Below are 144,179 nucleotides of genomic sequence, written 5' to 3' on the forward strand. Positions count from 1 at the left end.
TTGAGCCACCCCCGTAGTGTTCGAGTTCGGTTCGGTTCGTCGAACACCCGTGTGTTCGCCGAACTGTTCGTCGAATTGTTCGTCAAACACCTTCGAACACCGTTAAAACCAATAGCAGGCAAACAAAAACACATAGAAACACATAGAAAACACCTTCAAAGGTGTCCAAAAGCTGACAAACTGCTCAGAAGACATAACTAACACATGGAAAAGTGACAAGTACATATAGTCATGCGAAAAGAAAAGAGGTGGAGGAGTAAAAGGAGGGGCAGACACAGATATAGGCATGTCATGCCCTTCTAAAATCCAAAAAGTGAAAAGCCGACACGGCCAGTTCGTTCCTGCCCGTGCCACCTCCGTGTCGCCGGGTTTGTGCCAGAGCCGCGGTGGACCCTGACGGCCAGCCCCCCTCTCCCAATACTGGTGCCTGTCCGCTGGTGGGTCGAGCCCCACCGCGATGGGGGGGGGGGGGGGTAACATCTGCAGAAGAAAGACCATCTTCCAGCCAAACTAAGATGTCGACTTCATTTCGTGGACAATTTGATACGATCCCTTTCTTACGGACACGCCCATCGCTACAAATTCCAGATGAGGCACAAAAACAGCAGGTGCTTCAGCGGATATCAAGTGCTCCTTCAAGTGGGCTCTCCTCCACCTCAATTTCAACATCACAAATACTCCAGTCCTCAGAGGTGTCACCCCAATCGCACTTGCTTCCTCACAGCTCCCAAGTCTCCAGCTGCCCGTCTGAGTATGGGGTAACAAAGATGGTTGAGTCTGTAGAGCTGTTTACTCATACTATAGTCTGGGAAACGGAGGTCTGCTCCAGAGCTTCTGTTAATCCAGACGACGAAATGATCTGCACTGATGCCCAGAATCTTTATAAGTCGGATCCAGGACCAGATGAAGAAGGTTCTGAGCATAATGTAGACCCTCGTTCCCAAACTGTCACTCCTGTTGGTGGAGACAATGATGAAGACGATGATGAGACTCAAATACCTGATTGGAGCGACAACTTGACTTTTCGGTCAGGGCAGGAAGAGGTTGGCTTTGAGGACGACGGGTGTGATAACACACAGGGTGATGATGACGAGGTTGGAGATCCCACTTACTGTCAACCCACAGTCAGCCAGTCGATAAGGTCAACGCAGGAAGTGGAGGAGGATGTGACTAGCCCAGGGGATGGGGATGACTCGGTACCCGGGCCTTTGCCTGGCCTTGGGGATGTCGCGGTGGTCGGCTCCCTGGCCCATACCCTGGGGTCACTCTTTAAAAGAGTGGATAATTGTTAATTTTATAAGAGTTCGTGGCGCCACCTGTGGTATCTGGTGAGAAGCACCAGCGCTGCAGCAGTCCACTGAGACCTGTGATGAGGCAGCTCCATGGTATAGCTCCCCAGAGGTGGAGCTAGGTCTCAGGGCAGCGTATGCAGGGGGAATGCAGGACAGGCGAGACCCAGCTGGGTCAGAGCAAGAACGGGAACGGACACGGTAGTCACTTCAGTACCTTTTACTGGAGGAAATTCAGGCACATCCCGGAGCACTTTAGGGTGAAGGGTGAATATCAGGATCCTCCCCAATGAGCCGGTGTGGGGCCTCCTGTTTCTTGCCTCTGCGTAGTAAGTTTCTGACCTGCCTGGAGCTAGGCCTAACTTTGTCTCTGTCCTGCGCTGGCTGACCTTGTGGTAGGGCCTTCTCTTGGAGTTCACGCTCCCACTATGCGGGGCCTAAGCGTCTCCTGGCTCTGTTACGTATAAGCACCTTTGCTATCCTGGGACTTGTAGTTCTCCAGGGATTCCGGTTATGCCTTACTGAATCTAGCTAGCAGGAGCCTCGTGCTCCACTGCTGAACTATTAACTGAGTTCTCTAGACTAGATTGAGCTCCACTGCAGACTGACCTCTCTTAGGCTTCTCTACTGCAGGAACTCTTCAGAGGAACTGAACTGCCTAGCTCCACCTTCCCTATTTATATCCCTAACGGGCTCCCTCTGCTGGTCTGAGGTGGAAGGTGGAGATGTGTGAATGTGTATGGGGGCCTCTTGTGGAGGATTCCATCAATACACTCTTCTAGGATCTGTGATACCAAGCACAGCGGGGCGTCACCGATGCTATTGACGACGAGGTTAGGTTGCACCTTCCTGGACAGAGACAGAGTACTGGAAGCACGTCAACAACTGCATCCTCAACCACAACTCTGCCTCTGACCACAAGTCGTAGTGGCTCTTCAGGTCGCATGGGCTCTAAGCCTTGCATAGCCTGGGCATTTATTCAGAATGATAAGGATGACCCAACTCGTGTTATCTGTAATATTTGTCACCAAAAGCTAAGTAGAGGCCAGAAAATCCATAGCTTGAGTACTTCATGCATGTACCGTCACATGGATATGAAGCATAAGTTGCAGTGGGAAGCTCACTGTGCTACAATGCGGCCTAGCAGGCTGTGCCAACCACCGTGTGCCCCATCTTGTGCATCCGCGGCCTCTTCATCCTCTGTGACTGGGGGGACAGCAGTCACACATGTTTTTGGATGCAGACCTGCCACCTCTTTACCTGCAACAGCCAGTGTGATTGGCAGGTCATCAGTTCATTGGGAAGTGGAAACACCTGCTGGTGTTGAGCGCTCTCTGACATCGAGAGCACCACCTTTGGATCAAGGTAACCTAACATGTCCGCCTGCATCTTCCTCACAGACCGGCAGTTTGCCGGGGACACCCTACTCAACCCCGTCTAAGCACAACAGCCAGCCCTCGGTCCCTCAGATGTGGAAAAGTAAAAGACCATTTCCTCCTAGCCATGAGAAAGCTAAGAGGTTGAGTTTCGCCATCTGCAAGCTCTTGGCTACAGAAATGCTGCCTTTCCGCCTGGAGGACACAGTGGATTTTCGAGACCTTATGTCCGTCGCAGTGCCCCAGTACCAGATGCCCAGTCGGCATTACTTCTCAAAGAAAGGTGTGCCTGCGCTCCACCAGCATGTCGCACACAACATCACCGCTTCTTTGAGAAACTCTGTGTGTGACAGGGTGCATTTCACCACAGACACTTGGACGAGTAGGCATGGACAGGGGCGTTACCTGTCGCTGACTGGGCACTGGGTAACTATGGTGACAGCAGGACAAGGGGCCTCTGTCCAAGTCTTGCCGTCCCCACGAGTTGTGCGTCAATCCTCTTTATCTAGAAGTTCCTCCACTGCTTCTGCCTCCTCAACCTCCTCTCGGTCCTCCACCTGTACCCAAAGCCTGTCTGGTAATGCCACCTGCTTTCTAACTGCGCAGAAGGTAATCCTGCACACCTCCTTACGATGCTGGCAGTAGGGCTCAAGGCATTAGTGTTTACTTTTGAATGTCTGGGAAATGTGAGTCACACAGCTGAGGAGTTGTGGTCAGCACTGGAGACCCAGTTTCATGAATGGTTGTCTCCACTTGACCTGCAACCAGGGAAGGCCGTGTGCAACAATGCTGCAAACCTGGGTGCGGCCCTTCGCCGGGGCAATGTCACACACGTGCCTTGTATGGCTCACTTGTTGAACCTGGTTGTCCATAAATTGTTAGCCCACTATCCCGGACTAGATGGCCTTCTGCAGAGGGCACGGTCGCTGTGTGCTCACTTCCGCCGTTCGCATCCCGCAGCTCAACGACTTACATCTCTACAGAAGTCGTTGGGCCTGCCAGTTCACCGGCTGAAATGCGATGTGGTGACATGGTGGAATTCAACTCTGACCATGTTGCAGCGACTGTGGCAGCACCGACAAGCCCTGGTGCAATACGTTCTGACGTATAGCCTGGGCCAACGAGATCCAGAGGTGGGGCAAATCACGCTGCTGGAGTGGTCTCAGATCAGGGACCTATGAAGTTGATGCGTCCCCTGGGCCATGGGGTACCCTAAGCCGGGCCGGTAGACGCTGGGTTTTATAATGTCATACTACGCCACCTCTGGAGTGGGGCAAAGGGGCCGCCGCTGCGGAACAGTCCTCTGAAGCTGGTGGTTTTGCAGCAGTGGTATTATTACTCACCACAGGAAGAGTGTAGCTTCAGGGCAGTGTGGGTGGATGATGGTGGTTGTAGTGCAGGGAGTCAGTAATGAACACAGAGTCCGTGTGATGCAGTCCCAAGATATTTACTCACAGTTGTTGCAGTCCAGATTACAGGTACCAGAGCAATCTCACCCGTCGTGCTGTGCGTACTCAGTGAGGGGCTCAGTCCACCCCCAGATAGCTCCGGAGTACTTAGAAGGACCCCCTTCTGTGTCTCCTTTCTCTGGCCTTCTCCCTGCACCTCACACCCAGTGACACTTCCATCCGGTATCCTCGGGCCTTGGCGGGCGACTTGTGTCCTGTCCCCTGGGTCCTATGTGGCTACCTTCTTAGTGAGACTGGTGTGGACTTTTACCTGCAGTACATGAAATGCTGCAGCCTCCGGTTTCTAGTTGAGCCTTGCTGTTTCTCCACTAGTTGAGGGACCGGTTCCCCTTATCTGGCCTGACCCCTCTACCTCCTGGTAGCAGAAGGAGTACGGGTGGCCTTCTGCACGGCCCGTAGCCCTAGGGTCCCTTCGTTTCCTGGAGCCTTCCTGCTCCCACTCCTCTCTTCTCTCCTTCAGTCCTTGGCCTCCCAGTCTAGGCCCGCCTCTGGAGCAGAGCTCATGCCGAGCCTCTGCTCCTGTCTCTTTTCCTCCTCTGACTGGCTTGCTCTTTCTAAGATGGCTTCCTATTTATACTCTCCCTGTCATGTGCTTCGCTAAGCTGCTCCCCTAAGCACCCACTACATAGGACCCTCCCACCAGATAGGGACCTGGGACTGTGTTCTCCCTTAGGAGCAATCTCGCCCTACCCCCACTGCGGGTATGTGTTGGATGAAGGTGTTAGGGTCCCGAGCCATATGCCTTCCTTACCTGAGGGTGAGATACCACACCTCTGGGTGAGATGCTGTAACTCTGTGGCGACTGAACCCTCAGGGGCGCCACACACCCTTCAGCACAGTTTTGAAATGGCGACGAAGATGTTTAGTGCTGACGACGATGCCATTATCAGCATGACTATTCTGGTGATTTACATTTACATGCTGGAGCACACATTAAACAGAATTCAGAGTCAGGTGGTGGGACAAGAGGAGGTGGAGGAAGTAGAGGAGGAGTCGTATGCGGAAGGGATAACATCTCCAAGGTCCAGACGGTTGGCAGCACCAAGGCGGCAGACATGGGAGGGTGGGGGAGAGGGATTAACCAGGGCGCATGGTAGCAGCCAAACTGTTGAGGAAGGTGCAGGAGCCGAGGAAGAAGTGGAGGACAAACTGGCGATGGGCATGGAAGACTCATCAGATGAGGGAGACCTTGATCACATTTCTGTTGTGCGAGGTTGGGGGGAGAGGGCAGAGGAAGGAAGCATGATTCTTACCTCGCTACCAACACAACAAGGACTTGGTCCTCCTGGATGCGCAAGACACATGAGTGCCTTCTTGCTGCACTACCTGCAACATGACCCTCAGATTGTCAGAATTCGAAGTAATCCCGACTACTGGGTTGCCACACTCTTAGATCCCCGGTACAAAAGTAAATTTGCCGAAATAATTCCTGCCATAAAAAGGGATTGACGCATGCAGGAGTATCTGCAGACGCTGTTGCAGAATCTTACATGTGCTTTTCCACAAAACACCAGTGGTGCACGTAGTGAATCTCACAGTTCTAACATGCCAACCGTGGGACTGTCGAGTCTTCATCACTCAAACCGTAAGAGTAACACAGTATCTGCTGGTAACAGCAATTTTGTGGAATCGTTTCACCACTTTTTTAGACCATCCTTTGCAAGGCCACAGGAGACAAGAAGTCTGACACATAGTCAATGCCTAGAGAGGATGGTGCAGGAGTATCTCCAAGTGAACATCGAAGCCATGACTGTGTCACTGGACCCTTGCTCATTTTGGTATTCCAATCTGGAAAAATGGCCGGAGCTCGCCACTCACGCCTTGGAGATCTTGTCAGGCCCTGCAGCCAGTGTTCTCTCTGAACGTGTGTTCAGCGCTGCTGGTGGCGTGCTGACAGATAAGCGCACGCGTCTGTCCACTGAGAATGTAGACAGACTCACGTTCATAAAGATGAACAAATCATGGATTCGCAAGGACATTTCTACCCCTGTGTTATCCTTGGGAGACTAAAACCTTGAGGATTTGGTAAAATCACCTCACCAACCGTTTTAAGCAACTGTGGGACAATTGATGCCACTTAACCCTAGAACGCATGACCATAAAAATCTACACTTTCATATACCTGGGGCCTTTTAGGCCCGTGTGCAAATAACATGGAATAACTCAAACTCAAATGACAAACAACTATATACATGAAGAATACCTAGAGTTTCAAAATTCTAACTAAAGTAATCTTGCAGAAAATAGAAAACAATTAACAGGGCGGGCCGGTGAGGCCCCAGGTATGCGTTCTAGGGTTAAGTGGTGTCTGTGCCACAATTTTGGGAAAAAATGGAGACTCTTTTTGGAGTCCCCTTGCTGTGTCTTACGTGACATTGGGATCGTCAATTCCAGGTGGGTTGGGTCGCTCCCCGCCCCCTTTTAACTGTAACAAACTACATACACTATGGCTTGGGGTAACACAGATGGTTGAGTCTGAAGAGCTGTTTACTCAGAGGTCTGCTCCAAATCTTCAGTGTCTGCTAGTCAGCGTAGAATTTTTAACTGCATCTAGCCTAGGCAATACTTTGGGCGTAGTAGCCCAGCTGCGAAGCAAGCTGCACCGCCTGTGTATCTAATAAGAATTTTTAAATGCATCTAGCCTAGGCAGACTGTGGGGACCCCCAACCAAACCCAGACGCTCAGCCCCCCTACCGCCCCCCTTTCCTTTACAATACAATAATGTAACTCTTACAACTGGATGGGTGAGGATCGGTCACAGCTTTATTAACTCTTTATACTCATTCCATTAGAAAGGCATTTTATTTCTAAAATAATTCAGCTTGTTGCAGCATGCCGTGGGTCTCCACTCCGGCAAGTTGGTCAACAAGTGTAAGTCTCCAACATGTCCTTTCTATTTCCAGGCCACGGAGGATCCTGCGTACTCGTATGCAGGACTCTGACCCCCACCCATCACTCTTAACGCTTGTTCCACTCCGTTCTGGAGTCCAGACAGGAATATGTCCAGTACAATATGCATTAAGTGAACAACGTCGGGCCGTATGAGGCCTGCTTTATCTCCTTCCAGTTGTCGGTGTCGTACCACGACACCGCCTCTGTCTCTTCTAAATTTTGCCATCCGAATATTTATTACCCGCCTTGTCCGTTCGATGGCCGTGATGTCTCGCGCACCTTGCCATACCGTTATCGGCACAATCTCTGACCATACTATAGCTAGTTTTGTGAAAAATTCTCTGAAACGCTCAGTGTCTAGTTTCATTATTGCCATTAGTTATGCGCTGTTGTGATGACTAGTGTTGAGCCACCCCCGTAGTGTTCGAGTTCGGTTCGGTTCGTCGAACACCCGTGTGTTCGCCGAACTGTTCGTCGAACTGTTCGTCGAACACCTTCGAACACCGTTAAAACCAATGCCAGGCAAACAAAAACACATAGAAACACATAGAAAACACCTTCAAAGGTGTCCAAAAGCTGACAAACTGCTCAGAAGACACAACTAACACATGGAAAAGTGACAAGTACATATAGTCATGCGAAAAGAAAAGAGGTGGAGGAGTAAAAGGAGGGGGAGACACAAATATAGGCATGTCATGCCCTTCTAAAATCCAAAAAGTGAGAAGCCGACACGTTCAGTCCGTTCCTGCCCGTGCGACCTCCGTGTCGCCGGGTTTGTGCCAGAGCCGCGGTGAACCCTGACGGCCAGCCCCCCTCTCCCAATACTGGTGCCTGTCCGCTGGTGGGTCGAGCGAGCCCCCCTGTGGTGGAGGCAGCTCTAAGCTTTTTAATTTAAATTGTCTCTCTAATTTGAATGAATACACTTTAAATCCATTTACAAGGATCTATTGGAGGGCAAGTCTCATGCCAGCAGCCGCGTAATTCCAGCTCCAGTAGCGTCCACTAAAGCTGCTGCAGTTAAAAAGCTTTTATAAGGATCGAGCTCGGCTGTCCACTGCAAGGCATCCTACTGCCAGTCCCAGCCCCTATGCCTTGGGGTGCCTCCTGATGCTCTTCACTGAGTATCCCGTGGCCCCAAAGCATTTCCTTTGAAAAAATTAAGTGTCCAAACTACAGGTGGTGTAGCTTGCTTAACAGCCGGGATAATCCGCTGACTAGCAGACACTGCTACTAGGCACAAAGTATTTCCTGGGCTAGATGCAGTTAAAAATTTGTAATTAGATACTCTCGTTGGATGCTGAGAAAGCATTCCATAGAGTCTCCTGGCACGCCATATATGATTCTCTTAAAAAGCTTGGGGTAGGGGTCTAGGGGACCCTTTTATAGCCAAAATCATGGCCCTGTATCACAATACGTCACCTAGGCTGAAGATAAATGGAACTGTAGCACCCTGAGGGCTCGGTTGCTACAGAGGTATTGCACCTCACCCAGAGGTGTGATATCTCACTCTCAGGTAAGGATGGAGTGTGGATCAGGACCCGACACCTGCATGCATTACACCACATTGCCGTGCGGCAGGGCGACCAATATGCCTCTGAGATGGGCACGACAGTCCCTGTCCCTGGCTGGAGTGGGGGGAGGGAACACTGAGGAAGGGGAACCCTGTAGTGCAGGAGCAGGGAGGAAGCAGTTCCTGGGTGCATTGAGAAGGGAGTATAAAAGGTGGGCACCATCTTAGTTCAGTGCAGAGAAGTCTGAGCAGAAGTGGCAGGGAGCAGGGGCTCTGCATGAGCTCTGCTCCGGAGGCGGGCCTAGTAACAGAGGCCCAGGCCTGGAAGAGGGAGAAGGAAGGAAGAGGAGCGGAGAAGGCTCCAGGAACGAGGAATGAAGGGATCCCAGGGGTGCGGACGGGCGAGTCGCCACCGCACGCCCAAATCCACCTGCGTGGAGGGGTCAGGCCAAAGGGGGAGACCGGTCCCCGAAACTAGTGGAGGCAGGAAACCACCCTCAGCTAGAAACCGGAGGCTCTGACATTTTATGTGGCGCAGCCCCTCGCTACACCCGCTAGGAAGGCACCACATAGGGTCAGGGAAACTGGCGCCAAGTTTACCAAGAGGAGGCCCGAGGCAGCCGGACAGAAGGGTTGGTAAGAAAGGCCAGACAAAGGACACACAAAGGGGGTCCTGTGAAGCGCTCCAAAGTTATCTGGGAGTTGTCTGAGCCCCTCACCTGGTGAGCACAGTACGACGTGGGCAGCCGTTACCTGCAGACGTGGTCTGGATAATAAGAACTGTGAGTAAAGGCCCTGGACTGCATCACTGACTCCGTGTCGTTACTGCTGCTGCCCTGAACCATCACCCCCATCCTCCGCATACACTGCCCTGATGCTACACTCCTCCCGTGGGGAGTTATGCTACGCTCTGCTGCACCCACAACACCAGCCTCAGCGGTCTGCCCTGCAGCGGCGGTTCACTCTGACCGCAATCCACGGGTGGCGTAGTCGGACATTTAAACATCAAAACCACATAAATAGTTCCGCCACTGGTTTGACCACCCTGAGCCACGGAACCGGGTTGCCGCCACGAAGACTACAACCACCAGCATCCACCAAAAAGGGTCCGGCTCCGGGTGTCCCAAGGCCCAGGGGGTGCATCAGAACATTTTCATCACCTTTCACAATCACCAATGGGACAAGGCAGGGATGTCCTCTGTCCCCTCTCTTATACATCCTAGTGACGGAGCACCTGCTCTCATCAATTCTCTATAACCCCAATATTAGGTGGATTGAGCTGGGAGGCACTGAGTACAAGTGCTCTCTATTTGCTGATGATGTACTAGTATATATCACTCAATCACATATATCCATCCATGCTGTTATGGCTGAAATAGATCACTTTGTTACATGGTCAAATTTTAAAATCAATGCAGCGAAGTCTGAGGCCCTCGATGTCTCCCTCCCCAAATCCATATAGGATTCCATCCAGTCCAACTTTCCCTTTGCCTGGCCCTCACAGGTTATCAAATACTTAGGAATTCCTATTCATAGAGACCTCTCCCATCTATGTTATCTTAATTTTGGGCCCTTTATTGAACAACTCCATACAGACCACGGTTGGCAAGTTAGAACTGTAAGATTCACTACGTCAACCACTGGTGTTTTGTGGAAAAGCACATGTACACTGTGTTCCAAATTATTATGCAAAAAGTGTTTAGGAGTGATAAGGGAAGAATTTGTTTGTTTGTCAGTTAAACTCATTGATGGTGATGTGTGTCAGGGCTCTTTATATCACTGTAAGCAATTGCAGACACCTGTGCTAATTAGTTTGGCAGGTGTGTCCAATGAAAGGCAAGACTACTTAAGAAGGCTGTCTCACATTATTAAGCAGCCTACATTTTCTGCCAAAATGGGAAAGAAAAAGGATGTGTCGGCTGCTGAGAAGCAACAAATTGTGGAGTGTTTAGGTCAAGGCATGACTACAATCAACATTGTGCGATGATCAGGATGAAGTGTCTTGGCAATCAAGAAGTATGTAGCTGATTCACAGTACACACGTGTGCGTGCTGATAAGGGCAAATTGAGGACTCTTTCCTACAGGCAATTACGTCAGGTTAAAAGAGCAGCGGCAAAAAAGCCTTGTCATAGCAGCAGACAAGTTTTTGAAGCTGCTGGTGCCTCCAACGTCCCCCGAACAACAAGATGCAGGGTCCTTCAGAGGTTTGCAGCTGTGCATACGCCATCCTGTCGACCTCCTCTATCCACTTCACACAAGCAGAAACGGCTCCAGTGGGCCAAACATTACATGAAGACTGATTTCAAAACTGTTTTGTTCACGGATGAGTGCCGTGCAGCGCTCCATGGTCCAGATGGATGGAGTGGAGGATGGCTGGTTGATGGACACCCCACGCAAACACGGCTACAGCGCCAGCAAGAAGGAGGTGGAGTTATGTTTTGGGCTGGAATCATGGGGAGAGAGATTGTCGGCCCCTTTAGGATCCCTGAAGGCGCTAAAGATGAACTCCATAATGTATGTGGATTTTCTCAAACAGCACTTCCTGCCATGGTTCAAGAAAAAGAACCGTGTATTTCACAGCAAGATCATTTTTTTGCATGATAATGCACCATCTCATGCTGCACATAAAACATCTGCATCTCTGGCTGATATGGGCATAAAAGGGGACGAACTTATGGTGTGACCCCCATGCTCCCCTGACCTCTACCCCATTCAGAACCTCTGGAGCATCATCAAAAGGAGTGTCTATGATGGCGGGAGGCAGTTCACATCTAAGCAACACCTCTGGGAGGGTATTCTGTCCTCATGCAAAACAATTGAAGCAGAAACCATCCAAAACCTGACAAATTCAATGGACGAGAGAGTTCAGAAGCTCCTTTCGAACAAGGGGTCCTATGTGAAAATGTAACATCACCTAGAATAAAGTTTTGAGTTGAAAACTGTTTGATTTCAGTTTCTAATAACCTGCTAATGCTTATAATTTCAAAAATGACCATTTTTTTGGTCTTTATTAAAATGAAAAGGTTGATTGAAAAGTTTGGGGGATCTAAGAGTGTGGCAACCCAGTAGTCATGATTACTTCGAATTCTGACAATATGAGGGTCATGTTGAAGGTAGTGCAGCAAGAAGGCACTTATGTGTCTTGCGCATCTCGGAGCCCCAAAATTATTTTCCGGGCTAGATGCAGCTAAAAATTATTATTAATTTTAAATCTGGTGGAGCTTAGTATAGATGGCCTAATAGGATCAGTGCTGCACACTGCTACAAAGCCCAAATTATTTTCCAGCCAAGATACAGATAAACATGATTAGTAATTTTAAATCTGGTGGAGCTTATTATAGATGGCCTAATAGAATCAGTGCTGCACACTGCTACAAAGCCCAAATTATTTTCCAGCCAAGATACAGATAAACATGATTAGTAATTTGAAAGCTTAAAACGGTTGGTAGGGTGATTTTAACCAATCATCAAGCTTTTACTCTCCCCAGGATGACACAGGGGTAGAAAAGTCGTTTCGGATCCATGATTTGTTCATCTTTATGAACGTGAGTCTGTCTACATTATCAGTGGAGAGCCGCGTGCGCTTATCTGTCAGCACACCACCAGCAGCGCTGAACACACGTTCAGACAGAACGCTGGCTGCGGGGCATGACAAGATCTCCAAGGCGTAAGTGGCTAGCTCCGGCCATTTATCCAGATTGGAAGCCCAAAAAGAGCAAGGGTCCAGTGACACAGTCATGGCTTCAATGTTTACTTGGAGATACTCCTGTACCATCGTCTCTAGGCGTTGACTATGTGTCAGACTTCTTGTCTCCTGTGGCCTTGCAAAGGATGGGCTAAAAAAGTGGTGAAATGATTCCGCAAAATTGATGTTACCAGCAGATACTGTGGTTCTGTTACGGTTTGAGTGCTGAACACTTGACGGTCCCACGGTTGGCAAGTTGGAACTGTGAGATTCACTACGTGCACCACTGGTGTTTTGTAGAAAAGCACATGTAAGATTCTGCAACAGTCTCTGCTGATACTCCTGCATGCATGCATCCCTTTCTATGGCAGGAATAATTTTGGCAAATTTACTTTTGTACCGGGGATCTAACAGTGTGGCAACCCAGTAGTCAGGATTATTTCTAATTCTCACAATTCGAGGGTCATGTTGCAGGTAGTGCAGCAAGAAGGCACTCATGTGTGTTGCGCATCCAGGAGCACCAAGTCCCTGTTGTGTTGGTGGCGAGGTAACAATCATGCTTCCTTCCTCTGTCCTCTCCCGCCAACCTCGCACAACAGAAATATGATCAAGGTCTCCCTCATCTGATGAGTCTTCCATCAGTTCGTCCTCCACTTCTTCCTGGGCTCCTGCACCTTCCTCACTAGTTTGGCTGCTACCATGTGCCCTGGTAAAACCATCTCCCCTCACATGCCTGTCGCCTTGGTGCTGCCGACCGTCTTGAACTTGCAGATGTTAGCCCTTCCGCATACAACTCCTCCTCCTCTACTTCCTCCACCTCCTCTTGTGCCACCACCTGACTCCGAATTCTGTTTAACATATGCTCCAGCATGTAAATCACCGGAATAGTCATGCTGATAATGGCATCGTCAGCACTAAACATCTTCGTCGCCATTTCAAAACTGTGCAGAAGGGTGCATAGGTCCCTGATCTGAGACCACTCCTCCAGCGTGATTTGCCCCACCTCTGGATCTCGTTGGCCCAGGTTAAACGTCAGAACGTATTGCACCAGGGCTTGTCGGTGCTGCCACAGTCGCTGCAACATGTGCAGAGTTGAATTCCACCAGGTAGGCACATCGCATTTTAGCCGGTGAAGTGGCAGGCCCAACGACTTCTGTAGAGATGTAAGTCGCTGGGCTGCGGGATGCGAACAGCGGAAGTGAGCACACAGCGACCGTGCCCTCTGCAGAAGGCCATCTAGTCTGGGATAGTGGGCTAAAAATTGCTGGACAACCAGGTTCAACACGTGAGCCATACAAGGCACTTGTGTGACATTGCCCCGGCGAAGGGCCGCACCCAGGTTTGCAGTATTGTCGCACACGGCCTTCCCTGGTTTCAGGTCCAGTGGAGACAAGCATTCATGAAATTGGTTCTCCAGAGCTGACCACAACTCCTCAGCTGTGTGACTCACATTTCCCAGACATTTCAAAGTAAAAACCGCCTAATGACGTTGAGCCCTACTGCCAGCATAGTAAGGAGGTGTGCAGGATCCCTTCTGCGCAGTTAGAAAGCTTGTGGCATGACCAGACAGGCTTTGGGTGCAGGTGGAAGACCGAGAGGAGGTTGAGGAGGCAGAAGCAGTGGAGGAACTTTGACATAAAGAGGATTGACGCACAACTCGTGGGGACGGCAAGACTTGGACAGCAGCCCCTTGTCCTGCTGTCACCATAGTTACCCAGTGCCCAGTCAGCGACATGTAACGCCCCTGTCCATGCCTACTCGTCCAAGTGTCTGTGGTGAAATGCACCCTGTCACACACAGAGTTTCTCAAAGAAGCGGTGATGTTGTGTGCGGCATGCTGGTGGAGCGCAGGCACACCTTTCTTTGAGAAGTAGTGCCGACTGGGCATCTGGTACTGGGGCACTGCGACGGACATAAGGTCTCGAAAATCCTCTGTGTCCACCAGGAGGAAAGGCAGCATTCCTGTAGCCAAGAGCTTGCAGATGGTGAAATTCAACCTCTTAGCTTTCTCATGGCTAGGAGGAAATGGTCTTTTACTTGTCCACATCTGAGGGACCGAGGGCTGGCTATTGTGCTTAGACGGGGTTGATAAGTGTGTCCCCGGCAAACTGCCGGTCTGTGAGGAAGATGCAGGCGGACATGTTAGGTTGCCTTGATCCAAAGGTGGTGCTATCGATGTCGGACAGCGCTCAACACCAGCTGGTGTTACCACCTCCAAAGAAAATGATGACCTGCCAATCACGCTGGCTGTTGCGGGTAAAGTGGTGGCAGGTCTGCGCCCCAAAACAGGTGTGACTGCTGTCCCCCCAGTCACAGAGGATGAAGAGGCCGCGGATGCACAAGACATGGCAGACGGCGGTCGGCCCGGCCGGCTAGGCCGCATTGTAGCACACTGAACTTCCCACTGCAACTTATGCTTCATGTCCATGTGCCGGTTCATGCATGAAGTACTCAAACTATGTATTTTTTGGCCTCTACTTAGCTTTTGCTGACAAATGTTACAGATAACACGAGTTGGGTCATCTTTATCGATCTGAAAAAATGCCCAGGCTATGCAAGGCTTAGCACCCATGCGACCTGAAGAGCCACCACGACTTCTGGTGAGAGGCAGAGTTGTGTTTGAGGATGCAGTTGTTGACGTGCTTCCAGTACTACGTCTCTGTCCAGGAAGGCGCAACCTGACCTTGTCGTCACTAGCATCTTCCTCCACCTCCTCTGCTGACCTCATCTCTTGGATGACTGTGGGTTGACAGTAAGTGGGATCTCCAACCTCATCATCATCACCCTGTGCGTTATCACACCCGTCATCCTCAGAGCCAACCTGTTCCTGCCCTGACAAAAAACTAAAGTTGTCGCTCCAATCAGGTATTTGAGTCTCATCATCGTCTTCCTCATTGTCTCCACCAACAGGAGTTACAGTTTGGGAATGAGGGTCTACATTATGGTCAGAACCTTCTGCGTCTGGTCCTGGATCCGACTCATAAAGATTCTGGGCATCAGTGCAGATCATTTCCTCGTCTGGATTCACAGAAGCGCTGGAGTCGACCTCTGATTCCCAGGCTATAGTATGAGTAAACAGCTCTGCAGACTCAACCATCTGTTCTACCTCATACTCAGACGGGCAGCTGGAGATTTGAGAGCTGTGAGGAAGCAAGTGCGATTGGGGTGACACCTTTGAGGACTGGAGTATTTGTGATGTTGAAGTTGATGTGGAGGAGAGCCCACTTAAAGGAGCACTTGATATCCATTGAAGCACCTGCTGTTTTTGTGCCTCATCTGGAATTTGTAGCGATTGGCGTGGCCGTAAGAAAGGGATCTTATCACATTGTCCGCTAAAAGAAGTAGACATTTTAGTTTGGCTGGAAGATGGTCTTTCTTCTGCAGATGTTACTGTTGCTTTAACACTTTCCCCACGGACACAACCTTTTTTCCCCTTCCCAACACGCCTATTCCCCTTTCCACCAGCAGCAGGCCTTTTTCCACTCATTTTGGTGGTTAACTAATTCACAACTCTGGAGTTGTTTGCACAAAAAAACAATGGATGGGAACCGAGCAGAGCTGAGTGGCCAAACTGTGGTACTAGGCCAAAACTATTGGCTGTGTTAGATGGAGAAAAAAATTATATTCGATTTGAAACCTGATGGAGGACAGTATAGATGGACTAATAGAACAAGTCCCACACACAGCTAGAAGCCCAAATATTTTTTCAGAGGTAGATGCAGAAAAAAAATATATTCAGTTTGCAACCTGATGGAGGTCAGTATAGATGGACTAATAGAGAAATTCCCACACACTGCTAGAAGGCCAAATATTTTTTCAGAGCTAGATGCAGACAAAAAATTATTTTGAATTTGCAACCTGATGGAGGTCAGTATAGGTGGACTAATAGAACAAGTCCCACACACTGATAGAAGGCCAAATATTTTTTCAGAGCTAGATGCAGAAAAAAATTATATTCAGTTTGCAACCTGATGGAGGTCAGTATAGATGGACTAATAGAACAAGTCCCACACACAGCTAGAAGCCCAAATATTTTTTCAGAGGTAGATGCAGAAAAAAATTATATTCAGTTTGCAACCTGATGGAGTTCTGTAAAGATGGACTAATAGAACAAGTCCCACACACAGCTAGAAGCCCAAATATTTTTTCAGAGGTAGATGCAGATAAAAATAATTTTTAATTTGCAACCTGATGGAGGTCAGTATAGATGGACTAATAGAGAAAGTCCCACACACTGCTAGAAGGCCAAATATTTTTTCAGAGCTAGATGCAGATAAAAATTATTTTTAATTTGCAACCTGATGGAGGTCAGTATAGATGGACTAATAGAGAAAGTCCCACATACTACTAGAAGGCCAAATATTTTTTCAGAGCTAGATGCAGAAAAAAATTATATTCAGTTTGCAACCTGATGGAGGTCAGTATAGATGGACTAATAGAACAAGTCCCACACACAGCTAGAAGCCCAAATATTTTTTCAGAGGTAGATGCAGATAAAAATTATTTTTAATTTGCAACCTGATGGAGGTCAGTATAGATGGACTAATAGAGAAAGTCCCACACACTGCTAGAAGGCCAAATATTTTTTCAGAGCTAGATGTAGATAAAAATTATTTTTAATTTGCAACCTGATGGAGGTCAGTATAGATGGACTAATAGAGAAAGTCCCACACACTGCTAGAAGGCCAACTATTTTTTCAGAGCTAGATGCAGAAAAAAATTATATTCAGTTTGCAACCTGATGGAGATCTGTATAGATGGATTAATAGAACAAGTCCCACACACAGCTAGAAGCCCAATATTTTTTCAGAGGTAGATGCAGAAAAAAAATATATTCAGTTTGCAACCTGATGGAGGTCTGTATAGATGGATTAAGATAAGATAAGATAAGATATACTTTATTTATCCCGGAGGAAATTGCGGTATCACAGCAGCAGAACACAGATCTCGAACATGACACATATGATAACATAACATTTGGAATGCTTTAGACATTGCTTTTCAGACATTTGTTAAACACCCCCATAGCTGTTGGAACAAACGATCTCCTGTATTTTTCCTTTTTACACCTTAGTTGTATTAGGCGATTGCTGAATGTGCTCTTCTGTTTCGCAAACAGTTCATAAAGCGGGTGTGTGTTGTTGCCCATTATAGCTCTGCACTTCTTCTTAATCCTATCCTCTACCACCTCTTCAAAAGTCCCAAGCTGTAGGCCCACCGTCGCGCTAGCCTTCTTTATAAGTTTGTTGAGCTTGTTGGCGTCAGCAACACGCACACTGTTACCCCAGCAAATTATTGCCGCAAAGGTGGCACTAGCCACAATGGATTGGTAGAACACCTCAAGCATTTTGCCACACACATTAAAAGACCTTAACTTCCTTAGGAAGTACAATCTACTCATCCCCTTCTTGTAGACCTTCTCCATGTGGCACTTCCAGTCTAGCTTGCTATCCAGGTAAACCCCCAAATATTTGAAACTGTCCACCATCTCCACATCCTGACCGTCAATGGTAACAGGTAGGCATACCTTCTTGCACCTTCCATAGCTCATCACCAACTCCCTGGTTTTCTTAACATTTAGTTCTAGATGGTTAGCCTGGCACCATACTACAAAGTCCGCAACCACCCTTCTATATTCCTCTTCATCCTGGTCCTTCCCAATACCGCCAACTATCACAGAGTCATCCGAGTACTTCTGGAGGTGACAACGGTCTGATTTATACTGAAAGTCAGCTGTGTACAATGTAAAGAGGAATGGCGACAGCACTGTTCCCTGCGGGGCTCCGACACTGCTCAGTACACTATCTGATGTAGCCGTCCCCCACCTAACAAACTGTGGCCTATCCGACAAGTAGTCAATTATCCAATTCACAAGTCCCTCATCCACCGCCATTTTAATCAACTTTCCACGCAGTAAGAGTGGCTGTAATGTGTTAAACGCACTAGAGAAATCAAAGAACAAAGCACGCACTGTGGTTCCATCATTGTCCAAAAAGGAATGTACTGTTTGTAGCAGAGACGCTACAGCATTGTCCACCCCCAGTCCCTGCCGGTACGCAAACTGAAGAGCATCAGTATGCGCCATCACCCTCGGACACAAGTGAGCAAGTACTATTCTCTCCAAGGACTTCATCGCATGCGATGTTAAGGCCACCGGTCTATAGTCCCCCGGGGAAGCCGGGAAGGTAGTCTTGGGAACCAGCACCAGGCAGGAAGTCTTCCATAGCACTGGTACTTTCTTTGATTGTAAGCTCTGGTTAAAGAGATGCTGGAAGACAGTACACAACTCATTTGCACACACTCTGAGGACACGTGGACTGAGACCGTCAGGCCCTGCTGCTTTGCCAATGGCCAGCTTACTAAACTGGTCCCTCACGTCATTTTTGGAGACCGAGAAATGATATATTTCACCCCCTGTTAATTTAGCTAGTTGTTCCCCGGCCTCCTCCCCCTTCCCTGCTGCTACCGCACCTTTATTGCTGAATCTATTGAAGAACTCATTCATTTCATTAGCCATTCTAAGTCCACCACCCCCCTGCTCCGACCTTGCCTTAAACCCAGTCACTAGCTTCATTCCAGCCCACACCTCTCTGGAGCTTTTTTGTGCAAATTGATTTTCTAATTTAACTCTGAATGCCTCACGGGCAATCTTAATTTTCCCCTTTAGGTCTCGCTGTATAATTTTCAATGCCTCCTTGTCCTTCCAGTTTTTTCATGTTTAGTAAATGTTTCAACTCTTTTGTAATCCATGGCTTATTGTTTGCATAACACCGAATCTCTTGAACAGGTACTACAATGTCCATACAGAAGTTGATGTAATCAGTAACTCTGCCAGTAATCTCATTAACATCACAATTCTCTTTCATGGTACACAACACCTCCCAGTCTGTACAATCAAAGCAGTCTTGTAACACCTCCTCTGCTGCTGGACACCACTTCCTTATCTTTTTAATTGTCACTGGTTGTTTGCGGACGTCTGGTTGGTAAGCAGGAGACAATAGTATGAGGTTGTGGTCAGATTTCCCCAGGGGGGGTAATGCAGCCGATGAATAAGCATTCTTAACATTAGCAAAGAGGAGATCCAGTGTGTTGTTGTCCCGTGTAGGACATTTGACATATTGATAGAACTTTGGTATTGCAGATGAGATCTTTACTCGATTGAAATCCCCAGAAATTACAGTTAGAGAGTTTGGGTGTTTAGTCTGAAGCCGGGCCATCACCCCTGACAACACATCCCCAGCAGCCTCTGGGTTCGCACATGGTGGTATATACATCACAACTACAATAACAAGAGTGAATTCTCTAGGCAGATAGTAAGGCCTGAGGCCCACTGCTAACAGTTCAATATTTAGACAGCAATGTTTCTCCTTAACAGTTACATGCCCCTGATTGCACCATCTGTTGTTAATGTAGAGTATCACTCCTCCACCTTTTTTCTTGCCGCATCTAACTCTCTCTTTATCAGCCCGAACCATTTGAAACCCTGGTACCGAGACACATGAATCTGGGACCTCCTCATGCAGCCAGGTTTCTGTAAAGCACATGAGACTGCATTCCCTAAACTCCTTCTGGGTCTTACTCAGAGCCAGCAGTTCATCCGACTTATTTCCCAGCGATCGTACGTTACCCATGATAATGGATGGGACCACTGGTTTAAACCTTCTCCTCCAGGACTTGATCTTCTTGCCTGCTCTGCAGCCTCTGAAAGGTCTCCTTATTTCCCGTGGAACATTCAGTATTGCCACTGCTGGAGAAGACTTTATCCTGCGCAGTTCCAGAAGACGATCCCTAGAATACACTGCTCGTTTAGCAACAGACCTAGGGTCCACCATCCCGTCATTGTTTCCACCCGTCACACCAGTCCTCTCCATGGCAAATCGTATGCAGTGACCTCCACCGCTCACATATGGCTGTATCCCTGTCACAGGCTGTGGGTAGCAGCATGCATCCTTCAGTAGCATTAGCTGAGATGGTCCGTATTGCGTGCCCCAGAGTGTCTGTACCTGCAGGAGACTTGTAAGTGGTGGAAGAAGATCCAGGTGCAGATCTCGTGCTGTGTGCCCAGCAGCAGTTGATAGTGTGGGAAGTGTTGTATCTTCCATCCCCAAAAGACGAGTATACAGGAACGTTGCAATCCAGAGAAGGTAATAAAATAATAAAATAAAATAACTGTAACAAAACTGTAACTGAAATAAAGTAGAAGCTTCTGCTGCTGCAATGGGCTGCCAGTAGTCCAGCGCCGTATTGTCTCCACAATCTAGCAGAGAGTCAGACAGGCATGTCCACACGCTCCGGAGTCAGAAAGAACAAGTCCCACACACAGCTAGAAGCCCAATATTTTTTCAGAGGTAGATGCAGAAAAAAAATATATTCAGTTTGCAACCTGATGGAGGTCAGTATAGATGGACTAATAGAACAAGTCCCACACACAGCTAGAAGCCCAAATATTTTTTCAGAGGTAGATGCAGAAAAAAATTATTTTTAATTTGCAACCTGATGGAGGTCAGTATAGATGGACTAATAGAGAAAGTCCCACACACTGCTAGAAGGCCAAATATTTTTTCAGAGCTAGATGCAGATAAAAATTATTTTTAATTTGCAACCTGATGGAGGTCAGTATAGATGGACTAATAGAGAAAGTCCCACACACTACTAGAAGGCCAAATATTTTTTCAGAGCTAGAGGCAGAAAAAAATTATATTCAGTTTGCAACCTGATGGAGGTCAGTATAGATGGACTAATACAACAAGTCCCACACACAGCTAGAAGCCCAAATATTTTTTCAGAGGTAGATGCAGATAAAAATTATTTTTAATTTGCAACCTGATGGAGGTCAGTATAGATGGACTAATAGAGAAAGTCCCACACACTGCTAGAAGGCCAAATATTTTTTCAGAGCTAGATGCAGATAAAAATTATTTTTAATTTGCAACCTGATGGAGGTCAGTATAGATGGACTAATAGAGAAAGTCCCACACACTGCTAGAAGGCCAACTATTTTTTCAGAGCTAGATGCAGAAAAAAATTATATTCAGTTTGCAACCTGATGGAGGTCTGTATTGATGGATTAATAGAACAAGTCCCACACACAGCTAGAAGCCCAATATTTTTTCAGAGGTAGATGCAGAAAAAAAATATATTCAGTTTGCAACCTGATGGAGGTCTGTATAGATGGATTAATAGAACAAGTCCCACACACAGCTAGAAGCCCAATATTTTTTCAGAGGTAGATGCAGAAAAAAAATATATTCAGTTTGCAACCTGATGGAGGTCAGTATAGATGGACTAATAGAGAAAGTCCCACACACTGCTAGAAGGCCAAATATTTTTTCAGAGCTAGATGCAGAAAAAAATTATATTCAGTTTGCAACCTGATGGAGGTCAGTATAGATGGACTAATAGAACAAGTCCCACACACAGCTAGAAGCCCAAATATTTTTTCAGAGGTAGATGCAGATAAAAATTATTTTTAATTTGCAACCTGATGGAGGTCAGTATAGATGGACTAATAGAGAAAGTCCCACACACTGCTAGAAGGCCAAATATTTTTTCAGATCTAGATGCAGATAAAAATTATTTTTAATTTGCAACCTGATGGAGGTCAGTATAGATGGACTAATAGAGAAAGTCCCACACACTGCTAGAAGGCCATATATTTTTTCAGAGCTAGATGCAGAAAAAAATTATATTCAGTTTGCAACCTGATGGAGGTCAGTATAGATGGACTAATAGAACACGTCCCACACACTGCTAGAAGCCCAAATATTTTTTCAGAGCTAGATGCAGAAAAAAATTATATTCAATTTGCAACCTGATGGAGGTCAGTATAGATGGACTAATAGAATGATGCTATGCCCAAAAGATTTTACTTCACTAGGTGCAGTAAAAAAATTGGTATTCTATACACAGGTGGTATATCTTGCAACACAGATGGGCTACTCCACTGACTAACACACTCTGCAATAGGCCAAAAAGGATTAGCTTTGCTAGATTCAGCCAAATGCTGTGAAAAAAACTTGCACAGCACTGGCACAGACCTGCCTGGCAAAAACTGATAGGAACTGATGTAACCTAGACCTGAAAAGGACTGCAATTACAATTAGTCTTTACTCCCACAATCTATCTATTTAAGAGCACAGACCTGCCTGATAAAAGTCGTAGGAAATGCTGTAACCTAGTCCTTAAAAGGACTGCAATCACAACTATTCCCTACTCCCAAGCTATCTGTATATTTGTGCGAAAATTGGCTTGAAATTAACAAGGTATAGCGCACACAGCAACAGCGGTGCCGTCTAACACGCAGCTGCATCAGTGAGAAAATGGTGGCGACGGGGAAAATGGCTTGGTCTTATAGGGCAAGGACATGTGACATACACTGCCAATGACACATGCCCTTGCTTGTGTGAAAAACAGCAGTTCGCTCCGTGTGTGCGCTGCTGATAGGCTGACAGACTGCACCTCCCCACTGCAAATGCGGGAAAGAGAAAAAAAAATGGAGATCTTCATTATTCCTGCAGAGATCCATCCCCTGCCCCTCCCCCCACCCCGCTGTACACTCAAACTGCGTATTAACATTAATTTTCATCATTACTGAGAAAAAATCCAGTTATGATTTTGGTGCACGAACAGTTATCGAACATAACCTCGAACAGCCGAATTTTTCTCAAATCGTTCGTGTTCGCCGAACGGCTCGAACACCGCCCAAAACAGCTCGAATTTGAGATTGGCGAACAGTTCGAGTAGAACAACGCTCATCTCTAGTGATGACCTAGGTTGTTTCCCCCGGCCTGTATAGCTAAGATGACCGGACATCTTGCCTCTCTCCCTACCTTGCTTACCTCCATTATTACCTGTGGCCATAGCAGGCCTCTAATACCTCTCTAGTAGAAATATGTGTTATGAAACTCTAATTTCCTCCCGCCTGGGCAGACTTTCGCCCTTTTTTCTGCCCAATACATATACGAGTGGCCTATCACCGACACTGCTGGCTTAGCGTCACCTGTAAAAGAAACAAACCATGTTAGGATAACAAGTCCGGTCTTATGTATCTCGCCAAACACGTAGATCGCCATCTCCCTATCCTCTGAACTTCGGTTTCTGACAGTCCTGCTCTTGCTGCTTCCGTGGTCGCGCCTATGTGGAATGAGTGTGTCCCATAATCTTTGGGGTGGTTCCCTGCCGATGTTATGCATTTATTAAATATAGCTTGGAACTGGTATCTTGATAATGGCATTCCATCAATGTGTGATAGGAAGAAATTACTTTGTGATCTGATGGTTAGATATGTTTTTACTATTGTAACCCGAGTCAGTGTAATGTTTGTGGGTTGTAGAAGTACCCAAGTGCCCCTGCCCGCTGGAACCGTTTTCGATTTGTGTATGCGTAGACGTATTGCATTATTGGCTATGACTACGTCCTGGTGTAATAAGCCTCCACTGGTGGTAATTTTGGATTGAGGGACTAATTCGCTTATGCATAGCGCCCCGAAGAAGGCGATCACAAATGCAGTAGACAGTAGTGTTGCTTCAAATTGTGAGTGTCATGTTAATGGTGTTAGGGATATAATGTGAGAAATCAGTTTTAGTGACACGGGACGGGACGTCTACACTCCTGACTTGGCTGACCCCTTTTCCACCCTTTTATGGATTGTCTGATGATGAACCTTTGTCACATCTCCCTAATTCAGTAGTTGGAAGTGAAATGCTACTCTGGTCAGACATCGGTGCGCTGATGCCCCTGATATGCCCCTCATAATTAGCTGGTGGAGAAATTCTATGGTGACTTGTGATCTGGCTTGTTCACATTGGTCAACCCGTCTGCCTGCTACTAGTCGTGTCCACTCTTCCCATGCCTTACCGTATGCTTGCCACATTGACGGGGCAACTGACGCTCTGATTAATGGCATCAACTATTTGCCACTAGATCCCATAGGGAAGGTGGGCAACTATTGCCCGATGGGTGGGCGTTGTGGAAGAGCTCTGTGAAAATCTGCCAATTGAATTGTTATAAAGCATTAGCAGCAGCTTTAGACCCCTCAGCATAGTGGCTAGCACGGACCCATACATTGTGTTTTAGGCACAGGAATGCTAGCCTGGGTAGTAGGCCTAGCACTGGGAGAGACGATGATGCCATCTTATTAATGCAGTGCGCTAGGCTGGTGTTTTTTGTTATGAAGCGTATATTTTTGTAAGCCAGTCGCGCGCCCCATATTTCTATTGCTACCACTATTGGGAAGAAAAATTATTTTCAGGGCTAGATGCAGCTAAAAATTATTATTAATTTAAAAGCTGGTGGAGCTTGGTATAGATGGCCTAATACAATGAGTCCCACACACTGCTAGAAGCCCAAATATTTTTTCAGAGCAAGATGCATATAAAAATTATTTTTAATTTGCAACCTGATGGAGGTCAGTATAGATGGACTAATAGAGAAAGTCCCACACACTGCTAGAAGGCCAAATATTTTTTCAGAGCTAGATGCAGATAAAAATTATTTTTAATTTGCAACCTGATGGAGGTCAGTATAGATGGACTAATAGAGAAAGTCCCACACACTGCTAGAAGGCCAAATATTTTTTCAGAGCTAGATGCAGATAAAAATAATTTTTAATTTGCAACCTGATGGAGGTCAGTATAGATGGACTAATAGAGAAAGTCCCACACACTGCTAGAAGGCCAAATATTTTTTCAGAGCTAGATGCAGATAAAAATTATTTTTAATTTGCAACCTGATGGAGGTAAGTATAGATGGACTAATAGAGAAAGTCCCACACACTGCTAGAAGGCCAAATATTTTTTCAGAGCTAGATGCAGACAAAAAATTATTTTGAATTTGCAACCTGATGGAGGTCAGTATAGATGGACTAATAGAGAAAGTCCCACACACTGCTAGAAGGCCAAATATTTTTTCAGAGCTAGATGCAGATAAAAATTATTTTTCATTTGCAACCTGATGGAGGTCAGTATAGATGGAATAATAGAGAAAGTCACACACACTGCTAGAAGGCCAAATATTTTTTCAGAGATAGATGCAGATAAAAATTATTTTTAATTTGCAACCTGATGGAGGTAAGTATAGATGGACTAATAGAGAAAGTCCCACACACTGCTAGAAGGCCAAATATTTTTTCAGAGTTAGATGCAGACAAAAAATTATTTTGAATTTGCAACCTGATGGAGGTCAGTATAGATGGACTAATAGAGAAAGTCCCACACACTGCTAGAAGGCCAAATATTTTTTTATAGCTAGATGCAGATAAAAATTATTTTTCATTTGCAACCTGATGGAGGTCAGTATAGATGGACTAATAGAGAAAGTCCCACACACTGCTAGAAGGCCAAATATTATTTCAGAGCTAGATGCAGAAAAAAATTATATTCAATTTGCAACCTTATGGAGGTCAGTATAGATGGACTAATAGAATGATGCTATGCCCAAAAGGTTTTACTTCACTAGGTGCAGTAAAAAAATTGGTATTCTATACACAGGTGGCGTATCTTGCAACACAGATAGGCTACTCCACTGACTAACACTCTGCAATAGGCCAAAAAGGATTAACTTTGCTAGATTCAGCCAAATGCTGTGAAAAAAACTTGCACAGCACTGGCACAGACCTGCCTGGCAAAAAGTGATAGGAACTGATGTAACCTAGCCCTGAAAAGGACTGCAATTACAATTAGTCTTTACTCCCAACCTATCTATTAAAGAGCACAGACCTGCCTGATAAAAGTCGTATGAAATGATGTAACGTGGTCCTTAAAAGGACTGCAATCACAACTATTCCTTACTCCCAAGCTATCTGTAGATTTGTGCGAAAATTGGCTTGAAATTAGCAAGGTATAGCGCACACAGCAACAGCGGTGCCGTCTACCACGCATCTGCAGCAGTGAGAAAACGGTGGCGACGGGGAAAATGGCTGGGTCTTATAGGGCAAGTACATGTGACATACACTGCCAATGACACATGCCCTTGCTTGTGTGAAAAAAAGCACTTCGCTCCATGTGTGCGCTGCTGATAGGCTGACAGATTGCACCTCCCCACTGTAAAAGCGGGAAAGAGAAAAAAAAATGGAGATCTTCATTATTCCTGCAGAGATCCATCCCCTGCCCCTCCCCCCTCCCCACTGTACACTCAAACTGCGTATTAACATTAATTTTCATCATTACTGAGAAAAAATCCAGTTATGATTTTGGGGCACGAACAGTTATCGAACATAACCTCGAACAGCCGAATTTTTTTCAAATCGTTCGTGTTCGCCGAACGGCTCGAACACCGCCCAAAAGAGCTCGAATTTGAGATTGGCGAACAGTTCGAGTCGAACAACGCTCATCTCTAGTGGTGACTCTTGGTCTTCCTTTCCTGGGGCAGTCCTCATGTGAGCTAGTTTCTTTGTAGCGCTTGATGGTTTTTGCAACTGCACTTGGGGAAACTTTCAAAGTTAGCCCAATTTTTCGGACTGACTGCCCTTCATTTCTTAAAGTAATGATGGCCACTTGTTTTGCTTTACTTAGCTGCTTTTTTCTTGCCATAATACAAATTCTAACAGTCTATTCAGTAGGACTATCAGCTGTGTATCCATCTGACTTCTGCACAACACAACTGATGGTCCCAACCCCATTTATAAGGCAAGAAATCCCACTTATTAAACCTGACAGGGCACACCTGTGAAGTTAAAACCATTTCCTGTGATTACCTCTTGAAGCTCATCAAGAGAATGCCAAGAGTGTACAAAGCAGTCATCAAAGCAAAAGGTGGCTACTTTGAAGAACCTAGAATATAAGACATATTTTCAGTTGTTTCACACTTTTTTGTTAAGTATATAATTCCACATGTGTTAATTCATAGTTGTGATGCCTTCAGCGTGAATGTACAATTTTCAGAGTCATGAAAATACAGAAAAATCTTTAAATGAGAAGGTGTGTCCAAACTTTTGGTCTGTACTGTTGAAAAGCTAATATTTCAGCCTATGAGTTACCTTTTTATTTTAATTATTATTAATATATATATTTTTACATGTAATATCATTTTCACTGTATTCATTTGTGTAGGTTCGCACATTTATAGTTTTGTATCATAGACAATCAGTGCAGTCTCAGTCACTATAAGAGTATGTTTGTATTTAAGGATTTTTTTCTGTATCTTTAGCGTATGCTCATTGTTGTCTGCCGGAGAGGAGCCTGTAGTCACGTCACCACCATTATCGACTAAGTGGGAGGTGATTACTGTCTGCAAGTGCTATGTGATAAGCAGATCTGAGTAGTATAACATTAAAAGGGGAAATGGCAACTGATGGCTACACACTATCTGGCAATCACGGTTAGGCAAAGTTCACACGTTCAGTATTTGGTCAGTATTCTACTTCAGTATTTGTAAGTCAAAATCAGGAATAGAACAACCAGAGGAAACATTTAATAGAAACACGTCTCCACTTCTGCATTTTTCACCCACTCCTGCTTTTGGCTTATTGCTATTTAAATTTTCTTCTTATGCAGCAGGGAAGCTAGAATCGACCCAGTGTATATGACTATAGGTAAAAAGATGCTAAGTGTTCTTCATTGCTGATCTGTCACACACTATCTGTATGATTTATCAATAAGGAGCAGAACATAGGCACAAATACAGATTAGGGTGCAACTAATTACACACTATAAACTACTGACCACATGCTGTAAATCAAATAGAGACCATGTATATAAAGAGAACAGTGCACACCAATGTCTATATAACACAGACAATGTATTTTCTTAATTTATTTTTATCATCATTGTCAAAACATTAAAAAAAAATTCAAAAACTGTCAAAACCATGTATAAAAGCACTTAAAAATCTCCAACCAAGGGGGAACGTACACTTTGTAGGAATGCTCATAATAAACCCACCATACCGCAACCAGCTTAAATCCACACAGCGGGTGAAACAAATATTGGCAAACAACATCCAAGAGAAGCTCACCGGCAACTGTATAAATGACAAACCTTTATAATCGATTATCACTATTTTCGCATTACTTAGACCTTGGGCAATCTGTAGAGGGTGGTGCTGAAGGCAGAAATGTAGTGCATAAAATGAAACAGGAAAGAAGAAAACAGCACTCACCACAAGATGCTAGTGTGGAATCTTTTAAGCCGGAAGTGCAGTTAGTGCGCGAAATGGCCGTCGGCCACTCTGCACCCCTGCACCCCTTAGCCAGTCCGCTGCACCTGTATGTTGATTCCGGATTAAAGGATTCCACACTGGCATCTTGTGGTGAGTGCTGCTTTCTTCTTTCCTGTTGGATTTGATGAAATAAATACGTCACATCACCAACATGTCACCAATTTTCTAAGTAAATATATTTCTAAATATGCTATTGACCAGATGTCGGTAACAACCCATCCAAACCACACAGGCAAAGAAATCAAACCGTAGCTGTCCATAAGTTAAGTTATGTGTAATAATAATGAGAAATGACACAAGGAAAAAGTATTGAACAAGCTTACTGAAATGTAATTAATACTTTGTACAAAAGCCTTTGTTATTCACAATAGCATCAAGATGCCTCCCGTATGGAGAAACTAGTCGCCTGCATTGCTCAGGTGTGATTTTGGCCTATTCTTCCACACAAACACTCTTCAGATCCTGAAGCTTCCATGGGCTCCTTCTATGACCTCTGAGCTTCAGTTCTTTCCATAAATTTTTTATTGGATTCAGGTCCAGTGATTGGCTGGGCCATTCTAGCAGCTTTATTTTCTTTCTCTGAAACCAATTGAGAGTTTCCTTGGCTGTGTGTTTGGGATCATCATCTTGCTGAAATGTCCACCCTCGTTTCATCTTCATCATACTGGTAGATGGCAGCAGATTTTAACCAATTTGTCCATTCATCCTTCCTTCAATTATATGAAATTTGTAAGTGCCGTATGCTGAAAAACAGCCCCACACCATGATGTTCCCACAGTGATCATTACATTAAAACATCGAACATTGAGCACTGTGTGTTAGAACTCTCCTGTTAGTTTTTTTCTATCTTGCTGGTCACATGACCTTTTTTTGCCTATTTAATCCTGCTCCGCCCTCCTGACCTTGCTGGACTTCATTGTAATTTCTACTCTTAAGTTAGCCTGGTGCTTAGTTACCTTTCTCAGTCAGTTTAGCTAGGTCTTCGGACCTTTATGTTCTTTGTTGTGTGTTTGTCTTTTTCTGCTACAATTTCTGCTAGGAGGTGTCCAACTTTATCCCAGTCCCTAGTTCTTGTAGGGATCCCTCCCTTGCATCTATAGGTCTTCGTACAGACCAGCCGAGGACTTTAACGGGTTTGATCGCAGGATCAGGTTCCCCATTACATCATAGGGATCTAGCTTAGTTCTATTGTAGGGACAGATCTCCTTTCTTTCCTTAGTGCTTGTAGCAGATCATAACAGTAAGTCCAGCCCAAAAATATCTCTAAGGAAAGACTTCCAGTTTCCATCATGGTGTCGGTTCAGGTTTTGGCTCAATGCCTGCAGGGACTCTCTCTGGAGGTGGCCGAGCTCCAACAACACGTGAGTAGCTGTTCTGGAGCACATTTTGTGGAGCCAAAGGTATGTTTGCCTGATTTATTTTTTGGTGATCAAGAAGAAATTTTTCCTTTAAAAATGCTTGTTTGTTGTATTTTCGTTTGAGACCCAGATCCTCTGGTGCTGAATCACAGCGCATAGGGTTCATAATGTCACTTTTGCGCAAAGAACCTCAGGGATGAGCCTTTTCTCTCCAACCTAGTGATCCATGCTTTAGATCAGTGGATAGTTTTTTTTTCTGCTTTGGGTTTGTTGTATGATGATCCTGATCGTGTCTCATCAGCTGAGACTGAATTGAGACGTTTGAGGCAGGGATCAGGTAATGTGGAAAAATATTGTTCTCACTTCCATCGGTGGTCTGCCCAGGTGGGGTGGAACGATTCAGCTTTGAAAAGTTTGTTTCTTGCGGGGCTAGGTGAAAGGGTTAAGGATTTGCTGATTGCTTATCCCACACCTGGAAACTTGCAGGAGGCAATGCAATTAGCTATACGGGTGGACAGGAGACTGCATGCAAGGGTTAATGAGAGTAAATCCTCTGCCATGTCAGCTCCGAGTCTTGAGAGGGTCTGTACTGACTTTGGAGAGCCGATGGAGATTGGGGCGATGGCACCCCGCTCTCAGGAAAAAGACCGCAGATCTTCTGAAGGTTTGTGCTTTTATTGCGGGAAATCTGACCATTTTATTAAGAACTGTGTGCTTCGTATGAACAAAGAAAAAAAAAAGGTCAGTTACGCCCGTATTGCCTGTTTAAATACTAAGGGGATATTTCTTTCTGCTACTACTGCTGCTCAGGAAGAATTAATTGAATTACGGATATTTGTGGATTGTGGTTCTACTCTGAATGTGATTGATGGGGGATTCTTGGAAAAACTTAAAATAAAACCCAAACCTTTGTCATCCCCTATTGCTGTGGTTTCTGTCGATGGCTCCCCCTTGAAGAGTGTTACTCACAAGGTCTGTGAATTTCCCCTCACTATTAATGGTTTTCACCAAGAAAATTTGGATTTGGTGGTATTAAATAATTTGCCTTCTCCAGTAATTTTGGGGTTACCCTGGTTAAAATTGCACAATCCTGTACTCGATTGGTCTACCAATGAAATTAAGTCCTGGAGCCCTAAGTGTTATGACAAGTGTTGTAACGGACGTATTGCTGCGGTGGAAAAAGGGGAATTACCTGTACCTATTCAGGATTTTTGGAGAGTTTTTTCAGAGGAGGAGTCACAAATTTTGCCTCCCCATAGAGACTATGATTGTACCATTGAATTTGTCCCTTGAGCGACTCTTCCTAAAAGTCATTTATTTAATCTTACTATTCCTGAGAGAAAGGCTTTGGAAGAATACATACAGACAAGCTTGGCCGCCGGTCACATTAGGCCTTCCAAGTCTCCTGTGGCTGTTGGATTTTTTTTTGTTAAAAAAAAGGACGGTGGTTTACGTCCTTGTCTGGATTTTCGTGAGATTAATAAAATTACTGTACGCAATCCTTACCCACTGCCATTGATTCCTGATTTGTTTAACCAGTTAGTGGGGGCCAAGTGGTTCTCTAAAATTGATCTCCGGGGGGCATACAATTTGTTGCGCATGAAGGAGGGTGATGAATGGAAGACTGCTTTTAACACTCCTGTGGGTCATTTTGAGAACCTGGTTATGCCTTTTGGTCTTACCAATGCTCCAGCATTTTTTCAGAATCTTATTAATGACATCCTTAGACCTTTGATCGGCAAAAATGTGGTTGTGTATTTGGATAACATTTTGATTTATTCACCGGATCTGGAGTCTCATTGGCGGAGCGTACGTGAGGTATTACAGTTATTAATTGACAATTCGCTTTTTGCTAAGCTGGAGAAATGTGAGTTCGCTGTACAGAGAATTAGTTTTTTGGGCTACATTATCTCCAGCGAGGGCTTTGAGATGGACCCTGTGAAGATTCAGGCGGTTCAGGAATGGCCTAGGCCTATTGGTTTGAAATCGATACAGAGGTTTTTGGGTTTCGCCAATTATTACAGAAAATTCATTAAAAATTTTTCTATTATTGTCAAACCACTGACCGATCTCACCAGGAAAGGTGCTAATGCGGTTCAGTGGACTACTGAGGCCATTGAAGCTTTTGTGTTTCTAAAGGAGAGGTTCAGCTCTGCTCCCATCCTTATGCAGCCTGATGTGACTAAGCCATTTTTGGTTGAGGTTGATGCTTCTTCGGTGGGGGTCGGTGCGGTGTTGTCTCAGAAAAACAAGGATGGAGTACATCCCTGTGCTTTTTTTTCAAAAAAATTTTCTGAGACTGAACTTAATTACGATATTGGTAATCGGGAATTACTGGCTATTAAACTGACATTTGAACACTGGCGTCATCTCTTGGAAGGTGCTGAATTTCCCATTCAGGTTTTCACTGATCATAAAAATCTGATCTATCTTGATGCTGCCAAGCGCTTGAATGCCCGTCAGGCTAGGTGGGCACTTTTTTTATCGCGGTTTAATTTTTCCGTTACTTACATCCCGGGTACCAAGAATGTTAAAGCTAGTTACATAGTTACATAGTTACATAGTTTATAAGGCCGAAAAAAGACAAGCGTCCATCCAGTTCAGCCTATTTATTGTGCACTGCAGCTATTCCGCAGCGTTGATCCAGGGTAAGGCAACAAAAAAACATGCGGTATAGGCCAATTTACATCATTGAGGAAAAATTCACTTCCCGACACCAATCTGGCAGTCAGATTAAATCCCTGGATTAATTAACTAAGCATAAAATGTAATTTTATTGTTCTCAAGAAAGGCGTCCAGGCCTCTCTTGAACTCTTTAAGTGAGTTGGACATCACCACTTCCTCTCCCAGAGAGTTCCAGAGTCTCACGGCTCTGACCGTAAAGAATCCCCTTCTATGCTGGTGCAGGAACCCCCTTTCCTCCAGACGCATAGTGTGCCCCCTCGTCTTTGTCACCATCCTTGGTATAAATAGGTCATGGGAGAGCTCTCTGTACTGCCCCCTGATGTATTTATACATGTTTATGAGGTCTCCCCTAAGCCTTCTCTTTTCCAACGTAAATAAGCCTAATTTTGACAACCTCTCTGGGTATTCTAGTCCCTCTATTCCCTTTATTACCTTAGTCGCCCTCCTTTGTACCCTCTCTAGCTCCAATATGTCTTTCCTGAGCACCGGAGCCCAGAACTGTGCACAATATTGTAAGTGCGGCCTTACCAGCGCTTTATACAGAGGAAGAACAATGTTCTCATCATATGCCCCTATTCCTCTTCTGATGCATGCCATGACTCTATTTGCCTTCGCAGCTGCTGCCTGACACTGGGCACTCCAATTTAATTTGCTATTAACCAAGACGCAAAGGTCCTTCTCCATGTCAGATTTCCCCAACGGTTTCCCATTTAATATGTATGGGTGACTGCTGTTTTTCTTTCCCATGTGCATGACCTTACATTTATCGGCATTGAACCCCATTTGCCATTTTTTGGCCCAACTCCCCAATTTATCTAAATTCTCCTGTAGCTGTGCCCTATCCTCATCTGTATTAACTACTTTACAAAGTTTAGTATCATCTGCAAATATTGCTATTTTACTATGCAACCCTTCCACTAGATCATTAATAAATATATTAAATAATATAGGGCCCAAGACAGACCCTTGAGGCACCCCGCTAGTAACCCTGACACACCCAGAGCTTACTCCATTGATAACCACCCTCTGCTTTCTATCACTCAGCCAGCTATTTACCCACTTGCACACATTATCCCCCAGACCAAGCATTCTCATTTTATATACCAACCTTTTGTGTGGCACGGTATCAAATGCTTTGGAGAAGTCAAGGTATACAACATCCACTGACTCTCCCCGGTCCAGCTGTGAGCTCACCTCCTCGTAGAAGGCGATCAGGTTTGTTTGGCAGGAGCGATCCCTCATGAATCCATGTTGATATGGAGTTAGACAGTTATTATCATTAAGATTTTCTACAATAGCATCTCTAAGAAATCCTTCAAACAATTTATCCACAACAGACGTTAAGCTGACTGGTCTATAGTTCCCAGGGTCACTTTTAGACCCCTTTTTGAATATTGGTACCACATTTGCTTGGCGCCAGTCAAGTAGGACTGTCCCTGTCGATAAAGAGTGCTTGAATATAAGATACAGCGGCCTGTCTATCACATTACTTAATTCTTTTAGTACCCGGGGGTGTATGTCATCTGGGCCTGGTGACTTGTCTATTTTGATATTATTTAGGCATTTCTGAACTTCCTCCTGGGTTAGGTGGGTGATATTTAGCGGAGGGTTTACTTTATCACTCTGCATTTCCTCCGATAAATTGATTTCTTTTGTGAAAACAGTGGAGAAGAAGCTATTGAGTAGGTTTGCTTTACACTCATCGCCCTCTATGATTTTACCCAGGTTATTTTTCAATGGGCCAACTCCATCAGTTTTAATCCTTTTACTGTTTATATAGTTAAAGAACAGTTTGGGATTTGTTTTACTTTCCTTGGCAATTAGTCTCTCTGTCTCCTCTTTTGCTATTCTTATTTGTTTCTTACAGATTTTGTTTTTTTCCCTATAAGATATTAGCGCTTCCTCGCTGCCTTCTTGTTTAAGTTTACCGAAAGCCCTTTTTTTGTTTTTCATTGCCCTCTTGACTTCATTATTTAGCCACATTGGCTTCCTCCTATTTCTAGCCCTTTAATTCCCATAAGGTATGTACCTTCTACAGTGACTATGTAGGACTGTTTTGAAAATTTCCCATTTTCTATCCGTGCTCCTATTACTAAAGATACTATCCCAATCTATAAGGTGAAGGGCATCTATTAACTGATCAAACTTTGCCCTCCTGAAGTTCAGTGTTTTTGTGATTCCCTTGCTGGGCACCCTACTGAAGCACATGTGGAATTGTATAATGTTGTGGTCACTATTTCCCAGGTGCCCCCCGACCTGCACCTCAGTTATTCTGTCTGGTCTGTTAGTTAATATTAAGTCTAAAAGGGCCGTCCCTCTAGTTGGTTCCTGCACAAGTTGTGACAAATAATTGTCTTTGATAATTGACTGAAACCTGTTTCCTTTCTGAGATTTACAGCTGTCGGTTTCCCAGTCTATATCGGGGTAGTTGAAGTTCCCCATAATAATCACCTCGTTATTTTTTGCTACTTCGTCTATTTGTCTCATTAATAGACTTTCCGTGGCTTCTGCTATATTTGGTGGTTTATAACAGACTCCTATGATAATTTTATTATTGTTTTTTGCCCCATGTATCTCCACCCATAAGGACTCGACCTCCTCATTTCCCTCCCATACATCCTCCCGTATTGTAGGCTTTAGACACATCTTTACATATAAACAGACTCCACCCCCTTTCCGACTTCTTCGATCCCTTCTAAACAGACTGTAACCCTGTAAGTTAACTGCCCAGTGATGCTTTGTCTCGCAGCTTTTCTCCCATGGTCGGTGCTGAGGAGGAGGGGAGCATTTTACAAGAAGGTGTTGTGATTGCTGCATTGGACTCCGTTTTGGAAGATGAGATTCTTAAAGCACAGGAGATGCCCCATCTAACACTCCCCATGGGAGGTTGTTTGTGCCTAGGACATTTAGGAGAGATTTGTTTGTTGAGTGTCATGAGTCTCAGTTGGCAGGTCATCCAGGAATTTCTGAGACCAAGAGACTTGTGGGTCGCAGTTTTTGGTGGCCTGGATGGCAGAAGGAAGTCATTAAGTGGGTGCGTCAATGTACGGTGTGTGCTAGATCTAAGTCTTCACATACTCCTGCAGTGGGGTTGCTTTGCCCTCTGGAGGTTCCTAGTGCACCTTGGACACATCTGGCTATGGACTTTATTACTGACCTTCCCCCCTCTGAGGGTTTCACAGTCATCTGGGTGGTCGTGGACCGTTTTAGCAAGGTGTGTCACTTGGTTCCTTTCATCAAACTGCCCTGTGCTAAGACACTCGCTAAGGCCTTTGTCAAGGAAATTGTCAGACTACATGGCGTTCCTACTGACATTGTTTTGGATAGGGAACCTCAGTTCGTGGCTCATTTTTGGTGTGCTTTTTGTGACAGGTTGGGAGTTCATTTGTCGTTTTCATCCGGATATCATCCTGAGTCTAATGGCCAGAAAGAAAGGAAGAATCAGGATGTTGAGCAGTTCTTGCGTTGTTTTGTGGCAGACAATCAGGAGGGGTGGTCTGAGTTTCTGCCACTTGCTGAGTTTGCTCTTAACAACCATACATCATCTTCTGCTGGTTGTTCGCCTTTTTTTTGTTGTTCTGGGAGACATCCGTCTTTTGGGTCATTCTCTAAATTGGTATCTGCTGTGCCTGAGGAGGAGAGTTTTTCCCGTGATTTGGAGAGAGTTTGGACGGATGTGCGTGGTAATCTTCAGGAGGCTAACAAAAAATCTAAGAAGTACTTTGATAGGAAACGGCAAGAGGTTTTGCTTGCTATTGGTGACATGGTTTGGTTGTCCTCTAGGAATCTGCAGTTGAGGATTCCTTCTAAAAAATTGGGTCCCAAGTAGGTAGGGCCCTTTAAGGTGCTTCAGGTAGTTAACCAATCTGCTGTTAGGTTGGAGGTTCCTACCTCCTGGAAGATTAATCCAGTGTTTCATGTTTCTCTGTTGAAAAGAGCTTATGTATCGGATGGAGACGCCTCTGCCACTGTTCCTCCGGTGGTGGAGGACGGGGAATACGAAATTTCCCGCATCCTAAATTCTAGACGGTATAGAGGGAGTTTGCAGTATCTCGTCGCTTGGAAGGGTTTCGGACCCGAGGATAACTCATGGGTGAGGGCGGATGATGTTTCTGCTTCCAGACTTGTCAGAGCGTTTCACAAGAGGTTTCCTGAAAAGCCTGGGCCTAGGGGATCCGGAGGATCCTCATAGAAGAGGGGGTACTGTTAGAACTCTCCTGTTAGGTTTTTTCTATCTTGCTGGTCACATGACCTTTTTTCCTATTTAATCCTGCTCCGCCCTCCTGGCCTTGCTGGACTTCATTGTAATTTCTACTCTTAAGTTAGCCTGGTGCTTAGTTTACTTTCTCAGTCAGTTTAGCTAGGTCTTCGGACCTTTATGTTCTTTGTTGTGTGTTTGTCTTTTTCTGCTACAATTTCTGCTAGGAGGTGTCCAACTTTATCCCAGTCCCTAGTTCTTATAGGGATCCCTCCCTTGCATCTATAGGTCTTCGTACAGACTAGCCAAGGACTTTAGCGGGTCTGATCGCAGGATCAGGTTCCCCGTTACATCATAGGGATCTAGCTTAGTTCTATTGTAGGGACAGATCTCCTTTCTTTCCTTAGTGCTTGTAGCAGATCATAACACTGTGTTCACACAGACAGATTAGGTGTGTTCATCGTTCAAATCCCATAAGTGATACTATGTATTTTGACTGCATGAATTCATAAAGTATTGTACAAAGATTTCCACTGATACTGTAGAAATAAAACGTAATTACATTAGCAAAGTGAAAACATTTTTTGTTAGTCACAAATATATACTCGGTCCCAAGCTCCAATCGCTGTATTGCCTTGGAATACGATCAACCAATTTAGGAGTTGAATTTCCTCTCCTCCTTTTTGCTGGTGAAATCATTGAACAAGCGAACAATCTCCAATTACAGTATTTTTTGGACTATAAGACGCACCAGACCATAAGACGCACCTAGGTTTTAGAGGAGGAAAATAAAAAAATAAAAATTTAAGCAAAAAATGTGGTTATGATGCACTTTTAAGAGGGAGGGGGTCTTCTGCTGACACTGGTATAGGGTAATGTCCCCCAATTCTGACAATATCCCCCATCCTGGTATATATGCCGCCCCCCTTCCTTTTATATGTGGTCCCCATCCCCATCCTGGTATGCCTGGCATCCCTCCATCCTGGTATGCATGGCACCCCTCATCCTTATCCTGGTATGCATGGCACCCCTCATCCCTGTCCTGGTATGCATGGCACCCCTAATCCCTGTCCTGGTATGCATGGCACCCCTTATCCCTGGCCTGGTATGCATGGCACCCCTCATCCCTGTCCTGGTATGCATGGCGCCCCTCATCCCTGTCCTGGTATGCTTGGCACCCCTAATCCCTGTCCTGGTATGCATGGCATCCCTCATCCCTGTCCTGATATGCATGGCACCCCTCATCCCTGTCCTGGTATGCATGGCACCCCTAATCCCTGTCCTGGTATGCATGGCACCCTCATCCCTGTCCTGGTATGCATGGCACCCCTCATCCCTGTCCTGTTATGCATGGCACCCCTCATCCCTGTCCTGGTATGCTCGGCACCCCTAATACCTGTCCTGGTATGCATGGCACCCCTCATCCCTGTCCTGGTATGCTTGGCACCCCTAATCCCTGTCCTGGTATTCATGGCACCCCTCATCCCTGTCCTGGTATGCATGACACCCCTCATCCCTGTCCTGGTATGCATGGAACCCCTCATCCCTGTCCTGGTTTGCTTGGCACCCCTAATTCCTGTCCTGGTATGCATGGCACCCCTAATCCCTGTCCAGGTATGCATGGCACCCCTCATCCCTGTCCTGGTATGCATGGCACCCCTCATCCCTGTCCTGGTATGCAGGCACCCCTAATCCCTATCCTGGTATGCATGGCACCCATAATCCCTATCCTGGTATGCATGGCACCCCTAATCCCTGTCCTGGTATGCATGGCACCCCTGATCCCTGGTATGCATGGCAGCCCTAATCCCTGTCCTTGTATGCATGGTCCCCCTAATCCCCATCAGGCTGCACATTATAAAAAAATAAACACTCATACTCACCTCTCTTCTCTCTCCTGAAGCGCTGCGTCCTGTCTGCCTGCACTGATCTCTCCATGTGAGCCGCGCATGGCGTCACTACCATGCGCGGCTCACATGGAGAGATCAGCTGCCGGAAGTCACTGCTCCCCACGCAGGGTCTGTGTGCACTGGGAGCAGTGACTTCACTCTCCTTCATAGCCAGCACACAGCGGAGCAGCGCTGCGGCTGCTGCTGCTGCCGCCGGCTATCTCCTGTGCCCGCTCATTAAAGGGCATGAATATTCACCCCCTCCCCATGCCCATGGGCGTGGAGAGAGGTTGAACATTCATGCCTTTAACAGCGGGCACAGGAGATAGCCGGCAGCAGCAGGAGCCACAGCGCGGCTACACTGTATACCGCTATTAAGGAGCATGAATATTCAGTGCATGAATATTCAATATTCAATAAAATTTTGGAGGAAAAAAGTGCGTCTTATGGTCCGAAAAATACGGTACATTACATAATTTTCAAAAGTTGAACACAAAATTTTTTTGCTTACCTAAATGATTTCACGCATCATGAACAAACGTTTCTGGACATCGCTTAACCCATTCACATTACACATTTGTGAACGATGGGTCGTTAATGTTGGAATCTGATGAATTATCAACCAGTGTAAATGCATATTCAAAGACACCTGTGATAGAGATTGGCAACATCTCTTAAAGCTAAAATACACAAAGCACGACCTACAGAGGAGGAGGAAAGTAGAGACTGGTAAGAAATCTCACCTCCCACCACATTTGTCTATCCTGTAGTTACTTCTGTTTGAGCTACTTTATCAGGGAACTTAGGTTGCTAGTTATGCTACTTCTCCATCATTTGATATGGAAATTCGCTCTTCTAGCAAACATCCTGTCTTTTAGAATAAATGTTACAATTAAAAGGGATAGAAAAAGATAATCAATAAGAGAAATATGTGCTCGGAAACTCAATACCATAGTGATAAAAAGTCTTCATCCCCTTAGGGGACCTGAAGCTGAGATCGTCTGATTGCTTGTGCTATCCATCAGCATTAGAACTGCTATGTACAGAGAAAATCACGATCTCCTATGAACGCCAGCTAAATGACAGCTTTCACAGGAGGATTGTATACCCCCTGGTCTCATGACAATCCATCGTCACCCAGCGACCACGTCACGGGCTTGCCAATTGGCACGTGGAATGACAGCCTTCCCCCTGTGGGCAAGTGTTAATTGCTGCTGTCAGAGATTGACAGTGGGATTTCACAGATTAACAGCCACAGGCGCTTCATCAGCTCCACTCTCCGATGTTAGAGGCACATGAGGGCTGATTAAATCAGCTGTTTTGAGCCAGAAAAGATCTGGGCTCAGTGTGCTACCTGCATCAAAGTCAGGGAGCAGGCGTACCAGTACGTCATATGTATGTAAGGGGTTAATGGATATCTGAAGACTGTTCTGCCATGCTGATGGCAACTGGGCATGCAAAAATCATCAAATTCCCTTGCTGGCAGCTCCTTTTGCTTTTGCCAACCAATGATGCTGTAGGCAATTTTAGCACGTTTAACTCGGGCTGCTCTCGGTAGCACCAGCATCATGTGGCTTGGCATTGTTGTGTTAAAAACGGATCCTGGAACCACAACATAATTCTAATTTTTATAGGCAGTTTTAGGCCACGTTCACATGTTCAGTATTTGTGGTCAGTACAGTATTTGAAACCAAAATCAGGAGTAGAACAATCAGAGGAAAAGTATAATAGAAACAAGTCACCACTTCTGTATTTATCACTCACTCCTGGTTTTGGCTTACAAATACTGATGTAAAAATACTGACCAAATACTGAAAGTGTGACCGTGGCCTTATACTGTAAACGATCAAAAAAAAATGCTAGGACAAAAGTAGTCTAGATAAGTTTAAAAAGTTATATACTGTACTTTATTAGATAACAAAAGGTCATCATTTTTTAAAAATCCAAAATACAGACAAGAATATATACAGTTGTGGGTGAGTTGTACAGGGGATTCCACAGTATACAAAAATGTATTACAATATAATTTATATACACAGACTGAGCAATCAAATGAATATCATATAATAAAATATGTTAAAGTGATACATATTCAGATGATACAGATGTGCATACAAATATATGGAATATGAACTAGCCCCCGACAGGAAGACATAGATTAATCACTTGATAAACATAGCAAGTTACCTACTCACCCACCAAGGGCCAATTTCGGAAAGTCTTCATCAGGGGTAGTTGGTGGGGAGGTGGGTCACTTATTTAAGGTATAGTTAGCCAATTATAGATGACTAATTAAAACAAATACAGGTGTAATATAAACAGAACAACTAGACATATAGTTAATATGGTAAAACTCCCCATGCGTGGTGTACACTCCAGTGCATGCGCATAGGTGTATGCAGCGCTGCTTGTGCGTATTAACAATATAATATAGCGCTATGCATGCGCATTGTAAATGCCCTTCACACATAATGGTCACCAGACTGCCACGTTAGGATCTGGTGTGTGCGCGCAGTCAGCAGACGTGCCGATCACGTGACGCCGCGTAATAATGAAGCGTACAGGGAATTCTGCGCATACATGCGCTTCCAATGGAGACACCACACATAGGACCATTACAGGTGATCACTAAGTCACAATGACATGAAAAAGGAGCGAAGCTCTGTGGATAGATCTTAGCAATAAAGGGAGACTAGAGAGAGGACTTTGCAAAACTCAAATAAGAATATTATGAAAATATACAGTGAAGAGCAAAAGATCAACAATGTTTTGAACTTTTGACTTTCAGGCTCCATATCTCAACATCCACTACTGCTTTTAACGTGAGACTACTATCATTTTATAGACAATCATCTTGGCTATCTCATACATATAATTTGACTTACAACTATTTAGCACATGATTAGTTATGCAGATTCTTGCCATGTCACTGCATTGTTACTGTTTTGCTCCTGATGATGTAAAAATATTTTTCTTCCGGTATACTACAAATTCCAATCTGTTCTCACATTCACTAATAGCTTGGTGTGTTATTAGGTGGATTACCAAGGGAAAGGTCACTATTTTGAAGGAGGAGCATCCATGAAGAAGATTTCCCAAGAAAAGAGAAACAGCATCATCCAGTTCATCAATAGTGGTCTCTTGGTCAAGAAAATTGACAAACTGCATCATGTGAGTGCCATCACTGTTGGAAGAATACGAAATGAAGTCCATCCATTCATTCAAAAGCCAAGAGGTGGATGTCCAGGCATAATATTGGAGTCAACAAGTCAGCTCATCCCAAGGTCTATCAGTTCAGGTGCGACAAACACGGCAGTGGAGTTGGCTCGTATGCTTTGTAATAGTGAGATCATAGACATCCATGCAAGCACCGTGCCATGCAATGGTACACAAGTCTTGAATGGTGACTCAAAAAAAGGTGAAGAAGCCTCTACTTCAATATCGTCATAAGAAGCGTCGGCTCAACTATGCAAAAAAGTATGAAAAATGAACAGTAGAAGATTGGAAATGGATGATTTGTAGCGATGAGACAAAAGTCAATAGACTAGGCTCTGATGGGTGCAAATGGGTCTGGAAGAAACAAGGGAAAAAATGGGCTAACAGATCAAGAAATTGAAGGAACTGTCAAGTTCGGTGAAGGAAACCTGATTATATGGGATTGTTTGGATACTTTACCAGGATCGATGGTGGTCTCAGTGCTCAGCTATATATGAGTATCCTACAAGATGAATTACTTTGTACACTTGAGTACTATGGGTATGAAAAGGAAGACACAGTGTTCCAGCAGGACAATATAACCCAATACATTCGTCAAGATTGGCGAAGAAATGGTTCAATGACAATGAAGTAGAGGTGCTGGATTGACCCCCACAGTCCCTAGACCTCAAACAAATTGAACACTTGTGGGTAGAGTTGACGAAAAAACAGTATACATATCCAAGTGAGTCGACCAGTATGCACCAACTTTGGGAACACGTAAAAGAGACCTGGGATCAGATTTTTGTCGAGACATGTTTGAATCTGATCGGAGCATGCACAGAAGGATCCAGGCAGTGTTGAACGCCAAAGGTGGATTTACAAAATACTAACAAAATAATAAAAATTAAAATTTAGATATTTAGGAGCAAAACAGTAACAATGCAGTGACATGACAAGAATCTGCATAACTAATTATATGCTAAATACTTGCAAGTCAAATGTATGTATGAGATAGCCAAGATGATTGTCTATAAAATGATGGTAGTCTCACGTTCAAAACAGTAGTGGATGGTGAGATATGGAGACTGAAAGTCAAAAGTTCAAAAAATTGTTACCCTTTTGCTCTTCACTGTACATAACCATAGTGGGATACGTGGGCACATGACCGCCAGACAACACATCAGTAGGTGCTGAATTATTATTAAAATCACAATAGGGTTATCAATAATCTTATTTTTCACATGAAGATAATAAATAGGGAATAAAGAATAATAACAAAAATAAACAATTTTAGACATATTAAAATATACGTGTGGGGTATAAAATATACACTGCTCAAAAAAATAAAGGGAACACTTAAACAACACAATGTAACTTCAATTCAATATTACTTCTGTGAAATCTACCTGTCCAGTAATGAAGCAACACTGATTGTGAATCAATTTCTCCTGCTGTTGTGAAAATGGAACAGACAACTGGTAGAAATGATAGGCAATTAGCAAGATACTCCCTATAAAGGAGTGGTTCTGCAGGTGGTGACCACAGACCATTTCTCTGTTCTCATCCTTTTTGGCTGTTGTTTTGGTCACTTTTTCATTTTGCCATTGCTCTCACCCCTAGAGGTACAGTAGAATGAGGCGGTGTCTATAGTACAACCCACAGAAGTGGCTCGGGTAGTGCAGTTCATCCAGGATGGCACATCAGTGCGAGCTGTGGCAAGAAGGGTAGCTGTGTCTGTCAGCACAGTGTCCAGAGCATGGAGCAGATACTAGGAGATGTGGAGGGAGCCATAGGAGGGCAACAACCCAGCAGCAAGACCGTTATCTCCTCCTTTGTGCAAGGAGGAGCACTCCAGAGACCTGCAAAATGACCTCCAGCAGGCCACAAATGTGCAAGTGTCTGCACAAACGGTTAGAAACCGACTCCATGAGGGTGGTATGAGGGCCTGACGTCCACAGATGGGGGTTGTGGTCACAGCCCAACACCGTGCAGGACGCTTGGCATTTGCCACAGAACACCAGGATTGGCAGTCGCCACTGGCACCCTGTGCTCTTTACAGATGAAAGCAGGTTCACACTGAGCACATGTGACAGACGTGACAGTATCTGGAGACTCCGTGGAGAGTGATCTGCTGCCTGAAACATCCTTCAGCATGAGCGGTTTGGCAGTGGGTCAGTAATGGTGTAGGGTGGCATTTCTTTGGAGGGCCGCATATCCCTCCATGTGCTTGCCAGAGGTAGCCTGACTGCCATTAGGTACCGAGATGAGATCCTCAGACTCCTTGTGAGACCATATCCTAGTGCGGTTGGCCCTGGGTTCCTCCTAATGCAGGACAATGACAGACTTCATGTGGCTGGAGTGTGTCAGCAGTTCCTGCAAGATGAAGGCATTGAAGCTATGGACTGACCCGCCTCTTCCCCAGATCTGAATCCGTTTGAGCACATCTGGGACATCATGTCTCGCTCCATCCACCAACCACAGACTGTCCAGGAGTTGGCAGATGCTTTAGTCCAGGTCTGGGAAGAGATCCCACAGGAGACCATCCGCAACCTCATCAGAATCATGCCCAGGCATTGTAGTGAGGTCATACAGGCACGTGGAGGTCACACACAATACTGAGCCTCATTTTGACTTGTAGTGTGTTTTTCCACTTTAATTTTGGGGGTGACTCCAATTCCAGGCCTCCACTGGATAATAAATTTGATTTCCATTGATGATTTTTGTGTTATTTTGTTGTCAGCACATTCAACTTTGTACAGAACAAAGTATTCAATGAGAACATTTCATTCATTCAGATCTAGGATGTGTTATTTGAGTGTTCCCTTTATTTTTTTGAGCAGTGTACATATATAAATATATAAATAAAGTGAAGTGACAGGAAAGGGAGGCGGGAAGGTAAGTTGGTATGGTGATTATAGATAAATAAAAAGTGAAGTGTGGATGTGAAGAATCCAAAGTGTGAAAAAGTGTAGGCATATATAACAGTCTATTCAGTAGGACTATCAGTTGTGTATCCACCTGACTTCTGCACAACACAACTGATGGTCCCAACCCCATTTATAAGGCAAGAAATCCCACTTATTAAACCTGCAGAGCACACCTGTGAAGTGAAAACCATTTCCGGTGACTACCTCTTGAAGCTCATGAAGAGAATGCCAAGAGTGTGCAAAGCAGTCATCAAAGCAAAAGGTGGCTACTTTGAAGAACCTAGAATATAAGACATATTTTCAGTTGTTTCACACTTTTTTGTTAAGTATATAATTCCACATGTGTTAATTCATAGTTTTGATGCCTTCAGTGTGAATGTACAATTTTCATAGTCATAAAAATACAGAAAAATCTTTAAATGAGAAGGTGTGCCAAACTTTTGGTCTGTATTATGTATATATATATATATATATATATATATATATATATATACAGTGTATATACATACATGCATATATACAAAAAAGTGTCAGTGTTTTTCAAGCTCTCAGGAATATACAGTGCTGGCCAAAAGTATTGGCACCCCTGCAATTCTGTCAGATAATGCTCAGTTTCTTCCTGAAAATGATTGCAATCACAAATTCTTTGGTCTTATTCTCTTCATTTAATTTGCTTGCAAGGAAAAAACACAAAAGAGAATGAAGCCAAAATCAAATCATTGATCATTTCGCACAAAACTCCAAAAAAGGGCCGGACAAAAGTATTGGCACCCTCAGCCTAATACTTGGTTGCACAACCTTTAGCCAAAATAACTGCAAACAACCGCTTCCGGTAACCATCAATGAGTTTCTTACAATGCTCTGCTGGAATTGTAGACCATTCTTCTTTGGCAAACTGCTCCAGGTCCCTGATATTTGAAGGTGCCTTCTCCAAACTGCCATTTTGAGATCTCTCCACAGGTGTTCTATGGGATTTAGGTCTGGACTCATTGCTGGCCACCTTAGAAGTCTCCAGTGCTTTCTCTAAAACCATTTTATAGTGCTTTTGGAAGTGTGTTTTGGGTCATTGTCCTGCTGGAAGACCCATGACCTCTGAGGGAGACCCAGCTTTCTCACACTGGGCCCTACATTATGCTGCAAAATTTGTTGGTAGTCTTCAGACTTCATAATGCCATGCACACGGTCAAGCAGTCCAGTGCCAGAGGCAGCAAAGCAACCCCAAAACATCAGGGAAACTCAGCCATGTTTGACTGTAGGGACCGTGTTCTTTTCTTTGAATGCCTCTTTTTTTGCCCTGTACACTCTATGTTGATGCTTTTTCCCAAAAAGCTCTACTTTTGTTTCATCTGACCAGAGAAAATTCTTCCAAAACGTTTTAGACTTTCTCAGGTAAGTTTTGGCAAACTCCAGCCTGGCTTTTTTAGGTCTCGGGGTAAGAAGTGGGGTCTTCTTGGGTATCCTAACATACAGTCCCTTTTCATTCAGACGTCGACGGATAGTACGGGTTGACACTGTTGTACCCTCGGACTGCAGGGCAGCTTGAACTTGTTTGGATGTTAGTCGAGGTTCTTTATCCACCATCAGCACAATCTTGCATTGAAATCTCTCATCAATTTTTATTTTCCGTCCACATCTAGGGAGGTTAGCCACAGTGCCATGGGCTTTAAACTTCTTGATGACACTGCGCACGGAAGACACAGGAACATTCAGGTCTTTGGAGATGGACTTATAGCCTTGAGATTGCTCATGCTTCCTCACAATTTGGTTTCTCAAGTCCTCAGACAGTTCTTTGGTCTTCTTTCTTTTCTCCATGCTCAATGTGGTACACACAAGTACACAGGACAGAGGTTGAGTCAACTTTAATCCATGTTAACTGGCTGCAAGTGTGATTTAGTTATTGTCAACACCTGTTAGGTGCCACAGGTAAGTTACAGGTGCTGTTAATTACACGAATTAGAGAAGCATCACATGATTTTTCAAAGGGTGCCAATACTTTTGTCCACCCCCTTTTTTAGGTTTGGTGTGGAATTATATCCAATTTGGCTTTAGGACAATTCTTTTTGTGTTTTTTTCATTGAAGACAAATTAAATGAAGAGAATAATACCAAAGAATTTGTGATTGCAATCATTTTCAGGAAGAAACTGAGTATTATCTGACAGAAATGCAGGGGTGCCAATACTTTTGGCCAGCACTGTATGTAAGAGAGCATAATAGAGAGAATGGGAAAATCCATTTATAACTTAATATACACTATGCACAAAAAAGTGACTGTGAACCACTGTAGATAATACCTAGAAAAGGTGACTGACAAGTCATAGATTATGCATATGAAATAATATAGCCTGATATGTCTAGACTAATCTAAAAGTCCATTGATGTATAAATATATGAAACAATGAATAAAACGATATAAAATAGTGCACCTACCCTATTCAGAGTCACTTATAAATATACATTATGTTCAATAAGTAAACAGTATTATAGCTAATTGAAAGAGAATCAAGAATGCATCAAGTCCAACGGTGTGTCCACTTCTAATACTCATGAATGTTGTTCATTATAAACATATGCCCAGAAATGTAAGACAGACAAAATAAAAAGTTAAAACCAAAAACAAGATAAAATCAAACACCATAGATGTCGCAACAAAGGCTCAGAGGGAAACACACAGATAAATTAAAGGTCTTCATTATTGTTGAGCGAGCATGCTCGACAGTGCTCGGTACTCACCCGAGCATCTCACTACTCGGGATGTTTGGCGAGCACCGAGCATTTCCGGGTTACTCGGGCGGGAGCTCGGGTCTCTGCCCTGTATGTTTGGCATTCTTTAGAGAGCCAATGAACATGCAGGGATTGCCAGCCAGTCACTGTAATGCCACAGCCATGTTGGTTGTGGGCATTACATTGATTGGCTGACCGCACAGCGTCACCTCGAGTATTTAAAACCGGGCGCCGCCATCTTGGACGCAGACGGCTGGGATCAGACAGTGTAGGGACAGCGCTGCTGATTTAGGGAGAGATATATACTGCGAAATAGTTAGGGTCTGTAAAGACTGCCAGATCAAACAAACAGTCCTTCTCAGGACTAATATCCATCCCAGATATCAGGCAGGCAGGCTGTATAGGATACACAGTGGTTATACCAGCAAACGCTGCATTACAGTCCTGTGTGCTCCTGTTGCTGAAATTGCTGGACTTAGCTCCAGGTCTCGGGGGCCAGGAAAAATCCATTTTTTTCATCTAAATCCTCTTTTTTTTTTTTCCCCTCCTTCACACTGTACAAATACCCATCTTATTAACCTTTTGGTTCCCCCCCCAAAAAAAAGTGTGTCTGTGACAGTTCAGACACAAATATATTTCTTTAAAAGAGTCTGGTGTAGGACAGAGAAATAGAAGTGTGGTTTAGCAGTTCCACGGTTCAAACCTCTATATTATCCACTTTTGGGCCATTTTTACCTAAAAAAACAGTTTGAGTGTGTCGCTCACTGTTCAGCGGCAAATATATCTATTTAAAAAAGTCTGGTATACCCCAGTAAATTATAACTGTGGTTTTGCCGTTCCACGGTAAAAAATCTCCATTATCCAGCTTTTGGTATTTTTTCTGTAAACAAAAACAGTAATAGTGTCTCCTGATTGTTCAGACACCAATATATCTGTTTAGAATAGTCTGGTGTAGGCCCGAGAAATAGAACTGTGGTTGTGCAGTTCCACGGGTCAAATCTCTGTATTATCCTGCTTTTGGCATTTTTTGGCGTAAAGAAAAAAAGTAATAGTGTCTCCTGATTGTTCAGACACAAATATATTTGTTGAAAATAGGCTGGTGTAGGCAAGAGAAATAGAAGTGTGGTTTTGCAGTTCCACGGTTCAAACCTCTGTATTATCCACTTTTGGGCCATTTTTACCTAAAAAAAAAACAGTTTGAGTGTGTCGCTCACTGTTCAGCCGCAAATATATCTATTTAAATTGTCTGGTATACCCCAGTAAACAATAACTGTGGTTTTGCCATTCCACGGTAAAAAATCTCTATTATTCAGCTTTTGGTATTTTTTCCGTAAAGAAAAACAGTAATAATTTCTCCCTGATTGTTCAGATTGTTTAAAAGAGTCGGGTGTAGGCCAGAGAAATAGAACTGTGGTTTTCCTCTTCCACGGTTCTAATCTACTTTTTATTACCCTTTTTCCATTGATAGTGTGAGTGTAAGCTATTTTACTTCCTTTACAATGGGCAAGGTGCGTGGCAAGGGACGTTGAACTGGATGTTCTGGTGATGGTGCGTGCAGAGGACGGGGCCGTGACCAAGGTGAAAATGTGCCACAACCAACAGCCACATCTTCTCACTTCCACTTCTTGACCAAATTACTAGGGAAGCACAGAACAACACCAGTATTGCGAACTGATCAGTGTGAGCAGGTTATTAATTGGATAGCAGATAATACTTCCAGTTACCTGGGCACCACCACCTCTGGTCTGTCTTCCACATGGTCAAATCTTAGTAGCCGTGAGTCTCGACCGCATACTCCTCCTCACCCTGATGCTCCTTCCGCCCACCATGCCGAGTGTAGTCAGACCGCAACTGATCCCACACTTGGACACTCTGAAGAGCTGTTTACTGGTCCATTTCCAGATTTTTGCCCCTCGCCTGCTCCGCTTGAAGTGGTGGTAGAGAAGATCCCATGTAGCGATGCCCAAATATTTGAATAGCCACGGCCAAAGGAAGTCGACGCTGGCAATTTGCCACAAGAGGTGGACGATGACGAGACACAATTGCCAGGAAGTGAGGACGAGGATCGTGGTGCGCAAGTGGAAGAGGAGGAGGTGGTAGATGATCTAGTAACTGACCCAACGTGGTAGGAGAACATGCAGAGTGAGGCCAGCAGCACACAGGGTGAGGGAGGCAGAGTACCTCAAAAGGCAGGAAGAAGCAGTGTGGTGGCCGCACACAGAAGGCAGGCAGCAGTTCCCCGTAACACCAACACGAAGGACGCTGCCAGTACAACCGGTAGGTCTTCCAGAGTCTGGAATTTTTTTAAAGACTCTGCTGATAACCCCAAAAAGGCCATTTGTACCTCCTGCCATGCCAGCATCAGCAGAGGTGACAAAACTACCAGCCTGACCACCACCAGCATGATCAGGCACATGGCAGCAAAGCACCTGACTTTGTGGGGTGAATCCCAGGGTCCACGACCAGTGTCAGCGGGTGTCACCACTGCTTCTTCCGCTGTTGTGCGTGCAATAGAACCCCCTGTTGTGTGTGCAAGGCAATCCCCTGTCCATACTGCATGCAAAGATGCCCCCTCCTCTCAGTCTTCACTTGTTATGGCAGTTTCTCAAGAAACAGCATCAACATCCACATCCACGTCCCAACGCAGCGTTCAATTGTCCATATCCCAGACCATAGAAAGAAAGCGGAAATTCGCAGCCAACGCCCCACAGGCCACAGTCCTAAATTCGCACATTTCACGACTGCTTGCATTGGAAATGCTGCCTTTTAGGCTGGTGGAGACGGAATCCTTCCGCAACCTAATGGTGGTGGCCGTCCCTCATTACTCGGTCCCCAGCCAACACTATTTTGCCCGGTGTGCCATCCCAGCACTACACAAGCACTTGTTCCAAAATATCTGCCGTGTCCTCAACAACGCAGTTACTGGGAGAGTCCACCTGACAACGGACACGTGGAAAAGTGCTTGTGGCCAGGAACGGTACATCTCCCTGACGGCACACTGGGTAAACATAGTGGAAGCCGGGACCCAGTCGGACCTTGGGACGGAACACATCCTCCCCACACCGAGGATTGCGGGCCCTATGTCAATCAGAGTTGCCCCCACAGTGTACAGCTCCTGCGCATCATCCTCCTTCTCCTCATCATGTTCAGCCTCCATCTCAGATATCACCACATCAGTTACAAGCTGGAAGCACTGCAGTACTGCCTCCGCCAAGCGGCAACAGGCAGTGCTGAAACTCATAAGCTTAGGTGAGAAACCTCACACTGCTGGTGAGTTGTGGACAGCTGTTAAAGAGCAGGCAGATCTGTGGCTGAGCACGCTGAACCTACATCCAGGAATGGTCATGTGTGACAATGGCCGTAACCTGGTGGTGGCTCTGAGGCGAGAGCACACACGTACCATGGCTGGCTCATGTGCTTAACCTCGTGGTTCAGCGGTTTCTTAAATCGTACCCCGAGTTGCCAGATCTGCTCGTCAAAGTATACCACCTGTTAGCTCATTTTCGGAAGTCGGCTACTGCTTCCACCGCCCTTGCTGTGTTGCAGCAGCGTTTGCAGCTTCCGGCACACCGACTGGTGTGTGATGTCCCCACACATTGGAACTCTACCCTCCACATGTTGCAAAGGATTTGTGAGCAGAAGAGCGCAGTTGTGGAGCACTAGCTGCAACAAGGCCGTCAATATTCAGGTCAGACTCCACACATAAGACCTCAGGAGTGGACCTGGATGTCTGACATATGTACCATCCTGACAAACTTTGAGGAGTCCACCAAGATGGTGAGTGGAGATGACGCCATCATTAGCATCAGCATCCCATTTGTCTGTCTTTTGCAACGCTCTCTGCGGAGAATTAAAGAGGAGGCATTGCAGCCAGAGTATGATGAGATGGATCCAGAAGCCGTAGCGGGCGATTACACAAAGCCCAGCCTCATCTCATCCCAATGTGCATTGGGGGACAATGAGGGGGAGGAGGAGGAAAAACAGGAGCTGGTTTCATGTGCTGTAGACGGTAGTACATGCACAACTGTCATACCGTCGGTTCAGCGTGGGTGGCCTGGGGACAAAGTGGAGGAGGAGGAGAGCATGGTCAGTCATCATCTTGGTGACTTTATGTTACGCTGCCTTAACCATGACGCTCGCGTTGTCAAAATGTTGGGTGACAGTCATTACTGGTTGGTGACACTTTTAGACCCCCGCTACAAGCAGAACTTTCACACTCCTATTCCTGAGGTGGAAAGGTCTACAAAAATGGGGCAGTACCAGAAGGCCCTTGCTGCAGAATTGTTAAAAAATTCCCATCTGTACACGCTAGCGGCAGAGGTCACAGTTCATTGCCCAACCAAGGCGTACAGGCGAGAGAGACGCAACTCCAATCCAGCAGAGGCAGGGGAATACTGTCAACGTTCTGGGACAGTTTTCTGAGACCCGCCCAGCTTACAGGCCCTGAGGCGCGGGGTACTCTCACAAGGAGTGGAAAGTTTCAAAAGATGGTGAGGGAGTACCTTGCCGACCGTACCAGCGTCCTCCGTGATTCCTCTGTGCCTTTTAATTATTGGGTATCAAAGCTGGACACTTGGAATGAACTCGCTCTGTACACCTTGGAGGTCCTGGCCTGCCCTGCCGCTAGCGTGTTATCGGAGCGTGTTTTTAGTGCCGCTGGGGGAATTATAACTGATAAGCGCACTCGCCTGTCAATTGACAATGCTGACAAGCTGACCCTTATCAAAATGAACAAGGGCTGGATTGGGCCAGACTTCTCATCACCACCAAATGACAGCAGAGTAACATAAAGTCAAATCCACTGTGTTATTTCGGGAGGTGTATTCCCAAGCACCGCTTCACACCCACACATAGGTATACGCTTCCTCATTTCGGCTGTTTTTTGCTCTTCTCCTTATCCTCAGCCTCCACCACCACTATACCACCAGGGTGACCGGGGTCCGTGTTGCCAGCATTGCAAGTTCCTCCATCCTAATTTTTGGCAGCTTTTGCTTGGAAGGCATAGGCAAAGACTATGGGAGACCCACTCCCCAATAATGGGAATAATGTTTTTAATATGCTGTACTGCATGACTCTTGTAAGGGGCATTAAAACCATCTTGTTAAGCTACTGTGACCTCCACGTCTCTTCCACGGGGCATTGATATTGTCTTTTTATTCCACTGTAACCTCCAACACTCTTCCAAGGTGCATTAAAACCATCTTGTTAAGCTACTGTGACCTCCACATCTTTTCCCAGGGGCATTAAAACCGTCTTGTTAAACCACTCTGAACTCCACAGCTCTTCCAAGGAGCATTGAAATGTTGTTTTTAATTACCTCTAACCCCCACGACTCTTCCAACGGGCATTGCATTTCCTCATAATTTTAGTCAGCTTTCGCTTTTCAATGCATAGGCGAACACTAAGGGAGACCCACTCCCCAATAATAGGTAGAAGGTATTTAGGACGCTGCAATCCACGTCTGTTTCAAGGGGCATTGCAGTTCCTCATAATTTTTGGAAAGCCTTCCATTCACTGCTTAGGCCAACAGTGTACAGGAGTCCCAGTTGCTATAAATGGAAAAAATGGTTTAGTTAAGGCCCTCTGACCTCCATGTCACTTCCAAGGGGCATTGGAGTGCCTCGAAATTTTTGGTAGGTATTGCACTCACTGTATGCCCTATAACTGTGTAGCCGAACCGCTCCTTTTGGTACAGAAACATATCCTACATGACATGTGTGGTTGACTGGCCTGATATTGATGTGAATGGTCCCTGTTCCTCCTTCTCTTTCTCCTTTGCCACCACCTCATCCATCATTCATCACCTGAAGCTTTGTTTTAGCGGGAGTCATAGAACTGGGATAGTAGCAGGAAAACATCCAGCAATCCTCGGAGGAGGTAGGATATGCGCCAAAATGCTGACCACCTCAGGCCTAGCCGCTACTACATACATGCGCTTGCATTTCAAGGAATAGAAAGCTAAGGAGATGGATGACCTCATGATCATGAATAATTTACTCGTTGTGTAGGAGGCTGACCACTGCTGCTGTCTACCTTATGAACTTTGTGTTGAAGCCTGATTGACCCAGGACCCGCAATCCTCTATGTCTGGAGGACATGTTGCATCCCAGTGTCCAACTGTGTCCTGGCTTCCACAATATTAACCCAGTGTGAAGGCGTCAGTGAGATGAACCATCCCTGGCCACATTCACTTGTCCACGTGTTTGTGGTTAGGCTGTCCTTCCCACTAAATGCACTGGGGAGGGCACAGGTAATGTTTTGGTATGCGCGCTTGTGTATAAGGCGAACCGGGACAAATAGCAGCGGCTGGGGACCGTTTATGGACACCCGGCCGTCCCTAGGCGGCTGGGGACCGAGTGTGGACACCCGGCCGCCGGGCGGCTGGGGACTGAGTATGGATACCAGGCCGCCGACGCAGCCATGACGTGGTGGCCAGATTCCGCCTCCACATGCCTAAAAGGCCCAATTTCAAGTGCAAGCAAGCAGTATGGTATTGCAGCCTGGGGGTGGGTGGCAGGCTGCATACTTGCGCTTGCATTGCAAGGAATGGGGGAGGTACAATTGAACACTGCCCTGGGACAAGGACTTGAACGGGGATAGTTGCAAGTCTGCAACAACAGGAGCAAGGCGGGAGGCATCTTCTCATGTGCCATGTGCCAGGGTTGGCGTGCACACACTACAGCGGAATAGGCTGTCCTTCCCAGTAAATGCACTGGGGAGGGCACAGGTAAGTTTTTGGAATATGCGCTTGTGTATAAGGCACACCGGGACAAATAGGGGCGGCTGGGAACCGAGTATGGACACCCGGCCGCCGGGCGGCTGTGGACGGAGTATGGATACCAGGCCGCCAACGCAGCCATGACATGGCGGCCGGCGTCTGCCTCCACAAGCCTAAAAGGCCTCATTTCAAGTGCAAGCAGGCTAGCAGTATGGTATTGCAGCCTGGGGTTGGGTGGGTGGCAGACTGCACGCTTACGCTTGCATTCCAAGAAAACAAAGCAGATGCTAACTTCTATCATCATCATCATGCTCCTCACCTTGGCACTCTCAACTCCCCTGATGGAGAAGCCAGGGCCCACAGGAGGAGTCTGGTTGTCTGGTGGGCTCGTCCAATGCTGCCCTAAAGCAGGCCAGGCTAAGAAAAGTGTGGGGAAGATTACCAGGACAAATAGTGGCGGCTTGGGACTGAGTATCGAGTCTGCCTCCACAAGCCTAAAAGGCCTCATTTCAAGTGCAAGCAGGCTAGCAGTATGGTATTGCAGCCTGGGGTTGGGTGGGTGGCAGACTGCACACTTACGCTTGCATTCCAAGAAAACAAAGCAGATGCTAACTTCTATCATCATCATCATGCTCCTCACCTTGGCACTCTCAACTCCCCTGATGGAGAAGCCAGGGCCCACAGGAGGAGTCTGGTTGTCTGGTGGGCTCATCCAATGCTGCCCTAAAGCAGGCCAGGCTAAGAAAAGTGTGGGGAAGATTACCGGGACAAATAGTGGCGGCTTGGGACTGAGTATCGAGTCCTCGCTACCGAAGCAGCCATGAGGTAGTGGCCAGCTTCGGCCTCCTCCAAACTAAAAGGCCCCATTTCAAGTGCAAGCTAGCAGTATAGTATTGCAGCCTGTGGGTGGGTGGGTGGTTGGCTGCATATTTGCGCTTGCATTGCAAGGCATGGGGGAGGTACAATTGAACACTGCCCTGGGACAAGGACTTGCATGGTGATAGTTGCAAGTCTGCATCTTCTGATGCGGCAAGGATCACTTCTGATGGGCACACTTTTAGGCAGTGACCTGGGTGTCAGAGAAGCTTCCAGGGGTCTTCCCCATGCTGTTCCCATGACTTTTCAGCACTGTATGCATGGGTCTGATAATGTGTCACACACCACATGGTCAGATAAGGTTGTAAAATGTTAAAATGACATTTCCCGGTGAATGCATTTGTCACGGTTGAAAGCAATACAAAAGTGCAAAAACGCATAAAAAATGCTACTTGTGAACATAGCCCAAGTTGTGGAGGAGTATTTTTGTTTTGGTTATTTATTTTACCTTATAAACAAGTCTTTACCCTTGATAGGATGTTCCTTAACCCCTTTCCGACCTGGTCAGTAATAGTGCGCACCAGGTCGGCAAGGCCGGTTCAGCGGGGGCTCCGGCTGTGAGCCCGCACTGAACCGAGCACATGTCAGCTGATTATTACAGCTGACATGTGCCCGCAACAGCCGCGGGTGGCGTCGCGATCCACCCGTGGCTATTAACATGTTACATGCCGCTGTTAATCTCTGACAGCGGCATTTAACTCGCGCTTCCGGGAAGCGCGTCCTAAGCCCCGCCCATCGGTGACCCGTCACATGATCGCGGGTCACCAATGGGTGGGCATGACAACCCAGGGTCTGCAGCAGACGCCTGTGGTTGCCATGTCTCAATTGCTATGAGCGCCACCTAGTGGTCAGCGCTCATTGCAAGTGAGCATTTCTCCTGCATACAAGCGATCTGCTCATCGCTTGTATGCAGTAGAAGCAATAAGACAACTGCTGCTTAAATCATCCCCCTTTCGCCCCATTCAAAATAAAATATATATATTAAAAAAAAAAAAAAATACACATATTTGGTATCGCCACGTTCAGAATCGCCCGATCTATCAATATAAAATAAGAATTAATCCGATCAGTAAACGGTGTAACGAGAAAGAAATTCTAAACGCCAGAATTACGTTTTTTTGGTCGCTGCAACATTGCAATAAAATGCAATAACAGGCGATCAGAACATCAGATCTACCCCAAAATGGTATCAATAAAATTGTCAGCCAGGCGCGCAAAAAATAAGCGCTAACCCAGCCACAGATCCCGAGAAATGGAGACCCTACGGGTCCTGGAAAATGGTGTGATTTTTTTTTTTTTTTTTTTTTTAGCAAACTTTGGATTTTTTTTACCACTTAAATAAAAAAAGAACCTATACATGTTTGGTGTCTACGAACTTGTAACGACCTGGAGAAAAAATATGGCAGGTCAGTTTTAGCAATCAGTAAACGTGGTAAAAAAAGGACCCAAAAACAACTGTGGAATTGCATTTTTTTTGCAGTTTCACCGCACTTGGAATTTTTTTTCCGTTTTCCAGCACGCGATATGGTAAAACCAGTGATGGCGTTTAAAAGTACAACTCGTCCTACAAAAAATAAGCCCTCACATGGCCATATTTAAAGAAAATTTAAAACGTTCTGGCTCTGGGAAGAAGGGGAGCAAAAAATGAAAACACAAAAACAGAAAGACCCAAGGTCGTTAAGGGGTTAACATATTTCACAGGAAAGCACTTTCAGTTTAGTTTTTGTACGTTTTATTGTGAGCCCGCAAAAGTGGCTTAATACCTCTGACCACGTTGTTGACAGCAGTGACCTGGGAGTCAGAAATGCTTCCGGGGGCGATGCCCATGCTGTCCCCATGTCATTTGAGCACTGCCACTATCGTTTTGGCCACTTTTTAGGCTTTCTACAGACTGCCGGGGGTGCCGCCGCAAAAATGCTTGGGTCTCCCATAGACTAACATTGGGCTCGTTGCTCGGGTCGAGCACCCGAGTATCATGGTGAGCTCGGCCCAAGCTTTGAGCACCCAAGCATTTTAGTGCTCGATCAACACTTGTCATCATCTATAGTGGCTTCTTTTGCTGCAATTTTGTCCCATATATGTTCCCTCACTCACTTTTTGAGTTTCCTAGTGATCATGCCAATACATATTTTATTGCAAGGACAGGTTGCGTAGTAAATACCTTCCCTGGTGTAACAATTGAGCTAATGTGTAATTTCATAACAGGTTCTACCTGATGAGTTCTGCAACTCAGAGGTGTACAATACATTTGGACATGCTACACAATGTCCATATGGGGTTCTCCCCCATTTTGGACCACATGAACCAAAATTGTGTTGAGGTTTTAGACTTTGATGATAATTATGGACCAAGAGGTCACAAAGGTTTCTAGATCTCCTATAGGACATAGCTGGGTATTCGGTAAGATGTTTACGCAATGATTTATCTCATAGCAATATGGGCCAGTGTTTAATTAAAATGTCAAAAACCTGATAATGGCGGGAGTGGAAATCGCATACAAATCGGACCCTTTCTGCCTCAGGATCCTCTTGGGGGCCAGTAAGTCCGAAAGTTTAGTGTTCCTGGCTCTTCTTTTCGCTCGTTCAATGCTATGTCAGCTATACCCCCGTTCGTGAAACCAATTTGTAAGATCCATTTCTTGTTTGTCATACATATGTTCATCTAAGCAGATTTTGATTGGATTTATGTATGTTGTTAGTGCCTATTGGGACACTTTACCCACACCAGGGGTCTTCTTGCAATTTTTTTTTATATTTGTGGCCTTAGACTGTGTAGTCAAATGGATTTCGTCGAATCCTTCAGCGTAATGGAAAATGCAATAGAGCTGATCACACAGTGTTTCCAGCGTCAATAATGCCATAATTTTACTCTACTATCTATAAGTTCTTGATGCTCCCTGTTGGAAGCCATACAGGGACATGGCTACATAATATAGTCGCTAAGAATTCAGATATACTTAGTTAATAAGATAATTATAAGTTGCCATTATAAGTTGGCATTTCATCAACAGTGAAAAATTAATTATCGGTGTAATTTAGCTTTCAATTGCTGGTCCTTGTAGGGAAGTTAATCATGAATTTTAATATTAAAGTCTTGGTTGGTCATTGATTATAGAATTATGAGTAATCTAGCTGACAGTAAAAGGGTGGAGTGATCCTGTGGAAGATTCATTAACATATAAGAATGAATATCAAAAGAGAATGTAAAGGTCACTTGAATTTAATGAGAGACAACAACAGAGTAAGAGGAACTGAAATTTTCTAAGGATACTATTATGGAGCAAGGCTGGAAAACAAGGTAAATATGTTACATCCTTATCATATGATCACACAGCAGAATTGTTACATCAGTATATACAACATTAATCTGAATGACCCTTTCAGAAATCCATGAACTTCCTGCAGAAGCAACACAATTAAGATTTTGGAAAAAAATTTCAATAGTTATAAAGATCCACATATGAAGCTGTAGGATTCACTTCTGGGAAAACTTCTGGGGCTTCTGTGGTTTCATGATTTGTTACTTATTGAACAGAACAGTGATGTCTTAAAGGGGTATTCCCATCTCCAAGGTCCTATCCCAATATGTAGTAGATGTAATAATAATAATATTAGCAAATACCTCCAATTAGAAATGTAGTATAGTATTTTTGATTCGCAATGCCACTTACCTCATGTGCAGGCAATACAGGACCTTAGGTATCCATGGTTACGTCCACTGATAAAGTGACAGTTAGTTAGCTAGCTGCTAGTGGTCGTAACCGTGGATACCTAAGGTCCTGTATTGCCTGCACATGAGGTAAGTGGCATTGCGAATCAAAAATACTATACTACATTTCTAATTGGAGGTATTTGCTAATATTATTATTATTATTACGCCTACTACATATTGGGGTAGGATCTTGGAGATGGGAATACCCCTTTAAATTGAGATCAATACACGTCTTGGTCATAAAGCCAGCTGTAGTGACAAACACCTATAAATACACATGAAACACTTACTTTACTAATGCGTCAAGATTATAGCTCGAGACTCAATGTTTTAAATATATCGTGATATCAATTTGCTTCCATTTTTATACACTTTTCAATGTTATTTTGTAGTATATAATCATTTTTGGACCAGTTTCTACAATTTTAATTGTTTCTAGAAGATACTGTTGAGAACTCTTTGATTTCAGCTAAAGTGAAGAGCTCCCTGCAAAAGTCATCCTTTGTTCCCAGAGAATACTGCCACCAGGCAATAAAGTGTATCAGCCCCTTCAGGTGACTTTTCAGAATAAGCTGTCATGTGTCTGTACATGAGGAATAACACTATTTCTGGCCATTGTATGACTTATATTCTGCATTCTTTACCAGTTTTTCCCTCTGAGGGCACTATTTATAATTTTCACTTGTCCCTGAGCTACTGGGTAGAGAAAAACTGCTATGTCTCCGATATAAAGCATACATACTTATACTTCTTATCTTAGGTTTTGTCTGATAAATGGTCAGAGTGTGAATACACACCTATGCATTGCACTTATGGCTCTTGGCTTTTGGTTTTGTTTCAGTTTTTTGTACTTTGCACAAACAGGGGCATGGTTCCCTTTTTCGGGCTGTCCATTTTGTTTACATAGCTTTCCATGAACAAGTCACTGAACAGTTAGAACCCGATCCTTATCTATATGAATATCTGCTAATACATAGTGAGGTGAACTACAAGAGTTAGGTACTGTCCTGATTGGGCACACCTTGTCATGGTGGGATGGCTTTCATGCCTTTTTGATCAAAATAGTGCTAACTAAGTAGTACCCCATGTTACATGTACTATTACTATTCATTTACTTATTACAAGGTATTTGCTCATTTTGGACTTTTAATTAAGGGTTGTTCAGCAAAGCTGCTTTATCAGCTCATAACAGCCAGCCTCCTGTTGGACAACTTCAGACTATGTTAATTTTTATTATTTTATTAACCACTTCATGACCACAGGGCTGTAAGCCTCCTTAAGTATCACACTATATATATTTACTATATAACTAGCAGTATTATTAGCAGTAAATTCTTATTTTTCAGCTTATCATAGTTTTTATACATGAGAGGATAAAGAAGCAATATCTTTTCTATAAACCGTTATGTAGAGTCATGAGACATGTAAAACCTACTACAACCATAAAGAAATCAGAATAAGCAGCTTTAATTTTTTCATGAGAGAAAACAATATTTAGCGTTTCAGACCTGCAAGCAGATGGGCATCCTTTCTAGGCGTAGAGACCTTGCAGCTTCATTTGAATACAATTATAGAAAATGTCAATATCTATTCTAAAAGACTTCTTTACATTTCTAGATTCTAACTCCCACAAAAGAACTTGCCATCATTTTACGTCTCTAGAATCTTGTTTTCCTATGTCCACCTCAAAAGGTCCAATCTAGCTCAGCACGCCCCTGCACTAGATTGGACGTGCTGTCACTCACTGCATCCAAGACACACTGAGCACAGGAATCGTGACAACATGGGTTTAGAGTATTAAGCTTTGGTTGTTCAAGATTCAATGTTTAACCCTTTAACGATCGCCGATACACATTAAAACGGTGGTCATTAAGGGGCCTTATTCCCTCATCGCTGTTTTAAAATGGCGATTGGAAATATAGGAATAGAGCTTCCCTCGCTGACACCCTGGAGTGTCAGCCCCGGATGGTTTTGCGACCGATCAGTGACCGATCATCCCCTTAAATACCGGTGTCAATTGCGACAATAGTATTTAAGTGATTGCAAGGGGGTTACAAGACCCCCTTAGTAACCATCGAACCCCCACATTGAGAATCATGGGTCTCGATGGTTACCATGGTACCCTGAGGTCATGTGATGACCCCAGGGTACAGTGGGCTGTGAGATCCATCTATAAGCTGGGCCTCACAAGCTGACTCACTGACTGCTCTCATGCACTACTGTAAACGAGAACTGCAGTGTATGAGACCAGCAATTAAAAAAAAATTATACCATGTCCTACAGGGAAAAAAGTGTAAAAAAGTGAAAAAGTAAAATAAAATATGTAAAAAAAAACCACAAAAAAGCATACACAAATCTCGAAAAGCCATTTCGCCTCTCAAAACGCATTTGTTCTAAAACAAAAATAAACAAAAAAGTACACATAATTGGTATCTGGAACGGCCCACTCTATAAAATTGACATTTTATTTATTCCATATGGCTAACACCATCAAAAAAATAATTAAAAAAATGCCAGAAATTTCGCTTTTTCATCATACTGACATCACAAAAAAGTGAATAAAAAGCGATCAAATAGACATATGTAAAAAAATTGGTAGAAATGAAAACGCCAAACTGTCCTGCAAAAAACAAGCCCTAATATGGCTCATTCAGCAAAAAAAATAGAAAAAGGTACAGCTCTCAGAGTATGGCGATGCAAAAACAAATAAATTTTTGTAAAATATTGTTTTTAGTGTGTAAAAATAGCAAAGCATAAAAAAACAATATAAATCTGGTATCACTGTAGTCGTACCGACCCGATGAACAAATTGGACATATCACTTTTACCGTATGGTGAACGTTGCAAAAAATAAAAATAAAAACAATACTTCCTGTTCCTGCCCTGGCTGCTGCAGTGGTGTAGGAAATCAGCTCCCACAAACCCTGCCATTAAAGCGACTAATCGAGAGCCGCCGAGCCTGCCCGAGGTCCAGAATACCCACAGGAGCAGAGGGGGAAGTGACAGGCATGGACAGGTACTTGCTGCGGAGTGCGGGGACTGAAGATGGCCCCGGGAACCGTGGAGTTGAATCGCTCCATCAGGAGAGTGTCATGGTGCTGGTGGAGAAGACTCCCCGCCCCCCTAGGAGAGTTGCTGCTGGAGAACAGAGACGAGCGCGGCAGGAAGGGGGAGAGGCAGACAACAGGAAAGAGAGACAGAGAGGAGATAAAAAGAAAGTCCTGGATGCAACACAGGAGGCTTATATAACAGCAGGACACTGCCTAACAGAGGGCACCATGAAAGACTATGAGGGAGATAACAATGTGGCCTTTAGTGCAGAGTGGGGGAAGGAGCAAACTCCTCATGCAGAGAATGCCTGGCAGGGAGAACACAGCCAGAGCACTACTGATTCAGCCTTATCAGCCTGGGCTGAAGGAGGTACAGAGCATAGAATGACCAGCTCTGAGTCCAAAGGGAAACGCAGAAGCACTAGCCACAAGGCAAACATTGGGAACATACCCCATGAGTGCATCATAGACTATGACAAAATGGCCAGCGAAGTCGCAACACGTATATCATAGGACATTAAACAGGTCATAACCTCAGCAATACAAGCTTCCCTGTCTAAGATGGAGGCAAGATTTGAGATGCAGGACAATAGGATGCAAGTGGCTGAACAGCGAATAGCAGACTCAGAGGATGTAATAACTAGTGTTGAGCCACCCCCGTAGTGTTCGAGTTCAGTTCGGTTCGTCGAACACCCGTATGTTCGCCAAACTGTTCGTGCCAAAAACGGAACCCAATACATTCGGACTAATATACCATTTGTCATATCCAAGGGGCAGTTCAGTAAATGACAACATCGACGCGGAACCAAGTACAGTAGTATATACTGTACATCCTTTGACAAGGCAATCAGGCGGATCAAGAAGTTGGGAAGGGTCACCCTAATGGCCAAAACAGACATTGATGCGGCATTCCGGTTACTTACTACCTGTGCCTCCGAATAGTGTCCACCTATTGGGCTGCTTCTGGAAAGGAGCATACTATATAGATCACTGTTTGCCCATGGGGTGCTCCAGATCCTGCTCACTATTTGAGGCGTTTAGTTGCTTCCTACAATGGGTTGCAATGGACGTTTCTAAGGGGGCACATATTATCCATTACCTCGACAACTTCTTATGCCTGGGCCCAAAATATTTGCCACAGTGTGAATACACACGGTAGTCCACCTGTGAGAAGGAGAGAGCTGGAAGGAGAGCGGACACCACAGAGCCGAGGGGTTAGATGGAGAACGGAAGAAGGAAAGAGGGCGAGGGAGGTTAGGGAGTACAGTGGAAGGCCAACCTGAGCTCCCCCACGTTCCTGCTGGGCGGAGAACAGCCCTGGGAAGAAAAGCCACTTGCGCATCCCTTTGAGGTTACGGGCGCAAGCGGGCAGAGGGACTACGCTGGAGTGCGAAGCTGACACGGCCAGTCCGTTCCTGCCCGTGCGACCTCCGTGTCGCCGGGTTTGTGCCAGAGCCGCGGTGGACCCTGACGGCCAGCCCCCCTCTCCCAATACTGGTGCCTGTCCGCTGGTGGGTCGAGCCCCCCATGGTGGGGGGGGAGTAACATCTGCACAAGAAAGACCATCTTCCAGCCAAACTAAGATGTCTACTTCTTTTCGTGGACAATGTGATACGATCCCTTTCTTACGGACACACCCATCGCTACAAATTCCAGATGAGGCACAAAAACAGCAGGTGCTTCAACGGATAGCAAGTGCTCCTTCAAGTGGGCTCTCCTCCACCTGAACTTCAACATCACAAATACTCCAGTCCTCAGAGGTGTCACCCCAATCGCACTTGCTTCCTCACAGCTCCCAAGTCTCCAGCTGCCCATCTGACTATGGGGTAACACAGATGGTTGAGTCTGCACAGCTGTTTACTCATACTATAGCCTGGGAAATGGAGGTCTGCTCCAGAGCTTCTGTTAATCCAGACAAGGAAATGATCTGCACTGATGCCCAGAATCTTTATGAGTCGGATCGAGGACCAGATGAAGAAGGTTCTGAGCATAATGTAGACCATCGTTCCCAAATTGTGACTCCTGTTGGTGGAGTCAATAATGAAGACGATGATGAGACTCAAATACCTGATTGGAGCGACAACTTGACTTTTCGGTCAGGGCAGGAAGAGGTTGGCTCTGAGGACGACGGGTGTGAGTACACACAGGGTGATGATGACGAGGTTGGAGATCCCACTTACTGTCAACCCACAGTCAGCCAGTCGATGAGGTCAGCAGAGGAGGTGGAGGAGGATGTGACTAGCCCAAGGGATGGGGATGACTCGGTACCCGGGCATTTGCCTGGCCTTTGGGATGTCGCGGTGGTCGGCTCCCGGGCCCGTACCCTGGGGTCACTCTTTAAAAGGGTGGATAATTGTTAATTTTATAAGAGTTCGTGATGCCCCCTGTGGTATCTGGTGAGAAGCACCAGCGCTGCAGCAGTCCACTGAGGCCGGTGATAAGGCAGCTCGATGGAATAGCTCCCCACAGGTGGAGCTAGGCCTCAGAAAAGCGTATGCAGGGGGAGCGCAGGACAGGCGAGACCCAGATGGGTCAGAGCAAGAACGGGAACGGACACGGTAGTCACTTCAATACCTTTTAATGGTGGAAATTCAGGCACATCCCGGAGCACTGTAGGGTGAAGGGTGCATCACAGGATCCTCCCCAATGAGCGGGTGTAGGGCCTCCTGTTTCTTGCCTCTGCCTAGTAAGTTTCTGAACTGCCTGGACCTAGGCCTAACTTTGTCTCTGTCCTGCGCTGGCTGACCTTGTGGTATGGCCTTGTCTTGGAGTTCACGCTCCCAGTATGCGGGGCCTAAGCGTCTCCTGGCTCTGTTACGTATCAGCACCTGAGCAATCCTGGGACTTGTAGTTCTCCAGGGATTCCGGTTATGCCTTACTGGGTCATAGAGATCCCGGTAAGCTCAAATCCGGTGTCCGGTAAATGCTTCGGGGTGAGCTGGTTAAGCTCCTCTGCCCCCTATGTACTAACTCTCCACTCGCCTTTGGCCTACTCGGGCCCTCACTAGGCTATACACACTAACGGCAGCTTGCCGCGCTTCACCAATCTTATGGCGCTGGCACACCTTAAGCTCTAACTGGGCTCCCTGAATCTAGCTAGCAGGAGCCTCATGCGCCACTGCTGAACTATTAACTGAGTTCTCTAGACTAGACTGAGCACCACTGCAGACTGACCTCTCTTAGGCTCCTCTACTGCAGGAACTCTTCAGAGGAACTGAACTGCCTAGCTCCACCTTCCCTATTTATATCCCTAACGGGCTCCCTCTGCTGGTCTGAGATGGAAGGTGGAGATGTGTGAATGTTTATGGGGGCCTCTTGTGGTGGATTCCATCAATGCACTCTTCTAGGATCTGTGATACCAAGCGCAGCTGGGCGTCACAGATGCTATTGACGATGAAGTTAGGTTGCGCCTTCCTGGACAGAGACGGAGTACTGGAAGCAAGTCAACAACTGCATGCTCAACCACAACTCTGCCTCTGACCACAAGTCGTGGTGGCTTTTCAGGTCGCATGGGCTCTAAGCCTTGCATAGCCTGGGCATTTTTTCAGATCGTTAAGGATGGCCCAACTCGTGTTATCTGTAATATTTGTCACCAAAAGCTAAGTAGAGGCCAAAAAATCCATAGTATGAGTACTTCATGCATGAACCGTCACATGTATATGAAGCATAAGTTGCAGTGGGAAGCTCACTGTGCTACAATGCAGCCTAGCGGGCCGGGCCAACCACCATCTGCTCCATCTTGTGCATCCGTGGCCTCTTCATCCTCTGTGACTGGGGGGACAGCAGTCACACATGTTTTTGGATGCAGACCTGCCACCTCTTTACCCGCAACAGCGAGTGTGATTGGCAGGTCATCATTTCATTTGGAAGTGGAAACACCAGCTGGTGTTGAGCGCTCTCCGATATCGAGAGCACCACCTTTGGATCAAGGCAACCTAACTTTTCTGCCCGCATCTTCCTCACAGACCAGAAGTTTGCCGGGGACACCCTACTCAACCCCGTCTAAGCACAACAGCCAGCCCTCGGTCCCTCAGATGTGGACAAGTAAAAGAACATTTCCTCCTAGCCATGACAAAGCTAAGAGGTTGAATTTCATCATCTGCAAGCTGTTGGCTACAGAAATGCTGCCTTTCTGCCTGGTAGACACAGAGGATTTTTGAGACCTTATGTCCATAGCAGTGCCCCAGTACCAGATGCCCAGTCGGCAATGCTTCTCAAAGAAAGGTGTGCCTGCGCTACACCAGCATGTCGCACACAACATCACCGCTTCTTTGAGAAACTCTGTGTGTGACAGGGTGCATTTCACCACAGACACTTGGACGAGTAGGCATGGACAGGGGCGTTACATGTCGCTGACTGGGCACTGGGTAACTATGGTGACAGAAGGACAAGGGGCTGCTGTCCAAGTCTTGCCGTCCCCATGAGTTGTGCGTCAATCCTCTTTATCTCAAAGTTCCTCCACTGCTTCTGCCTCCTCAACCTCCTCTCGGTCCTCCACCTGCACCCAAAGCCTGTCTGGTAATGCCACCCGCTTTCTAACTGCGCAGAAGGAATCCTGCACACCTCCTTATTATGCTGGCAGCAGGGCTCAACGGCATCAGGCAGTGTTTACTTTGAAATGTCTGGGAAATGTGAGTCACACAGCTGAGGAGTTGTGGTCAGCTCTGGAGACCCAGTTTCATGAATGGTTGTCTCCACTGGACCTGCAACCTGGGACGGCCTTGTGCGACAATGCTGCAAACCTGGGTGCAGCCCTTCGCCGGGGCAATGTCACACATGTGCCTTGTATGGCTCACGTGTTGAACCTGGTTGTCCAGCAATTTTTAGCCCACTATCCCGGACTAGATGGCCTTCTGCAGAGGGCACGGTCGCTGTGTGCTCACTTCCGCCATTCGCATCCCACAGCTCAACGACTTACATCTCTACAGAAGTCGTTGGGCCTGCCGGTTCACCTGCTGAAATGCGATGTGCCGACACCGTGGAATTCAACTCTGCACATGTTGCAACGACTGTGGCAGCACCGACAAGCCCTGTTGCAATACGTTCTGACATATAGCTTGGGCCAACGAGATCCAGAGGTGGGGTAAATCACGCTGCAGGAGTGGTCTCAGATCAGGGACCTATGAAGTTGACGCGCCCCCTGGGCCGTGGGGTACCCAGAGCCGGGCCGCTAGACGCTGGGGGTTGTAGTCACTGTGGCGGTGACCCGGTCTGTGACCCCAGGAGGTCAATCCAAGGGTAATTTGTATATATGGGTTTTATAATGTCCGACTACGCCACCTGTGGAGTGTGGCCAAAAGGGCCGCCGCTGCGGAACAGTCCTCTGAAGCTGGTGGTTTTGCAGCAATGGTATTATTACTCCCCACAGGAAGAGTGTAGCTTTAGGGCAGTGTGGTTGGATGATGGAGGCTGTAGTGCAGGGAGTCAGTAATGAACACAGAGTCCGTGTGATGCGGTCCCAAGATCTTTACTCACAGTTTTTGCAGTCCTGATTACAGGTACCAGAGCAATCTCCCCCGTCGTGCTGTGCATACTCAGTGAGGGGCTCAGTCCACTCCCAGATAGCTCCGGAGTACTTAGCAGGACCCCCTTCTGTGTGTCCTTTCTCTGGCCTTCTCCCTGCACCTCACACCCAGTGACACTTCTATCCGGTTTCCTGGGGCCTTAGCGGGTGACATGTGTTCCGTCCCCTAGGTCCTATGTGGCTACCTTCTTAGTGAGACTGGTGTGGACTTTTACCTGCAGTACATGAAATGCTGCAGCCTCCGGTTTCTAGTTGAGCCTTGCTGTTTCTCCGCTAGTTGAGGGACCGGTTCCCCTTATCTGCCTGACCCCTCTACCTCCTGGTAGCAGCGGGCGTACGGGTGGACTTCTGCACGGCCCGTACCCCTAGGGTCCCTTCGGTTCCTGGAGCCTTCCTGCTCCCACTCCTCTCTTCTCTCCTTCAGTCCTGGGCCTCCCAGGCTAGGCCCGCCTTCTGAGCTGAGCTCATGCCGAGCCTCTGCTCCTGTCACTTCTCCTCCTCTGACTGGCTTGCTCTTTATAAGATGGCTTCCTATTTATACTCTCCCTGTCATGTGCTCCCCTAAGCTGCTTTCTCCACCCACAGCCACTACATAGGACCCTCCCGCCAGCTAGGGACCTGGGACTGTGCTCTCCCTTAGGAGCAATCTCGCCCTACCCCCACTGCGGGTATGTGTTGGATGCAGGTGTTAGGGTCCCGAGCCATACGTCTTCCTTACCTGAGGGTGAGATACCACACCTCTGGGTGAGATGCAGTACCTCTGTGGCGACTGAACCCTCAGGGGCGCCACACACCCTTCTGCACAGTTTTGAAATGGCGACGAAGATGTTTAGTGCTGACGACGATGCCATTATCAGCATGACTATTCCGGTGATTTACATGCTGGAGCACACGTTAAACAGAATTCAGAGTCAGGTGGTGGGACAAGAGGAGATGGAGGAAGTAGAGGAGGAGTCGTATGCGGAAGGGATAACATCTCCAAGGTCCAGACGGTCGGCAGCACCAAGGCAGCAGGCATAGGAGGGTGGGGTAGAGGGATTAACCAGGGCGCATGGTAGCAGCCAAACTGTTGAGGAAGGTGCAGGAGCCGAGGAAGAAGTTGAGGACGAACTGGCGAAGGGCATGGAAGACTCATCAGATGAGGGAGACCTTGATCACATTTCTGTTGTGCGAGGATGGGGGGAGAGGGCAGAGGAAGGAAGCATGATTCTTACCTCGCTACCAACACAACAAGGACTTGGTCCTCCTGATGCGCAAGACACATGAGTGCCTCATTGCTGCACTACCTGCAACATGACCCTCGGATTGTCAGAATTCGAAGTAATCCCGACTACTGGGTTGCCACACTCTTAGATCCCTGGTACAAAAGTAAATTTGCCGAAATAATTCCTGCCATAGAAAGGGATTCACACATGCACGAGTATCAGCAGAGGCTGTTGCAGAATCTTACATGTGCTTTTCCACAAAACACCAGTGGTGCACGTAGTGAATCTCACAGTTCTAACTTGCAAACAGTGGGATTGTCGAGTCTTCATCACTCAAACCGTAACAGTAACACAGTATCTGCTGGTAACAGCAATTTTGTGGAATCGTTTCACCACTTTTTTAGACCATCCTTTGCAAGGCCACAGGAGACAAGAAGTCTGACACATAGTCAACGCCTAGAGAGGATGGTACAGGAGTATCTCCAAGTGAACATCGAAGCCATGACTGTGTCACTGGACCCTTGCTCATTTTGGGATTCCAATCTGGAAAATTGTCCTGAGCTCGCCACTCACCCCTTGGAGATCTTGTCATGCCCTGCAGCCAGCGTTCTCTCTGAACGTGTGTTCAGCGCTGCTGGTGGTGTGCTGACAGATAAGCGCACGCGGCTGTCCACTGAGAATGTAGACAGACTCACGTTCATAAAGATGAACAAATCATGAATCCGCAAGGACTTTTCTACCCCTGTGTGATCCTGGGGAGACTAAAAGCTTGAGGATTTGGTAAAATCACCTCACCAACCGTTTTAAGCAACTCTGGGGCAATTGATGCCAATTAAGTGGTGTCTGTGCCACAATTTTTGGAAAAAATGGAGACTCTTTTTGGAGTCCCCTTGCTGTGTTTTACGTGACGTTGGCATCGTCAATTCCAGGTGGGTTGGGTCGCTCCCCCCCTCTTTTAACTGTAAGAAACTACATGCACTATGGCTTGGGGTAACACAGATGGTTGAGTCTGAAGAGCTGTTTACTCAGAGGTCTGCTCCAAAGCTTCAGAGTCTGCTAGTTAGCGTAGAATTTTTAACTGCATCTAGCCTAGGCAATTCTTTGGGCGTAGTAGCCCAGCTGCGAAGCAAGCTGCACCGCCTGTGTGTCTAATAAGAATTTTTAAATGCATCTAGCCTAGGCAGACTGTGGGGACCCCCAACCAAACCCAGACGCTCAGCCCCCCTACTGCCCCCCTTTCCTTGACAATACAATAATGTAACTCTTACAACTGTATGGGTGAGGATCGGTCACAGCTTTATTAACTCTTTATACTCATTCCATTAGAAAGGCATTTTATTTCTAAAATAATTCAGCTTGTTGCAGCATGCCCTGGGTCTCCACATTGGCAAGTTGGCCAACAAGTGTAACTGTCCAACAAGTCCTTTCTATTTCCAGGCCACGGAGGATCCTGCGTACTCGTATGCAGGACTCTGACTCCCATCCATCACTCTTAACGCTTCTTCCACTCCGTCCTGGAGTCCTGACAGGAATATGTCCAGTCCAATATCCATTAAGTGAACACCATCGGGCCGTATGAGGCCTGCTTTATCTCCTTTCAGTTGTCGGTGTTGTATCACTACACCGCCTCTGTCTCTTCTAAATTTTGCCATCCGAATATTTATTACCTGCCTTGTCCGTTCGATGGCCGTGATGTCTCGCGCACCTTGCCATACCGCTATTGGCACAATCTCTGACCATACTATAGTTAGTTTTGTGAAAAATTCTCTGAAGCACTCAGTGTCTAGTTTCATTATTGCCATTAGTTATGCGCTCTTGTGATGACCTAGGTCGTTTCCCACGGCCTGTATAACTAAGATGGCCAGACCTCTTGCCTCTCTCCCTACCTTGATTACCTCCATTAGTACCTGTGGCCATAGCAGGCCTCTAATACCTCTCCAGTTTAAATATGTGTTATGAAACTGTAATTTCCTCCCGCCTGTGCGGACTTTCGCCCTTTTTTCTGCCCAATATATATACGAGTGGCCTATCACCTACACTGTTGGCTTAGCGTCACCTGTAAAAGAAACAAACCACGTTAGGATAACAAGTCCGGTCTTATGTATCTCGCCAAACACGTGGATCGCCATCTCCCTATCCTCTGAACTTCCGTTTCTGACAGTCCTGCTCTTGCTGCTTCCGTGGCTGCGCCTATGCAGAATGAGTGTGTCCCGTAATCTTTGGGGTGGTTCCCTGCCGATGTTATGCATTTATTAAATATAGCTTGGAACTGGTATCTTGATAATGGCATTCCATCAATGTGTGATAGGAAGAAATTACTTTGTGATCTGATGGTTATATATGTTTTTACTATTGTTACCCGACTCAGTGTACCGTTTGTGGGTTGTAGAAGTATCCAAGTGCCCCTGCCCGCTGGAACCGTTTTCGATTGGCGTATGCATAGACGTAATGCATTATTGGCTATGACTACGTCCTGGTGTAATAAGCCTCCACTTGTGGTAATTTTGGATTGAGGGACTAATTCGCTTATGCATAGCGCCCCGAAGAAGGCGATCGCAAATGCAGTAGACAGTAGTGTTGCTTCAAATTGTGAGTGTCATGTTAATGGTGTTAGGGATATGATGTGAGAAATCAGTTTTAGTGACACGGGACAGGACGTCTACACTCCTGACTTGGCTGACCCCTTTTCCACCCTTTTATGGATTGTCTGATGATGAATCTCTTTGTCACATCTCCCCAATTCAGTAGTTGGAAGTGAAATGCTACTCCGGTCAGACACCGCTGCGCTGCCGCCCCTGATATGCCCCTCATCATTAGCTGGTGGAGAAATTCTATGGTGACTTGTAATCTGGCTTGTTCACATTGGTCAACCCGTCTGCCTGCTACTAGTCGTGTCCACTCTTCCCATGCCTTACCGTATGCTTGCCACGTCGACGGGGCAACTGACGCTCTGATTAATGGCATCAACTATTCGCCACTAGATCCCATAGGGAGGGTGGGCAACTGTTGCCCGATGGGTGGGCGTTGGGGAGGAGCTTTGTGAAAATCTGCCAATTGAATTGTGATAAAGCGTTAGCAGCAGTTTTAGACCCCTCAGCATCGTGGCTAGCGCGGACCCATAAATTGTGTTTTAGGCACAGGAATGCTAGCCGGCATAGTAAGCCTAGCACTGGGAGAGACGATGACGCCATCTTATTAATGGAGTGCGCTAGGCTGGTGTTTTTTGTTATGAAGCGTATATTTTTGTTAGCCAGGCGTGCGCCCCATATTTCTATTGCTACCACTATTGGGAAGAAAAATTATTTTCCAGGCTAGATGCAGCTAACAATTATTAGTAATTTGAAAGCTGGTGGAGGTTAGTATAGATGGCCAAATAGAATGAGTACCACACAATGCTAATATGCCCAAAATTATTTTACAGGCAAGATGCAGCTAAAAATTATTATTAATTTCAAAGCTGGTGGAGCTTGGTATAGATGGCCTAATAGAATGAGTACCACACACTACTACTATGCCCAAAATTATTTTACAGGCAAGATGCAGCTAAAAATTATTATTAATTTCAAAGCTGGTGGAGCTTGGTATAGATGGCCTAATACAATGAGTACCACACACTGCTACTATGCCCAAAATTATTTTCCAGGCACGGATGCAGCTAAAAATTATTAGTAATTGGAAAGCTGGTGGAGCTTAGTATAGATGGCCTAATAGAATAAGTACCACACACTGCTAATATGCCCAAAATTATTTTACAGGCAAGATGCAGCTAAAAATTATTATTAATTTCATAGCTGGTGGAGCTTTGTATAGATGGCATAATACAATGAGTACCACACACTGGTACAGGCCCAAAAGGTTTTACTTTGCTAGGTGCAGTAAAATTTTTATTACATACACAGGTGGTATAGCTTGCAACACACATAGGCTACTCCACTGACTAACACACACTGCAAGAGGCCCAAAAGGATTTGCTTAGCTAGATTTAGCCAAATGCTGTGAAAAACACTTGCACAGCACTAAAACAGACCTGCCTGGCAAAAAGTGATAGGAACTGACGTAACCTAGCCCTCAAAAGGGCTGGAATTACAACTAGTCACTACTCCCAACCTATCTGTCGATTTAAGAGCACAGACCTGCCTGCTAAAAGTGCTAGGAACTGCTGTAACCTAGCCCTCAAAAGGGCTGCAATTACAAACAAGTCCCCACTCCCTAAACCTTTGTCTATTTAAGAGAAAATTTGCTTGCAATTCAGTTACACAATATAGCGCTAACAGCAGCAGCAGTGCCGTCTAACACTCAGCTGCAGCAGTGAGAAAATGGTGGCGACGGGGAAAATGGCTGGGTCTTATAGGGCAAGGACATGTGACATACACAGCCAATGACACATGCCCTTGCTTGTGTGAAAAAAAGCACTTCGCTCCGTGTGTGCGCTGCTGATAGACTGACAGACTGCACCTCCCCACTGTAAATGCGAGAAAGAGAAAAAAAAATGGAGATCTTCATTATTTCTGCAGAGATCCATCCCATGCCCCTCCCCCCGCCCCGCTGTACACTCAAACTATGTATTAACATTGATTATCAGCATTACTGTGAAAAAATCCAGTTACGATTTGGGTGCACGAACAGTTATCGAACATAACCTCGAACAGCTGGATTTTTTTCAAATCGTTCGGGTTCGTCGAACGGCTCGAACACAGCCCAAAACAGCTCGAATTTGAGATTGGCGAACAGTTCAATTCGAACACCGCTCATCTCTAGTAATAACGTCCATGTCAAATCAAATAAGGGCCCTGACTAACCTTACAGACACGCTCAGAACCAAGTTGGATGACCTGGAAAACTGCTCCAGGAGGAGCAATTTAAGAATTGTGGGCCTCCCAGAATCAGTAACGGCATGGCAGCTAGACAACATTTTTGAGGTCGAGCTACCCCAGGCACTAGGTATCAAACATAACTGTCGAGTAGAGAGAGCACACCGTGTGGGCCCCCTGAGAGATCAAGAGGGAATAAGAGGCAATATCAACTCTGATAAGAGACAAGTATCACATCCAAGACCCAGACAAGACAGGCCATTGCCAAGTACCTGGATTATAAGCACAAGGAAGAGATTCTAAGAGCATTCAGAGAAAGACACCGCACAATACAAATCAATGGACACAAGATTTTGGTGTTTGGAGACTACTCGGCAGAGGTGACGAAGAAGAGAAAGGCATTTAGCAAGGTGTGCACGGCCCTATACCATAAAAAGATACCTTTTCAACTTCTATATCCTGCTACTCTGAAGATGAAGAGTCCAGATGGTACCTTCAAGTTCTACAAGGACCACATAGAAGCAGAAAGATTATACCTATCAGAGAGAGAGAAAACCGGGGAAACACCGAGAAGAGCGAATGACGTCAGCCCAAGAGAGTCAAGGAACAGATCACAGGCCGAGAGAGGTGCAGACGGAGACAGGCCTTGGGAACAAAGATCACCAGTCAGAGCTCGCAAGATATCAAATAAAGGTCCCTGAAAAAGACTCGGGAAAGATAAAGAAATTACTACGTGTTGATTAAGCTTCAACATGATATGTTGTTCTTCGCTGGACAAAACTCGAGAAAGGTCGTATTACCTTTTCTTTCTGAAATTAAAATTTAAGAGATTGGGAGGGGGAGGAAGAGGAGGCGGCTGAAAAGGGTATAGCTCGGGGAAAGACACAAGAATAAGAATGAAGGGGTTATGGGATGCAAGTAGTGTGGCCAGAATGATGGAAGTCACAAAAAGATCTGTAAAATATTATAGATATGTTTATGGGAAAGTTGTTGATATATTTGGGGGAGGGGAGGGAGGGATAAATTGCAGCTCTATCACCAACCAAAGATCAGACATTAGGTTTGTAAAACTCTCGCAGAAATTTCAGGATAAGAACAACATACCACTAGACTATGGTTAAGATCGTATCATGGAACGTTAAAGGACTCAAGTCCCCGAGAAAGAGAGCAATGGTCCTCAGACACTTGAATAAACTAAAGACAGACATAGCCTTTCTGCAGGAATCACACTTGGGGAGAGGAGACTTTTTCAGGATGCAGAAAACATGGGTGGCTCCGATATATGGATCTCCGGCACAAGGGAGGAAAGCCGGCACATTGATACTTATGAGCAAACACTTTAATCATTCTCTTATTCTACAAGAAGATGACTCAGAGGGAAGGTGGCAACATTTAGTGATAACAGGGCCATCGGGTACTCTGAGCATACATAACGTATATGCACCTAACACAAAACAAGAGGAATTTTTTAGACAATTAGAAACAAACATTGCTAAAGATTAGAGATGAGCGTTGTTCTACTCGAACTGTTCGCCAATCTCAAATTCGAGCTGTTTTGGGCGGTGTTCGAGCCGGTCGGCGAACACGAACAATTTGAGAAAAATTCGGCTGTTCGAGGTTATGTTCGATAACTGTTCGTGCACCAAAATCATAACTGGATTTTTTCTCAGTAATGATGAAAATTAATGTTAATACGCAGTTTGAGTGTACAGCGGGGCGGGGGGAGGGGCAGGGGATGGATCTCTGCAGGAACAATGAAGATCTCCATTTTTTTTTCTCTTTCCCGCATTTGCAGTGGGGAGGTGCAATCTGTCAGCCTATCAGCAGCGCACACACGGAGCGAAGTGCTTTTTTTCACACAAGCAAGGGCATGTGTGATTGGCAGTGTATGTCACATGTCCTTGCCCTATAAGACCAAGCCATTTTCCCCGTCGCCACCATTTTCTCACTGCTGCAGCTGCGTGTTAGACGGCACCGCTGTTGCTGTGTGCGCTATACCTTGTTAATTTCAAGCCAATTTTCGCACAAATATACAGATAGCTTGGGAGTAGGGAATAGTTGTAATTGGAGTCCTTTTCAGGACTAGGTTACATCAGTTCCTATCAGTTTTTGCCAGGCAGGTCTGTGCCAGTGCTGTGCAAGTTTTTTTCACAGCATTTGGCTGAATCTAGCAAAGCTAATCCTTTTTGGCCTATTGCAGAGTGTGTTAGTCAGTGGAGTAGCCTATCTGTGTTGCAAGATATACCACCTGTGTATAGAATACCAATTTTTTTACTGTACCTAGTGAAGTAAAATCTTTTGGGCATAGCATCATTCTATTAGTCCATCTATACTGACCTCCATCAGGTTGCAAACTGAATATAATTTTTTTCTGCATCTAGCTCTGAAAAAATATTTGGGCTTCTAGCAGTGTGTGGGACTTGGTCTATTAGTCCATCTATACTGACCTCCATCAGGTTGCAAATTAAAAATAATTTTTTTCTTCATTTAGCTCTGAAAAAATATTTGGGCTTCTAGCAGTGTGTGGGACTTGTTCTATTAGTCCTTCTATACTGACCTCCAGCAGGTTGCAAATTGAATATAATTTTTTTCTGCATCTAGCTCTGAAAAAATATTTGGGCTTCTAGCGGTGTGTGGGACTTGGTCTATTAGTCCATCTATACTGACCTCCATCAGGTTGCAAATTAAAAATAATTTTTTTCTGCATCTAGCTCTGAAAAAATATTTGGGCTTCTAGCAGTGTGTGGGACTTGGTCTATTAGTCCATCTATACTGACCTCCATCAGGTTGCAAATTAAAAATAATTTTTTTCTTCATTTATCTCTGAAAAAATATTTGGGCTTCTAGCAGCGTGTGGGACTTGTTCTATTAGTCCATCTATACTGACCTCCATCAGGTTGCAAATTAAAAATAATTTTTTTCTGCATCTAGCTCTGAAAAAATATTTGGGCTTCTAGCAGTGTGTGGGACTTGGTCTATTAGTCCATCTATACTGACCTCCATCAGGTTGCAAATTAAAAATAATTTTTTTCTGCATCTAGCTCTGAAAAAATATTTGGGCTTCTAGCAGTGTGTGGGACTTGGTCTATTAGTCCATCTATACTGACCTCCATCAGGTTGCAAATTGAATAAAAAAATTTTCTGCATCTAGCTCTGAAAAAATATTTGGGCTTCTAGCGGTGTGTGGGACTTGGTCTATTAGTCCATCTATACTGACCTCCATCAGGTTGCAAATTAAAAATAATTTTTTTCTGCATCTAGCTCTGAAAAAATATTTGGGCTTCTAGCAGTGTGTGGGACTTGGTCTATTAGTCCATCTATACTGACCTCCATCAGGTTGCAAATTAAAAATAATTTTTTTCTTCATTTAGCTCTGAAAAAATATTTGGGCTTCTAGCAGTGTGTGGGACTTGTTCTATTAGTCCCTCTATACTGACGTCCAGCAGGTTGCAAATTGAATATAATTTTTTTCTGCATCTAGCTCTGAAAAAATATTTGGGCTTCTAGCGGTGTGTGGGACTTGGTCTATTAGTCCATCTATACTGACCTCCATAAGGTTGCAAATTAAAAATAATTTTTTTCTGCATCTAGCTCTGAAAAAATATTTGGGCTTCTAGCAGTGTGTGGGACTTGGTCTATTAGTCCATCTATACTGACCTCCATCAGGTTGCAAATTAAAAATAATTTTTTTCTTCATTTAGCTCTGAAAAAATATTTGGGCTTCTAGCAGTGTGTGGGACTTGTTCTATTAGTCCTTCTATACTGACCTCCAGCAGGTTGCAAATTGAATATAATTTTTTTCTGCATCTAGCTCTGAAAAAATATTTGGGCTTCTAACGGTGTGTGGGACTTGGTCTATTAGTCCATCTATACTGACCTCCATCAGGTTGCAAATTAAAAATAATTTTTTTCTGCATCTAGCTCTGAAAAAATATTTGGGCTTCTAGCGGTGTGTGGGACTTGGTCTATTAGTCCATCTATACTGACCTCCATCAGGTTGCAAATTAAAAATAATTTTTTTCTGCATCTAGCTCTGAAAAAATATTTGGGCTTCTAGCAGTGTGTGGGACTTGGTCTATTAGTCCATCTATACTGACCTCCATCAGGTTGCAAATTGAATAAAAAAATTTTCTGCATCTAGCTCTGAAAAAATATTTGGGCTTCTAGCGGTGTGTGGGACTTGGTCTATTAGTCCATCTATACTGACCTCCATCAGGTTGCAAATTAAAAATAATTTTTTTCTGCATCTAACCCAGCCAATAGTTTTGGCCTAATACCACAGTTTGGCCACTCAGCTCTGCTCGGTTACCATCCATTGTTTTTTTGTGCAAACAACTCCAGAGTTGTGAATTAGTTAACCACCAAAATGAGTGGAAAAAGGCCTGCTGCTGGTGGAAAGGGGAATAGGCGTGTTGGGAAGGGGAAAAAAGGTTGTGTCCGTGGGGTAGGTGCAGAAGAAAGACCATCTTCCAGCCAAACTAAAATGTCTACTTCTTTTAGCGGACAATGTGATAAGATCCCTTTCTTACGGCCACGCCAATCGCTACAAATTCCAGATGAGGCACAAAAACAGCAGGTGCTTCAACGGATATCAAGTGCTCCTTTAAGTGGGCTCTCCTCCACATCAACTTCAACATCACAAATACTCCAGTCCTCAAAGGTGTCACCCAAATCGCACTTGCTTCCTCACAGCTCCCAAATCTCCAGCTGCCCGTCTGAGTATGAGGTAGAACAGATGGTTGAGTCTGCAGAGCTGTTTACTCATACTATAGCCTGGGAATCAGAGGTCGACTCCAGCGCTTCTGTGAATCCAGACCAGGAAATGATCTGCACTGATGCCCAGAATCTTTATGAGTCGGATCCAGGACCAGACGCAGAAGGTTCTGACCATAATGTAGACCCTCATTCCCAAACTGTAACTCCTGTTGGTGGAGACAATGAGGAAGACGATGATAAGACTCAAATACCTGATTGGAGCGACAACTTTAGTTTTTTGTCAGGGCAGGAACAGGTTGGCTCTGAGGATGACGGGTGTGATAACGCACAGGGTGATGATGATGAGGTCGGAGATCCCACTTACTGTCAACCCACAGTCAGCCAAGAGATGAGGTCAGCAGAGGAGGTGGAGGAAGATGCTAGTGACGACGAGGTCAGGTTGCGCCTTCCTGGACAGAGACGTAGTACTGGAAGCACGTCAACAACTGCATCCTCAAACACAACTCTGCCTCTCACCACAAGTCGTGGTGGCTCTTCAGGTCGCATGGGTGCTAAGCCTTGCATAGCCTGGGCATTTTTTCAGATCGATAAAGATGACCCAACTCGTGTTATCTGTAACATTTGTCAGCAAAAGCTAAGTAGAGGCCAAAAAATACATAGTTTGAGTACTTCATGCATGAACCGGCACATGGACATGAAGCATAAGTTGCAGTGGGAAGCTCAGTGTGCTACAATGCGGTCTAGCCGGCCGGGCCAACCACCGTCTGCCATATCTTGTGCATCCGCGGCCTCTTCATCCTCTGTGACTGGGGGGACAGCAGTCACACCTGTTTTGGGGCGCAGACCTGCCACCTCTTTACCCGCAACAGCCAGCGTGATTGGCAGGTCATCATTTTCTTTGGAGGTGGTAACACCAGCTGGTGTTGAGCGCTGTCCGACATCGATAGCACCACCTTTGGATCAAGGCAACCTAACATGTCCGCCTGCATCTTCCTCACAGACCGGCAGTTTGCCGGGGACACCCTTATCAACCCCGTCTAAGCACAATAGCCAGCCCTCGGTCCCTCAGATGTGGACAAGTAAAAGACCATTTCCTCCTAGCCATGAGAAAGCTAAGAGGTTGAATTTCACCATCTGCAAGCTCTTGGCTACAGAAATGCTGCCTTTCCGCCTGGTGGACACAGAGGATTTTCGAGACCTTATGTCCGTCGCAGTGCCCCAGTACCAGATGCCCAGTCGGCACTACTTCTCAAAGAAAGGTGTGCCTGCGCTCCACCAGCATGTCGCACACAACATCACCGCTTCTTTGAGAAACTCTGTGTGTGACAGGGTGCATTTCACCACAGACACTTGGACGAGTAGGCATGGACAGGGGCGTTACATGTCGCTGACTGGGCACTGGGTAACTATGGTGACAGCAGGACAAGGGGCTGCTGTCCAAGTCTTGCCATCCCCACGAGTTGTGCGTCAATCCCCTTTATGTCATTTTTCCTCCACTGCTTCTGCCTCCTCAACCTCCTCTCGGTCTTCCACCTGCACCCAAAGCCTGTCTGGTCATGCCACAAGCTTTCTAACTGCGCAGAAGGGATCCTCCACACCTCCTTACTATGCTGGCAGTAGGGCTCAACGTCATCAGGCGGTTTTTACATTGAAATGTCTGGGAAATGTGAGTCACACAGCTGAGGAGTTGTGGTCAGCTCTGGAGAACCAATTTCATGAATGGTTGTCTCCACTGGACCTGAAACCAGGGAAGGCCGTGTGCGACAATGCTGCAAACCTGGGTGCGGCCCTTCGCCGGGGCAATGTCACACACGTGCCTTGTATGGCTCACGTGTTGAACCTGGTTGTCCAGCAATTTTTAGCCCACTATCCCAGACTAGATGGCCTTCTGCAGAGGGCACGGTCGCTGTGTGCTCACTTCCGCCGTTCGCATCCCGCAGCTCAGCGACTTACATCTCTACAGAAGTCGTTGGGCCTGCCACTTCACCGGCTAAAATGCGATGTGCCTACCCGGTGGAATTCAACTCTGCACATGTTGCAGCGACTGTGGCAGCACCGACAAGCCCTGGTGCAATACGTTCTGACGTATAGCCTGGGCCAACGAGATTCAGAGGTGGGGCAAATCACGCTGGAGGAGTGGTCTCAGATCAGGGACCTATGCACCCTTCTGCACAGTTTTGAAATGGCGACGAAGATGTTTAGTGCTGACGATGCCATTATCAGCATGACTATTCCGGTGATTTACATGCTGGAGCACATGTTAAACAGAATTCGGAGTCAGGTGGTGGCACAAGAGGAGGTGGAGGAAGTAGAGGAGGAGGAGTTGTATGCGGAAGGGCTAACATCTGCAAGGTCCAGACGGTCGGCAGCACCAAGGCGGCAGGCATGTGAGGGTGGGGGAGATGATTTTACCAGGGCGCATGGTAGCAGCCAAACTAGTGAGGAAGGTGCAGGAGCCCAGGAAGAAGTGGAGGACGAACTGATGGAAGACTCATCAGATGAGGGAGACCTTGATCACATTTCTGTTGTGCGAGGTTGGGGGGAGAGGACAGAGGAAGGAAGCATGATTGCTACCTCGCCACCAACACAACAGGGACTTGGTGCTCCTGGATGCGCAACACACATGAGTGCCTTCTTGCTGCACTACCTGCAACATGACCCTCGAATTGTGAGAATTAGAAATAATCCTGACTACTGGGTTGCCACACTGTTAGATCCCCGGTACAAAAGTAAATTTGCAGAAATTATTCCTGCCATAGAAAGGGATGCACGCATGCAGGAGTATCAGCAGAGACTGTTGCAGAATCTTACATGTGCTTTTCCACAAAATACCAGTGGTGCACGTAGTGAATCTCACAGTTCCAACTTGCCAACCGTGGGACCGTCAAGTGTTCAGCACTCAAACCGTAACAGAACCACAGTATCTGCTGGTAACATCAATTTTGCGGAATCATTTCACCACTTTTTTAGCCCATCCTTTGCAAGGCCACAGGAGACAAGAAGTCTGACACATAGTCAACGCCTAGAGACGATGGTACAGGAGTATCTCCAAGTAAACATTGAAGCCACGACTGTGTCACTGGACCCTTGCTCTTTTTGGGCTTCCAATCTGGATAAATGGCCGGAGCTAGCCACTTACGCCTTGGAGATCTTGTCATGCCCCGCAGCCAGCGTTCTGTCTGAACGTGTGTTCAGCGCTGCTGGTGGTGTGCTGACAGATAAGCGCACGCGGCTCTCCACTGATAATGTAGACAGACTCACGTTCATAAAGATGAACAAATCATGGATCCGAAACGACTTTTCTACCCCTGTGTCATCCTGGGGAGAGTAAAAGCTTGATGATTGGTTAAAATCACCCTACCAACCGTTTTAAGCTTTCAAATTACTAATCATGTTTATCTGTATCTTGACTGGAAAATAATTTGGGCTTTGTAGCAGTGTGCAGCACTGATCCTATTAGGCCATCTATAATAAGCTTCACCAGATTTAAAATTAAAAATAATTTTTAGCTGCATCTAGCCCGGAAAGTAATTTTGGGGCTCCGAGATGCGCAAGACACATAAGTGCCTTCTTGCTGCACTACCTGCAGCATGACCCTCATATTGTCAGAATTCGAAGTAATCATGACTACTGGGTTGCCACACTCTTAGATCCCCCAAACTTTTCGATCAACCTTTTCATTTTAATAAAGACCAAAAAAATGGTCATTTTTGAAATTATAAGCATTAGCAGGTTGTTAGAAACTGAAATCAAACAGTTTTCAACTCAAAACTTTATTCTAGGTGATGTTACATTTTCACATAGGACCCCTTGTTCGAAAGGAGCTTCTGAACTCTCTCGTCCATTGAATTTGTCAGGTTTTGGATGGTTTCTGCTTCAATTGTTTTGCATGAGGACAGAATACCCTCCCAGAGCTGTTGCTTAGATGTGAACTGCCTCCCGCCATCATAGACACTCCTTTTAATGATGCTCCAAAGGTTCTGAATGGGGTAGAGGTCAGGGGAGCATGGGGGTCACACCATAAGTTTGTCCCCTTTTATGCCCATATCAGCCAGAGATGCAGATGTTTTATGTGCAGCATGAGATGGTGCATTATCATGCAGAAAAATGATCTTGCTGTGAAATACACGGTTCTTCTTCTTGAACCATGGCAGGAAGTGCTGTTTGAGAAAATCCACATACATTATGGAGTTCATCTTTAGCGCCTTCAGGGATCCTAAAGGGGCCGACAATCTCTCTCCCCATGATTCCAGCCCAAAACATTACTCCACCTCCTCCTTGTTGGCGCTGTAGCCGTGTTTGCGTGGGGTGTCCATCAACCAGCCATCCTCCACTCCATTCATCTGGACCATCGAGCGCTGCACGGCACTCATCCGTGAACAAAACAGTTTTGAAATCAGTCTTCATGTAATGTTTGGCCCACTGGAGCCGTTTCTGCTTGTGTGAAGTGGATAGAGGAGGTCGACAGGATGGCATATGCACAGCTGCAAACCTCTGAAGGACCCTGCATCTTGTTGTTCGGGGGACGTTGGAGGCACAAGCAGCTTCAAAAACTTGTCTGCTGCTATGACAAGGCTTTTTTGCCGCTGCTGTTTCAACCTGACGTAATTGCCTGTAGGAAAGAGTCCTCAATTTGCCCTTATCAGCACGCACACGTGTGTACTGTGAATCAGCTACATACTTCTTGATTGCCAAGACACTTCATCCTGATCATCGCACAATGTTGATTGTAGTCATGCCTTGACCTAAACACTCCACAATTTGTTGCTTCTCAGCAGCCGACACATCCTTTTTCTTTCCCATTTTGGCAGAAAATGTAGGCTGCTTAATAATGTGAGAGAGCCTTCTTAAGTAGTCTTGCCTTTCATTGGACACACCTGCCAAACTAATTAGCACAGGTGTCTGCAATTGCTTACAGTGATATAAAGAGCCCTGACACACATCACCATCAATGAGTTTAACTGACAAACAAACAAATTCTTCCCTTATCACTCCTAAACACTTTTTGCATAATAATTTGGAACGCGGTGTACATGTGCTTTTCCACAAAACACCAGTGGTTCACGTAGTGAATCTTACAGTTCTAACTTGCCAACCGTGGTCTGTATGGAATTGTTCAATAAAGGGCCCAAAATTAAGATAACATAGATGGGAGAGGTCTCTATGAATAGGAATTCCTAAGTATTTGATACCCTGTGAGGGCCAGGCAAAGGGAAAGTTGGACTGGATGGAATCCTATATGGATTTAGGGAGGGAGACATCGAGGGCCTCAGACTTCGCTGCATTGATTTTAAAATTTTACCATGTAACAAAGTGATCTATTTCAGCCATAACAGCAGGGATGGATATATGTGATTGAGTGATATATACTAGGACATCATCAGCAAATAGAGAGCACTTGTACTCGGTGCCTCCCACCTCAATCCACCTAATATTGGGGTTATGGCGAATTGATGAGAGCAGGTGCTCCGTCACTAGGATGTATAAGAGAGGGGACAGAGGACATCCCTGCCTTGTCCCATTGGTGATTGTGAAAGGTGATGAAAATGTTCTGACGCACCCCCTGGGCCTTGGGACACCCGGAGCCGGACCCTTTTTGGTGGATGCTGGTGGTTGTAGTCTTCGTGGCGGCGATCCGGTTCCGTGGCTCAGGGCGGTCAAACCAGTGGCGGAACTATTTATGTGGTTTTGATGTTTAAATGTCCGACTACGCCACCCGTGGATTGCGGTCAGAGTGAACCGCCGCTACAGGGCAGACCGCTGAGGCTGGTGTTGTGGGTGCAGCAGAGCGTAGCATAACTCCCCACGGGAGGAGTATAGCCTCAGGGCAGTGTATGCGGAGGATGGGGGTGATGGTGCAGGGCAGCAGCAGTAACGACACGGAGTCAGTGATGCAGTTCAGGGACTTTACTCACAGTTCTTATTATCCAGACCACGTCTGCAGGTAACGGCTGCCCACGTCGTACTGTGCTCACCAGGTGAGGGGCTCAGACAACTCCCAGATAACTTTGGAGCGCTTCACAGGACCCCCTTTGTGTGTCCTTTGTCTGGCCTTTCTTACCAACACTTCTGTCCGGCTGCCTCGGGCCTCCTCTTGGTAAACTTGGCGCCAGTTTCCCTGACCCTATGTGGTGCCTTCCTAGCGGGTGGAGCAAGGGGCTGCGCCACATAAAATGTCAGAGCCTCCGGTTTCTAGCTGAGGGTCGTTTCCTGCCTCCACTAGTTCGGGGACCGGTCTCCCCCTTTGGCCTGACCCCTCCACGCAGGTGGATTCGGGCGTGCGGTGGCGACTCGCCCGTCCGCACCCCTGGGATCCCTTCATTCCTCGTTCCTGGAGCCTTCTCCGCTCCTCTTCCTTCCTTCTCCCTCTTGCAGGCCTGGGCCTCTGTTACTAGGCCCGCCTCCGGAGCAGAGCTCATGCAGAGCCCCTGCTCCCTGCCACTTCTGCTCAGACTTCTCTGCACTGAACTAAGATGGTGCCCACCTTTTATACTCCCTTCTCAATGCACCCAGGAACTGCTTCCTCCCTGCTCCTGCACTGCAGGGTTCCCCTTCCTCAGTGTTCCCTCCCCCCACTCCAGCCAGGGACAGGGACTGTCGTGCCCATCTCAGGGGCATATTGGTCGCCCTGCCCCACGGCAATGTGGTGTAATGCATGCAGGTGTCGGGTCCTGATCCACACTCCATCCTTATCTGAGAGTGAGATATCACACCTCTGGGTGAGGTGCAATACCTCTGTAGCAACCGAGCCCTCGGTGCTACAGTTCCATTTATCTTCAGCCTAGGTGACGTATTGTGATACAGGGCCGTGATTTTGGCTATAAAAGGGTCCCCTAGACCCCTACCCCAAGCTTTTTAAGAGAATCATATATGGCGTGCCAGGAGACTCTATGGAAGGCTTTCTCAGCATCCAACGAGAGTATCTACTTACAAATTTTTAACTGCATCTAGCCCAGGAAATACTTTGTGCCTAGTAGCAGTGTCTGCTAGTCAGCGGATTATCCCGGCTGTTAAGCAAGCTACACCACCTGTAGTTTGGACACTTAATTTTTTCAAAGGAAATGCTTCGGGACCACGGGATACTTAGTGAAGAGCATCAGGAGGCACCCCAAGGCATAGGGGCTGGGACTGGCACTAGGATGCCTTGCGGTGGACAGCCGAGCTCGATCCTTATAAAAGCTTTTTAACTGCAGCAGCTTTAGTGGACGCTACTGGAGCTGGAATTACGCGGCTGCTGGCATGAGACTTGCCCTCCAATAGATCCTTGTAAATGGATTTAAAGTGTATTCATTCAAATTAGAGGGACAATTTAAATTAAAAAGCTTAGAGCTGCCTCCACCACAGGGGGGCTCTCTCGACCCACCAGCGGACAGGCACCAGTATTGGGAGAGGGGGGCTGGCCGTCAGGGTTCACCGCGGCTCTGGCACAAACCCGGCGACACGGAGGTGGCACGGGCAGGAGCGGACTGGCCGTCTCGGCTTCTCACTTTTTGGATTTTAGAAGGGCATGACATGCCTATATCTGTGTCTCCCCCTCCTTTTACTCCTCCACCTCTTTTCTTTTCGCATGACTATATGTACTTGTCACTTTTCCATGTGTTAGTTGTGTCTTCTGAGCAGTTTGTCAGCTTTTGGACACCTTTGAAGGTGTTTTCTATGTGTTTCTATGTGTTTTTGTTTGCCTGCCATTGGTTTTAACGGTGTTCGAAGGTGTTCGACGAACAGTTCGACGAACAGTTCGGCGAACACACGGGTGTTCGACGAACCGAACCGAACTCGAACACTACGGGGGTGGCTCAACACTACTAAAGATAATGAAACACACATAATAGTCGGAGGGGACTTTAATGGGGTTCCTAAACACAGGGAAGACAGGAAACAAAAACCAGGAAAGACTTTAATGATAGGGGAGAATGAGGGACATAAGGACATGCCATGGGAGGGTTCAGGTATAAAAGACGTATGGAGGTTACAACATCCAAGTGAGCGGGAATTTACCCACGACTCACATCCACATGATAGTTGGTCGCGTATCGATCAAATTTGGTTGAGTGACCGAGATTCCTAGAGCATATGAAAGTGTGATTGAAGATCCTCACCCATCCCTTGTAGACTGTGAGCCCTCGCGGGCATTGTCCTCGCTCCTCCTGCACAAGTCGGTGACTCGTTTTGTTAAGATTATGTAAATGTTTTTGCTATGTATATCCCTATTACATGTAAAGCGCCATGGAATAAATGGCGCTATAATAATAAATAATAATATTAATAATAATTGTAGACCTTGTGATATCTGACCACAGTCCAATCAGCATTAAGATACAGGATAGATGTCAAAGAGGGACAGACATCTTGTGGTGGTTTTCGACGTTTTTACTTAGAGAGGAGAATTTTCACAGGATACTGAAGGAATGGTGGGTGGAGTTTGCAGAAACTAACAGAGAACATGAATTAAATGTCCAACTATACTGGGAAACAGCTAAAGCAGTTTTGAGAGGGCGCCCAGTGGGATATGCATCCACGTTCAAAAGAAGAACAACTGAGCAATATACTACGACCAGCGGACTTTTGAGGGAAGCATACACAGCATTTTTGGTGGATCACTCCATCCTGACAAAAGATAGATGGATAACAGCAAAAAAAGACTTTGAGCTTTGGGCGGAGAGAAAAGAGCAAATGACACGAGCACAAGAGGTAGATCTAAATAGGTTCGGTGGCAAGGCAGGGAAAATGCTAGCTAACCTGGCAAGGGGACATAGACCCCTGACATTAATCCCTAGCCTGAATAAGAGAACAGGAGGCACCACCTCGGATCCTGGGGAGATAAGCAAGATTCTGGGCGATTACTATAGAAATCTATGTGATACAAAACAAGAGAAAGGGGGAGGGGAATGGTTAAAGAAGACTCACGTGCAAAGTTTTACTGAACAGGAACTAGAGCTTTTGAATGCAGAGATCTCGGTGGAAGAGGTTAAGACGGTGATTGGGGGATTGAGAAATGGCAAGGCCCTGGGACCTGACGGGTTTGTAGGAGAATTTTATAAGGCCCTAGGAGAACAAGTATCGCTGGTGCTGACGGCTTGGTTTAATGCAATAGTGGGAGGAGAGGCGTTACCTCAGTATGCCAATTTGGCCTACATCAAATTACTGCCAAAAAATGCCAAAGACTTAGGTGATCCCTCCATTTACCGACCGATATCGCTTATTAACCAAGACCTAAAAATGCTGTCAAAGATCATGGCTGATCGGTTAGCAGTGGTTTTGCCTAGAATAATTACGCCCCACCAAGTCGGCTTCGTGAAGGGACGGTCCGCCGTAACGAATATTAGGAAGGCCATGTTGATTATGGATATGGTGAGAGGGGGACAGATAGGGGGTCTTCCAGCCATGGTTACACTAGATGCTGAAAAAGCATTTGACAACATACAGTGGCCATGGCTGGAACAGGTACTGGATGGAATAGGTTTGAGAGGTGCAATGCGCACCTTCATTCAGGGTCTCTACTCCAACCCTCAGGCGAGAATATATACATCGGGGTTTCTATTGGCCATCTTCCCTCTGAAGAAAGGGACGCGTCAGGGATGCCTGCTATTGCCTCTGCTATTCAACCTGGCTATAGATCCGCTATCGAGAGTTCTAAAAGGTGGGGACAGTTTTGAAGGTATACCGATAGGGGGTAGGGAGATAAAGTCGGCACTGTTTGCCGACGATATTATCTTATTCATGAAAGATCCAAGAAAAGATCTAGGTAATACGCTATCTTTGATAGAGAAATTTGGAGATTTTGCAGGTTTTAAAATTAATAAAAAGAAATGCAAAATTCTACTACTTAATGATGAAGGGATAAAGGAGAGGCGAGCCGACATGTGTGGGATCCCAATAGCGAAAACATCCATTAAATATCTAGGGGTTCATCTGGGCCGCACCGCAGATACAATATACAACCTAAACTATTCGCCTCTAATTTCCAAAATGGAGAAGCAATTGCAGGGCTGGAGTGGTCTGCCACTACCCTTGTTAGCAAGAAATCACTTAATTAAAATGATGTGCTTTCCAAGATTGCTATACCCCTTACAGACAATTCCTTTACTGCTAAAACGCAAAGATATTCGTAGATTACATAAAACATTCTCATCTTTCTTGTGGAAGGGAAAAAAAGTTAGGATTAGTTTGAACACTCTAATGCAAGCTCCTGAGCGGGGAGGACTAAACACTCCTAATGTCAGAGCATACAATCTAGCTTGCCTCACCAGACATGTAATAGACTGGCTTAGGGGATCGGAGAGACATTTGGATATTAAACTAGAGGGCGAATTTTGTAGTCCTTGGGCCCTGGCCTCGCTGCTACATTCCCCTATGTCATGTATTAGCCCGAAAATTAGAAACTCCATAATATATCGTGACACGCTGTTAACTTGGAAAGCGGTACGGAAAAAGATGGGGCTTTAGTGGAAAGTGTCTAAATACTTGGAACCTTGGGCATATCCAAATTTTAAGCTGGGAAAGGAAAATAAACTCTTTAAGGAATGGAAGGAAAAAGGGGTGAGACGGATGAAAGATATCATGCATGTGACAGAAAAGAGATGGATGACTGAGAAGGAAGTGGTGGAACGATTTAACCTCAGTCCCTTTCAAAGCATACAATACTCACAGCTTAAAGGCAAGATTATGAAAGATTTGTGTTCGATTGAGAGGGAGTTATGTAAAAATGTTATAGACAAATTACTAGAGGGTGATCTGTATGCTCTGAATGTATCAAGAATCTACGGTGCGTTGAGAGAAACTCTATCCCCCAAGAGGTGAGCAAACAATTTTCAAGGGCTGGGCGAAACAGCTTAATGACCCGGACATAGCTGATAAGATCCTACAAGGATGGGCAACAATGAAAAAAAGTGTGATTAATGAGGCATGGAGAGATACCCAATTTAGGATTATTCATAGGGCCATTTATGGGTTCAATGTCCCGATTCGGGGGGAGGGTGGAATCCGACGGAGGCCCTGCCCGAAATGTCAAGAAGATAATTTTCACATGTTTCACGGGTTATGGAGTTGTAAAACAATTCAAATTTTTTGGAAGAGTATTAGGAGTCTGGTTAAGAGGATCTGTGGGGGAAATTGGGTATTAGATCCATACTTCTGGATTTTTCACTACAGAGGAGAAGGGTTTGAAGGGGAGGATATAGGTCAACGGGGATGAAGACACACCCTAATACACAGTATCATGATCTTGGCAAAAAAATGCATTCAACGAAATTGGATATCGGAGAAGGCTCCCTCCGTGAAGGAAGTGGTGTCCAACCTAAAACAGCTGATGCTTTTAGAAAAATTGGAGGCAGAAAGGCATAAGACCAAACTGACCGGGAAATTCTTTGAAAAGTGGAGACAATTCCTAGAAAGGAAATGCTCACAAGAAGAAATCGTGGGAGTGGTTCAGCCATTTGCTCATTCCGAGTGGTACTTATTAAATGACATTTAAGGCACTTTGGGGATCTTGAAGGTCTAGTCAGGTGGTTCCGGGACACTTGTAACCATGTAACATGGACAATAGGGCGGACAAAAATTAAAATGAAACAGAGTTGCTTGGTTAGATGAGAGTTTTATTTCAGGTATGGAGGACGTTACACATTACATAAATAGCTGCATTTTGGGAGGGGAGAAGGGTAGGGGGGATTTTCTATCTTTGAGTATTCATGGATAGCTTTGATGTGAAATTTTTGTACTCATGCTTTATCCAAATGTTAAAACCTTTAATAAAATTTAATAAAAATGATTGTTAAAAAAAAACAATAACTGAATTGCTGGTTTTTATTCATTCTGTGTCTGAAAAATCTGAATACATAGTGATCAAATATATTATGTACCCCAAAATGGTACCAGAAAAATCTGCAACTCGTCCCGCAAAAAATAAGCCCTCATACATCTCTGTTCGCCAAAAAATAAAAAAGTTACAGCTCTGAGAATATGGTGACGAAAAAACAACTTTTTATGAACAAGCATTTTTACTGTTTGACAGCAGCAAAACCTAAAAAAAAACCATTTGTCTGGTATTGTTGTAATCGCAACATCCTGAAGAATAATTCCGCGTTATCACTTATACCGCACGGTGTACCACACAAAAGTAAAACTAAAAAATATTCTTGTACTGCTGTCTATTTATTTATTCTACCTCCCAAAAATCGGAATAAGGCTCAGCTCACATTTATGCTGCACTTTCCACTGAGCACTTACATTGAGGTTTCGGTGTAAATTCTCCAAAAACGCGATTCAGACAAAACCCTGGATGAAGCCACTCACTTACAGTGGGAAAAAAAAGTATTTAGTCAACCACCAATTGTGCAAGTTCTCCCATTTAAAAAGATGAGAGAGGCCTGTAATTGACATCATAGGTAGACCTCAACTATGAGAGACAAAATGAGAAAACAAATCCTGAAAATCACATTGTCTGATTTGGAATAAATTTTTTTTCAAATTTTGGTGGAAAATAAGTATTTCGTCAATTACAAAGAAGCAAGGTTTCTGGCTCTCACAGACCTGTATCTTCTTCTTTAAGAGGCTCCTCTGTCCTCCACTCATTACCTGTGGTACTGGCATCTGTTTGAACTTGTTATCAGTATAAAAGACATCTGTCTGCAACCTCAAACAGTCACACTCCAAACTCCACTATGGTGAAGTCCAAAGAGCTGTCGAAGGACACCAGAAACAAAATTGTAGCCCTGCACCAGGCTGGGAAGACTGAATCTGCAATAGGCAAGCAGCTTGGTGTGAAGAAATCAATTGTAGGAGCAATAATTAGAAAATGGAAGACATACAAGACCACTGATAATCTCCCTCGATCTGGGGCTCCACACAAGATCTCACCCCGTTGGTTCAAAATGATCTCAAGAACAGTGAGCAAAAATCCCAGTCCCACACGGGGGGACCTAGTAAATGACCTGCAGAGAGCTGGGACCAACGTTACACAGGCTACCATCAGTAACACACTACACCGCCAGGGACTCAGATCCTGTAGTGCCAGACTGTCCCCCTGCTTAAGCCATTACATGTCCGGACCCGTCTGAAGCATTTGGATGATCCACAAGAGTATTGGGAGAATGTCATATGGTCAGATGAAACCAAAGTAGAACTGTTTGGCAGAAACACAACTCGTCGTGTTTGGATGAGAAAGAGTGAGGAGTTGCATCCAAAGAACACCATACCTACTGTGAAGCATGGGGGTGGCAACATCATGCTTTGGGGCTGTTTCTCTGCCAAGGGACCAGGACGACTGATCCATGTACATGAAAGAATGAATGGGGCCATGTATCGTGAGATTTTGAGTGCAAACCTCCTTCCATCAGCAATGGCATTGAAAATGAAACTTGCCTGGGTCTTTCAGCATGACAATGATCCGAAGCACACAGCCAGGGCAATGAAGGAGTGGCTTCGTAAGAAGCATTTCAAGGTCCTGGAGTGGCCTAGCCAGTCTCCAGATCTAAACCCTATAGAAAACCTTTGCAGGGAATTGAAAGTCCGAGTTGCCCAGCGACAGCCCCAAAATATCACTGCTCTAGAGGAGATCTGCATGGAAAAATGGGCTAACATACAAGCAACAGTGTGTGTCAACCTTGTGAAGACTTACAGAAAACGTTTAACCTCTGTCATTGCCAACAAACGATATATAACAAAGTATTGAGATGAACTTTTGTAATTGACCAAATACTTATTTTCCACCAAAATTTAAAAAAAAATTATTTCCAAATCAGACAATTTGATTTTCTGGATTTGTTTTCTCATTTTCTCTCATAGTTGAGGTCTACCTATGATGTCAATTACAGATCTCTCTCATCTTTTTAAGTGGGAGAACTTGCACAATTGGTGGCTGACTAATACTTTTTTTCCCCATTATATGAGGCACATGGAGTCACTTTGGACTGGTCTGTGTTCCGGCGATGTCCCATCATTTTAGGTGTCATTTTAGCGCACAAGTGTGGGTGACCACAGATCTGTGCACACCTAAAAAGATGGACACCACCGGATCAGACACCAAACAAACTTTAAACTGTCTCCATCAGCCTCATTATGACGAATAGTTCCGTTGGGGGTTTCATCTGAATAGCATTTTTGTTGAATTTACACGGAAACCCCAATGTGGGTGCTCAGCGTTGAACACAAGATTGTGATCCCTGCCTTATTCTGGAAGTGATCGAAAAATATTATGTACTCTAAAATGTTATCAATAAAAACCCTAATTTATCCAGCACAAAACCAGCACCCATTCCGTTATCTGTCACTAAAACTATATGGGTTTCCCAAATTACTAGCAGAACTAAGAATCTGGAAAAGCAACATGGCTCTTGCATCCTCAAATAAAATCCAGTGAAATCTGCGCTCCCAAATCCAAATGCCCCCTCCTTCTGAGCTCCACTGTGCCTAAACCATAATAAATGGGCACATGTTTGCCGGTATTGTAGTGGGGAGAGAGCAGTTAATTTATGGGATGCGTATCGCCAGAATCACAAGCTGGGTACAATGTATGGGGGCACTACAATACATGGGGGCACAATCCAAGAAAAAGAAGTTTCCAGCTCCGGTAAAAAATGTAGTCTTAATTTAGAAGATGGTTATTAAAATAACATATCCATCAGGATAAGTGGAGGGTAGACTGACAGTGCAAAGCGTTTCAAACCCAACTCCGGTGTTCTTTTTCACAGCTATCAGATCAGAATGCAGGCAACCATTAAATGCTAGTTGTAATTAAATGCATATGTTGCAGCCCAGTCATGTGACATGGGATGAATGCTCACATTCTGATTGAAAGAAGTTCAGATATACAGTACAGACAAAAAGTTTGGACACACCTTCTCATTTAAATATTTTTCTGTATTTTCATGACTATGAAAATTGTACATTCACACTGAAGGCATCAAAACTATGAATTAACACATGTGGAATTATATACTTAACAAAAAAGTGTGAAACAACTGAAAATATGTCATTCTATGGCATTCTCTTGATGAGCTTCAAGAGGTAGTCACCGGAAATGGTTTTCACTACACAGGTGTGCCCTGTCAGGTTTAATAAGTGGGATTTCTTGCCTTATAAATGGGGTTGGGACCATCACTTGTGTTGTGCAGAAGTCAGGTGGATACACAGCTGATAGTCCTACTGAATAAACTGTTAGAATTTGTATTATGGCAAGAAAAAAGCAGCTAAGTAAAGAAAAACTAGTGGCCATCATTACTTTAAGAAATGAAGGGCAGTCAGTCCAAAAAATTGGGCAAACTTTCAAAGTGTCCCCAAGTGCAGTTGCAAAAACCATCAAGCGCTACAAAGAAACTGTCTCACATGAGGACCGCCCCAGGAAAGGAAGACCAAGAGTCACCTCTGCTTCTGAGGATAAATTTATCCGAGTCACCAGCCTCAGAAATCGCAGGTTAACAGCAGCTCAGATTAGAGACCAGGTCAATGCCACACAGAGTTCTAGCAGCAGACACATCTCTTCAACTACTGTTAAGAGGAGACTTTGTGCAGCAGGCCTTCATGGTAAAACAGCTGCTGGGAAACCACCGCTAAGGACAGGCAACAAGCAAAAGAGACTTGTTTGGGCTAAAGAACACAAGAAATGGACATTAGACCAGTGGAAATCTGTGCTTTGGTCTGATGAGTCCAAATTTGAGATCTTTGGTTCCAACCACCTTGTTTTTGTGCGACACAGAAAAGGTGAACGGGTGGACTCAACATGCCTGGTTCCCACCGTGAAGCATGGAGGAGGAGGTGTGATGGTGTGGGGGTGCTTTGCTGGTGACACTGTTGGGGATTTATTCAAAATTGAAGGCATACTGAACCAGCATGGCTACCACAGCATCTTGCAGCGGCATGCTATTCCATCCGGTTTGCGTTTAGTTGGACCATCATTTATTTTTCAGCAGGACAATGACCCCAAACACACCTGAAGGCTGTGTAAGGGCTATTTGACCAAGAAGGAGAGAGATGTGGTGTTACGCCAGATGACCTGGCCTCCACAGTGACCAGACCTGAACCCAATAGAGATTGTTTGGGGTGAGCTGGACCGCAGAGTGAAGGCAAAAGGGTTAACAAGTGCTAAGCATCTATGGAAACTCCTTCAAGATTGCTGGAAGACCATTTCCAGTGACTACCTCTTGAAGCTCATCAAGAGAATGCCAAGAGTGTGCAAAACAATCATCAAAGCAAAAGGTGGCTACTTTGAGGAACCTAGAATATAAGACATATTTTCAGTTGTTTCACACTTTTTTGTTAAGTATATAATTCCACATGTGTTAATTCATAGTTTTGATGCCTTCAGTGTGAATGTACAATTTTCATAGTCATGAAAATACAGAAAAATCTTTAAATGAGAAGGTGTGTCCAAACTTTTGGTCTGTACTGTATATGCAATCAAAGTGAATACAAAAACCCCACACATAGAGGACTAACATATGTGGGGGCACTACAATGTATGGGGTCACAATGTATGGGCACTAAACTGGAATTTTTGCAATTCTTCAGAAAAAAATCCTGGATTGGAAGTTACAAAATAATCACTGCAGCCATAGATTAAATCATTGAGAGGTGCAATTTCTACAATGGGGTCACTTTTAGGGTTTTTCTGCTGTTGTGGCACCTTCGTGACTCTGCAAATGTCGCCTGCAAACTACTATAGTAAAATCTGTGCTCCAAAAAAAAAGCCAAATAGCGCTCCTTCCTTCTCAGCCCTGACGTGTGGCCTCACAGTAATTTCTGATGACATATGGGCCATCACCGCGTTCGGGAGAAATTGTGCCATAAATAATGGGGTCCAGTTTCACCTATTAACCCTTGTGTCCCTGAAAAATTTGCAGCAAATAAAATACTTACATTTTTACCACTAAAATGTCATATTTCCATGTCTCAATATTCTAAGATTCTGTGAGGCACCTATGGGTTCAAAATACTCACTGTACCCCTAGATGAATTCCTTAGACTCGGATAACGGAGCCCACAATCTATTCAAATGGAATCTGCATTCTAAAAGCCAAGTAGTGGTCCTTCCAATCCGATCCCTGTTATGAGCTTAAACAGTAGTGTACAATCACATATAGGGCACTGTCACATTCGAGAGAAATTGCATAAAAAATTGTGGGGTCCAATTTCTCCCATTTTCTCTTGTATAAATTACAAATATGGTGCTAAAACAGTATTTTAGTGGAAAAAAAAATATTTGTTGTTCTTAAATCTAAATGTTATAAAGTTTTGTGAATCAGCTGTATGTTAAAAATGCTCAGTGCACCCCTAAATGAATTCCTTGAGGGGTCTAGTTTCCAAAACGGGGTCACTTGTGGAGGGTGTCTGGGGCTCTCCAAATATGACATGGCATTCACAATTTATTCCAGACAAATAGCACCTTTTCCTTTCCTAGCCCTGCCATGTGACCAAACAGAAGTTTTTGACAACATATGGGGTACCACCGCGTTCGGAAGAAATCGCATAACAAATTATGGGGTCTGTTTTCACCTATTATCCACTTGTGGTGGTTTCCACTGTTTAGGCATATTAGGGACTCTCCAAACACGACATGACGTCCGCTCTCGATTCCAGCCATTTTTGCGTTCAAAAAGTCAAACGGTCCTCATTCCTTTCAAAGCCCTGCTGTGCACCCAAACAATAGTTTTCCCACATATATGGGGTATTGGCATACTCAGGAGAAATTGCACAATACATTTTGATGTCCATTTTCTCCTGTTACCCTTATGAAAATAAAAAATTGGGGTTAAAAGTACATTTTGTGGGAAAAATTAGATTTTTTTTATTTTCATGACTCTACGTTATAAACTTCTGTGACGCACCTGGTGGTTCAAGGTACTCACCACACATCTAGATACATTCCTTTACGTGTCTAGTGTCCAAATTAGGGTCACTTGTGGGTAGTTTCCACTGTTCAGGCACATCAGGGGCTCTCCATGACATGGCATCCGCTATCGATTCCAGCCATTTTTGCGTTCAAAAAGTCAGTTTCCCTTCCCTTCCGAGCCCAGCCGTGCGCCCAAACTATAGTTTTCCCCCACATACAGGTGCATCTCACTAAATTAGAAAATCATCAATAAGTTAATTTATTTCAGTTCTTCAATACAAAAAGTGAAACTCCTATATTATATAGAGTCCGTACAAACAGAGTGATCTACTTCAAGTGATTATTTCTGTTAATGTTGAAGATTATGGCTTACAGCTAATGAAAACACAAAATTCATTATCTCAGTAAATTAGAATACTTTATAACAACAGCTTGAAAAATGTTTTTAAAATACGAAATGTTGGCCTAGTGAAATGTATGTTCAGTAAATGCACTCAATACTTGGTCGGGGCTCCTTTTGCATCAATTACTGCATCAATGTGGCGTGGCATGGAGGCGATCAGCCTGTGGCACTGCTGAGGTGTTATGGAAGCCCAGGTTGCTTTGATAGGAGCCTTCTGTTCGTCTGCATTGTTGGGTCTGGTGTCTCTCAACTTCCTCTTGACAATACATGTGGTTAAGGTCAGGCGAGTTTGCTGGCCAATCAAGCACAGTGATACTGTTGTTTTTAAACCAGGTATTGGTACTTTTGGCAGTGTGGACAAGTGCCAAGTCCTGCTGGAAAATGAAATTTTCATTTGCAAAAAAGCTTGGTCGGCAGAGGGAAGCATGAAGTGCTCTAAAATTTCCTGGTAGACGGCTGCGATGACTTTGGTCTTGATAAAACACAGTGGACCTACACCAGCAGATGACATGGTTCCCCAAACCATCACTGATTGTGGAAACTTCACACTAGACCTCAAGCAGCTTGGATTGTGGCCTCTCCACTCTTCCTCTAGACTCTGGCATCTTGATTTCCAAATGAAAATTGGAACTCTGGGACCTTGTGGAGTGTGTCAATGACTGCCTTCTGGAAATCTGTCAAGTTAGCAGTCTTCCCCGGGATTGTGGAGTCTACTGAAACAGACTAAGGGACCTTTTTAAATGCTTAGGAAACTTTTGCAGGTGTTTTTTGTTAATTATATTAATTTACTAAGATAATGAATTTTGTGTTTACATTGGCTGTAAGCCATAATCATCAACATTAACAGAAATAAACGCTTGAAATAGATCACTCTGTTTGTAATGACTCTATATAATATATGAGTTTCACTTTTTGTATTGAAGAACTGAAATAAATTTACTTTTTGATGATATTCTAATTTAGTGAGATGCACCTGTATAAGGTATTAGCATACTGAGGAGAAATTGTACAACAAATTTTGGGGTCCATTTTCTCCTGTTTCCCTTATGAAAATAAAAAAATTGGGGCTAAAGTAAAAATTTTTGTGAAAAAAATTAAATGTTCATTTTTTCCTTCCACATTGCTTTAGTTCCTTTGAAGCACCTTTTTGAGGACTTTGAGGAGCGCAGTTTTTAGAATGGTGTCACTTTTGGATGTTTTGTGATATATATCCCCCAAGTCACTTCACATATCATGTGGTCCATAAAAAAAGGTTTTGTAAATTTTGGTGGAAAAATGAGAAATTGCTGATCAACTTTTAACCCTTCTAACTCCCTAACAAAAAAAATGTTTAAAAAATGATGCAGATGTAAAGTAGACATGTGGGAAATGTTATTTATTAACAATTTTGTGTGACATGACTCTCTGGTTTAAGGGCATAAGAAATAAAAGTTTGAAAATTGCTAAATTTTTGCCAAATTTCCGATATTTTCACAAATAAACGCAAGTCGTATCAAACAAATTTTACTACTATCATGAAGCACAATTTGTCATGAAAAAACAGTCTCAGAATCACTGGGATCCGTTGAAGCATTCCAGAGTTATTATCACATAAAGTGACACTGGTCAGATTTCAAAAATTTGGTCTGGTCATTAAGGTCAAAATCGGCTCGGTCACCAAGGGTTAATCAAAACTTAAGTTTGTTTACATATGAAAAAAATGTATCGTTCTATTTCATGATAAGAAAAAATGTCCTCAATTGTAGACTTAAATAAATAAACAAAAACATTAGGTGTAAACACCCAGAAATAGAGTAATCAATATAAGAGGGTTTCCTTTTGTGAATGTATTGTTCTACACTGTGTTTATATATGAATATGTAAATGTATATTGTCTAATGTTAGTTACAGGGACAATATATGTTAGGAGTGGATAGTAAATTAGATTAGGAATTGGGTACAGTGCAGTGGTGGGCACAATAGTATAGGATAGAAATAGTTAATATATTTAGTAATAACTCCCGTGTAGAAGGAGCTGGGGTAGTAACGGAGTAGTTTAGTAGTAATAGAAGTTCAGGGCCCTGGGGGCTCAACGTCAATAGAGATACAGACGGATGATTGGAAAAGAGTTAGGTAGCTTGGGGAACGATAAAGCGGACAACTCTGAGGAAAATTCCCTAAACGTCCGAGGTCTACGACCTGTAGAAGGAAGGATGGAGCCAGCCTTCACTACTCCCAAGGATGGGAGAGCGGACGGAACATACCTGAGGAGAGTAGGACCGTGTTCTGGGAAGCTGCGGTACCGGGGAAACTAACTTTGAAGACAGGACAGGAAGGGACAGAAGAGAGAATGAAAACTGTAACGGAGATGTCCAAAAAGACTGTATCTGTGACTAAAACTGAACAAACAGAGTTTAGTAAAGTTATGTTATATGAAAGAGAGACAGAGTCTGAAAGTTATTATTTGCCAGCAACAACTGAACTCCTGAAGAAAACTGTGATTTCCCGGGAAACTGTAAGTGTTGTACACTACATGCAAATCACCAGACAACCGGGACATTATCTTGTATTTATGGGCGGTCAGGGTGTAGGAACACAAAAACTGCAGTCCCTCGCCACTACTACCACCATGCACCCCTTTCAATCATAACCACATAAAATTAACTTTTATTATAAATGTATCAAAAACATATACAGTATGCCAAAACATCAAGGTTTTAAGGAGGAAAACAAATGCAACAACATTCACATGCGAGGAACGGTAAGTAGTAGGCAATAAAAAGTTATGGTCACAACCTATAGGATTCCTCATATGTTTATCTAAGCAGTACAGGGGTAAATCTCCCCAAATCACTAATTAACTGTAAGTAACCACTGCCATAATAGTTTTAAAGTGCTTACACATAGTGTGCCCCTGCTATACACGCTCCACCTGGGCCGCAGGTGGAGTGTGTATAACAGGGCAGCGCGGTCTTGAGAATAAATTAATTAATTTTGATAAAGTCTGATGTAATGGGCAGGTTTGATATTTGTCTTACCTAGATCTCTTTGATTGATCCAGGTAAGGATTTCCAAAGAGTGGGGTTTGTGCAACAAAAGGCTCTGCCTCCAATTGTTGTAAGTTGGATCCTGGGTATGTACAGTATGGACATTAATACATTTTGGTTTGTCTTGCAGGTTTGTCTGTAGTAACATTCAGCGCTTGAAAATCTTCAGTGTCGTTTTACTAATAACAATAGTATTATTTTTGGTCTTGCAAGTGTTGAAAACCAGCGATTCAGAAAGGTGAGAGAACAATTGTTCATACAAGTCTAATATTAAGATAAATATTTATCACAAAGGTAATAGAATTATTAGTACACAATAGTTATGTTTATTAGGAGATGTAGGGTGAAGTTATTAGACATAAATCTGGGGCCATGGAATTAACAACTGTGAATATGTAAAATTATTCAAACATGACAAGTAACAGGAAGCACAAACCTTTACAGTGTAAAGTACCATGTACAATAAATAAAATTAGGCCATTAGTGATTGTCTAGGAAATGTTCTGTTCTGCCACACTGAATACACTTGGGCAAATCATCAAGAACCACTGCGGGCAGCTTCCTTTCCTATTTTAGACTGGTAACATCTTAAATGTACTCGATGGGAGTCAAGTCAAGAGATGCTGCAGGTCATGGTAGTACAATTAGGTCATTCAAGCTTTGAAAAGTAGCACAATCAAAATGTGGCCTGTCGTCGTGTTGGAAAACAGCTCCTGAGACACTTTGGAGAAATGACTGTACCACTGGCAAGTCAATGTTAGGCTGACCTGGAATGAAGACTAGAGGGGTCCAGCTACAGTACAGTTTGCCACCACAAATCATAATCTTGGAAGCACGAGCAGTTTGACATTACCTTGTGAAGGCATTTGCATGGCATTGCCCATGTGATGTTTTGAAAATTTTCTTTCCATTTTTTCATAATTTGCACATCACTATTATGATCTTGCAATTTCAATGTTGAGGATTGTATATATTGTGGCAAGACGACTCGCTCGGCTCTCTCGGAGGCAGACTCAGGACACACGTTCTCAGGCTACCTTCCTGCTGGTTTATTATATGGCATAAACTCATGCAGGGTTCCACAGGAAAAATAAACAAGACCCCTCTGGGTTAAACGGAATACAAAACAAAATATAACTCAGTCCATAGGTGAGCGGGTTCCGCCCGCTCTCGGTAGCACAAACTGCACAGGCAAAGTCCTTTTAAAAAGCTCTACAGCTTCCACAACACTGTTTGGAGACTTCACTCTCCAGACCACACTCCAGAGAAAAAAAAAGGGACTGAGCTTTTATACATTGCTCAGCCACACCCTGAGGAGAGGTAGGGGGAGTGGCGTCCCGCCCTCTTTGCCATTCCCATAAAACCACACACCCTTTAACCCTATAACGCACACCTGGGGCCTCGCAGGCCCGCCCTGTTAATTGTTTTCTATTTTCTGCAAGATTACTTTAGTTAGAATTTTGAAACTCTAGGTATTCCTCAGGTATATAGTTGTTTGTCATTTTTGTTTGAGTTATTCCATGTTATTTGCACACGGGCCTAAAAGGCCCCAGGTATGTGAAAAAGTAGATTTTTATGGTCATGCGTTCTAGGGTTAGCAGAGTAAATCCACCAGCATATAACATGCTGGCAGGTCTTAGTTCACACAGGAGAGCATCCTGAGTGACACATTCCTCCCCTCACATATAAAACCAGTAACACTGTCACAATATACACTGCTCAAAAAAATAAAGGGAACACTTAAACAACAGAATATAACTCCAAGTGGATCAAACTTCTGTGAAATCAAACTGTCCACTTAGGAAGCAACACTGATTGACAATCAATTTCACATGCTATTGTGCAAATGGAATAGACAATAGATGGAAATTATTGGAAATTATCAAGACACACTCAATAGAGGAGTGGTTCTGCAGGTGGGGACCACAGACCACATCTCAGTACCAATGCTTTCTGGCTGATGTTTTGGTCACTTTTGAATGTTGGTTGTGCTTTCACACTCATGGTGGCATGAAACGGACTCTACAACCCACAGAAGTTGCTCAGGTAGTGCAGCTCATCCAGGATGGCACATCAATGCGAGCTGTGGCAAGAAGGTTTGCTGTGTCTGTCAGCGTAGTGAGAAGCCGTGGAGAACGATCTGCTGCCTGAAACATCCTTCAGCATGACCGGTTGGGCAGTGGGTCAGTAATGGTGTGGGATGGCATTTCTTTGGAGGGCCGCACAGCCCTCCATGTGCTCACCAGAGGTAGCCTGACTGCCATTAGATACCGAGATGAGATTCTCAGACCCCTTGTGAGACCATATGTTGGTGCGGTTGGCCCTGGGTTCCTCCTAATGCAGGACAATGCCAGACCTCATATGGCTTAAGTGTGTCAGCAGTTCCTGCAAGATGAAGGCATTGAAGCTATGGACTGGCCCGCCCGTTTCCCAGACCTAAATCCGACTGAGCACATCTGGGACATCATGTCTCGCTCCATCCACCGTCACGTTGCACAACAGACTGTCCAGGAGTTGGCGGATGCTTTAGTCCAGGTCTGGGTGGAGATCCCACAGGAGACCATCCGCAACCTAATCAGGAGCATGCCCAGGCATTGTAGTGAGGTCATACAGGCACGTGGAGGCCATACACAATACTGAGCCTCATTTTGACTTGTTTTAAGGACATTGCATCAAAGTTGGATCAGCCTGTAGTGTGTTTTTCCACTTTAATTTTAGGGGTGACTCCAAATCCAGGCCTCCATTGGCTAATAAATTTGATTTCCATTGATGATTTTTGTGTGATTTTGTTGTCAGCGCATTCAACTTTGTACAGAACAAAGTATTCAACTGAACTCTTTTCAGGTGGAAAACGAAAAAGCACTAAAATAATTCTGCATAAATATGCACACCCTGAAACTCATACTTTGTTGAAGTACCCTTTGAATTTATGTCAGCATTCAGTCTTTTTGGGTAGGAGTTTATCAGCATGGCAAATCTAGAATTGTCAATCTTTGCCCTGTCTTCCTAGCAGTAGCATTCCAAATTTTCAAACTGCAAGGACCTCTCTGTGTACAAACCTCTTCAATTTAATCCAAAAGTCTGATCTCATGGCAAAGGCATTCTTTTTTTTTATTTAAACGTATCTTTAGATCGTTGTCATGCTGAAAGGTGAAATTCCTCTTCATCTTCAGTTTTTTATGGCAGAGGTCTGAAGTTTAGATGCAAAATTGACTAATAATTCCCTCTGCCTTTACTAAAACCCCTGCCAAAAAACAGCCTAAGCATAATACATAATTTGTTATAATGTCCACCATTGTTGTATGTACTGTATACCAATATAGTAGATTTGACAATTGGGAAAGGAAGAGTAAGCCAGCACTGCAGATGGGAAGAGTGTTAGAAGAGTCAGCAGTTAGTGGAGTGAAGCCAGCTACAGGGAGTATGACAGACTAGGCCACATAGTGATGAGTGTGTGCAGGGAAGAAGCAGAACAGAGATAGCAAGATTCTGTAACTGGATCCTACGGCAGAATAATACGGCCAGAGCATCCTTGACCCGGTCTGGTAAACTGGAAAAGACACAGAAAGTGATCCAGCTGTAGTCAGACAGAAATGAAGCCAGGAATAGATCATTGGGTCATGCAGGGTCCAAAGCAGCTAGTAGAAGAGTGGGCTGAGGAGGCAACTTGGGCCAGACCTGGAAGTTATAGTGAACAAATACTGCACTTGCCATTCCTGAGGCAAGCGTATCACTGGATAGGGCTGTGGTCAGTGAAGGTCAGACAAAAAGAATGGAGTGTTCAAGTCAGGCAATCCGTACTGCTGAAATGTCATTTACACATCAAGTACTGCCATGTGTAACTGATATGTCTGTGCTTTTGTGTAAAACAAAAGAAGATGTGAATACGTTTTGTGCCTGTTTTACAATATGCTTAATTCAAAGTGTAAATGTATTAAAATTAACTTATATGACTATTACTGTTTAATTAGCTTTAAAAGTTATTTTATTCTCATACAGATATAATATACATTAGATTCCTTTAATCTCAAATCTATTGTCTTCCAATAGTGGAGACGGATTTACTTACGGACTCGAAAGAGGTGACAACAATTTTGTCAGAGAACAAGACATTGCATCAGAACTTTTGCATTATTTTCAAAAAGGTCAATTGTCTGAGCGATTAAAAGGGCCAAGGTGGAAGGAGGTGTTAATGACTTTGAAATCAAGAATAAGAAGTGAAACAGTTTTAATTCAGGAATCTGCTGTCAGGAGCGAACAAGACACAAAATCTTGTCAACCCAAGAACAACATCTTCTTCCTAAAAACTCACAAGACGGCTAGCAGCTCAATTATGAACATTCTGTTCCGCTATGGAGAATTCCACAACTTAACCATTGCCTTCCCTTCTCGCAGCTCTCAATTCTCCTATCCAAGTGTTTTCAGCGCCTCTTATGTGAATGGATTCTCTGCAAAAAGAAAACAGATTTTTCATATTATGTGTCATCATATGCGCTTCAAGTTTACAGAGGTGAGCTATGAATGATTCAATGCTAATTTAAAAGAACAGAACTTGGTAGACTTAATTTAATATTTCAACTTTTGGCTCTGGTTGCTGGTTGAACAACAGAGCAAATTTCATTAAAGGGATTGCACCACTTAGAAGGTATCCCCTATCCGTCTGATAAGGGCCAATTTCCCGATCAATAGGAATCTTATTGCTGGGATCCCCACCAATTCCAAGAATATAGGCTCTGAAGATCCTCATGTGAATGGAGTGGTAGTTGATCATGCTCACCTCTGCTCCTTTTTTTCTTAATTGGACCACTGGAGATAAAAGAGTGCAGCGTTCGGCTGATCTTCAGCATTCCCATTAAGAATAAATTGAGTGGCAATGCAAATGGTTGACCACATTCACAAGGGTGCTCTTCAGAGCCCAGGTTTCCAAGATCGATGGGGGCTCTAGTTTTCAAGCTCCCAGCGATCAGGGAGTTATCCTCTTTCCAAAGGATAGGGGACATCTTCCAAACTTGGTACAACCTCTTTAAGGTTGATGTTTTCAGTTTTTGTTTAGCTCATTTAAAACCTTTGCTATATAATGGGGGCTTGTATAAAGATAGTCATTAAATTATCAGGATTAATAAAAAAAACAACTCTTTTAATGCTGGAGACCTAGATAAAGTCTCATGCTTCTTGAATAGTAGCCTAACGCTAGTTCAAACGAGAACTATATTTCTAATACACATGAACACTCGGCTTGTCCATTACAGTGAACCTGTAGGCTGATTTATGCCGCTCAATCTGTGGATGTATCAGGCACTGGCTGTATGTTGTCAGCAAGTTATGTTTGACTCTGAAACGCTGCATCGTTTCAGAGAAAAATTTAGTTTAAAATCTTGTAGACTAGTCAGTCAAGTGGATCCCCGGCGGCTTCTCCCCAACCGCTGTCCTGTATTGACAGGTCTCTGACTATGTACTCATATAGGCAATGACCTGTCAATCGAGCCAGGAGAAGTTATCGGGAAACCACCTGTCCGATTGGGTAGCATGTATCAGCTGACAGGTTCACTTTAATATGTTGCAGGCGGGCTCGCTTAGTTAAAAGTGCGAAATCTCACAATAACATTGGGGATCTCAAGTTTTGACACTTAAGCTGCCATGAAGGGTTGTGGGATGTCACTTATGTTAGTATTGGAGGCTTCCACAGCCCATAAGCGTAGACCAGACTTCTGCTGTAGAATTGGGTCTTTTATGAGGTCCTCAATGCCACTTTTCTTCATTTTTAATCAGTTACATTTTTACATTTAATATAGGGCTAGCAAATGTGTTTTTACATAAAAAGGGCAGTGACCAGCACACTTTAACCTCCCTACAGCAATAATATTTTGACATTATATGTAGTTGGAATTTTTTTTAACGGAACATTAAATGAACAGCATATATTTCATTATGCTTTTAAAAAATATGAACAAAGACAACAGCAACAGAGTCTTAAATACGCAGTGGCTTGTGAAAGTATTCACCCCATTTGGTTTTTTACCCATTTTGTTACATTACATGCTTTTCTGAAAGGCCACATAGGCTGCAACATTATTAAGCAATGGGCTCCACTAACCAAACAACACCATGAAAACCAAGGAGATCTCCAAACAAGTCAGGGACAAAGTAGTTGGGAAATGCAAAAAAAAATGATCCCAAACTCTGATGGTCCCTGGAGCACCATCAAATCCAGTTTCATCAAATGGAAAGAACATGGTACCAACAACAAACCTGCCACGAGAGGTCCGCCCACCAAAACTCTCAGCTCGGGCACAGAGGGCATTAATCAGAGAGGCAGCGCAGACACCAAAGGTTACCCTGAAGGAGCTGCAGAATTCCCAAGCAGAGACTGGGGTACCTGTCCATACGACCACAATAAGCCAGGGCCGGCTCCAGGTTTTTGTGGGCCCTGGGCAAAAGAGTCTTAGTGGGCCCCTTTAACACATACCACGATTCATGATGCACAGATACTGCAGAGAAATATAGATATAGTACAGTGCCAAAGATTTCACTTACTTCTTACATTACTTGAGTGATATCTATTGTAAATTCTACAATAGCTCAGAAACCGGTAAATCCTCACAGTGCACAGTGCAGACCGGACAGTATAGTCCTCCGTACAGTGTTATGGGCACCACTAAATTCTCCATACAGTATTATGGGCCCCATATATTGCTCCATACAAAATAATGGACTCCATATAATGCTCCATACAGAATAATGGACCCCATATAATGCTCCATACAGGATACTGGCCCCCATAATATGCTCCATGCAGAATACTGGCCCCTCTATAACGCTCCATACAGAATACTGGCCCCCATATAACGCTCCATACAGAATACTGACCCCCATATAACGCTCCATACAGAATACTGACCCCCATATAACGCTCCATACAGAATACTGGCCCCCTTATAATGCGCCATACAGAATACTGGCCCCCTTATAATGCTCCATACAGAATACTGGTCCCATATAATGCTTTATACAGAATACTGGCCCCATATAATGCTCCATACAGAATACTGGCCCCATATAATGCTTCATGCAGGATGTACCCCCATATTATGCTCCATACAGGCTGTGCGCCCATATAATGCCCCATGCAGGCTGTACCCCCATATAATGCTCCATGCAGGCTGTGCCCCTATGTAATGCCCCATGCAGGCTGTGCCCCTATGTAATGCCCCATGCAGACTGAGCCCCCATGTAATGCCCCATGCAGGCTGCACTCCCATATAATGCTCCTTGCAGGCTGTGCCCCCATATAATGCCCCATGCTTCCTGGGCCCCCATATAATGCCCCATGCCTCCATACATAAAAAAAAAAAATCAAATACTCACCTCACCTGCTGCTTCGGACTCCTCAGCCGTGTCGCCATCTTCCCGCTCTGTGCTGTGACTGCTCAGTAGAGGGCGTGGTGGAAAGATGTCATCACGCCCTCTGACCTGAGACATCAAAGTGCAGCAGCCGCGGAAGATACAGGACAGGCTGCAGAGGCACAGGGAGAGGTAAGTATTGTGCCGGGGCCCTGAGCAAGCAGGGGAGGGCGGACGCTGTCCTTCGCACTTCGCCGTTCTCCGACGGTGAGTGGGCCATCCCGCCTGCTCAGGGCCCCAGCACATGCCCGGGTGCACCGGATGCTGACGCCGGGCCTGCAATAAGCCGTTCACTCCATAGAGGTGGCTTTTATGGAAGAGTGGGCAGAAAAAGACTTTACTTACACACATTAATTTTAAGGCTCGTTTTGAGTTTGACAGATGACTGGGAGACTCCCCAAATGTATAGAGGAAGGTGCGGTGGTCAGATGAGACCAAAATTTTATTCTTTGGCCACCAAGGTAAACGCTATGTCTAGTGCCCAACCAACACAGCTCATCACCCCAAGAACTCCATCATGTTTTTCGGCAGCACGCACAGGGAAAATGGTTTAAGTCAAGGGGAAAATTTATGGTGCGAAATACAGGGATATTCTTGAGTAAAACCTGTTTCAGTTTGTCATTGATTTGAGACCGGGATGGAGGTTCACCATCCAACAAGACAATGACCCAAAGCATACTGCTAAAGCTACTCTCGAGTGGTTTAAGAGGAAACGTATAAATGTTTTGGAGTGGCCTAGTCAAAGCCCAGACCTTAGTCCAATTAAGAATCTGTGGTCAGACTTGAAGTTTACTGTTCACAAGAGGAAACCATCTAACTTGAAAGAGCTGGAGCAGTTTTTCCTTGAGGAATGGGCAAAAATCCCAGTGGCAAGATGTGGAAAGCCCTTAAAGATTTATCCAAAGCGACTTGCAGCTGTAATTGCTGCAAAAGGAGACTCTACAAAGTACTGACTTTATAGGGGTGAATAGTTATTCACACTGAAGCTTTCAGTTATTTTGTTTTATTTGTTGATGGCTTCACAATAAAAAGAAAACCAAATTTTAACAGTTGTAGGCATGTTCTTTACATGAACTGATGCAAACCCTCAAAAAAACAGCGAAATTCCAGGTTGTGAGATAGCAAAACACAAAAAATGTCAAGGGGGTGAATACTTTTGCAAACCACTGTAGTGTGCGACATTTCGGCTCAGCTATTAACCTTTCTCAAGCTTGTGACTTGTGGAAAGCTAATTGCTGAGCTGAAACATTGCACACTATGTGGTGATAATCCACACTTTTTCATTTTTTCAAACACCCTGTTGTTGTCTTTTTTCATATTTTTTGGATTACTGTCAATGGATACACCCTTATGCAAATGTGCAGAGTGCAATTTGGTTGATACAAGGTGTAGGGGAATGCGGTCTCCATTATATGGTTGTATTATTCGTGTTGAGCGAACGTGCTCGGATAACGCAACACATGCGGGGAGTGCCTAACAAACAGGCAATCCCCGCATGTGTTGAGTCTGTCTACCGCCGGAAAACATGCAGCTGCAGGGAGGCAAACATATTAGACGAGCATGCCGAAAATACTCGGATAAGACTGAGCGTGCTCAGATAACACGTTATCCGAGCACGTTCGCTCAACACTATTTGTGACATGAGTCTATTTCCTTTTGACACTTACTATAATATAATAAAAAATTGCATATGCAAAAACAACAATGCAATTAAAAATGGACATTAAATACAATGATTTACAACTATTGGAAGAAGAGGTGCTAACCCTATAAATCCAGAAGCACTGAGCATTTGATTGCTATTTCCTCCCTGATGGGACCTCTCTGAGCTGTGAACCTCCGTTTGATGGTCATTCAGGCTGCGTTATACATGCACCGTGGTTAGTGTCAATTTTTCCTCTCCCTTATCTCCGCTGTTGGACAATTAAACTTCAGTGTGGCCTAAAAAAGCAGTCACATTCTGACCTTGAACTTAGCTATATACTCTCCTCAACATTGTAATTGCAACACCAAGAAGGAAAAGTCATGGAGTCATGGAAATCACAGGATGGATAGATATGTTAATGGCATGTAAATGATGAAAACATGTAAGCAAAATATTCAAAACATCTTGATTTAATCAGTATCGAGTATGAGGGCCAAACCTAGAAATACATGCACTTACACATTTTGGCATCCTAACAATAAGTTAATTATTGGTTGTCTGAGGAATGTTCTGCCACGCTGAATGCATTTGAGCAGGCAAATCAACATCTGTTGCTGGAAGCTCTCTTTGGAATTGCTGAACAATGACACCCTAGACGTGTTTGATGGGAGACAAGTCCAGAGTTGTCTCACATTTGTGCTATGCAGGCTCTATACGACAAAAGGAGGAATCATCGATGAAGAAGATGGACCTCCTTTTCAGCCTCCATTGCCATGTTGATGTGCACTACAATAGTCTTTGAGAGCAGTGGTGGGAGGTCAATGGAACAACTGTAGCTATACATCTGGTCCATACCCAATGTCATTCTAACACATTTTGGTGGTTTGTGCACACATTGTTTAATACTTTAGGCTTGGTATGTGATGACTAACTTCACTTGTAGTACAGAATGGATCACCACGCATCTTTTCAAATCTGATGAGACTTGATGGGCAACACGATGAAGAGACTGTCACAAGGGCACACCAGTCCTTCTCCTGGGAATATGGTGTGGGATGGCATAATGTTTGGCAGACGAATGCATCTAGTCTTCATTCTGGGTACATTAACTCCTTTACAGCCTGGGGCGTAATAGTACACACCAGGCTGACACCCCCTGTTCAGCGCGGGCTCCGGCGCTGAGCTCACACTGAACCGGGCACATGTCAGCTGATTTATACAGCTGACCTGTGCCCGCAACAGCCGCAGGTGGAATCGCGATCCACCCACGGCTGTTATCATGTTAAATGCCGCTGTCAATCTCTGTTTTTAAAAATATTTAAAAAATATAAACGTTTAAATCAACCCCCTTTCGCCCCATTCAAAATAAAATAATAATAAAAAAAAAAAACCACATACACATATTTGGTATCACCGAGTTCAGAATCGCACGATCTATCAATATAAAAAAAGAATTAATCCGATCGGTAAACGGCGTACCGAGAAAATATTTCTAAACGCCAGAATTAAGTTTTTTGGTCGTCGCAATATTGGAATAAAATGCAATAAAGGGCGATCAAAACATCGGATCTGCCCCAAAATGGTATCAATAAAAACGTCCACTCGGCATGCAAAAAATAAGCCATCACCCAGCTCCAGATCCCAAAAAATAAAGACGCTATGGGTTTTGGAAAATGGCGCCATTTTTTTTAGCAAACTTTGGATTTTTTTCACCACTTAAATAAAAAAGAAAGTATACATGTTTGGTGTCTACGAACTCATAATGACCTGGAGAATAATAATGGCAGGTCGGTTTTCGCATTCAGTGAACATGGTAAAAAAAAATTTAAAAAAACTTCTGTGGTATTGCACTTTATTGCAATTTCACCACACTTGGAATTTTTTTCCCGTACTCGATATGGTAAAACCAGTGATGTCGTTCAAAAGTACAACTCGTCCCGCCAAAAATAAGCCCTCACATGGCCGTACTGACAGAAAAATAGAAACGGTAAAGCTCTGTGAACAAGGGGAGCAAAAAATGCAAAAAACGGAAAATCCCAGGGTCCTTAAGGGACAGCTTACATTGATATGGTCATGGAACCAGTGGTACAGACACTTCTGCAAAGTGGCCCAGGACCCTGTTTTCAACATGACAACGCCAGGCCACATGTTGATCATGACAGACTGTGCTGCTTAAATGTGCTACCATTACCTGCAGCATCTCCAGACTTGTCTCTCATCAAGCATATTTGGGACATTATTGGTCAGCAATTGAAAAGGGAGCTGGAGGGGGGATGGTTTGCCAGGGTAGCGAGCAGCTGTGTTTTGCTGAGCTCCGTCTATCCAGGGATACAGCGAAGTGAACTCTTTTTGGACTAATTTGCTGTGGGAACACTTCAAGATCATGCCAGGAAAGGCTCAGAAGAGAAGACTTTATGCTTCAAAAATCGTTAATGCTGCAAGGGTGGGTGTGCTGAGGAGCCCTAAAGCCGAGGTCAAAAGTACTGCAGCTTCCACAGCTCCAGCGCTGACAGCTTCACCTAAACAGAAGCTTCTCCCAGCTTGGCCAAACCTGTTTCTACGTGGAGATTAAAGCGAAGACTACCCTGAAGAACCCGAAGACTACCCCGAAGAACCCGAAGACTACCCCGAAGAACCCGAGGACTGGTATAAGGAACGGCACTCAGAAGACCGTGGAGCATCAAAGGAAAGACGAGGCTCCCTTCGCGACGGCTGGGACTCTCCCCTTTGTATGTGCCGGGCGAGGGATCATCAAGCAAGGTGAGCATGAGGATGGAGTGACAGCTCTGGGGGTCACCTGTCAGGAGGAGACACGCAGAGAAGGGACTTCACCGGATGGTGCCGTTGTCTCCACCTTTAACAGCAAGGATGATTCTTCCTGCGCTGTGGCTGGAGCCGCCACGGCTCCTCTGCTGTCAGTCCTCTCCGGTCCGGGCTCTCCTTGTTCCAGAGACGTCCAGACCCCAAGGACTGGTCACAGCAATACTTACCAGAGGAACGTCACCCCAGTAAGGACCTCTCTGGATGGAGCTGGCATCTTCATGCCTGCTGGTAAGGCTGGTTCTCTGTGCGGTGTGGCTGGAGTCGCCGCGGCTCATCCGCTGACAGCCTCCTCGGGTCTGGGCTCTCCTCGCTTTGGAGGTGTCCGGACTCCAGGGGCTGAAGGTAGGAAGTGAGCTGTGGTGGCCAACCTGAAGCCACATCTGAGGAGCGGCACCCCGCGGACAGCTTCAATGTATGGAACCGGCGCCTCCTCTTCCGACGATGAGGCCGGTTCTCTGTGCGCCGCTGCTGAAGCCGCCATGATCCCGCCGCGGACAGTCTCTTCTGAGCCGGGCTCTGCCACCCCACACCATTACTGACCCACTGCCGAACCTGTCATGCTGAAGGATGTTGCAAGCAGCAGATTGCTCTCCACGGCGTCTCCAGACTCTGCCACGTCTGTCACATGTGCTCAGTATGAACCTGCTTTCATCTGTGAAGAGCACAGGGCGCCAGTGGCGACTTTGCCAATCCTGGTGTTCTGTGGCAAATGCCAAGCATCCTGCTTGGTGTTGGGCTGTGAGTACAACCCCCATCTGTGGACGTCGGGCCCTCATACCACCCTCATGGAGTCAGTTTTTAACCGTTTGTGCAGACACATGCACATTTGTGGCCTGCTAGAGGACATTTTGCAGGGCTCTGGCAGTGCTCCTCCTGTTCCTCCTTGCACAAAGGCGAAGGTAGTGGTCCTGCTGCAGGATTGTTGCCCTCCTACGGCCCCCTCCTCGTCTCTTGGTGTACTGGCCTGTCTCCCAGTAGCGCCTTCAGCCTTTGGACACTACGCTGACAGACACAGCAAACCTTCTTGCCACAGCTCGCATTGATGTGCCATCCTGGATGAGCTGCACTACCTGAGCAACTTCTGTGGGTTGTAGAGTCCGTTTCATGCCACCATGAGTGTGAAAGCACAACCAACAGTCAAAAGTGACCAAAACATCAGCCAGAAAGCATTGGTACTGAGATGTAGTCTGTGGTCCCCACCTGCAGAACCACTCCTCTATTGAGTGTGTCTTGATAATTTCCAATAATTTCCATCTATTGTCTATTCCATTTGCACAATAGCATGTGAAACTGATTGTCAATCAGTGTTGCTTCCTAAGTGGACAGTTTGATTTCACAGAAGTTTGATTTACTTGGAGTTATATTCTGTTGTTTAAGTGTTCCCTTTATTTTTTTGAGCAGTGTAGTTATCTAGGAGAGGATGCTACTTGTAAGGAGATGGAGTTTGTAGAACCAACTTGCTTTGTATATAATGTTCATATAAATAATGATTGCAGCTCAGATTCCTACTCTTCTGGTCTGTGTTGGTCTTTGGAGTCTGACCGTGAGGATTCAGATATAGGCAGCTTTTCGATAGGGACAGCATCTCCTCCATCCTCAATTATAACTTTCCACAGCTCAGAGGGAGCTTATGTTATAGATACTTTCTCATCAGATGATGACAACATAGGAAAAAAGCATACCAATACAACCCCATCAGAGGTATCGTTAGAAAACAGTCAAAATAATCCCGTTGAAATCAATGACAATTTCACCCACAAGACGCCATTCTGTGACATTCATGCAACAGACAAACCACCATCAGAACTCTCTGTCAGAGAGCTCTGTAACGCACTTAAATTGTCCTTTAAAAGTAGTCTACTTATGGTGGGGAATATTACTTCAAGCATTCCCTCTTCAGAAACCAAAATTCAGAATTACTCCTGACATAGCTCCCTTAATGACGTAAACGATTCGTTGTCTGACATCTCAGACAACAATAAACCAGCCACAGAATTATTTATAAAACTAACAATTAATAACCTAATATTATCTATTCAGCAGGCCATAACCCCATAGAAAACAGAATGAATTTCTGAAATTAAATCTGTCCAAAATAGAAAGGATGTAACAGAAAACAACATAATTAGTATGGAAAGACACAAAGAGGCTTTGTCTAACTCAGTCTAAACCCTTCATAAATAAGTGATTCTTATTAAATGACAACAATCTAATTCTGAAGACAATTCTAGAAAAAAACAATTTATAAATTAGGGGAGTGTCTGAAACGATATCCCCTTTAAACCTGGAGGACTACATTACAGAGATGACTACTGATCTGCTCCCAGATCTCTCTGATGACAAAATTGTCGCTAATGTCTACAGAATCCCAAAACCTGATTTCTTATCCAGGGATGGCTCTAGAGACATTTTTGTCTAATTCTACTCTTCAAACATAAGAAACAGCTTACTAGATTTAGCTAGAAAAATAAAAAACTCCCCAAGCCTTACAACTCCATCTTACACTTTAAAGATCTATCCAAAGCCACCTTCTTAGCTAGGAGATCTTTCCGTAACATTACAAGGGAAATTGCAGGCGTGAAATACAGGTGGATAGATTCTGCAAATCTTCAGATTAAAAATGAAAATGAGATTCTCCTGGTCACGACTCGGGAGGAAGGCATAGATTTGCTATAGCGACTAATTACTTGATCTTTCCTCTCTCAATAAGCCTGTAAATTTTATTTGAATATAATTGTCTTAACTTGGTCTTGTTTCTTCTGAGCTTCTCATGACCCATACTTCTTTCTTGTAAGGATTACCTGCGATCTTACAGATATGATCCTAGTTCACATGGTTTACCACTCAGCTTTAATCTATATTTGGGGTTCTCTTTGAGACTTTACTTTTGAAATCCCAAAACCGGACACTCCCCCTCCCTCCCCCCCGAACAGGGCCATAATGGCCCTGACAAGAGTGCCTATAGGCAACGGATAAAAAATGTCTAGCGTGCTTTACTAACCTTACTTGTATTTGTCTTATTCTTCTCTCTATGATAAGCAGTTAAATGTAATTAAAAATTGAGTTTCTAATCTTAGTACAGATAAAATTGCTTAATGTACCCTTGTCATTGTCCCTCTTTAGGGTCTTTTTTCGCCATTTTGCCATTTGTTTCCATAACCCCTCCCTTCTTTCCTATCCTTTAACTTTGTTTATCTTTTTCTCCCCCCTCCACCTTCTTCTACTCTTCCCTTCCCACATTTATTCTATAAAAAAAGTTTAAGAAAAATTATTGAAAAAGAAAAGGAAGCTGGATACATTTGGGCTCGCAAATCATCAAGACACAACTGGCAGAGGATCTTGATGATTTGTGTTCCCAAATGTACTCCGCATGGCAGAAAATTGCTCATACAACCATTTATAACCTCATTGATAGCAGCCAAGACAGGTAAGTGTGAGGATTTATGTGCTTGGCGCTCATACTCAATACTGAATAAATGGAGAAGTTTTGAAAAATGTTGTTTCTATTCTTTCATCATTTGCATATCATTAACAACATGTCTAATGATCCCGTCATTGCCATAATTCCCTGATTTTTCCTTCTTAGTGTTGCAATTTCAATGTTAAGGATGGTACAGTATTTACCAATGGACAGGAGCTCAGCGCTTCCATCAGCATTCAGTGACTTACTGCTGAGTGCATAGTTTCCTTTGGTTGTACACAAATAGGCAGAAAATCAGCAATGATCAATGATCGTTGTTGCTGTAATCAGAAATTTTATTTGAAATAAACCTATTGGTACAAAAAAAGACCAAAAAGTTAGAGACATTAGATGTAGTGTAGTCAAAAATGTCCCTAGATCTTTTTAAGTGAAGATTTAATTTCTGTGCTGTTTATTCTTAGCATATTCCTTCCCTTTTCTCACCCTATTTGTTACCAGCTGGTATTCCTTCACGCCCTCTTAGGAAGAGGAACTACAAATGACATCTCGCTCCTTCCTGATTGCTATTTACATTTCAGTTTAATGGCATTTAAAGGCTGTAATGCTTCTGTGTCACATTGTGTTGCACAAGTTGTGTTATCTTGGACACATTGCGTGACAGCTGCATGACATTTTATTTTAGAACACAACCACAACACACATGACTTGCGTTAGTTTTTCAAGATCCACAATGGTAAAATCTACAGCAAATGTTGCAAATTTGGTCAGAGAAATGCTTTGAAACAGATTACATTTGTATCCTTTATATTGCAAAAACTGAAATCTGCAATGATAATTGGCAGCATAAATTGACATCATATGGGTTGAAAATGCTCAGAACAAGTCAATTTGTACTGGATATCCAAATAGTGTGAATGAGATTTCATAACATCTCATTCACAGTTCTGGCACTGTATAATACAGCAGATTTTTCACACTTTTATTCTCTTTAGCTCCAGTTAGCCTCATTGTAATTCGATTTTATTCGAATGTATTTTTACTATGAATTAATTATCTAATTTATGAATTTTTAACAGGTAGAAAAAGTGATGCCAGAAGACACGTTCTACTTCACCATCCTGCGAAATCCAATCTCTCAGATGGAATCATCTTTTTCCTACTACAAGCACTATGGATCTTTCCAAAAGGCTAAAAATCTAGAAGATTTTTTAAACAATTCAAAAATATTTTACACAAATACAAACAAATTGACAAACCTTGCTAAGAATTTTATGACTTTTGATTTAGGTTTTGAGCTTAATGGGTCCCCTGAGGAATCAGTTTTAGCATGGCACGCTATGGATAATATATTTGATCTGGTGCTGATCACAGAATATTATGATGAGTCTCTTATTCTCCTAAAGGATGCTCTCTGCTGGTCTTTTTATGATGTCCTGTCTATCTCTCTCAATAGTAGAAGCAACAGTACTAAGAAAACATTAACGCTGGAAACTCAAGAAAAGATAAAATCATGGAATCATTTGGACTGGGAGATGTATGTCTACTTCAATAATTCTTTCTGGAAACGTGTACAGACATTTGGAGTGGAACGTATGGAACGTGAGGTTAAAGAGCTCCAGAAAATAAGGACTTTGATGTCCAAAAAATGTCTGGAGGATGAGGTTGACCCAGCAAAATTAAGGGACAAGTCAATGATGCCATATCAATCTGGGGTTGCCAGAATCCTTGGTTACAACCTAAAGATTGGACTATCTGGGGATGATGAGCTGCTGTGCCAAAGACTTATCACTCCAGAACTTCAGTACAATACAATTCTACAAAATAAGCAGAAAAATAAACTCATACCTGGGACAACAACTGCACAAATTTCAGGAATGCCAATGGAGAATGTCACTAAGTCAGCATTGAAGACATGAACCATTGAATACATGTAACCTTGTTATAAAAACTGTGACGTCTGCAGTTTCCACCCAACAAGTCTAATTCCACAAGATCTAATACATGTCCACTTTTAACAACAGTAAAGCTTTTGCTTAGAAACAATGTCAAGCCAAAAGATACAGGAAATAAACGCACCTATTTATAATCAAACAGTCCATCTGGTGCTGATGTCCTATATGCAGGGAGATCATTGTTATTTGTTTTACTTCAGCTCCTATATTGGATCAGAAGTAAGAATACAAATGTGAACACAGCCTTAACTAATAAAATGAAATGCAATATCATCCTTATTGACTGCAGAAATGTGCATAATACATAAAGTATGGCAGTCTACACTACAAAGCCCTCTTGTTTCGGGCCTGTAGCTTTAAGGTGTGCAGAGGTAGCAGTCACACTTGGCCCCATAGCCCCATAAGAATATGAAATTTCACATCTCTCCCACAAGTAGCATAATGACTTATCAAACCCAAATGTTATGAATAAAGCCTACTCAGTATATAAATTAGAGTCAGTCAAGCAGTTTCTTTGCTTTTTCATATTTTAAAAGGAAACGGTCATCTGATTCATGCTGCCCAAAGCACAGGCAGCGTGAATCAGAGCCTGGCTGCTCAATTGCAGCTAAGTATATTTCAGAGAAAATATACTTTGAAGGTCTGTCTGGTGACCATAGACAGAGGCAAGGGTGGTACGTCTCCGCCACTGTGTTCTGCCATGTGCATTTGCATAATAGCAGAACACAAGAACTGAGTTAAAGGTCTTCAAATGTTATTCAGGTGGTAGTGCCACAGTGAGATTTGTGGCATGCGAGAGTCTCAGTCTGCCATCCCATATCACCTACTACAGAAGTGGATCTAGGTTTTCTGGCATCCGGGGCAAATATTCAGCTTGGTGCCCCTCCTATGCACAGCTTAAGCATTTTGAGTAGTCATCATGTGGCTGCTCATATGTGATTCGCACACTTATAGTCACGTGCCGACTAACCGCACTTCCTAATTATCTCAATGTTCAGTAAAATACTACAGCTCCTGATTCATTGAGATAAGCAGTAAGAGTTGCTAATTGGCACATGACCATAAATATGAAAATCGCATTTGCCGCGTTGTCATGTGATGATTGTTGAAACTGGTAACTGAATCCTAACAGTAAGTGTATTACACTCTGTTAGAATTGGGCATGCTACAATGCTTATTTTTAGAATTAAAGGGATTGTACAGATTTGTGATAAACGTCTGCAGTCATGCTATGTGACCGCAGACTTCTGAATCCTCATAGTGCACGCTATCAGGATTTTCCCGTGAAGTCGAAAAGAGCGGTCGGTCTTGAAACCGCATTAATGTAATTTGCCAACTTTCGACACATTACAACTAGATGTTCGCAGCCTCTCTCAATGCAAGTAAATTGAGCGAGGCAATGCACATCTAGTCAGCACATGACAGCATGTATGCAAATTGCATACTTGCGGTTACATGTCCTTCTGCTCTCACCACCGCCACTGAAAAATCCTGGCAATGCAGGGTGCCCGCTTTGTGAGAACTCAGAAATCTGCAATAACATAAAGTGACTGCAGTTTTTCATCACAAACCTGGACAAACCCTTTAATGCTCCTAACATAAATGCAATTGTAGTAACCCTTAACTTGTCAGACTGCACAATACTGTATTAAAGTAGCAAAGTATCATGTAATCTTACAAGTTATAGATTTCTACATGTGTACAGGATGAGATCCAATAACAGCACAGGAATATATCTCCAGGACCACCAGTAGTATATAAATACTGCACCAGAACTACAAACAGTACATAAATACATCACCAGAACAACCATTAGTTCTTTGATACATCAACAGAACCACTATCAATACAGAAATACATCACCAGAACTACCATCAGTACAGAAATACAACACCAGAGCCACTATTAGCACAGAAATACAACACTAGAACCACCATCAGTTCAGAAATACATTAGCAGTACCACCATCAGTAAATACAGTTATATGAAAAAGTTTGGGCACCCCTATTAATCTTAAGCTTAATGTTTTATAAAAATTGGTGTTTTTGCAACAGCTATTTCAGTTTGATATATGTAATAACTGTTGGACGCAGTAATGTTTCTGCCTTGAAATGAGGTTTATTGTACTAACAGAAAATGTGCAATCTGCATTCAAACAAAATTTAACAGGTGCATAAGTATTAGCACCCTTATCATTTTCTTGTTTTAAATACTCCTGCCTACTTTTTACTGACTTACTAAAGCACTTTTTTTGGTTTTGTAACCTCATTGAGCTTGGAACTTCATAGCCAGGTGTATGCAATCATGAGAAAAGCTACTTAAAGTGGCCACTTGCAAGTTGTTCTCCTGTTTGAATCTCCTCTGAAGAGTGGCATCATGGGCTCCTCAAAACAACTGTCAAATGATCTGAAAACAAAGATTATTCAACATAGTTGTTCAGGGGAAGGATATAAAAAGCTGTCTCAGAGATTTAACCTGTCCGTTTCCACTGTGAGGAACATAGTAAGGAAATGGAAGAACACAGGGACAGTTCTTGTTAAGACCAGAAGTGGCAGGCCAAGAAAAACATCAGAAAGGCAGAGAAGAAGAATGGTGAGATCAGTCAAGGACAATCTTCAGACCACCTCCAGAGAGCTGCAGCATCAACTTGCTGCAGATGGCGTCACTGTGCATCGGTTAACTATACAACGCACTTTGCACAAGGAGAAGCTGTATGGGAGAGTGATGCGAAAGAAGCCGTTTCTGCAAGCACGCCACAAACAGAGTCGGCTGAGGTATGCAAAAGCACATTTGGAGAAGCCAATTTCTTTTGGGAAGAAGGTCCTGTGGACTGATGAAACCAAGATTGAGTTGTTTGGTCATACAAAAAGGCGTTATGCATGGCGGCAAAAAAACACAGCATTCCAAGAAAAACACTTGCTACCCACAGTAAAATTTGGTGGAGGTTCCATCATGCTTTGGGACTGTGTGGCCAATGCCGGCACCGGGAATCTTGTTAAAGTTGAGGGACGCAAGGATTCCACTCAGTATCAGCAGATTCTTGACAATAATGTTCAAGAATCAGTGACAAAGTTGAAGTTGCGCAAGGGATGGATCTTTCAGCAAGACAATGATCCAAAACACCGCTCCAAATCTACTCAGGCATTCATGCAGAGGAACAATTACAATGTTCTGGAATGGCCATCCCAGTCCCCAGACCTGAATATCATTGAACATCTGTGGGATCATTTGAAGAGGGCTGTCCATGCTCGGCGACCATCAAACTTAACTGAACTGGAATTGTTTTGTAAAGAGCAATGGTCAAAAATACCTTCATCCAGGATCCAGGAAATCATTAAAAGCTACAGGAAGCGACTAGAGGCTGTTATTTTTGCAAAAGGAGGTTCTACTAAATATTAATGTCACTTTTCTGGTGAGGTGCCCATACTTATGCACCTGTCAAATTTTGTTTGAATGCAGATTGCACATTTTCTGTTAGTACAATAAGCCTCATTTCAAGGCAGAAACATTACTGTGTCCAACAGTTATTACATATATCAAACTGAAATAGCTGTTGCAAAAACACCAATTTTTATAAAACATTAAGCTTAAGATTAATAGGGGTGCCCAAACTTTTTCATATAACTGTATATCACCAAAAGCACCATCAGTACAGAAATAGTTCTTCATACCCACCATCAGTATAGGAATTCATCACCGGAACTACCATTAGAACAGCAATACATCACCAAGCTTAGTATAGAGATCAATTGTAATGTCAGGTCAGCCCCATATACAATTGTATTGCATGAAATTACAACTCACAGTATGTCCTTAACAATGTGGAATCTGGCGTCCAAATGGCGCCTCCCTACTGACTGCGCCTGGGGAAAATTCCTTGCCTGCTCCCACCTACTAACTTCCCCTCTTTTCACCATAAGGTGCAACTTAGGATCAGAGTGTTTCAGAGGCCAAAATACAGTCACATCATGGAAGTTATCAAAACGTTATTCTGCAATGTTTAAATCCTGACTGTTTTCTTTTTGTAGGTGATTTTTGGCATACATATCATTTTAACACCTTTAAAGCCCAAGACGTACTAATATGCGTCAGTGCCCTGGGCTTTAAGAGCCTGACCGGTATTAGTACATCATCGCGATCGCGCGCGCACACAGGCTGTGCGGGCGCGATCACCGCTGGGTGTCAGCTGATTGTCACAGCTGACACCCGGTACTATGTGCAGGAAGCGGTCCAGCACCGCTCCAGACACATTAACCCCCGCAATGCTGCGATCGAAGTCGATCGCAGCATTGCGGTGGCTAAGATGAGGTGATCGGTATACTCACCTTCTCTTCCGGCCTCCAGCGCTGTCTGCCGTGGCTTCCAGGATGTTGCCATGACGACCCGATGTCGTCATGACTAGTGTTGAGCGATACCTTCCGATATCAGGAAATATCGTATCGGATTTAATCGGACCGATACTCAAAAAGTATCGGATATCGCCGATTCCGATACCGGAAACCAATGCAAGTCAATGGGACACTAATATCGGAATGAAAATAAACCCTTTCTTTCCTTGTAGGTTAATTCTACATGAAGTAAAACAACTAAGAATAATGTAGAATGTATGCGAAAAGCCGGCAATTCATCAGCGCATACACCGGTACCCGACAATTTACAACAGAAAGAATAGAGCTTCACACATAGATTAGATAGATAGAAACATGTCAGTCACATATATATGAAGTACAGTGACAGTGTTGCTTACTGTACTTGTCATTTAGTGTAAAGGATTTATTTAAAAAAATAATAGTGTTTTCATGCACCGTCTCTTTAAAAAAGCCGGCCGGCAATTCAGCAGCGGTACCCGACAATTTATAACAGACAGAATAGAGCTTCACACATAGATTAGATAGATAGAAACATGTCAGTCACATATATATGAAGTACAGTGACAGTGTTGGTTACTGTACTTGTCATTTAGTGTAAAGGATTTATATAAAAATATAATAGTGTTTTCATGCACCGTCTCTTTAAGAAAGCCGGCCGGCAATTCAGCATCTGTACCCGACAATTTAGAATAGAAGGAATAGAGAATCATACATAGATTAGATAGATAGAAACAGGTCAGTCACATATATATGAAGTAAAGTGACAGTGTTGATTACTGTACTTGGCATTTAGTGTTAAAATAAAGGATTTATTTTAAAAAAAATTGGCGTGGGGTTCGCCTTAATTTTAGTCTCTAGCGGAGGTTAAGCAGACGGCTGGGGCAGATGTTTGAAGCCTGGGAAGGGGGTAATACCCACGGAGCTTCCCAGGCTACTAATATCAGCCCCCAGCTGAATACCTAGCCTTTACTAGCTATTAAAATGGGGGACCCCCCTAAAAAAATGACGTGGGGTCCCCCCTATTTTAATAGCTAGCAAAGGCTAGGCAGACAACTGGGGGCTGATATTAATAGCCCAGGAAGGGAGCCATGAATATTGGCCCCCTCCCAGGCTAGAAACACCAGCCGTCAGCCGCCCCAGAAATGGCGCATCCATAGGATGCTCCAACTCTGGCACTTAGCCTCGCTCTTCCCACTGCCCTGTAGCGGTGGCAGTGGGGTAATAGGGCTGGGGTTGATGTCAGCTTATAATGCCAGCTGACATCAAGCCCAGGTTAGTAATGGAGAGGCGTCTATAAGACACCCCCATTACTAACCCCATAGTGAAAGTTAAAAAAAAAACACAAACACCCAGAATAAAGTCCTTTAATTGAAATAAACACACAATTCTTTATTGTTCTAAATTAAACCATACTTACCGTCACGCCCATTCCAGCTGAAGCCAACGATCTCCTGCAATAAAAGAAAAATAATAAAGCAACCTCATCCTTACCTTTCCATGGTTCCCACGACTGCTCCAGCTCTGCTACATCGAGATGACAGGCTGGACCGCAGCAGAACGCTGCCATCCAGCCTGTCATCCCGCAGACACTGAGAAGCGCAGGCTTGCTTGCGCTCCTCAGTGTCTCTCTGTGACGGCATCCAGATGAGCCGACAATGAACTCGGCTCACCTCATGCACGTCACTGACAGCGTGGGAGAATTCTCACGCTGAAGCGCTGAGTGCAGGAGAATTTTCCCACGCTGTCAGTGACGTGCATTAGGTGAGCCGAGTTCATTGGACATGACCTCACCTCATGCACGTCACTGACAGCGTGGGAAAATTGTCCTGCACTCAGCGCTTCAGCGTGAGAATTTCCCCACGCTGTCAGTGACGTGCATGAGGTGAGCTCATGTCCAATGAACTCAGCTCACTTCATGTACGTCACTGACAGCGTGGGAGAATTCTCACGCTGAAGCGCTGAGTGCAGGAGAATTTTCCCACGCTGTCAGTGACGTGCATGAGGTGAGCTGAGTTCATTGGACATGAACTTGGCTCATCTTTATGCCGTCACAGAGAGACACTGAGGAGCGCAAGCATGCCTGCGCTTCTCAGTGTCTGCGGGATGACAGGCTGGATGGCAGCGTTCTGCTGCGGTCCAGCCTGTCATCTCGATGTAGCAGAGCTGAAGCTGTCGTGGGATCCATGGGAAGGTATGGATGAGGTTGGTTTATTATTTTTCTTTTATTGCAGGAGATCGTTGGCTTCAGCTGGAATGGGCGTGATGGTAAGTATAGCTTAATTTAGAACAATAAAGAATTGTGTGTTTATTTCAATTAAAGGACTTTTTTCTGGGTGTTGTGTTTTTTTTAAATACTTTACTAGAAATTCATGGTGGTCATGTCTAATATTGGCGTGACCCCATGAATTTCGGGCTTAGGGCCACCTGATAATGCCAAGCTGGCCTTAACCCCTTTATTACCCAGTGAGCCACCGCACCAGGGCCCTGGATGAGTTGGGTACAGTGCCAGAAGTTGGCGCTTCTATGAACGCGCCATTTTCCGGGGCGGCTGCGGACTGCAATTTGCAGCGGGTGGGGCCCAGAAAGCTTGGCCTCCCTGCGCTGCAGATTCCAGCCCCCAGCTGCCTAGTTGTACCTGGCTGGACACAAAAATAGGGCGAAGCCCCACGTATTTTTTTTTTTAATTATTTCATGAAATTCATGAAATAATTAAGAAAAAAAGGGCTTCCCTATATTGTTGTGTCCGGCCAGGTACAAATAGGCAGCTGGTGGTTGGGGGCAGCCCGTTCCTGCCTGCTGTACCTGGCTGGACACAAAAATAGGGCGAAGCCCCACGTATTTTTTTTTTAAATTATTTCATGAAATTCATGAAATAATTAAGAAAAAAAGGGCTTCCCTATATTGTTGTGTCCGGCCAGGTACAAATAGGCAGCTCGTGGTTGGGGGCAGCCCGTTCCTGCCTGCTGTACCTGGCTGGACCCAAATATAGTGCGAAGCGCCACGTCAATTTTTTTTTAATTATTTCATGAAATAATTTTTTAAAAAAAGGTCTTCCCTATATTGTTGTGTCCGGCCAGGTACAAATAGGCAGCTGGTGGTTGGGGGCAGCCCGTTCCTGCCTGCTGTACCTGGCTGGACACAAATATAGGACGTAGCCCCACATCAATTTTTTTTTAATTATTTCATGAATTTCCTGAATTAAAAAAACATTGACGTGGGGCTTTGCACTATATTTGTGTCCAGCCAGGTACAACTAGGCAGCTGGGGGCTGGAATCTGCAGCGCAGGGAGACCCAAGCTTTCTGGGCCCCCCCCCCGCTGCAAATTGCAGTCCGCAGCCACCCCGGAAAATGGCGCGTTCATAGAAGCTGGATGCTGTGCCTGGCTGGCATACAAAAATATAGCAAAGCCCACGTCAAAATTTTTGGGAAAAATTAATTAAAAAATAAATAATAATTTAGGGACTGCACCTTTATTAACTCCTCAAATGTCATTTAGTGTTAAAATAAAGGATTTTTTAAAAAAAAAAATTGGCGTGGGATCCCCCATAATTTTAGTCTCTAGCGGAGGTTAAGCAGACGGCTGGGGAAGATGTTTGAAGCCTGGGAAGTGGGTAATACCCACGGAGCTTCCCAGACTACTAATATCAGCCCCCAGCTGAATACCTAGCCTTTACTAGCTATTAAAATGGGGGACCCCCCCAAAAAAATGACGTGGGGTCCCCCCTATTTTAATAGCTAGCAAAGGCTAGGCAGACAGCTGGGGGCTGATATTAATAGCCCAGGAAGGGTGCCATGAATATTGGCCCCCTCCCAGGCTAGAAACACCAGCCGTCAGCCGCCCCAGAAATGGCGCATCCATAGGATGCACCAACTCTGGCACTTAGCCTCGCTCTTCCACGCTGCCCTGGTGCGGTGGCAGGGGGTAATAGGGCTGGGGTTGATGTCAGCTTATAATGCCAGCTGACATGAAGCCCAGGTTAGTAATGATGGGCGTCTATAAGACACCCCCATTACTAACCTACAAAGTGTTAAAAAGAAAAAACACACTACACCCAGAAAAAAATAATTTATTTGAAATAAAACACACCATTTTATTTAATTCTTAGTTTACTAAAAAAAAATAGTTACCTGTCCACGTTCCTGCGCTGATCTCCCATGCACAGCTGTCACATCTGGAGATGGTGACAGCTGTGCATGGCTGCTGTAAGCTCACGCTGCCGGGAACACGTCCGCTCCCGGCAGCGGGAGCCACTGACTGAGGTCACCGGAGTGCATTCAGTCAGCGCTGCTCTGGAGACCTCCTTTACGGCACTGCTGTACCGTGGGAGTTTCTCACGGTACAGCGGGGCCGTAAAGCAGCTGACCGGAGCAGCGCTGCCTGAACTCCGGTGAACCCGCTTATGCAATGACGGGGCTGCTTTACGGCCCCATCATTCTAGCGGCGGCAGCGGTTCAGAGCGGTCACATTCTATGTGGCTGCTCTGAACTGGAGATCATCGTGGGACACTCGTGGACTTCTACGGAGGGGTAAGGATAAGGTTGTGGTTTATTATTTTATATTTTATTACAGGAGATCGATGGCTTCGGGGAATTAGGTGTCTAGGTGAGTATAGGTGTAGTTTTTTATTTTTTACTTTATTTTAGGTGGCGATCGGCGGGGACAGGTAATGTATGAACTAATTTATTGTAGGTAACCACTGGCCACCAATGAAATGTATTTAACATTTATTGGGGACACAGTAGGGCAATTTATATAGCAGGATCAGGCTGATGGGAACTACTGCTCCCATCGTGCTGATCCTGCTGGCAGGAGTGGACGGGGGACAGACATAGGCCGATGGGAGTAGTAGTGTCACATCGGCCTATGTCTGCCTGCACGCGCACACCCGCACACATCACACAGACACCGTGCACACCCGCACACATCACACAGACACCGCACACCCGCAGACATCGCACAGGCACCGCGCACACCCGCACACATCGCACAGACACCGCACACACCCGCAGACATCGCACAGACACCACGCACACCCGCACACATCGCACAGACACCCACACACACCAATCATGACGGGTCTGGGAGGTGAGGCTGACCTGTGAGACCGTGGGAAAGTTCATGTGAGTTCATGCAATGCAGTCAAGCATGAACTCACATGAACCCTCTGAGGGCACCGCGGCGACTTCAAATGAACAGCTGATCGGCATCACCTGATAACGCAGCTGTTCATTTGAAATAACCGGCGGGAAAGCGCAGCACAGAACGGGAAAGCCGGCGGTGAAGTCTTTTCACTGCCGGCTTCCCCGCCCGGGTCCTTCGCTCCCCGCTCCTTGGTGCTGTGCTCCCCGCCCGGTCCTAACTTACGATCGGGATGGGAGGTAGAGAGGGGAGCGGAGGATCGGGGTGGGAGGCTGCGGGGAAGCAGTATGGGGTTGTGTGATTGTTTAAAAGCCGGCGGCTTTTTACTGCGCGCCGGCTTTTAAACAATCAGGAGAATTCTGATGACAGGCTGGATCGCAGCTGAGCGCTGCCATCCAGCTTGTCATCCTTCAGAGAAACGGCAGAGCGCAGGCATTATGGGAACTTCCGATTCCGGTATTCGATATTGTAAAAGTATCGGAATTAAGTATCGGAATTCCGATACCGCGAATATCGGCCGATACCCGATATTTCAGTATCGGAATGCTCAACACTAGTCATGACAACATCCAGGTCACCAGACAGCAGGAAGATTTTTTGGACATGCGCAGTGCATCTCCAAGCTATCTTCTCCCTGTCCAGCGCTGACTGCCTGCATGGCACAGGGATGGTGCTCCATCCCTATGCTATGCAGGCAATCAGAATAAAAAAAAGTGAAAGTCCCATAGTGGGACAAAGTAAAATAGTAAAAAAACTCCCAGAAGGTGAAAAAAAAAAAATAAAAAAAATAATCCACTAAAAATATATAATGTACCCATCAATAAATATTATTATGAAAAAAAAGCAAAAAAACAATAAAAGTACACATATTTGGCATCGCCTGTACCGACCTGACCTATAAAACTGTTCCACTAGTTAACCCCTTTAGTGAACACGGTAAAAAAAAAAAAAAAAAACGAAGCAAAAAACAATGCTTTATCATCATACCGCCAAACAAAAAATGGAATAACACGCAATCAAAAAGACGAATATAAATAAAAATGGTACCGCTGAAAACGCCATCTCGTCCCGCAAAAAACAAGCTGCCATACAGCTCCATTAGCCAAAAAATAAAAAAGTTATAGCTCTCAGAATAAAGCAATGCAAAAAAATATTTTTTTCTATAAAATAGCTTTTATTGTGTAAAAGTGCAAAAACATAAAAAAACGATATAAATGTGGTACCGCTGTAAACGTACTGACCCGAAGAATAAAGCTACCTTATCAATTTTACCACACGCGGAGTAGAATAAAAAAATGTAAAAAAACACAATTCCTGAATTGTTGGTTTTTGTTTATTCTGCCTCCCAAAAGCTGGAATAGAAAGCGATCAAAAAATGTCACATGCCTGAACATGGCACCAATAAAAACGTCAACTCATCCCGCAAAAAACAAGCCGTCATATGACTCTGTAGGCCAAAATATGGAAAAATTATAGCTCTCAAAATATGGCAATGCAAAAACTAGATTTTACAAAATATGTGTCTTTTAGTGTGTGACAGCTGTCAATCATAAAAACCCGATATGATTCTGGTATCGCTGTAATCGCACCGACCCAAAGAATAAAGTAATCTCATCACTTATACCACACGAGGAACGGCGTAAAAAATAAACGCTAGGGCTGGGGTTGGGGTTGTGCTAATGTTAGGTTTTCAAAAGTAAAAATAAAAAAATTAAAAAAAAGATGATGATATGGCAACTAGTGTTGAACTCAAGTGCTCGCTACTTGAGTTTGCATCGGGTGCTCGGGTATGCACTGAGTATAACGGGTGCTCGAGTCTCTGCCCCATATGCTTCGCGTCCAAAAAAACCTCGCAGGGATTGCCTGCCATGCACGAGCGATCCCCGCATGTTTTTTTGGGGGTGTCTAATAACCGTGAAACATGCAGGCGGGGACTTGAGCATTTCACTTGAGCACCCGTGATACATGGTTCATACCTGAGTACCCGATGCAAACTCAAGTAGCGAGCACTTGCGCTCAAGAGTAATGACAACTTATTCAATATGATGACCTAATGTTATCAAATTCTGTGTCAAACCTCTGGGTTCAAAATGTTCACTATACCCCTTAATAAAATCCTTGAGGGGTATAGTTTCCAAAATGGGGTCACTTGTGGGGGAGCTCCACTGTTTAGGCACATCAGGGGCTCTCCAATCACGACATGGTGTCCGCTAACAAATTGAATGGAAAATCGGCTCAAATTGTTAGCGGACACCATGTTGTGTTTGGAGAGCCCCTGTGTGCCTAAACATTGGAGCTCCCCCACAAGTGACCCCATTTTGGAAACTAGACCACCCAAGGCACCTATCTAGATGCATAGTGAGCACTTGGAACCCCCAGGTACTTCACAAATTGATTCGTAAAAATGAAAAAGTGTTTTTTTTTCCACTTTTTCATTTTTACGAATCAATTTGTGAAGCACCTGGGGGTTCCAAGTGCTCACTATGCATCTAGATAGGTGCCTTGGGTGGTCTAGTTTCCAAAATGGGGTCACTTTTGGGAGAGCTCCAATGTTTAGGCACACAGGGGCTCTCCAAACGCGACATGGTGAAATTGCACAACAAATTTTGGGGTCCATTTTTTCTTGTTACCCCTGCGAAAATAAAAAAAATTGGGTCTAAAGTAACATTTTTGTGAAAAAAGTTAAATGTTCATTTTTTTCTTCCACATTCCAAAAATTCCTGTGAAGCACCTGAAGGGTTAATAAAGTTCTTGAATGTGGTTTTGAGCACCTTGAGGAGTGCAATTTTTAGAATGGTGTCACTTTTGGGTATTTTCTGTCATAAAGACCTCTCAAAGTGACTTCAAATGTGATGTGGTCCCTTAAAAAATGGTTTTGTAAATTTTGTTGGAAAAATGAGAAATCGCTGGTCAACTTTTAACCCTTATAGCTCCCTAACAAAAAAAAAATTTTGGTTCCAAAATTGTGCTGATGTAAAGTAGACATGTGGGAAATGTTATTTATTAACTATTTTGTGTGACATATCTCTCTGATTTAAGGGCATAAAAATTCAAACTTTGAAAATTGCAAAATTTTCAAAATTTTCACCGAATTTCTATTTTTTTCACTAATAAACGCAAGTGATATCAAAGAAATTTTACCACAATCATGAAGAACAATATGTCATGAAAAAACAGTCTCAGAATCAGGGGGATCCGTTGAAGCGTTCCAGAGTAATTACCTCATAAAGTGACAGTGGTCAGAATTGTATAAATTGGTCTTGTCATTAACGTGCAAACCACCATCGGGGGTAAAGGGGTTAAATAACCTCCAATTACTAGTGTGTTGTTTATTATATCCAATTTCACATATTGTAGGTAATTGTTATTTTTTAACCAACTTGTCTTGTTTTGTTTGCTAGATCAGTTTGCAGTTCAAACCTATTAAAAATATTTCCAAAAATAGGATGATAACATTGAGTGAAAGCACTTACCTACCAGCTTATATCAAAAAGATTACAAGAAGTGCTGTGACTTTGCACGACAAAAATACTTTCTACATATGCCCCAACCTAATGCCTTTGACTGACATGTAGCACATAAGAACATTTCATCACACTACTAAACAAATTCCGGAGCTTAGACTCAAAACCTAAAAAAACAGTCCATGTACCACATCCCAAAATAAATACAGACCCCAGAACACATTATAGACTAAATGCAGACTCCAGATCAGGGCCTCAAGTATTTTCAGCCTCTGCGTGTAGTTCTTTTCTCTCGTGTATGTGAGTGCAAAGCAGTCATCAAAGCAAAAGGTGGCTTTTGAATAACCTAGAATATAATACATATTTTCAGTTGTTTCACACTTTTTTGTTAAGTATATGATTCCACATGTGTTAATTTATAGTTTTGATGCCTTCAGTGTGAATGTACAATTTTCAATGTCATGAAAATACAGAAAAATCTTTACATGAGAAGGTGTGTCCAAACTTTTGGTTTGTACTGTATGAGACACTTGGTGAACCGAGTCAAGTGCCAAGGACTGTCGACTGGAAACAGGTATCTCTGCCTGCGGACCAGGTAAGCCCACTTGAGTGGTATTCACCACCGAGAGGCAGTATGGAAGATGTTGCCTGGTGGAAAGACTTGTTTTCATGCTTTGATTTTCCTTAAAAGACTTTGTAGAAACAAAGAACTGTTAAAGCATAGAGAGAGAGAGATGGTTGAAGACGTATGAAAAGCTCCAGCTGAAGAAATGCTGATTGTTTTAATTGTGTTAATGTTTATTTCTTAAAGGCATCCTACAAGAAAAAGGTTGTAAGATTAGGTTGTTATCAATGTTTATGAACGTTATACCAATTTCACAATGTCAATTTGTATATAAAGTTATCCAACTTTCACCACTGTCTCAAAATTGGTCAGATTGACCAATTAAGACGAATGTTTAGAACAACATTCAAAAAGGAAGGAAGAGTGTGACATGCAGAAGTAAAGCTGTTGCTTTAAAAGCATTCAGCAACTTTTAGAAGTAACACAAGCACAGGAGACAGGAAGTGTTGTGCTCCAGAAGCTTCCAGCAACTAGAGGGGTTAAGACAGTGACAGGAGAAGGGGAGTGTTTTAGCAGAGCCCCAGGGGGATTGTGGGGAAGTTGTTTAATGTCTGGCTAGAGCCAAAGAGAAAGGTGGTGTGTGTGTTCTGTATCTCCCAGAAGCACCCCTGCAAGTGAAAAGGATTCAAGTCAGGAGTGAAGCTAAGCACAGGTCAGGTAGAGTTCCTGAACTAGCAGTGCAGAGTATTGTCAGGCAGAAAGATAAGGACTGTAAGAAATGGTGTCACAGGGATCATCTCCCTCAGCAAACCCTCCCCCCTCCTCCATCTCACTGTGCTGTAAAGAATTCTGTGCTCATTATTGTGCTTTTGCATTAGAAGTGTGCTGTCCTGTACTGGGAAGACTGTGAACTGCTGTGCTGCTAAGGAAACTGTACTGTTTGTCACTGGAGCCTGTTGCTCATAAGACTTAACTTGCACTGGCTCTGCGGCTTCTTATTAAATGCTACTGTTCTGCTGTTTATGTGGACTCTTGCCAAGTGTGTCTGGTCAGCAGGTGAAACAACCTACGTGTCTGTGCCTGAGGGTCAATACCCCTGTGTGCCTGAGAGAAGCTGCAGCACATGGTCTATGGTCCCCCAGGATTCCAAAGAATTCATGTAACCTGTCTCGCCCCTATCTGAACCTAGCGGCATGCGTGTAACATATGCTCACATGGGTTTTTTCTATGTCAGGGCTGTGTGCGGTATACGACCAATGTGTCAAGGCGTGCTGGATACGGCCAGTGTGTCAGGGCTGTCTGCAGTATATGGCCAGTGTGTCAGGGCTGTCTGCGGTATATGGCCAGTGTGTTAAGACTGTGTGCGGTATACGGCCAGTGTGTTAGGGCTGTGTGCGGTATACGGCCGCTGTGTTAAGGCTATGAGCGCTATACGGCCAATGTGTCAGGGCTGTGTGCGGTATACGGCCAGTGTGTCAGGGCTGTGTGCGGGATATGGCCAGTGTGTCAGGGCTGTCTGCAGTATATGGGCAGTGTGTCAGGGCTGTCTGCGGTATAAAGCCAGTGTGTTAAGGTTGTGTGCGGTATACGGCCAGTGTGTCAAGGCTGTGTGCGGTATACGGTCAGTGTGCCTGGGCTGTGTATGGTATACGGCCAGTGTGTCAGGGCTATGAGCGGTATACGGCCAGTGTGTCAAGGCTGTGTGCGGGATATGGCCAGTGTGTCAGGGCTGTCTGCGGTATAAAGCCAGTGTGTTAAGGTTGTGTGCGGTATACGGCCAGTGTGTCAAGGCTGTGTGCGGTATACGGCCAGTGTGCCTGGGCTGTGTATGGTATACGGCCCGTGTGTCACGGCTATGAGCGGTATACTGCCAGTGTGTCAGGGCTATGAGTGGTATACGGCCAGTATGTCAGGGCTGTGTGCGGTATACGGTCAGTGTGTTAAGGTTGTGTGCAGTATTAGGCCAGTGTGTCAAAGCTGTATGCGGTATACGGCCGGGGTGCCAGGGTTGTGTGCGGTATAAGGCCAGTGTGTCAGGGCTGTGTGCGGTATATGGCCAGTGTGCCAGGGTTGTGTGCGGTATAAGGCCAGTGTGTCAGGGCTGTGTGCGGTATACGACAAGTTTGTCAGGGCTGTGTGTGGTATACGGCCAGTGTGTCAGGGCTGTGTGCGGTATACGACCAGTGTGTCAGGGCGGTGTGCGGTATACGGCCAGTGTGTCAGGGCTGTGTGCGGTATACGACCAGTGTGCCAGGGCTGTGTGCAGTATATGGCCAGTGTGTCAGGGCTGTGTGCGGTATACGACCAGTGTGTCAGGGCTGTGTGCGGCATAAGGCCAGTGTGTCAGGGCTATGAGCGGTATACGGCCAGTGTGCCAGGGCTGTGTGCAGTATACGGCCAGTGTGTCAGGGCTATGTGCGGTATACGGCCAGTGTGTCAGGGCTGTGTGCGGTATACGGCCAGTGTGTCAGGGCTGTGTGCGGTATACGGCCAGTGCTGTGTGCGGTATAAGGCCAGTGTGTCAGGGCTGTGTGCGGTATACGGCCAGCGTGTCAGGGCTGTGTGCGGCAGTGCACCTTATTCAGTATGATGCATACGCCTGTTATTGGATTGCTCCATGATTTTTACTGTTATCAGATCGCTGGGGTTTTGACCCTTAGCACCGCACCGATCAGCTGATCTCAGTGCCAGCGGCTGGATGTTAGCGGATGCGGAGCAGGATAGTACAGCTTGATCAACTCTGTAGTGACTGCTGCCAGGTGTATTCGAATGAATAGAATTGAATCTTCAGTATTCGGCCATGGTCACTATACAGTTGATGAAGTTGTGCTGTTCTGCTCGAAAACTGCTAACATCCAGCTACCGGCACTGAAACAGCTGACTGGGTCGGAACCCCAGCGACCTAATATGAATGACCCATCCTTAGGATAGATTATGTAAAAGTAGTGGAGCAACACTTTAATGAATTAGGCACATCCTACTGCAGTTCTTTTTTCATTAAGACTGGCATACAAAATGTACAAAATGTCAGTCTCAATAGGGGCCTGTATGTGAAGAAAGGTTCAATCAAGAAAGGTGTCTTGGGAATACTGAATAAGAAAACATTAGAGTAGGGGCCATCAAAGGCAACTTTGAACAGGGTACCATTTAGCCTAAGGCTAGCCCGGCATAAGTCTCAACTAGAGATGAGCACGACACACAGATGACATTGCATCAGCTTTGGCTAATCAAAATCTGTGCGGGGGATGCTGGAAGATAAGAGATTCGCGGCTTCCCATCCAGTCCCCCAATGCCACTGACCTGTATGGTGGACTGTAGTCCCGTGAATCGATCCGCTCATCTCTAGTCCTAATCGTCCCAGATACAGCGTCAGTCCTGGATTTGAGTCTCAGACGTCTGAATTTCTATCACTGCCACCGCCCCTCTGACATCTCCTCTTGCCAGGGGAGAAAGAAATGGTAAATGGGTGTGGTTGGGGTGTGGCTTGGGGCATGTCCAAAATTTGCGTCGCATAATTTGTTCCTCTTTTTGTTCTTCAAAAGTTGGGAGGTATAGAAATGGTAGCTTGCAAAATGGTCTGGAAACCAGGTGGGCAACGTCATAAAGAGGCCTTCACAAGGGAACAGCACACCGGTCCTGCTTCTAGGATTATGGTGTTGGGCATAATGTACAATAGCCGAACTCCTCTGATTTTCATTCCAGGTACACTAACAACTCAACGTTATATTGATTTTGTCATGGAATCAGTGGTATGGTCATTTCTCCATAGTGTTCTGGGTAACATTTTTTGACATGACAATGACAGGCCGTATGTTGCTGGTTCTATTTTGAACAGCCTATATGGCCAAAGCTACCATTACTACCATGCACTGCAGCACCTCCAGACTTTTCTCCAGACGATTATATCTGTGATGTCATTGGTCGGCAATTTAATTTTTCTTAATATTTGCATATCTTGAACTATCCATCTTGTGATTTACATCATTTCAGGATTTTTCCTTCTTGCTTTTGCAAATTCAATGTTGAAGAGTGTAGATTACACTTGTGTTCCAGGATTTTGTAGCAACTGAAGCTAAAGTCTTTTACTATACCACCATCTAGTGGCCGCACAAGGAAAGTATTGAATTGCCACAAACATAACATTATGGCCTAAATTAAAGCAGTTTGTCCTACATATTATAATATAGTAGGATCATGAATTTGAAGAGGATCCACATTGATCAACCATTTTATGGAAACATATTGCAAGGTAAAAATGCTGGTCCAAAATGTGCATCTAAAGTCTGCATCTCAAAGTTAATATAGTTATTGTGTGATATATAGAATGGAGTTATCTCTACTGAGGACAATGGGGGGAACCACATTAAAGTCATAAATTATATGCATCATGTGTATTTCACTTATGGGTTTAATGTGGTTCCCTCCATTGTCCTCAGAAGCGATAACTCCACATTTACTCGGATCAATTGAGACACATTTCAGTAGCGACAAAGACACGACTCGTACATAGTCTGCGCTTTTCTGTAGTAACATACGGATGCGAAACCTGGTCGATAAGGAAACAAGTCAAAAAAAGAATCAACGCCTTCTAAATGTCGACTTCTAAATGTAGTGTTGGAGAAGGATGTTATCAATACCATGGATGGCAAGAAGAACTAACAAATCAATTTTAGAACAAATCAAGCAAAATATGTCACTTGAAGCAAAGATAACCAAGCTTTGATTGTCTACTTTGGACACATCATATGAAGAGAGCAATCAATGGAGAAGGACATCATGGTCGGAAGACTAGAAGGAACAAGGTGAAGAGGAAGACCAGCAACTCCAATGGCTTGATACTATCAAGATAATAGAGGCAAAGACCCTGGTGGACCTATCTAGGCCTGCACAAGATCGTTCTTCCTACAGATCATTCATCCATTAAGTTGCCATTGCTCAAGATCGAGCTGAAGGTTATTAAATAATAATAAGGTATCTGTGGTGTTGACACATAAAGATACCAAGTAGAGCAAAACTGATAAAAAATAGAATAACAAAACCGCAAAGGTTTTCATAGTCTTATAGTTTATGCAGAGCTATAGGAAAGTTAAGGTTGTGCATTTGGCAAAACAGAATAAATAAGATCCTAATATTAATTATTAATATAATATGGTAACTAATTGCTCTTTTACATTGGCAATTTAACTTCCTTTTTTTCATCAGTAAACCAGACACATTTTGCCCTGTTTTTTGTTATGTGCCTGTTTTGTGCCTTTTGTTGCTAACAGCGGCTCACCCAACTCTGCTTGCGTCATATTAACCTATGAATAGGAACTGATCTGCTGAATCCCAGAGTGGACACTAAACAGTGCATGGGGTGGCGGTGTTCTGCTTCATACACTGTGTACATCAAGCTGCTGCTGGTAACGGCTGATTGGTGGAGATGTTGAGTGTTGGACCTAAACTGATCTGATATGGATAACTTATACTGTTGATAGGGTCGGTAATATCATTGTGGTAGGAAACCCCTTTGAGTTTTGCAGTTCCACAATACAGGTACCGAGCCTTGTGATGCTTGAGCATATGTATTCCAGTCCCCATTAGGTGGGATTTTCTGTAAACCTGTGTTTTTTATAAGCAAAAAGCATAACCCAGAATGGGGTAGTGTGTCCCAAATAGCATTAGCATAAAAAAGTAGGCAATAATGTTAAAGTGCAGGGCAGGAAAATATTAATCAAAATAATAAATAACTTTTATTGGAAAAAACAAGACAGTTGTTGTTGACAAGACAGTTCATAATGGTTAAAAAGAAAGGATAAAATGTAAGCAATTCATAGTTATATAATTACATAGGTTTAAAAAAGACCTAGGTCCATAAAGTTCAATCTTCCTCCACCAATTATACATTTTATCGCTAAATTATCTGTAACCCACAATGTTATGTGCACTGAAATCATCCAGCCCTTGTATAAAGCTGTCATAGTGTCTGCCATTACTACCTCTTGTGGTCGGCATTCCACAGTCTGACTGTAAAGAATCCTTTCCTACTAACTCCCGGAATCGCCTTTCTTCAACCCGTAATGAGTGCCCCCTGGTCCTTAGTATGGTCTTTGGAAGGAATAAGTCATGTGCCAGTCCTTTAGATTGACCACACATATATTTATACATGTAACTGAGATCTTCTCTAAGCTAAACAAGCCCAACTTTTCCAACCTCTCATCATATGAGAGGCCTTCCATCCCTTGTAATAATCTAATTTCCCGCCTTTGACCTGACTCTAACTTCTGAATATCCTTTTTAAAATGTGGAGCCCAAAACAAGATACCATATTCTAGATGTGGCCTCACCAGTGATTTATAAAGGGGTAACAATACGTTGGGATCGCAGGATTTTATCTCTCTTTTTATACATCCTAAAATCTTGTTTGCTTTTGTGGCTGCTACTTGACATTGAGTACTGCTGCTCAGCGTACTTGTAATCAGAATCCCCAAGTCCTTATGCTGTTCTGTAGTCCCAAGTATACTCCCATTTAATGTGTTTGCAGCAATAGGATTACTCTGTCCTAGGTGCATTACTCTACATTTATCTACATTAAACCTCATCTGCCAAGTGTTTGCCCATTCAGTCATCTTATCCAGATTGTTCTGCAATATCGTAATGTCAAGATCAGATTTTAATATCCTACATAGTTTGGTGTCATGAGCAAAAACTGACACATTACTCTCAATCCCATCCCAAAGGTAATTAATAAAGAGGTTAAAAAGAATCGCTCCTAGCACAGATCCCTGCGGCACCCCACTGCTGATTATATCTAGTGATGAGCGAGCATGCTCGCTAATGCTCGGTGCTTGCCCGAGCATCTCACTGCTCGAGATGCTCGGCGCTCGCCGAGTATTTCCGGGGCTGCTTGGCAGGAGCTCGGGTCTCCTCCCTGCATGTTTGGTGCTCTTTACAGAGCCAAAGAACATGCAGGGATTGCCTGCCACTCATTGTAATGCCGTAGCCATGTTGGTTGTGGCGATACAGTGATTGGCCGATTCTTTTCTATATCAGACCTGGCTCCGCCATGCTCGTCACAGTCACTCCGGAATCAGACAGTGTAGGGAGAGGTGCTGCTGAGCTAGGGAGAGATTTGCTTGTTTCTAGTTAGTGTAGGTGTACCAAACTATATTAGAGACACATATTCATCTCAACAAACAGTCCTTCTGAGGACTAATCCATCTGCAGAGATATCAGGCAGGCAGGGTATATAGGCAGACAGGCAGGGTATAGAGCAGACTGCAGTGCACATAGCACGAGAGGCTCCATTCCAGTTTTGTCTGCAGCTGCTGTTAGATATTTCTAGAAATAGGCCCAGGTCTCAGGGGCCAGGAATAATTTTTTTTTTTGGATATTAATCCTCATTATTTGCTTAAAAAGCAATCCAGTGAACCATTTTTCTGCACCATTTGCTTGTTGGCAGTGCAGAATACAGCCAGGTCCTTCCCATATTACAGTGCTAAAAATCCAACTATTTAAAACTGTGGTTTGTCCGTCACACGGATCAGATATAATTATGCTGAAAATACTTCCATTTCTGGCCTCCATTAAAAAAAAAAATTTCAGTGTGTCAGTAAAGCAATTGACACCAGTTTGCTGTTCAAAATAGTTACCTACAGGACAGCTATTTAAAACTGTGTTTTCTCCGTCACACGGATCACATATACCTTTTCAAGCTGAAATTGTGCCACAACAAACACCCACACCTTCTCGCTCGACCTTTCTGTCCCAATTAAAAGGGGAATGCAGAACACCACTATTGAACACAGAGAAGTGTGAAAAGGTTATTGGTTGGATAGCAGATAATGCTTCCAGTCACTTAGCCGCCACCACCACCACCACCTTGTCTTCCACATGGTCAAGTCTCATCTGTAAGTCTGGACAGCATATTCCTCACCCTGAACCTCATTCCTCCCACCATGCCGAGCTCCCAGAGACAACTGATCCCACACTTGGACACTCCGAAGATCTGTTCACTTTTCCATTTATAGATTCGGGCCTCTCACCAGGTCCACTTGAAGCGGGGTAAGAGGAGATCGCATTTAGCCCAAATGCCCAAATATTCGAGCAGCCACGGTCACACGAAGGCGACAGTGGGAAAGCGTCGTAAGAGGTGGACTATGATGAGACACAATTTCCAGAAAGTCAGGAGGAGGACCAGAGTGTGGAAGTGGAAGACGAGGTGGTGAATGTTATAGTAACTGACCCAACCTGGCAGGAGAACATGCAGAGTTAGGACAGTAACACACAGGGGGAGGGAGCCAGAGCACCCCAACAGGCAGGAAGTAGCAGTGTGGTGGCCACAGAAAGAAGGCAGGCAACCGTTCTCCGTAACCCCAACACGAAGGAAGTTGCCAGTACAACTGTTAGGTCTTCCCAAGTATGGTTGTTTTTAAAGACTCTGCCGATGAACCCAAAAAGGCCATTTGCACCACCTGCCTGGCCAGCATCAGCAGGGGTGGCAAAACGACCAGCCTGATCACCACCATTATGATCAGGCACATGGCAGCCAAGCACCCGACTTTGTGGGCCGAACCACAGGGTCCAGGAACAGTGTCTGCGGGTGGCACCATTGCTTCTTCCGCTGTTGTGCTTGCAAGTCAATCCCCTGTCCATGGTGCATGCGAAGATGCCTCCTGCCCTGCACCTGTCATTGCACACTCTCAACTAGCACTATCAGCAAGCACATCCACGTCCTTGTCCCAGCGCAGCATTCAGTTGTCCATACCCCAGTCCTTGGAATGCAAGCACAAATACGCAGCCAACGCCCCACAGGCTACACTACTATATTTGTACATTTCACGACTGCTTGCACTCGAAATATTGCCTTTTAGGCTCGAGGAGACGGAAGCATACCATCTCTCGGTACTCGGTCCCCAGCCGCCACTATTTCTCCCGGTGTGCCGTCCCCGCATTACACAAGCACGTGTCCCAAAACATTAGCCGTGACCTCAACAATGCAGTTACCGGGAAAGGCAACCTAACCACGGACACGTGGACAACTACTTGTGGGCAGGGACGGTACATCTCACTGACGGCACACTGTGTTAACATAGTGGAAGCCGGGACCCAGTTGGACCTTGGGACGGAACACGTTCTCCTGACGCCAAGGATTGCGGGCCCTAGGTCAAGCAGGGTTGCCCACACAGTCTACAGCTCCTGCACCTCATCCTACTCAGCCCCCTCCTCCTCTTCATCCTACATCTCCGAAATGACCACATCAGTCACAAGCTGGAAGCACTGCAGCACTGCCTCGGCCAAGCGGCAACAGGCTGTAATGAAGCTAATATGCTTAGCTGACAAACCTCACAATGCTGAATAGTTGTGGACAGCTCTGAAAGAGCAGGCAGATCTGTGGCTCACACCTCTGAACCTACAGCCAGGCATAGTCGTGTGTGACAATGGCAGGAACCTGGTGGCGGCTCTGAGGCGAGGTGAGCTCACATATGTACTATGCCTGGCCCATGTGCTTAACCTCATGGTTCAACGGTTTCTCAAATCCTACCCGGAGCTGCTGGATCTGCTTGTTAAAGTCCTCTACCTGTGTGCCCATTTTAGAAAGTCACCTACAGCTTCTGTTGCCCTTGCCATGTTTCAGCAGCGTTGCAGCTTCCGGCTCACAGACTGGTATGTGATGATCCCACGCGTTGGAACTCTACACTGCAGATGTTGGGAAGGATTTGTGAGCAGAAGAGGGCAGTTGTTGAGTACCAGCATAAACAAGGCCGTCGGTATTCAGTTCACACTCCACACATAAGACCTCAGGAGTGGATATGGATGTCAGACATATGTACCATCCTCCATAACTTTGAGGACTCCACCAAGATGGTGAGCGGCGATGACACTATAATTAGCGTCACCATCCTGCTTCTCTGTCTTCTGAAATACTCTCTGCTCACAATCAAAGAGGATGCATTGCAGGCAGAGCACGATGAGATGGAGCAAGGAACCATACAGGTTGATTACACACAGCCCAGCCTCATCTCATCCCAACGTGGATTGGTGACAATGAGGAAGAGTAGGAGGAGGAGGAAGAACAGGAGCTAGTTTCATGAGCTATAGACCGTACTACCTGCACAACTGTCATACCGTCTGTTCAGCATGGATGGCCAGAGGTCAGAGAGGAGGAGGAGGAGAGCATGGTCAGTCATCCTCTTGGTGAGGACACGGAAGTCTGGCCTGTTAGCAGTCTGGCACGCATGGCTGAGTTTATGTTATGCTGCCTTTCCCATGACCCGCGTTCTCAAAATTTTGGGTGACTGTCTTTACTGGTTGGTGACACTTCTAGACCCATGCTACAAGGAGAACTTTATATCTCTTATTCCTGAGGCGGACAGGTCTACAAAAATGGGGCAGTACCAGAAGGCCCTTGTTGCAGAACCATTAAAAAAATTCCCATCTGAAAATGCTGGCTGCAGAAGTCACAGTTCGTTGGACAACCAATGAGTACAGGCGAGAGAGACACAAATGCAATCCAGCAGAGGCAGGGGAACACTTTCAAAGTTCTGGGACAGTTTTCTCAGACCCTCCCATCGCACAGACCCTGAGGTGTGGGGTACTCTCACAAGGAGTGCAAAGTTTGGGAAGATGCTGAGGGAGTACCTTGCCGACCGTACCAACGTCCTCCATGATTCCTCTGTGCCTTATAATTATTGGGTATCCAAGCAGGATATGTGGAATGAACTGGCTCCCTATGCCTTGGAGGTCCTGGGCTGCCCTGCCACTAGCGTTTTATCAGAGCGGGTTTTTAGTGCCGCTGGTGTATTTATAACTGATAAGCGCATCCGCCTGTGAACTGAAAATGCTGACAAGCTGACTCTTATAAAAATGAACAAGGGATGGATTGGACCAGACTTCTCAACACCACCGAATGATAGCAGCATTATCATAAACTCAAATCCAGTGTCTTTTGTTGAGAGGTGTATTCCCATGCACCTCTTCACACCCACACATGGGTATACACTTCCTGATTTTGTCTATTTGCTCTTGTTCTCCTCCTTCTCCTCATCTTCATCCTCCACCACCATATCACCAGGGTGATCGTGGTCCATGATGCAACACCCACATAATTTTTTTAAAAGGGTGTTTAAAATGCCTGTAAAAAAAAAAATGTATACAGTGTGTTCATCTATACCCCCAGGGGTAAATGTTTGTCAGCCCATACACTTAGTGCATGGGCATTACAAGTATAGGGGACCCGCTCCTTTCTAATGGGAACCTTTTTTTTATGAGGTCCTCTAAATCTATTCCAAGGGGCATTGGAGTGCCTCACAATTTTTGGCAGCCCTTGCATTCACTGCATAGGCCAACACTATGGGAGACCCTCTCCTTTCTAATGGGAACATGTCGTATTTTTTACTGTGGCCCTGCTCTGTGTGTCTTTAAATTCTTAGTGGGGTTTTTCCTAAATTTGGTCAGCCGTTGGACTCACTGCATACCCTATAACGGTATAGCAGACCCTCCCCATTTCTATTGGGAACATGTCGTACTCGTTACTGTGACCCTGTTCTATGTGTCTTTAACCCCTTAAGCCCCAGAGCATTTTTCGTTTTTGCATTTTCGTTTTTGCTCCCCTTGTTCCCAGAGCTATAGCGTTTTTATTTTTTGGTCAATATGGCCATGTGAGGGCTTATTTTTTGCGGGACGAGTTGTACTTTTCAACACCATTACTAGTTTTATCATATTCTGTACGGGAAAACGGGAAAAAAATTCCAAGTGCGGTAAAATTGCAAAAAAAGTGCAATACCACAGTTGTTTTTTATTTATTTTTTTTACCACGTTCACTGAATGCTAAAACTGACCTGCCCTTCTCATTCTACAGGTCATTATGAGTTCATAGACACCAAACATGTATAGGTTCTTTTATATTTAAGTGGTGAAAAAAAAATCCAAAATTTGGTAAAAAAATAAATAAAAAAATATCGCCATTTTCTAAGACCCGTAGCGTCTCCATTTTTCATGATATGGGGCTGGTTAATGGCTTATTTTTTGCGTGCCGGGCTGACATTTTTATTGGTAACATGTGGGGTAGATCCGATGTTTTAATCGCTCGTTATTGCATTTTATTACAATTTTGCGGCGACCAAAAAACGTAATTCTGGCGTTTAGAATTTTTTTCTCGTTACGCCGTTTACCGATCGGATTAATTCTTTTTTTATATTGATAGATCGGGCGATTTTGAACGCGGCGATACCAAATATGTGTATGTGGGTTTTTTTTTATATATATTTTATTTTGAATGGGGCGAAAGGGGGGTGATTTAAACTTTTATATTTTTTTATTTTTTTTTTATATTTTTAAAAACTTTTTTTTTTTACTTTTTGCATGCTTCTATAGTCTCCATAGGAGACTAGAAGCAGCAACTATCCGATCGCCTCTGCTACATACAGGGGACGAGCAGGTCCCCTGCATGCAGCAGAAATGGTCCTGTGCTATGAGCGCCGACCACTAGGTGGCGCTCATAGCGACAAGATCATGACAACCACAGGCGTCTGCTGCAGACCCTGGGTTGTCATACACGCCCATCGGCGACCCGCGATCACGTGACGGGGTCGCCGGTGGGCGGGGCTTATGACGCGCTACCCGGAAGCGTGCGTTAAATGCTGCTGTCGGAGATTGACAGCGGCATTTAACATGTTAACAGCCGCGGGTGGATCGCGATTCCACCCGCGGCTGTTGCGGGCACATGTCAGCTGTAAGAATCAGCTGACATGTGCTCCGTTCAGTGAGGGCTCAGCGCAGCAGCCCTCACTGAACGGGCAGTACGCAAATATGCGTACTAATATGTCCCCGGTAAGTAAGGGGTTAAATTGTTAGTGGGGTTTTTCCCAAATTTTGGCAGCCCTTGCAGTCACAGCATGGGCATCACCACTATAGGAGACCCACTCCTTTATAATGGGAACATTTTTTTTACTGAGACCCTCCTCTATGTCTCTTCAAAGGGGTATTGGGTTGCATCCAAATTTGTGGCAGCCCTTGCAGTCACTGCATACGCAACAACAGAATAGGAGACCCACTCGTTAATAATGGGAACAACAAAGCATAGCCAGCTGATGGCCCTCTAACAATAACGCAGGCCGACTTCTGGCCCTTTAAGAATAGTAAGGGTCGTCTGATGGCCCTATAAAAATAGGCTTTATGACTTTCAGAGTCCCTCCATCATAAATGAAACAGGATGTGTCTGATGATGTGTCACACACCACATTGCCAGATAAGGTTGTAAAATGTTAAAATGACATTTCCCGGTGAATGCATTTGTCTTAAAAAATAACGTAAAAAAAAACAAAACAGTAGGATCTTTCTTTTGCAAATAAAACAGAGTCGCCAATGTAACCTCAATGTAATCACATTGTTCAGCTCCTGCACCTCCTCCTCCATCTCCGAAATGACCACATCAGTCACAAGCTTAAAGCACTACAGCACTGCCTTGGCCAAGCGGTAACAAGTTGTGCTGAGGATAACATGCTTAGGTGACAAACTGCCCAGTGCTGAAGAGTTGTTGAAAGCTGTAATACAGCAGCCTGATTTGTGGCTCTCACCGCTGAACATACTGCCAGGCATGGTAGTATGTGACAATGGGCGGAACCTGGTGACAGAGAAATTTCAGCCGGAGTAGATACGCTTTCCCTCTATGCCAGTCCTTTCAACGAGCTAAAGAATATGTCTGTGGTGAAATACAACTCCCACTGAGAAGCTGTTTCAGATTGAAAACCATTGTTCACACCAGAGGATTTCATTCTGAGGGCTCACCTTTCTCTCCTGCTCAAGAGCCTCATAGCAGCTGAAAAGTTAGCGCCATCATGAACTCTCCTGATGTTGAAGCCAGGGCACACCAGAGGATTCTCTGGTGGGACCGTCTAACCCTGCCAAGAAGCAGTCCTGGCTAAGAAAAGTGTGTGGTAAGGTTCCCGGACACTCTATGGTTGCTTTTTTACTGAGGTGGAAACCCACGCAAACACGGGGAGAGCATACAAAGTCCTTGCAGATGTTGTTCTTGCTGGGATTTGAACCCAGGATCACAGCGCTGCAAGGCTTCAGTGCTAACCACTGATCCAATGTGCTGCCGTTCACCCTCTAATATCAAACAGGCTGGAGAAACTTGCATCTACTGCCACTCTATCTTCAGCTCCTTTGTGAGAAACTAATGTATTTGGGCAGCCAC

General features: G+C 44.6%; 1 protein-coding gene across 1 annotated transcript; it reads left to right on the top strand.

Moving 5' to 3' along the window:
* Nucleotides 1-58,120: 58,120 nt before the first annotated feature.
* Nucleotides 58,121-116,733, top strand: LOC141258966 (galactose-3-O-sulfotransferase 2-like). Its single transcript, XM_073674295.1, has 4 exons — nucleotides 58,121-58,245; nucleotides 99,349-99,456; nucleotides 103,269-103,728; nucleotides 115,585-116,733. Exons 1-4 carry the CDS (start codon nucleotides 58,223-58,225, stop codon nucleotides 116,422-116,424), a joined length of 1,431 nt encoding a protein of 476 aa, XP_073530396.1. The 5' UTR covers nucleotides 58,121-58,222; the 3' UTR covers nucleotides 116,425-116,733.
* The last annotated feature ends 27,446 nt before the right edge of the window (nucleotides 116,734-144,179 follow it).

The sequence above is a fragment of the Phyllobates terribilis genome, unplaced genomic scaffold (assembly GCF_046119375.1).
Source record: "Phyllobates terribilis strain yellow unplaced genomic scaffold, ASM4611937v1 Scaffold_3__8_contigs__length_932513732, whole genome shotgun sequence".
Taxonomy (NCBI): Eukaryota; Metazoa; Chordata; class Amphibia; order Anura; family Dendrobatidae; genus Phyllobates; species Phyllobates terribilis.

Coding starts and splice junctions, on each gene's coding strand:
- LOC141258966 (XM_073674295.1), top strand. CDS start 58,223: ATGGAGCAAGGCTGGAAAACAAG. Junction 58,246..99,348: donor GAGCAAGGCTGGAAAACAAG/GTAAATATGTTA, acceptor TTTGTCTTGCAG/GTTTGTCTGTAGTAACATTC. Junction 99,457..103,268: donor AAAACCAGCGATTCAGAAAG/GTGAGAGAACAA, acceptor GTCTTCCAATAG/TGGAGACGGATTTACTTACG.